The sequence below is a fragment of the Balaenoptera ricei genome, chromosome 11 (genome assembly GCF_028023285.1).
Source record: "Balaenoptera ricei isolate mBalRic1 chromosome 11, mBalRic1.hap2, whole genome shotgun sequence".
Classification (NCBI taxonomy): domain Eukaryota; kingdom Metazoa; phylum Chordata; class Mammalia; order Artiodactyla; family Balaenopteridae; genus Balaenoptera; species Balaenoptera ricei.
Window position 1 is genome coordinate 40,640,653 of NC_082649.1, and position 140,477 is coordinate 40,781,129.

The following is a 140,477-nucleotide window of genomic DNA, read 5'->3' on the forward strand; positions in this document are numbered from 1 at the left end:
CTGCTGGTCTTCATTTGACAAACCCATGGGGAAGGGGGCCTTGGGGTCTCCCCCTAGCCAAGCCCTGGCTCAGCTTTCCGCCTTTCTCCCTGGGGCCTCCTGAGTCGAGGGGAGGGAGGTTGCTGGTGGTAAGGGAAGGCTGGGCCCACACAAGGAAGTCCTGGGGAAATTAGCCCAAATTAGCCATGAGAATGAGGAAGAGCTGGTACTCTCTCCTCCACCCTTGCAGATAAATATTTAATCACAACAACAATAATTAACGACGATCATCATCACAATGTGCACTAGCTCAGGCCAGAACCCAAGCCCCACTCTCAGAGGGAGGAAGTGGGGAAGAGAGAAGGAGCAAAGAGAAACTAAGAGAGAAAGACCCTTAGAGAGGGGGAGGGGAGGGGGGGAGGGGAGGCGGAGGCCCAGCAAGAGAAAATGAGCCTCAGTTGTGTTGACCGCCCCCCACCCCCCGCCCGGGGTGGGGGTGCAGCTGGGGTGGAAATGGGAGGGTCCACCTAGCCCTCCCCAATTCAGCAGAAGAACCCCAAACCCCGGCAGCCCCAGCTTCTCCCTGGCCTTCAGGCTGAGCAGCTCTCAGCCAGACTTCTCCTGGGGCTTTGTTGGCTTTCCTTGTCTCTGAGTCCTCAAGGAGCCCAAGTGTGTCTGGTTCCAGAGCTGGGAGCCAGAAAGCTGGGTTCCAGGCGGCGTTCTGCTGCTCGCCCCCTGTGTGACTTGGGTCAGGTGCTCTCCTGCTCTGGGCCTTGGTTTCCTCATCTCTGAAATGGTCTGTGCCCTGTGGGACCGGTTTCTGCCTGCTCCTTCCTGTGGATGAGTGTTGAGAGGGGCCTCTCTTCTTCCCAAGCCTCCCAGGTTGTTGCCTGGGGAGAGTGCTCTCTGAGGCCTCGGGTCTGATGGTAGTAGGCACAGGCCTTAAGAAATCTTCAAACACCACCCAATTTCTGCCTCAAGTTCTCCCATTTGGACCAAAGTCGAGCAGCAGCTGGGAGGAAACCAAGTTCAGGAGATTTGTGGAGTCTTTGGCTATAACCTCCAGCATCTCCTGCTCTCAGGCTCCTGATGAGAGATCCGAATTGCTAATGTCTTCTTTGGGCTTCTCTTTGATTCTCTCTCTCTCTCTCTTTAAGGTTGGTAAGAGGAGAGCATTGGAGCTGTTTTCTCCTTGATGCCAAGATCTGCCAAGCTAGGAGCACTCTCCTGCTTTCACAGTCATCCACCAAGAACAAGGCCTGCAGGACGTGGGGACCAAGCCCAGAGCTTTGCTGCGCCCCAGGCACTCCCTGCCGTCTGGGAGCATGGCCTGTGCCCGTAACTGAGCGTTGCCTGCGGGGCGAGGACCACCAGTATGGTTCAGCCTGTTGGCTGCCATCAGCCGCCCTGCTGCTGAAGCTGTGCTGGAGAGACTTGTGGGGGCTGCTCTGCCCCTGCTCCCCCAGGCTGTGGGCCAGGGGCCCACCACGGCTAGGAGGGAGGCCTGCCGTTCATGGGTCTCTAGGGATTTCCGAGATGCCTGGGAAGAGGGGCTGGGGCTGGCAGTGGGCCCGGCTGCTCCTTTGCCTGCTCCTCAGCCTGTCTGGGCCCTGGGTGCCTTCCTCCCTGGGGAAGCCCAAAGGCCACCCTCAAATGAATTCCATCCGCATAGATGGTGACATCACTCTGGGAGGCCTGTTCCCGGTGCACGGCCGGGGCTCAGAGGGCAAGGCCTGCGGAGAACTCAAGAAGGAAAAGGGCATCCACCGGCTGGAGGCCATGCTCTTTGCTCTAGATCGCATTAACAATGACCCGGACCTGCTGCCCAACATCACGTTGGGCGCCCGCATACTGGACACCTGCTCCAGGGACACCCATGCCCTGGAGCAGTCGCTGACCTTTGTGCAGGCGCTCATTGAGAAGGATGGCACGGAGGTCCGCTGTGGCAGCGGCGGCCCGCCCATCATCACTAAACCTGAGCGCGTGGTGGGTGTCATCGGTGCTTCAGGGAGTTCGGTCTCCATCATGGTGGCCAACATCCTTCGCCTCTTCAAGGTTAGTGCCTGCCCAGCTCCTTTCTCTTCTTCTCCTCCTGAATCCGAGGGAGAGAGTGTGTTTCCCAGCAGCCCCAGCAATATCTGAGAATTTGGGGCTGACCCGTGGTGAGGAGGGACCCAGCCCCGTGGTGCTGACCGTGGTGCTGAAACAGCACCTGCTGCAGGCAGCTCCTTGATCAACTCCACTCCTCTGCGGGGAATTCTGAACCAGGAGGGGAAAGGAAGTGCTGGCGAACAACAGAAGGGAGGCGGAGATGGGCAGACAGAAATATAAAAAACCCAGACAGATGGACGAATAGAAATTTAGGTAGATAGAAAGGTAGACAGGTTAAAAGATAAACATAGAATGGGAATGTGAATGTTGGAGATTGCCAGGGAGAAAAAGCAAGACTTTTGTTTTGACATTGTTTTTCAATAATTGCAATTGCCAAGAAAGATCTGTTTTTCTCCTGGGTAGTTGAGAAAGCCCCGCGTGGCCCTCCCGCTCCACCTCAAGATTATAGTCAGAAGATGTGTCCTGATTTTTTGGATGAGGTGTTGGCTACTGAGCCCGCAGCGACTGGAGATGAGGACGGGAAAAGGCCTGGAGGAGTGGGCAGTCCCTGTTTCTGGTGCCCTTGGCCCTGAATTTAGCTTCCCTGGCTCATTACCTTCCTTCTGCCCCTCTTCCTTGCACACCTTTCTCCCTTTCCTTCTGGAATCCCTCCCTGCCCCCTCTTTGCCGCCTCCCTTCCTCTCTTCCTGGGGCCGGAGCTGCTGATTTGCAATTCAATTGGAGCCAAGTGCTTCGCTAAGCTGCTAAAACTACTGAAAGCTACTGGGTAGAGAGAAAAACATTACAAGCATTTTACCAGTAATTATGTGCCTGCTCCTCTCTGGGAGCCTCCTCATTTGCTGTGTGTGCGTGTGTGTGTGCATGTGTGTGTGCGTGTGTGTGTGTGTGTGTGTGTGAGAGAGAGAGAGAGAGACAGAGAGACAGAGAGACAGAGAGAGAGGGAGAGAGAATAGGGTGAGGAGGAGGAAGGGAGGCACAAAGGGAGCCTCTGGGTCCCTTCTTCACTCTGGTGTTAGATTCTTGGCCTCTGGAATTGGCCCCTTGTCTCCTCAAAGGCTCCAGAGTTAGGGAGTGGACGGAGAGAGGCTGTTTGGCCTCATGCAGGATGGGAAGCGCTGAGGCTGGAGCCGTCTCTCCTGGACCCTTTCTGGAACACGTTTGCCCAATCCCATGATGCCTCAGTACTTGGGGGGCATTTCTGGGGGGTGGGGTAGAAGTGGGGATGAATGGTGCGAATGCCCCTGTGTTGGCTGCGGGGGTAGGTGGGAAAGAAAGGTGGTTGGAGGTGTCCTGTCACAGCAGGGGCGGGGTTGGAACTTTGCCATAGGCTGGTCTGGGCCACGTGTGCTGTGCAGTCCTTGCCTTGGGGCCTTCTTCCTGTAGTGCTGGTTTTGCTTGATGATCCAGATGAAAACACTATTTTAATTTAAAAACAAATGGCTGCATTCTGAAGGATGCAAAATCACGCTGGAGCCGGAGACTTGAAGGAGACTTTGCCTTTGTAGTGAGCAATCTGAACAACCCCTGGGGAGCAGTGTTGCTCGTGGGCATTCGTTGGTGGGATGGTTGGGGAATGGGAAACCGGTCCAGTCCCTCCACCTGCCCGATTCTGCAGTGAGGAGTAGAGACCCAGAGGGGAGGGGGAGCAAGGCTCTGTGGTCCCAGGGCCTAGTGATGGCTTTCGTGAGCTGTGTCATCAATTCAGCCTGCCTTCCCTGGGCTTGGGAGGTGAGGCGACCTGGGTCAGCAGATGTCATCCTATCTGAGTGGGGCACAGTCCCCCAGCCTTTGAGAAGGCCAGACTACAGGTGGGGCTGCTGCAGTGTCCTTTTCTGAGCTTTGTATTAAACACCTTGGTGAGTCTGGGTGTTTTAAAAAGTGTTTTATAAAGATGATAAATCAACGTGATTGGGGCCTTGGGGCTATGACATTGGTGAGGGTCCTTCTCCACCATGTCCCAGAAGGGAACCAGTACCCACTTTATAGGGAGGTGGAAAAGATCAAAGGAGCTGAGAGGTGTCACCAGACACATGGCAAAGGCTCTAAGAAAGGTTGCTGCCAGCGTTAGGCCTTGAAGCGGGCTCTTGGAAGCCCCACGCAGCAGTGGGCTGTGACTGCTATGCTGACCTCTTCCAGGATGGGGAAGGTCGCTGGTGGGGTGAGGGGGTGTGGGGCCAAAGGGCCTCACCAGCCGAGAGCTCTTCCGCTGCCCATCTGGTCACATATGAATGTGGCCGTGGCCTGGGTTTTGTCTGAGCCTCCTCAGATCACAGGGAGATGAGTGGGTGGGGAGGTGGCGGGTCGGGATTCCCCCAGCCTGCGCAGAGAGCAAGATGGGACTGGGAGGTAGAGGCCTAGGGAGGGGAGAAGGAAGGGGGACGGAAGGGGCCTGTTGGGAAAGGAAAGGGAACGGGCAGTGGGGGAGATGGGGAGAGAGCCAGAAGGAGACAGCTGGCTATGGTTCGAAGTCCCTGGGTCCCTTTTAACAGCGTTGATGTTCCAGGCTGGCGACAAGAGGGCTCCTCAATAATTAAACTGATAGAAATGAGAGGCTGGGCCAGAAACTGAAAAGCCATTTACAGAGACCAAAAGATTGAACTTTGAGGAGGGAGGTCAGGTGCAGAGCCTCAGACAGGGAAGGTTGAGGGAGGGGCATCTTGGGGGCCGGGGGAGCTGCGGTGTCAGGTGTCTGTTTCAAAGGGCATCACTGCGCCCCAGTCCCGCTCTCCGCCAAGGCTATTAGTGGGGTCTGCTGGGAACTTCTCCCAGAGGCTGTGATTACAGCTCTCTGTCCTCCGTGAGGTGGATTTCCTGTGCAAAGCTTAGAGAGGAGCTCTGGGTTTGGGGGCACGAGGGGTAATTTCCTGCCTGGAGAATGCTGATGGGGTTCCGTCAAGGCCAGGGTATGAGCAAAACTCACACCTGCCAGAGCTGGGAGGGGCCAACTTCCTGTCATACAGATGTGGAAACTGAGCCCTGATTAAGGGACGGGTCAGGGCTGTGGTCAGGTCCCAGCTCCCAGAACTGACTCCTTCCAGACCGCCTGCCCAAAGCAACTGGGTTGGAAGTGGGCCTCAAACCCAGGCCTTCATTAGGGATCAGAAGCCCTGACTTTGGGAAGTTGTGGGTCTGACAGCTTATATCCTTTACTCCCCTGTTCCCACCCTCTCCTTCATCTTCAGTTTGGCTCCATTCTCCTAGTTAAGGGAATATTGATGGAGGTAAAGAATACTTTTCAGAGGAGAGCCTAACGCAGAGGATGTGGCCTCTACAATACTATGTCGTGGGGACAGCCCAGGTTCTGAAGCCAGTCAGATCTGGGTTTGAATCGCTGCGCCACCAGAGTTACCTCAGCATATCCACCATATCTACTCACCCTACCAGTCACTTACACCATAGTATGAACGAGCCAGTGAGATCTTTTCCTGAGAGCAGTTATTGTTGGGGGGAAAAAGAACATAGTAAGTGCCCTGGAAGGAAACAGTTTTCAAATCCTTGACCTGTAAGAGCTCAGAAGGATCCAGAAATCATTGCATTGAGTCCCTCATTAATCTTGCAGTGGAGAAAAAAAACAACAACAACAAAAACTGAGGCTTGAAGATGGGAATATGGCCTAGCATGGTGGTTAAGAATCTGGACACTGGAGCCAGACAGCTTTCGCCACCTTGGCAAATCGTTTAGCCTGTTTGTGCGTCAGTTTCCTCCTTTGTAAAATGGGGATGATAGTGGTCTCCTAGGCCTGGTGTGGGAATTAAGGGTTAATGTCCAGAAAAGGCCTAGCCTGGTGCCTGGCACACAGTCAGCCTGCAGGAAATGTCATTGCACAGCTTGTAGCTGGGCCTTAAGTCAGCATGGGAGACTCCGTTGATGTGGAGAGGCTGGACCGGGTGGGCAGGGACAGATGGTGACCTTTGAGGCTGATCCTGGAGAGGACCGGCCATCTGCTGGGCCTCAGGTGTCTCCCTGCAGTGTGGAGACTGAGTGGCCAACTTAACTTGCAGGTAATGAGGGTTTTCTGGCTGTCACCACAGTGGGGTTTGAGCACTAAGAGTGGGGTGGAGTGGAGGGAGGGCAGGAAGGGGCAGGTGGGAGAGGGGATGCCAGCCAGCAGGTGGAGGGCAGGTGCCCAGCTTCCTAGGAGAGGCTGGGCCAGGGACACTGGTGGGCGACATTGGCTCTCTGTGCCACGTCAGCCTGGCCTGTGAGGGCTTGTCCCTCGCGGGGCTGTGAGTGCTGTAAGGGTTTGTGGTGCTTTTTAGAGAAAGCTGCCTGCCAGGTGCTTGGCTTGTCTGCCCCTCAGTGCCAGGCCCAGGGTTCCTGGGGAACCTTTGTGGCTCAGCTGATACCCCATGTTCTGTTGAGGATGTGGCTTTCCTGTCTTGAAAGTGTTTTCACTGCACAGCCAGGAGGAACTTTCAAGAGGGTCCACCCACTCTCCCACAGCCTGCCTGTCTTCCTTGAAGACAGCTCTGTCCTTGCAGCGCCCAGGCCAAGAAACTTGGTGGCATTTTTGACCTCTGCCTTTCTACCATCTGCAAATCCTGCAGGCTCTCCTTTAGGACACGTCCTCGTACTGGAGTCTCCTCGACCCCCACCTTGTGCGCTCTCACCTGGATCCAGAAGAAACCTCTCTCCTCTCCCTGCTTCCAGACAGGCCTTTCCACAGCCCAACCTTTGCTCAGCTAACAGAGCGATCTTGCTAAAAGCCAAATCCAATCTGCTCCCCACCCTGCTTAAACTTTTTCTTGACTTTGCATTGCTCTTAGATTAAAACGCAAACTTCCAAAATGCTTGCCAGTCTGACAGACCCTGTGCTACCTGGTGCCCTGACCACATCGTTTTGCCTCTCCTGGGTGCACTCCATACCAGTCCTACTGTTTTCTTTATGTTCCTTGAAGACACTGTGCTGTTTGCCCACCACAGGGCCTTTGTACCTGCTGTCCCGTCTCTATTGGAATGTTCTCCTCCTACTCTTTGAGGCTGGATCCTTCTCATTCAACCTAAAGTTTAAGTGGAGTCTCTTCAGAGAAATACCCTCCATCCCCCAGTTATTCTATATTATTTTCCCATCTTCCCCTTCATGACCTTCACCACAGTTTGTAGTCATGTCCGTATTTCTTTGTTTGTTTTCTTGTTTCTCTTGGCTTCCCCTCTGGCCTGCTGCCTGTTTTTGTATGGCCCATGGGCTAAGAATGGTCTCCGTGTTTTAAATAGTTGAAAAAAAATTAAAAGAAATATGTCATGACACAGGAAAATTATATGAAATTCAAATTTCAGTGTCTGTAAAGTTTTATGGGAGCGCAGCCATGCCTGTTCATTTACATATTGTCTAGCACTGCTCTTGAGCTATGCCCTTGGAATTAAGTAGATGAGACAGAGACCATCAGCTGACCCCTGCTGGCCTCTAAGTTGCGCCTATAGGACCCCAACAGATGCCAGATCCATGGGGGGCCCTCAGGAAATCATGGCTGAAGGGACTCATGGAGAGTGAGCCATTTGCAGCCCCCATGTCTCCCCAAACTCTGTGGTGACAGCAGGGTGGCCCCCGTCTGCAGAGCCTGCATGAGCTCCTGGCTATGGGGATAAGTGTAGCTAAGCTCACCTTACCATGGGGTCCAGCCACTGGCCACTAGTGCCCACCACTTTGGTGACCCCTGGGCCACCTGTTTCCTCCCCCCAAATACCTCCAGCTCCTCGCTGACTTACGGAATTCTTTTCGCTTAATGCTTTGTTCCCCGTTAAAGGGTATCCCCATGTCCCACTGTTGGCTGTTATTAGAGATTTGTCCCAAGAAGACTTACTCAGTAAATGTTCGGGAGTGAATGAGGGACCCTCCTGAAGAGGTCGTTGGGGTAAAATAATCACAGCATTTACATGGCATGTATCCTGTGTCAGGGTCTGCCCCAATCCTCACAGCAACCCCCAGGAGTAGGTGTGCAGTGGTTATCCCCATTTTATAGACGGAGAACTGAGGCCCAGAGAAGCTAAGCAAATTCCCCAAGGTCACACAGCTAGTAAGTGGTGGAGCTGGGATATGAACCCAGGCTGTTTGGCCCTGAATCTACCGTTTTCACCGCTCTGCTCTCCTTTCTCTTGGTCATCAGATAGTCTTGGGTGAGATCTGGCCCAATACTCACTGTGTGGCCTTTCTGAGCCTCAGTTTCTGTATCTGTAAAAAGGAGTGTAATGATACTCATTTGGCAGCAGCGATAAAGTATGCAAAGCCTTTAGCGGGTGCTTAGGGGATGCTGGTGTTACGAGAACAGGTTGGATAGACATTAAGGTGTCTATCCAAGCAGCTGAGGGGGGCGGGGAGGAACGGAGGAGGTGTAGGAAGTGGTCTTGCTGAGGGTGACTGTCAGGGCCTGTTCTCCTGAGGTGAGGACCACACAGCCCTCCCTCTGCTTTTACAGCATTTCTCTTTCCCCCAAACCCTAGGTGTCCCTTTGTGGTGGGAGTCTGGGGAGGGGGCCTCAAGACCCAGGGTCAGGCCAGCATCTAAACAGAGTGGGGAGGGAGGTGAGGGGAGGGAAAACGTGGCCCTGGGGAACAGCCCTGACCACTGAGTTGCCAATTCTCTCTGTGCTCCCGGCAAGTCCTTCCCTGTGGGTGGGGCACTGGGGTACAGGTTGCATCGCCTAGTGGTTCTCAAGCCTGGCAGCTCATCATAGTCACCTGGGGAGCGTTGGATTCCTGGGCCGCCAGTGGTGAGGAGCCCTGGGGCTGGGTCTGTATTTGCACACCTGCTGGGAGGCTCAGCTGGCCGCTGGCTGAATGCTCTGAGTCCTCCACGGCGTCCCGGTATTCCTATCCCATCTGGCTTCTCTAGCGAGCGCCCCCGCCCACCCCGCAGCCCTCTCAAGCCCACTTCCTCTGATGTGCACCTTCGGGTTGCAGGACCTCTCTGAACACGGGAAGTTTGGGAGTGGAAACAAGAGGGTTTCAGCTCTGATCACTGGACTGGCAAACAGGCTCATTACTGGGAATGAAAAGGAGTGGAGGCCTTTGGGGGGCCTCTGGGTAGATTTCCTGGAGATGCCCTGGAGGGAGGCCTGGTGGGCTCCTGGAGCCTGGGTAGGGCTGACAGGGCCCCTGGGCGAGGTGTGTGACATTGTGGAGGGGCCGAGGTGGGGCTGAGCCTGGGGAAGCTCAAGTTCATGACTGCTGGTTTCTGGCTCGCTGTCCCCCATCTGGACCTTGGTTGGCCCATCTGTAAGAATCCATTCATTCATTCATTGATTCACTCACCAAGTGTGTATTGAACATCTCCTCCGGGCCTTGCTCTGCTAGAGCTGTGCCCTCCATCTGGCTGTACATTGGAATCAGCTGGGGAGTTTAAAATACCCGGGTATCCGAGCCCCACCCCAGGATTTTGGATTTAATTGATGTGAGATGGGGCCTGGGCTCCCCAGGTGATACTCATGTGCAACCCCAGGTGGAGAACCGCCACGCTAAGCAACTTTACAAAGCAGGCAACAAGGCAGATGGAGGCCTGGCCCTCATGGGCTTCCATGTTTGAAGGGAAGGCAGGCAGTGAACAGGTAAAACACCTAAACGTATAATTGTCAGGGGAGAGCAGTTCCTTGCAGGACAAAGCAAGGAAGTGGCTAGAAAGCCATGGGGGGTGGGGGTGCCAACTTAGGATGGTTGGAGGTGGACTTTTTGAAGTGGGACATTTGTGCATAAACTTGAGTCGAGTGAAGGAGGTCGCCCTATGAATATCTGGAGGAAGAGTTTTCCAGGTAGAGGGAACAGCAAGTGCAAAGGCCCTGGGGCAGGACTGTGCTTTGTTGATGACTTGACCCAGGAGCTCAAGAGGGAGGACCCAGACAGCCCTGGGACCAGGGAGAGGAGGACCAAGGGGGCTCCAAAACCCACGTCTGCTCCTTCTAGCTGCAAAGGGTATTGGGGGAGGAGGGTTACCAGGATTCTGGTGACCTTGGGCAAGTCACTGAGCCTCTCAGGGCTTCAGTTTCCTCACCTGTAAAATAGGTAGGTGGTTCTTGACCAGTCCTTGTGAAGCCACAGAGGTGATGGGCAGGAGATGTAAGGGTAGAGCCCATGTGAGAGGCTAGTTCTTTCTCCTGGCTCTCCCCGTGCTGGCCTCTGGCCTCCCCCTCCCAAGCCCCCTGTACCTCTTCTAACTCCTCCCCCTTCATTTCCCTGCTCCCCGCTCCCTGACCTGAGGATGAACAGAGCTGGAGACACGAGGGAGGCAGACGGGGACCCTGAGGGGCAGTAGCTTTCAGTAGTCAAAGCATGGGCCCTGGGCCAGATGGCCTGGTTCATACCCCTGCTCTGCCATTTATTACCTGGGAGGCCCCTCTCTGTGCCTCAGTTTCCTTGTCTGTAAAATGGGGACCCTTGTAGCCCCCACCTCATAAGGCCTTGTGAGGATTACATGAGGAATACACAGAAAGAGCTCAGGGCAGTGCCTGGCATGGGACTCTGGATATTGGCCGAGTGCCTGGCCCTGGGGGGGCAGCCCAGAGCAATGGCCTTGCAGGCAGCCACACAGTAGGTCACTCAGATCCTGGCCCCAGATCACTGGGCCTCTGTGGACCTCACCATGTCATCTATAAAATGGGCAGAATCACATGCACCTTTCAAGGTGCTGATGCAGAATGATAAGAATGGGGAGCGGGTGGCAGGGTGGGCGCACAGTAGGGTCAATAATATTTGTCCTCATCTCTTGCTGACAGAGTATCCAAGGGGCCTTCGAGGAGGGGTGTGGTCTGGGCCATGCTGGGTGGGGGGCTCTGTGGGGCAGAGAGGCAGGTTGCTGGCTTTGGGCAGAGGAATGACTCTGGTGAGTGTACCCGAGTCCCCCTGTGTGACGGTCCTGGGGTCCTCCCGACCCTCCCAGTTAGGTGTGGGGGATGGTAGGGAGATCTCCGGCTCCCCCCTTGGGGAGGGCTGAGGGTCCCCTTACCAGAAGTCTCCCATAGCTTAGGGACCTGCGCTCTGGGCCTGGCTCTGCTGCTGACTTACTGTGTGACCTTGGGTGGGTTGGCTGCCCACTCTGTGAGCCGAGGGCGTTGGATTAAGTGGGCTCTGACCCCGGTCCTTTACCTGGAGCCTTTCCTGCAGAAGGAGCGACGAGCTTACTCCTCAGGGTTCAGGCTGACCACCCGTGGCCTTCCTTGATCGTGGGCCGTGCTTTCCAAAGCCTGCCTCCCCGCCTCTGCCTGGGCCATGCCCTCCTCCTGGAATGTCCTCCTTGATGCCTGACGGGCAGAGTTGGGCTCCTCCTCCAAGCCCTGACTCAACATCCAAGACTTTCCTGACCCTCCAAGGTCTGAAATCCTGGGGTACATGGGGTTTCTCGTGTGGCATTCTTGGGTCTCCCCAAAGTTCATGAGCACGTTGAGGGCAGGACTGGGTTGGACCTCTCTTGGTGCCCGGCCTGGATACAGACAGAAAGACAAATCAGGGAGCCTGCCATCCTTGGGACCAGGAGTTGGACCACACGAGGGAGCTGTGCCTGCCGCGTGGGTGGGGCGCACAGGCTGCAGGGCTAAGCCCACTTTACTTCCCTCTGCCCAGCCCGGTTTGAACTGTGTACTTTTCGGTTTCCCCTGAATTATTAAACTAGCATTTTTATGACCAAGACATGTTGGAAATGAAAAGAAGGAGAATTCTGCTTTATATTCCAATTGACCTTTTCACTTGCCACCCGCTCAGGGGGCCTGGGCTGGGGCGAGGTGATGAGACGCAGGCCCAGGCCTCGCCTCCGGGCGCTGGTGCTGGTGCTGCTGTGGAGAGTCCTGGCCGGAAGCTCTGTCGGGGGAGGGGAGCAGGGACACCCTTAGTCTGAGGCCCTCTTTCTCTGTACATGGGTCCCCAGCCCTCTGACTCATTCTGTCTCGCTCTGCAGCTTTCTCTGTTTCCCTCTCATGGCCTCCCCCATCTCTCTCTTCCTCCTGGTCCCTTTTGGACTCTCTCTGGCTCTGTCTGGGTCTCTCCCCGGGTGACCTGGGGCAGCCTCATCCCGGGGCCCCGTGGTTCAGGTAGGATGTAAAGCGGCTGCCAAGCCCACCTGCTCCCGGCCGGGCACCCCCCAGCCTCGTGCCAACTCTGGACACCCACCTGCCTCACACCTGGATTACGGTCGTCGGTATCTCAGCGCTGAGCACTTCCTAGTGGGTGCCCAACCCACCCAGGCCCCCACTCCTGACTCAGGTTGCCTCCCACAGAGCTCCAGAAATTTCCTTGGAGGTATGGCCTGGCCGCGGGTGCACCTTGATGCTGCTCTGGACTCCGCTTTGCTCGCCCGCGGGGTGACAAGGGCTGGCTCTATGTGCTTCGCAGGGCTGTGGGGAGACCAGGCCAGGCACAGGGGTGTGGACCTGCTTCAAAAAGGGAAAATCCTGGCTCTGCCACGTACTGCTCTGTGACCTTGGGCAGGTCACGTAACCCCTCTGAGCCCAGTTTCTGGTCTGTGAAATAGAGAGGGTGGTTGTGAGGGTTAAATGGGACGATGTAGAGTGGCCAGCACAGGGCCTCGTGCCCAGAGGTGCTCAAGGACAGTAGCTGCGGCGCCCTGTGTTCATGCGCTACTCTCCCCACCCCCTCCTTTCATCCCTCATTCCTGGACCTCCATCCTCCCTGGGCCTCCCTTTCTCCCTGGGGTCTGCTGAGAGGTGCCCCAGGGTGACCAGGAGGCCTGCGCTCTGCTCAGCCCTGGCCCAGCGCAGGGATAGTGAGGGTGCCACCAGGCCGGGGGCCCAGGGAAATTTTAAACTCATCACAGCTGAACTGTCTGGAGGGCGGGAGCCCCCTGGGTCCTACCCCCGCCCTGGGCAGAGTGGAGAGGGGCCCTGATGGTCCTCCATGTCTCCTTTTAGGGCTGCAGAGCAAAGAGAGGCAGCTCTTACCTCATTCTCCATCGCCCTGAGGCTGTGGTTTAGGGGAGAGGACAGGGCTGCGTTAGCCTCTGTCAGGGCTGCAGGCGGCAGGGGGCGTCTGTGTTCAGTGCAGCTTCCTCCCAGGCTGAGCAGCCTCCCCCCTTCCAGGCTCAGGTTCTGGAAGCTGCCAGGGAATCCAATGTGGCCCCCACCCCAGAGGGGCAGGAAGAGGGCAAAGCTTAACCCTTAGGAGTGAATTCCAGGTGGGAGACATTTGAAGTTTAGGCCTGGGGGGTGGGGCTGTGAGGGGCGTGGCTTCCACCGTCAGCTCAGTTCAGAGAGAAGACCTACGGAAAGTGGGGTGCAGGGAAGTGGGGTGCACCCAGCTGTCACAAAGAGCCTTTTATTTTACTAAAGATGAATGGCATCTCCCATGTGGGTCTGACAGGAAGGGGTTTCCCTCGTTCACCGGGCATCATATATTTTAATAATGCACTCTTTCAAGCGTACGGAAAATTATAGAGAATAATATAATGAACTGTCCTTGTAACCACCCCCTGGCTTTGTCAAATATTGATAATTTTACTCTAATTGTGTCAAAACTTGTTTTCTTTTTAAAAAAGAAAACATTGCAAATATAATCAGAGGCCCTTGCTTGCGTCTCCTCATCCCACTCCTTTTCTTCCCCCCAGCAGAGACGGCCCCAGCACTGTCTTGTATGGGTTGTTTTTAATTCCTTTAATTCCTGTGCACTTGAAAAAAAAATATATATATATACATACATATACATCTCTCCATAAATAATACTTAGTTCTGTTTTGCCTGTTGTATGCATGATAGACACAGGATCACACTGTGAGTGTTCTGCAGGTGCTCAATGTCACATTGCTCTGCGGTTTTCTTTGTTCCTTTCCTTTTCCAGGTAGCTTTCCACTGCAACAGTGCCCAGTGTGATTGCTGTCCGTTTTGTGTGGTCACCTAGGCAGGTTCCCCGAAACTGGTTCTGCGTAACCATCCTTGCCAGCGTCTCCTTGTGCTCTTGGAGAGTTTCTCCTGGGTCACACCCAGGAGCGGAATTGCAGACTCATGGGGAATAAACCTCCTGAACTCTCCTAGAGGCTGCCATGTTGCTCCCCACATTCTGTGCCAGGGCACTGGTTTCCAAACCTGCCTCACCACTGGGATCCCCAGGGGCTTGTTAACACAGGTGTTCCCGGGGTGCCTGGACCTAAGCCAGCCCTTCTAAGGAGACAGTCATGGTGTGGAGTCTTATTTCATCAAGTCCCCGGGGGCTTCTTGGACCTGCATTTGGAAGTGCCCCTCCTGGCTCTGCCACAGACTTGCTGTGTGGCTTTGGACCAGTTGCTAGATCTCTCTGAGCTAGGGTACCCTAATCTATAAAATGAGGATGACGATGAGGGTGAAGACTCAGTCAGGGCTGGCCTTTACTCCCTAGGGTATAGCCTGTGGTGTCTCCAGGGTGGCCGCAGCCTGGCTGGGCTCTGGCTTCATCCAGAGGAGGGATGTCCTCTTTGACGCCATCTGTGAAGTCATGCTTGGATTCATTGTTTTGCTTAACAAACATCAGGGCCCCCTGCTTTGTGCAGACTGTGCCATGCTTTAGAAACACGGAGTCTAGGCCAAGGACCCTGACCTTGGGAGTTGAATGGGGCAGTAATTCAATGACAATGATGTGAGTGCTCTAATGGGGGTGGACAAGGTGCCCTGGGGGTGGGTGAGGGGGGCCTCTAACCTGCCTGGGGGGGAGGTATCAGGGAAGGCTTCCTGTAAGAGGACAACTAGCTGAGGCTTACCAGCCAGGACACAATTAGCTAGGTCAAGGGGAGTGCTGGTGGGCAGGGGAGGGCATTCCAGGCAGAGGGATCTGCGTCCAATGGCCTGGTGGTGAGAGAGAGAGAGAGAGAGAGAGAGAGAAAGAGAGAGAGAGAGAGAGAGTGAGCCTGGTGTGCTTGTGGGGGCCTGGCTCTCACACCTGCCTGGGGCTGCAGGAGCTGGGCCTGACCAGGCGGCCGCCTTCCCCATAGGGGTCGCTCTTGACAGCAGGATGGCCTTGGGTCGCAGCTGGAAGGGGTTTATGGGAAGCCTGAAGTGTGAGGAAACGTTAAGTGCCTTCTAAGTACTTTGATTATTTTAAATTGCTTAAGTGGTTTCTAAGATGGTCCTAAGTATCCCGGTGACATAGACACAAAATCAATTAGGAAAGTACAACAAACTCAATAAGAGGAGAGTAGACCCCTCACCTGCCTTCTCTGCCCCCATTCCCACCTGGGCCTGGCCGCTCAGCCTGGACCAGGATCCCCTCCTCTCGCCTCCCAACACCAGACTGGGGATCCCCCACCGCCTGTGCTGGGCTCTCCTGGCCTTGAGTCCTGACCCCTCTCTCAAGCATTTCAGTTGGGGGTCGGGGAGAGAGGGTGTGTGTGTTTGGGGACCTGACAGGGTATCCTTTAAAGATGCTTCTCTCTCCGGAATGAGCCTTTTGTCTGGCCGCTGGGGGACCTGGAGCACCCTAGGCACGGCCTCCTTTTCAGTGACAGCATTATTGCGTGAGTGCATCAGACCTTCCCCTGGGTGTTCAAAGGAGCCAGAGGACGTACCCCAGCCCCAGCCTCGCCTGCGTGCCACCGCTCCCTGCGTGCCTTCCAGAGAGCTCTCAGCCTGGGCGTGGCTGCCGTGTCACCCACTCCAGGCAACATTCACCAGCACGTGGGGGGTGTGTGCACACGTGTGTTCTCCCCCTCCATTTTCACACATCCGCAGCCCCTGCTGGGTGAGCTCCCAGTGCTCTTGGGGTTTGCCTCTGTCAGCGCGAAAGGGCTTTGTGTGGCCCCCAGGACTGCCTGCTTCCTGTTTCCTCAGGACGGACACTTAGTAGTTTCTGATCTTGTGCTTTTACAAAGAACCACGATGGGTAATTTTGTGATTGGCCACTCCGCGGGTCTCTGTAGGGTGAATTGCTACAGACACGTGCTGGGGCAAAGGGCAAGTGTGTTTGTAATTTTTTGTACTCTTGCCAGCAAGAGGTGACGGCTGGACTCGGTGGCGCCCTGTGGCCAGGAGCTTGGCCCCAGAGGAGGTCCTGTGGCTGATTCTGACTTGACCTCCGTGCAGCCTCATGTAGTGGATCGTGGGAGGTAGGGCCAAGCTGGCCCCTGGGCCTCAGCTCAGGAGCTGCCCAGAGGAACGAGTGGGCTTGTGTCATGTCTCACTGGTGGCTGGTGGGGTGTGAGGTTTCTGAGCCGCTTCCTCGGCCGTGTCTGTGCACATCCAGGGGGCTCTCCCTCCACAAGGAGTCGTGGCAGTGAAGGCTGGGGTGCTGGGTGCTGGGAAGCAGGAGGTGGCAGGGTCCTACCTAATTGGAGCGGTTATCCTGGGAGTGACGGGTGTTCAGGTGCTCCCTTTGGGGGTGGGTGGAAAGGTGGATGTGGCAGGTGCAGCATAGGAGGCAGAACCAGGTGTCCTCCGTGATGCCGTGGGCATAGAGCACGGGGGTGGGGAGAGGTGCCCAGCTGGACTGCCGGCCTGAGGCTGGGGGACTGTGGCTTCACTTGATTCCTCCTCAGGAGGAAAGCCCCCAAAGCCCAGGAAATTCAGCTCCAGGACTGCAATCCAGCATGGTGGCTGAGGGAGGGCGTGGGCAGGGGGCCAGTCCAGCAGGGAGGGGAGATGACCTCACTCGCACCATTTGCTGTGGACAGGAGGGATACATGGCAGGAGGGGTCTGGGAGAAGCAGGCAGGAGCCCCAGGGCTCCCAGGGTGGCCTTGCCTTGGTACCCTTCTCGCCCACCTCAACTCCAGCCCTCCCTCCAGCCCCTGCCAGCTCCAGCCCAGTTCCCCTGGGTCATTCCCTGACCACACCCCCTGCAATGTCCAATCTGCTAACCTCTGCTTCTGATGTTCCCTCAGCCCCTGAAGAATGCTCTGTCTACCTTTTCTTTCCATAAAAAATAATTGAAGTATAACTTATACATAGTGAAGTACACAAATTTCAGGGGCATTACTTGATGAGCTTTTATAAATTAAGATACAGAACATTTTCAGTTCCCTAGAACATTCCCTTGAGCCCCTCTCAGCCCACATCCCTCCCTCCCCAAGGCTAATCAGTAGCCTGATTTCTAAAAGCATAGATTAGTTTTGTCTGATTTTGAGCTTCATACAACCAGAGTCACACAGTCAGTCTTTTGTGTGTGGCTTCTTTCACTCACATTAGCTGTGAGATTCCCCCATGTGGTTGGGTATTTTGATGATTTGCTCTTTTTCATTGCTCTGCACTATTCCACTGTGTCATTGTTTGTGTAGGTCAGCATTCATTTACCCATTCTGCTGCTGCTGGACATCTGGGCTGAATTCAGTGTTTAACTATTAGGAATAAAGCTCTTCTGAACATTTGTGTACATGTCTTTTAGTGGACATTAGTGCTCATTTATATTATATATATAAATATGAGTAGATATGATTGCTGGCTCTTTGGCTGCATGAATGATTAGATTTAGGAGAAACTGCCAAACATTTCCCTAAAGGGATTATAGCTTCCTGCCACATTTTTTTTGCTTTGGAAATTCCACCTGTGCTTCAAAGGCCCATCTTGAATGCCACCTCTCCTGACATCCTGATGGATAACAGCATTGGTCACTTGGATGTCAGCTCTACAGGGCACGGTTGTGTCCCTTTTCTTGTCTGCTCTATCTCTAGGGCCTGGAACCTGATAGGTGCTTCATAAAATGAATAGTTGAATTTATGTGCCTGGCCCTGTGTCAGGAGTTTCACATAGGTTATCTAATGTAAGTCACTGGCTAGGAAGTCTGTCGCACTGGCCCTATTCTACAGGTGAGGAAACTGAGGCTTGTCCAGAAAGCAGCGGAGGCCTTCAGCACTGCCTATCCCTGAAGCCTCTGCTCATTCCACAGTTCTCAGCGGCATGTGTTTGGAATTTCTTGCTCTTTTTCAGCTCGCCCACTTTGATTTCACTCGGCCTCATATTCTAGTCCGGGGGTTGTTGAATTAAATCTCGTGGGTGACCTAGTTAGCTTGTGACCCAGCCAGCTCCTGAAGGATCTGTCAGCTTTTTATTCATCCTGAGCCTGTGCCCTAGAATCAGGGTTTTCCAGGTTGGGATAGGGGTGGGAAGGCTGAAGAAACCCACCCGTATGAAATTAAAGCCCTCTTTTGGCATGGCCAACATTTGTACCTTGTCAAAATCCCTTTCCATTGGTTGTGACAATCCCTGAGGTCACAGCCTGGCCACCCTCATTTGCATTTTCCGAGTGAAAACATTGGAGCCCAGGGAGGTGGTGTGACCTGCCTAGAGTTGTCAAGGAGCCTGGGGAAGAGCTGGGGTGAGGGCCTCGAACTCCTGCCTTCCAGCCATGTGCTGTGGTATTGTAGGGGTGGGCTGGGAGTGGATGGAGAATGGGAGTTAGGCTAAGAACCCACCGAGGCTTGTCCCAGGGCCGCTTTGGGAATCTGGAAAGGCTCTTTCAGGTCATCGATTTACTAAATGGTCTTTTAGAGCCCTGAAAGGTGTGCTGGGTGTCTCAGGGGCAGAGCCCCAGAGGAGCCTGGAGGCCACTGTCCATGGTGCTGAAGCAGGACTTGGCTGTTGGGAAACAGAGGAGGGGGCAGTAGAGCTGGCCTTGGGGGCGCTATAGCTTCCCAGGAGGTGCTATCCTGCCAGTTTTGGTGGGAGCTGGGCATGTGGCTGGGCAGACGGTGCAGGCGCCTTGATATTTTAATTGAAGCCTGCAGACACGGTTACTCTGTCTGCTGTGCTAACAATGTACGGAATAAATAATTCATTGGTGGCTGTGTTGTGCCTGCTGTTCTCACCCATGGGGGTGGCCACACGTGTGCTCAACATGCAAGCTGCTGGGTGGGCCAGGAGCTGCTATAATGGGCTGGTGGCTGGACCAGAGGCGGTGCGTTGCCATTTTAACAGGGCCCTGGTCACCTCTCAACCGCCGTGAATCGGTTTCCTCCCAGGCAACCCCCAAGGAGAGGTGAGTGGAATGCGGGGCCAGCTGCTCCTGTGTGTTGCAATTAAGTGACACTTAAAGGTCCATTTGTCCTCAGAGCAGCCTGAAATGGCAGCAACCTGGAGGAAAGGCCCCTCTTAATGGGCACTCTCCCTGGGCTGTGTTTGAACTGGTTCCATTGGATTCAGCAAATATGTATGGAGCTCCAAGTTTGTGCAAGCTACCGGAGCAGGTGGTGGGGATGGGAGAGATTGCCAGTGAATAAATCTGGGTCCTTCCTGGATGCGGAGGTATGACATGCATATGATTTGTCACAGCTCAAGTTGGGGGTGTGGGAGGGCTGTGGTGGAGGTACAGGAGAGGGTGTGTGGGGGCTCAGAGTAGGGAGAGGTCGGTTCTGACAGGGCATACATGGGGTGGCTGCCTGGAGGAGGTGTCCTGCAGGCAGAGAGGGAACCATGACAGTGCTCCAGTGGAAAGGACAGGTATGGCTGGAACTTCAGGTATGTCTGGCATGGATGCAGCAGGGCTCCTGGCATGGGAGAGGGTCAGTGGAGAGGGAGTTGGGGTGGATTAGGGGCTGAGGCCAAGAGTGTGGGCTTGATCCTGCAGGATGGTGCCTTGGTCCGATTTGGGGGTTAAAATATTCCTTTGGGTGTGGAGTGGAGGTTTGGTTGCAGGCCGAGGCCTGAGGCTGAGAGAATGGTTAGGAGACTGATGGAACATTTCAGACTGGAGGGCCATATGGTGGCCCGAATGATGGCCTTAAGCATAGTGTCATTCATTCATTCGTTCATTCACCAATCAAATAATTAGTGACTCATATGTTAGGCTAGGTTAGGAATAGAGCAGGGAACAAAAGCACGCGCAAGCACGCGCAATCCTTGCCCACATGGAGCTGACCTTCTAAAGGGGGAGAAAGACAGTAAACAAGCAGTAATTCAAGAGGTGACAGGTGCTGTTGAGGAAAATTGCAGAGGGCCAGGGGTTTCGAGAGTGATGGAGGAGGTGAAGAGCTCTTTTAAACCAGGTGGTCAGGGAAGGGGCATTTGAATACAGACCCAGGCAAATAAGGAAGGGAACCAGGTACCTGGATGGTATTGTGGGTGAAGGGCACAGCCAGTGCCAAGGCCCCGAAGCAGGAACATTCTTGGTGCATCTGAAGAACAAGGAGGCTGTTCAGAGAGGAGGAGAAGAGGCGGCAGGGCTGGGTCAGCAGGAGCTCTGGGTCCCAGGACAGTGTGGCTGTTCACTCCAGATGCATGAGTGGCCTGTGGAGGGTTTTAAGCAGAAAGTGATGGGATCAGATTTATGGTGTCAAAAGCCCCCTGGCTGCCCTGTGTGGGCTGAAGGTGTAGCCGTGTCAGAGGCAGGCATGGAGGAGTTTATGTGTAATAACCTCCCTCTCTCTCCCCTCCTCCCAGGGGGCAGTCACCTCCCAGCCCTCCTCTGCAGAAAGCCCCTGAGGAGGCTTTCAGGAGGCCTGGCAATTCTGCAGAGCCCTGTTCTTCCTGCCCCCCTGCCCCATGCCCCTGAGGCATGCCCCATGCCCCAATCCCTGACGCGCTGTGGCTGCGACCCTCAGCCACTGCTGGATGTGCCTTGTTCAGGGCCCTCTCTGGGCCTCAGTCACCATAAGGTGAGCCTCGTGGCAAATGTCTTCCTCACTGAGTTGATGTGAGGTTTAAATGGGAGAATGTCTGTGAAAGCTGTAGAGGGAAGGCCATTATTATTACAAATTTCAAAGCTAGAGGGCAGACCGAAGGGAATGGTTGAAGGGGGCCCTGAGAGTAGTGATTTAGGAACCTGTGACTCTAGGTGGTGACCCTGGCTGAAATATGCATGGATTCAAAAGCTGCAGGGAAGAGATATTTAGGGAAGCACATGCCGGGCAGACTGCCCAAGGAAGTGGTGGGTGTGGGGTGCACCCTTGCCCTGAGGGTGATGCCGTGACCCCCTGATGCCTGAGCCCTGGGCTGAGTCCTGTCCTCACAGGAGGTCCTTCTTCAGCTTCCCCTGTACCCTGTGCCCCCTCCGGCCCCTTCCCACCAAGAGGTTGGGGCCAGGAGGGTGTTTCCAACTGGAACCTGCTGTGGGCACCAGACTGTCCTCATCTGGGGGGCTGCTCACGCTCCCCACCTTCCATATCAAGCCTTTCTCTCCCCCACAGAGAACCTGGGGACTCCCCAGCCTCCAATCAGCTCAGGCCCAACCTCAGGAACCTCCCTCTGTCCCTCCTCGGGAGGGTGGTTGAGTTATCTGCCGCTCATATGTTTGGCAGAGAGCTGGCGGTGAGACCCAGACTGGCAGTGCGTTCACTGTGGGGCTCCTTCTGGGGAAGCCCCTCTGATTGCTGTCGGGAGCCGTGGATCTGCTGAGGTCCTCCAGGAGCTGCTTATAGAGCTGTGAGCGGGAGACACTGCCTCCCTGGGGCTGGGGGAGAGGACTCAAAGAAAAAGCCTGTTTAATTTAATTCTGTGTTCTATTGCGTGTTGGATAAATAACCTTCATTGAGATGGAAGGTGGGGGGATGGACAGGGAAGTTTGATTAATTTCGAGCTGGTTTCTCATTTGCTAATTTTCTCCCAGTTCAGCAGGATTATTAAAACAAATTACCGACACTGCTCTCTCCTCCCTGGGCTGGAGCGGGGCTTGGTTCACAGGAGCGATCCTGCCCCTCTTTTCCACTACAGATATTTAGGTACGACTTGCGGTGAGGGATGAGACCTCCCCTGTCTCGGGGTCTCTGGGCAAGGCCCCCATTTCTTGTTGGGGATCTTCACGTCCCTGCAGCCTCATGGAAGTGCTGGACACCCGGGGAACAGTGGGAGGTGCTGGCCAGCCAGGGCGCTCTCCCTCCAGCAGTGCCAGTTACCTGGGTGGGCTGGGGCCTGGAGTGAGGGACAGGCCTGCCAACTCCAGCCCTCTCCCCAACCCATGGTATCCAAGGGAGCGGGACAGGTGGACGAGCATGGCAGGCGGGCTCACGGTCTCTGGGCTGCCCCTCCCCGTGGTGCCCAGTCCTTCGGTCCCCTCAACCCCCACTGACCCTGTCTAGGCTCATCAGCCCTCGCCCACCTTGAGCTCTGCCCCTGCCAGGCTGGATCTCCTATTGGTTGGATCAACCCTGCAGAAAAACCGCCCCTTGCCGGGTGGTAAGTGGGGAGAGTGATCGGCACTTTCCCGCTCACTGTGGGCAGTTGAGAGTTCCAGCTGCTTGATGGGCAGCTGGGCAGGGTGGTGACAGTTCAGGGGGTGTTATGAACATTCTTTTGTGCTCCCCAAAATGCACAGTAAATGCTGTCCCTGCCCATCCTGATTATACAGGAGTGTGTGTGTGTGTGCACGTGCACACACACACACACATTCAGGTATATTTAGCACCATGAGCCACTGTCAGCATGTGTGCTTGTGTGTCCAGGATGTGTGTGTGGGACTCAGGGCGTGCTTGTGTGAGCTTGTGCTCCTGAATATGGGGGCGGGTGTCTCAGGTACACTCAGGTAGACCTAGTGTGCATGCCTGGCTCATAGCATACCATCTGTCTCTAGGTGTATCTGTGTGTGACTCATGTAATTCTGTGTGTGGAGTGTGTGCTCTCGTGTCTGTCTACCTGGGTGTACGTGGAGTGGGCAGGGGCGAGCACTTGTGTGTGTGTGTGTGTGTGTGTGCACACAACGCCCTCGGCACATGCACGTGAGCGGGTCCTTCGGTTTTGGTGGACTGAATCTGCCGGCTCCTGGCAGGGCTGCCAGGTGTGTCCACGTCTGTGTCCGTGTGTGCGTGTTTCCTCCTCCCTGGTCCCTGCCCCCATCGGCTGATACTCTGGAGCCTGAGATTGGATTACCTGGAGTGTCCACCTGGGCAGGCCTTGGCTGCCCTGAGGGTGACCATGGGGGGACCTGTCTCTGCTTGGCTCCGTGTTGCCTGGGGGACATAGGGGTCCCCTGGAGAGAGGCTGTTCCCTGTGGCCTCCTGACCCTCCACTCCCCCAGCCCGCCCTAAAGGACCTTCTTGCGGTCTTCATCTCCAGGCCTGAGCTGGAGGAAGGGGCGGGTGAAGGAGAGCTGCCAGGCAGGAGAGATGGCCCTGAAGCCTGGGCTAGGGGAGGGGCACCAGCTCGACCTCTAACTCCTGAGGCTGGGCGGTGGGTGCGGGACGCCCCAGCCCCTGTGACTCACAGGCTGTTGAGGCTGCCAATCCTGTGAGGCACAGCTCCCTCCAGACACTTCCTCCAGCAGAGATGTGTTATATCAAGTCGAGTGAGAAGGGCCATGGGTCAGGGGCCAGGGAGGGGTGTGGGGCTGCTTGAGATGAGCTGTTCAGTGACAGCCTCTCTGAGAAGGTGATGTTTGATCAGAGATGTGAATGAGTGAAAGGGTGTATGTACTCTGTGGCTCTGCGGGGGGAAGCCAGCCGGGCAGAGGGCACGGCACGTGCAAAGGCTGTGAGGCTGGACCATGCTTGGGGCTCAGGGGCTGTTTAAGGAGGCCAGTGTGGCCAGAGGGAAGTGAGTAGGGGGAGGGTTGGTAAGAGCTGAAGTCGGCCAGGCAGCAGGTGTTGGGGACATGCTTGGGAGGCTTTGGGCCCTTCTGAATTGTCCCTGCAGGTGCCCGCTGTCTGCTGGGCCTGGCTGCGCTGGGAGATGGGACCCCTCTCCGGGCACTGCTCCCAGCGGCTGCCCCCAGTGGGACCTGCTGAGGCCCGGGCTCACGGGCAGACCTTTGTCAACTCTCCGGCTTTATGGAGATTCTGGGGCAGGGGCTTGAGTCGGGGGGACCAGGTGGGAGGGGCCAAGATCCGCTCCGGGCTTCCCTCTCAGAGAGAAGCGTCAGCTCAGATCACCAGTTGCTGGAAACTAGACACGTGGGCTGGGGCAGGGGGAGTCTGTGGGCATGTCCTGCCTGTCCCCTCATTGTCTGGACAGGCCCCAGATGTGCTGGTGGCTCTCGCTGTGGGCTTGGAGGAAGGCCGGGCAGCAGGATGGAAGGATTCCTGCTCTGGCATTGGTGGGCCTGAGTTTCCATCAGTAGTTGAGGGATTGAGGGCCAATGACTTCTTTCCTGTCTCCAGGTCCCTGCCCATAAAGTGCAGAGAGCAATGTCCACCTGGAAGGGGTGTTGTCAGAATTAAATTAGTGAGGTTAGAAGGCCCAGTCACAGGTCAGACCCCAGAGCAGACCTGAGATGAGCATGGCGGGCAGCTTTCCTGGGACGTGCCCTCAGGATGGAGGAGAAGAAAGAAGGGAAGTTCAAGGGCCACTGCCTTCATGAGCTGGTACCTCGGTGGGTGCCCGGGACTCATCCTACCTGGGCTGCTGGGGGAACAGCATAGAGCAGGTCCTCAGTACTGGGCAGGACCGTGCTGTCCCCATCCCATCACAGTACCAGGCACACTGTGGGCAGGTGGGCTGTGGTCGCTGAACGGAATCAGACATCTGCAGGTTTCTGCAGTAGATGGAAGGAAGCAGAAGGGTCTGGGGAGAGATTCCCCCCCAAATCCTACCTGCCATCCTTTGGGAGGAGCTGGGCCCTTCCAGGCTGGAGGCCGAATTTCTGGGCTGAGAGGCACAGAGGCAGCACAACAGAGCTGGGGTGTCTCAGAGGTGATTCAGGTCAATCCTTACTTCCACGGAGAGGTGGCAGAGGCTGGTGGCAGGTGGAGCCCAGCAGCGAGAGTTCAGATGCATGTCTTTGGGCAAGTAATTCAACTTCTCTGGACCTCGGTTTCCTCACCTGTAAAGTAGGCGGAATGCTAGTACCTTGATGACAGGTGTCTGGTGAGGACGAAATAAATGAATGCTGAGAACAGAGCCTGGCACATAGTAAGCATTCAGTAAATGTCAGTTATTACTGTGATTGTTATTTTATGATTATTAGATGAGAAACCTGGGGCACAGGATGGAAGAGGGTCTAGTTTGAGGTCACACGATGAGTTAGTGACAGACTAGAATTCAGGCTCTTTCCACCCTGGCCAGATTTCGGAGCGGTAGAAGGTGCCGGCAATGGGGGTGAGAGGTGGGGTAGCTTCCCCTCCGCTCTGGGCTGAGTCCCTGGCCCCTCCTCAACCTGCTATGTCACTGGGGCAGCTGGAGAATCCCCAGGAGCCCACTTATCTTGAAGGAATGGGCTTGGCCCAGAGGAGAAGCGGGCAGCTGACCCCGGAGAACTTGTTTGCCTGGCTCCTGGCTTCAGGCTCTTCATTTGGTCTTGGGTGCGCTCAGAGTTCAGGGGAGGGCTCACTGAGAGTTTTGTCACAGAGGGAGACACTTGGAGCTAGAGGGCTTTTGGGGGGGGTGGTCATACTTCTCTCTATCTCCACACACACCCCTGGGCCAGGCCACCCTCACCTCTTACCTGGACTAGTGCAGTAGCCTTCCCAATGCACTTGGTGGTTCCCATCTTGCCCCGGATCTGTTTCCAGTACAACCATGTCTCATGCTATATTCTCCCATCCTCTCTGTGTTTTTGCCTTTCCTTGAACCAGCCACAGGGCCTTTGCACCTGACTCACCTTCTATCTGGGTTGTTCTTCCCTCTTTACCTGGGTATTGCCTACCCATCCTTCAGGTGTCAGCTCACTGCCCCTCCTCAGGGAGCCCTCCTTGGGTGCCCTGACCGGATTCAGGCCCTTATTCCAGGCTCTCACAGGTGCCCCCCTGCACTCCCCCGACCTCTTCCCAGCCCATCTCAGAGGTTGTGATTATGTATGTGTTGGTGTGCGTATCTGGTTAGAGACCGTCTCTCCCACGGGACTCAGCTCCACGGGAACAGCGGTTTGTCTGCTTTTGCTCACTGTGGTCTCCCCGGTGCCTACCATGGCGCTGGGCACAGAATGAGTGCTCAGTAAATATATTTTATTTTTGTTTAATAAATTTATTTGTTTATTTTTGGCTGCACTGGGTCTTCGTTGCTGCGCACGGGCTTTCTCTAGTTGCGGCGAGTGGGGACTTCTCTTCGTTGCGGTGTGCGGGCTTCTCATTGTGGTGGCTTCTCTTGTTGTGGAGCACGGGCTCTAGGCGTACGGGCTTAGTTGCTCCGCGGCATGTGGGATCTTCCCAGACAGGGATTGAACCCATGTGCTCTGCATTGGCAGGCAGATTCTTAACCACTGCACCACCAGAGAAATCCTGTAAATATATTTTAAATGAATGCATGATGGGGTGAGAGGCCCATATCACCTCTACCCTTGCCAGGGCCCAGAAACCCTTGTTTTGCAGATGGAGATGGGGCTTCCACAGCAAACGTCCCCCAAGAGGGAACCCTGGGTTAGAACAGCACCCCAGGTACACCTGCATGGGGCCCCCTTCCTGAGGGTGCTGGTGAGAGATGGGTCAGCGCCAGGGGCTGCCAGTGCCTGAGGACAGCGGTGGGAGCAGCTAGGAATCAGAGAAGCCCCTGGAGGTTGGCGGTGCCCCCTGCAGGCTGGGTTCTCAGCAGCTGGCTCCATCCCAGGGCCCCGGGAGGCAGTGCTGGGTCAAAGGGGGGTGGGCAGGGGAGAGATGAGCTCTGCAGGTGGCTAGTTGTCAGCCTGCCCTGTGGTCTTGGCTAAATTGCTGCACTTGGCCCACCCATTCCCCTGTCCAGCCCAGGGCTCAGGCTCCCTCGCTCCAGTGGGGCCTCCTCCCTGCCAGCCTGGCTGTGGCTGAGCTGTGATGTAAATTACCTGGAGTGATGGTGATATGACTTTTATCGGCTTGTGTGTTCGATAATGTTCGTGCATCCCATTATATCATATTATATGAATACAGAGCCATATATTCCACGCAGCACAGCACATTTACCTGACTTGGGAGAACACTGGGCAGACGCCGTGGTTCATCTCTCCCCGCCTGGCCGCGCCCCCATCGCTGGCCCGCAGGACAGTGCCGTTACAGATGCTCCAGGGGCACCCCGTTCACTGAGGTCGTCCCGGCCCTGCCCCCGACACCCGCAGCTTGGGGGTGGGCTCAGCGGGTTCTGTGGAAGAGGCTTCTGGATGTCACCCCCACATCGTGGAGGCCCCGTCCTCTGTCCTTACTTGTGAGTCCAGGGCTCATTAAACCTCCATTGAACAGATGTGGAAACTGAGCCTCGGACACGGGAAGTGTGTGTCCAAGAGATGTGGTGAGGAAAGGCCAGGAGCAAGGACTCTTGGCTCCCCATCCTGGCTGCTTCCCAGGGGCAGGGATGGTGTGGGCAGAGGGCAGGAGGCTGGCAACGAAAACGGAGTATGTGCCAGGCGGGGCGTAGGGGTGAGAGCGCCCAGGTGCCGGAGTCAGTCAGACCTGGGTTCAAATCCTGCCTTGCCACTTGCTGTGTGATTTTGTTTCCATATTTTCTTGGGCTTCAGTTGTCTTATCTGCAAAATGAAGGTAATAATAGCATTCCCTTTGTGGGGTTATTGTCTGCAGATTAAATGAGAGAATCCCTGTGGAGTGCTGGGCGTGGTGAAGGAGCTTCTGAAATGGTAGCTCCTGGACCTGCTTGGATTCTGCTAATACCTGCGCAGCCTCCTGCCTTCTGCCGCCCACCCGGCTCTCAGGATGCCCGGCCCCAGCCCGGCCGGTTCTGAGTGCCCGGTCCCTGCTCAGCCGCACCCTCACCTCGACGCCCTGGGGTACGGCAGCCCCCTGGGCTGGTCCCGAGCCCCTGCCCCTTGGACACTTGGGTGTGGCCTGGTGCCGGGTGCTGCCCGGCTCCCTGGCCCACAGGCAGCCTCATGGCATGGAGAAAGCCCAGCTTGGCCATTAGGTGGGCCTGGGTGTGGCTCCCGGCCCCAACGCTAGGTGACCCCAGGCATGGGCCTCAGCTCTGAGCTGCAGCCTCTCGTGTCAATCGGGGCGAAGGAAACCTTCGCGCTCCCTCAGGGTGTGGTGAGAATCAACAGGAGAGTCTGTATCAGTAGCTGCCGCACCTGGTATGTATCAGACACATAATAATGGCTCCTGGCAGCTTGGATGTTTGTGTCTCTTTCCAAGCTTTCATGTCTGTGGACAGAGGCTGGTTCTCACCACTGTGCCCACTGGACAGATGAGGAGACTGAGGCTCACAGGGGCGGTGACTTGCCTGCAGTCTTGCAGCGAGGCAGTGGGCAGAGGGTGTGGTGGCCTGCTTCTCACCTCCGGAAACCTGGGCTTTGGGCCCTTCTAGGAGAAGGGGGTGCAGGCACTGCAGCCCCATGGGGCTCCCCTGGCCCCCACCCTTCCTCCCCAGACTCTGGGCTCCTCCGTCCCTCGGCCTCCCCCCACATGTTACTCTTGACAAGGTTACGGAGTCAGCATGTAAAACCTGCAAAAGTGAGTGTAATTTATTGATCTAAATTTTGCTTATGAAATAGGACAAGTGCTGATTTGAGGATCTTGTTTCCTCTCGCCCTTACGCCGCCTGCTCCCCCGCCGGCTCTTATCTGCGGTAATTCCCCCGAGCCTGCATCAGAACCTGCTCCTTTGTCAGCCCTGCGAGGCTCTCCACTCTGCGCCCTCTATTCTTTTCCAGGCTCCGTGCCTTATCGGCACCCCCCCTTTTTTCCTGGGCTCCTAAGAAAACATATAATGTTTAAAAGGGTGAGACAAGGTACTGAATAAAGCACTTTCTGGGGAAATATTTGTTCAAAGGCGTGTTGCCTGCATCTGTCTGGTTCTCTCCTGGAAAACATAATTCAGAGCAGGCCTGGAAATTAATCCAAGTGTCCCCTTGCTTTCCTGATAAGAGGCTGGGTGGGTTCCCGGGAGGGAGAGACATAGGTGGGTGGGGGATGGCCCCCCAACGAGTGCCTTCTAGGATATCACTGTGAAATCAGGGGGATAGGGCCCCAGGAGGTGCATGAGCTGAGCCCTGGGGTGGGAGGAGGGAGACCTCAGAGCATCTTCCGTGAGCAGGGCGCTGCTGTGGAGTGGCCCCCTTCCGCAGAGCAATGCCCTCCACTTACCCAGGTGAAGTGTCAGACCATGTGAGAATCAGAACTCGGTCATCTCTGTCACCTTGGCAAGGCCCCAAGGCTCTGAGCCTCGGTTTCCTCACCTGTCTAAGGTGCTCGGGGCCCTGCTGAGCTTGTCCTCAGGCTGGCTGTGTGGAGGGAATGAAGTGGCCCTTGAGTTTATTGAGCCAAGTGCTGTGCCAGGCATCTGAGGACACAGTGAGGAATAAAAAAAGGCCCCTGGATTCATGGAGCTGATGTTTTAGGGGGAGGCGGATAATAAATGAAATAAGCAAGTAAATCTAGAGCATGTTAGAAAGTGATCATTGTTATGGGGAAAATCAAAGCAAGGGAGGTGGAGATGGGGTGCAGGAAAGGGACGCTGGATTGGTATTAAATAGGGTGGTCTGAGAAGGTGGTATTTGAGTAGTCTTGAAGGGAAGGATGTGAGAGAGCGAGCCACATGGGTCTCTGGGGAGACCTGGGGGAAGAGCAGTCAGGCAGAGGGAACAGCCAGTGCAAAGGCCCCGAGGCAGAGTGTGCCTGGCATGTTCAAGGGAACAGCAAGGAGGCCAGTGTGGCTGGAGCCACGTGAGCGAGGCCAGGATGGTAGCTGGAGATGAAGTCAGAGGTAATGTGTTGAAAATGCTTTGTTAAAATGCCAAGTGTTGTTGATCATTTTGACAGATGGCCCTAAGCTGAGCTGTAAAGGGCATTTTATTAGCACCCAGCAGGGGGTCCCAGAAGAAGGCTGGTGTGTGAGTTTCTCAGGAAGAGGGGAGACCTGTTATCTCTCCTGTCTTCTGCCACCTTAAACATTTCAGTCCTTCCAGCTGCAAGATGATACGAACTCTTCCCAAACTATTTCCCCATTACGATGCCAGCAGGAAAAAGATGCCCCTTGTGACTGTGGGGCCATGCTGTGGGTGGGAGGTAGGTGAGGGTCCTGGTGAGGGGCCCTGACCTGGGCAGCGGGGCCCTGGTGGCAGTGGAGGGACCTACACATGCTGGCTGTGCCTGGGGCCTCGGGGGGAGTCAGGGGCCATGAACCCACTCTCTGGCAGCCATGGGTGGGGTTGGTGACCCTAATTAAAAGCTTGGATCCAAAAGGCTTGATGATGGAATTTCTAATTAAATCAATTTCATCTCGTCTGGGAGACAGAGGTTTGCATATGATAAGCATGAAATTAATAATTATGTTCAGAAATTAGCTGTTGCTCAAAGCAGAGCCATTTACACAACCCTCTGGGGCCCCTGGCCCCCACCCCTGCCCGATCCTTTGTGATGGGGATGGATGGACCATTTCAACCCATAGTGTGATAGCCAGGAGTGGAGATGCTGGCTGAACACAGAGGGATAGTAGGGCTGGCTCTCCCCGCTGCGGCCACAGTCGATGTGGGCGGCCCTCCTTGTCACTGGAGGCTACTGCCGTCACTCTCAGATTCTGTGTGTGTGTGTGTGTGTGTGTGTGTGTACGTGTACATGTATGTGTAGGCCCACTTGTGAAGGGGGGAGGCTGAGGTTTTACATGGCAGTAAAATGGGCTCTGGAGCTCGTTCCTCTGGGTTCAAATCATAGCTCAATCACTAGCTGTGTGCCCTTGCACAAGTTACTTAATGTCTCTGTACCTAAGTTTTGGGAAAATGGGGAGAATAAGAGGGCCCACTTCATATACAGTTATTGTAAGTTTAAAGGTGTTAGTCACATAAAACCACTTTGCACAGTTCTTGGCACACAGTAAGCACTCAATAAATGCTCATTCTCAGGATGACGATGATTACATCTGTGTGTGTGTGTGTGTGTGTGTGTGTGTGTGAATTTAATTCAGTTCAGCCCAAGCCAGCCTATGATGGGTGTGAACCAGACACATCCAGGCTCTTGAAGTGGAGGTAAATAAGACCCATTCCTTGCTCTCCTGGAGCTAGAGCTTACGCCCCCTGTGTCTGTCAGCATCAGGAGGAGGTGCTGCAAGAACAAACAGCCCCCGCATCTCTGTGGCTTAAAATACGTAAACTGAATACTTGCTATGTTACATGTCCACATGATTTGGCTGAGTGCTCTGCCCACCTCCTCAGGGACCAGGCTGGCCTGGAACATTGCTGGTCACGGTAGCAGGGGGAATATGTACCCTGTAGGGTCTCACAATGGCAATGAGGTGCTCTGGACTAGAAATGGTAGCATTTTCTGCTCCCAGCTCAGTGGCCAGAACATGGCAGGTGGCCCCGGCCAAGCATGAGGGGCAGGTGGTTGGATTTTGCCAGGTGCCAGGAAGTCAGGGAGCTGGAAGTGTCTCTAAGGACCAGCACCCATGTTAGTCACGTGCGGGCTCATTTAGTGGCATCTCTCCCATTGGAATGTCAGCTCCATGAAAGCGGGGATTGGTCTCTGTGTGCTTACCCCAGTGCTAAAGATTGTGCAAGGTGCTTAGTAGGTGCTCAGGGAAGCACTGAATGAGTGAATTCATGATGGAATCAACAGAGTTTCTGAGGTGTGTGGGTGGGCTGGGAGCCTGTTGAGGGAGGGGAGGCTGGTGGCCACAGAGCGGCCCAGGCGAAGGGACCACATGGCTTTGTGGGCAGATTTTACTGTCTTTTAAGATAGCCCTTGCAGCCTTGGAGACTGATGTCCATTTCTCGGTCAAGGAGGGGAACAACTGCTGGCCTGAGGGGCCTGTGTGACTCGGGCAGAGGAGGACACCCCATCTCCGGGCCTGGGGAGGGGGCAGAGCCGGGGAGGCCGAGTGCCCTGGGCAGCAAGAGGGGCAGAAGGCCTAGTCAGGGCGCCCAGGGTGGGCTGGGCAGGCTGATGGACTGTGCTGGGGCAGAGGTCGGCGGGCCCAGGCCAGGCCAGGGCACATGGCCCGGCCCCCAGTGACCTGGTGCTCGGGGTCCGGAGCTGGCGGCTGGGCTGTGTCCGCAGGGTAATGGGATCTGATTAATGACGGCGTCCTGAAGTGAGTCGCCCTGGACCGGCCTGGCCTGAATTCCCACAGGGTCTGTGGGAAAGTGGCCGGTGGCCCCCAAATGGCCCAGTGGGTTGGGGGGAAGGTGGTTGTTGAGGGGAAAGGCCCTAGCGTGTGGCTGGGATGAGGCCCAGGGCAGCTGGCAGACCATCCTTCCATCGGGGACCCATCCCAGTCCTTCCACAGACCACGCTGACCACAGACCACCCAGACGCCAGCCCAGCCCCCTGCTCAGGGCATCCCCCACTTTCCAGGCTTTGGAAGCCTGCTTCTCTGCTCTTGAACCCTGGGGTTCTTCTCAGAGTCGGGCTGGGTCAGGACTGAGGGCAGGTGCCCCTCTGCGTGCTGGGTCCCCCCACTGTACCCCCCTCTGCCGTACCCCAATTCCTTCACCTGACTGCCCTTCCCAGCTGCCTTGAACTCCCCCTGACCCCCCTCTCTGCACCGCCCCATTTCTCCTCTTCAATCTCTCTACACCCTCGACCCACCCTGCCAGCCTCTGCTCTCTCCTCAGGACCCACAGTCTGACTCTCCCCGCAGTGAATCCCTGTTGCCCCCAACCCGGCACTTCAGCCTGGAGGCATTTCACTCCGAGGACCTCCTCCCCCCACCCCCCCAGCAGGCTGGTTCTCTGAAGGTGGGTTATTTATTTATTTTTTAAAAATAAATTTATTTACTTATTTTTGGCTGCGTTGGGTCTTCGTTGCTGCATGCGGGCTTTCTCTAGTTGTGGCGAGCAGGGGCTACTCTTCTCTGCGGGGCACAGGCTTCTCATTGAGGTGGCTTCTCTTGTTGCGGAGCACGTGCTCTAGGCACTCAGGCTCAGTAGTTGTGGCGCACGGGCTTAGTTGCTCCACGGCATGTGGGATCTTCCCAGACCAGGGCTCAAACCCGTGTCCCCTGCAATGGCAGGCGGATTCTTAACCACTGCGCCACCAGGAAAGTCCGGAAGATGGGTTATTTAAATCCGTGTCTTCAGCGCCTGGCTGAGAGGAGGTGGTCGCTGATCCACAAGTGTATGGGGGGTGCCTACTGTGTGCCTGGCTCTCAGTGAGATGCCCTCCTGTCCCCGAGGCCCTGGGGAGGGAGGGAGGTGGGCTGGCAGCACCTCTGCTCCTCCCGGGCACCGTCTCTGCAGCAGAGGGCGTGTGGCTCAGGCCATGAGAGGGGTCGGGTGGGAAACGACGGCACCCCAGGCCTTTGGAAGCTGGCCTTCTGCCCTCTCGCCAGCTCTCTGAACCGTACATTCCTGCCTGAGCAGCTTTCATGTGCCTAAAACCTGGCTGCCTTTTATCTGCAAAGAAAACAGCCGATGCTGAGAGCTGGGCAGTCGAGGCCTCATGCAGCCAGAATCAGAAGGGCAAGGAGCAGGCAGCCACTCCGGGGTCTGACCGGCCCCATGCAGGGTCCTCTGCTCCCCGAGTGAGAGGGGCTGCGCCAGGTAGGTGGGGGTCCTGGGGTCTGCCTGGGTCCTGGCCTGGGTCGGGCTGGTGGCCAGAGGGGGCTTCAGGATCCCGGCCTCAATGTGTGGCTGCCCGGCCTGGCTTGTGGGTGGAACAGAAAGAGCAGAGTCGGCTGGGAGGGTGTGCAGGGTCTGAGGCCAGGACTGGGGGACGGTGAACAGGGAGGCAGGGGAGCTGGGTCTGTGCCTTGTTTCTGATTTCTCCTGGCTCTGATACTCAGAGGGCACTTTCATCTCTCCGAGCCTCAGTTTCCTCATCTGAAAAATGGGCACAACGGTCCCAGTCTTGCCTCCCTCTCTAATAGTATCTAGTATTTGCTGAGGGTCCCCATGTGCTGGGCACAGTTTTCAGCCCTGTGTGTGTTCTCACTAATGCAGTCCTCTCTGTTGTTACTGTGACTGCTTTATAGGGGTGGAAACTGAGGCCCAGAGAGGCTGCCTGCTTGCCTAAGGTGGCACAGCTGGATGGCAAAGCTGGGTGGCACAGCCCTGGGCAGGTTGGCTCCAGAGAGTGCTGAGGCAAGGGTTAGGGAAGAGGAGGGAGGAGGAGGGGCTTTTAAACACTCACGCTCACAGGAAGAGCGTTGGGGTTCCTGTCAGGTGGCCCTAGGTGTCCGTGGTGATGGCCCCGGACATCCAGCTGCTTGACCCGGGGTCCCCAGGCCTTGCACAGGTCAGGGTGGGAGGTTCACCCCTGACTGCTATGAACAAAACCCTGGCCTTGACAGAGCCCTGGCCTTCAGAGGCTGTGGGGACTGGGCCCTTGGGGCACTCTGAGATGTTGGGCAGCTTGCTTATCCCCCGACACTCCTCTGGATGGGGTGGGATGGGGACCGGCCATTCTCAGGGGGTCCTCAGATTCTGCTGGTTGGGGAGCCAGTGACCCAGAGCCTGAGCTGTTGGCACCTGGGGCACCACGTTCATCCCAGCCAGTGTCTCTGTGCCCCGGGGGGTGTTTGGGGCTGCTGGCCAGGCCTGGGGCAGGTTCAGAACAGATTCAGGTTGGAACACACAGATACACATGCATGTACATGCTTACACACATGTGCATACACGTACATACGCGTGTTCCCTCTACCTAAAAAGCCCTCCTTCAAATACCCAGGGCTGCCTCCTTTACCTCCTTGGGGTCTTGACTCAAATGTCACCCTACCAGAGGGGCTTCCCTAGGCCTTCTCCCTAACAGTCCCCTGAACTCTCCTGATTTCTTTTTCCTCCTGGGCCCCATCCCCATCTACCAGCTCTGCATCGCCTTTCCATCGCCTGCCCCTGTCTACATGGGGTGCCCCACGGGGCAGTGTCCACCGCCTACCCCTGCTCTCAGAGCTGTGCCTGGCAGGTTGTTGGCGCTCGGTGACTATTGGTAAGAGGAATAAATCAATGAGTGTGCTGTGTGCTCAGGGCATATGCTCCAGCATGTGCTCGCACGTGCGCATGTCACACAAACACACATGTGCTTGACATTCATCTTCATTGTTGCTCAAGCCCGGAAGCAGCTTTTGTCTCCCATGTGGCAGGGACCTCCTTGTCACTCCAGAAGCCAGAGAGAGAGAAAGAGAGGGAGGGAGAGAGGGTGTTTATTCATGTATTTCCCCCTTCAGTCACTCACCCCTTTCGTACTTTTGTAGGCGTGAGGCTCTGCTGGGTGCCAGCTGCAGACACACTGTGTGCCACTCATGGGCATCCCACCTGCCTCCTCCCCAGGGTGTCCCCCAGATGCAGTGAGTGTTGGGTTTGGGGGTGGAATGAGCCCAGTTCCCCTCAGTGTCTCCCCAGTGGCCTTGCCCAGCACAACGCGGGGTGCCTCAGAATGCTTGTTGAATTGTTAAGTGGCCAAATACCTAACACCTGGGAGGACGGGGAAGATGTGCTCAGTGCCCCTGGAGCAGCCCGACTTGGTGCTGCGGGAGGTCTGAGCAGGCTCTCTGGAGGATGAAGGCTCCTGGGGGGCTGCTTGGAGGAGGTGGCACTTGAGCTGGGCCTTGATGCACCAGGAAGATTTGGATGTGGGGAGATGAGGTCTTGGGCTTTGTGGGCAGAGGAAGGCAGGCAGAGAGGAAAGAGAAACAGGCGGACAGATGGCCCCAGAGTAGGACAGCCGTCGTTGGTCAGGGCTGCTGGAGTCTGACTTCTTGCTGACTCTTGTCCCATGAGGGCGCAATAGGAAGGTGTGGCATCCCCAGCACCTGGAACAGTGCCCAACACACAGTTTGGTGCTCTAAGTGTTGGGTGACAGCAGGAGGGAGGCGGAGAGGGAGGAGCTGGCGGTGGGACAGGATGGGCATGGCTGTTGTGAAGGAGAGGAACGTTTTCTGAGGAGGATGTTAAGCCAGCGCCTCCCTCCCTCTCGGCTGGGCTGCGGGGACAGTGAGAGCTGCGGAGATGCCAGAGCCCCACTAGGGCCAGGCTGTCACAATCCCCCTGCCCATGGGGTCCCCAAGGCAGTCCTTGCCTCTGCCCCTCCACTCCAGGCTGGGGTGGGGATGGGAGGGAGGGGAGCTTGGGGGGACCTGCCAGCCCCAGGAGGTGTCCCCACTAAGCAATAACTCTGTGACTACAGAGAGAGAGCTGGGGGTGGGAGGGGGAGGCACCAGGGACAGTCCTAGAGAGTAAAAACAGAGAGAGAGCTGCCAGGAAGAAGTGCAGGGGGAGGGATAATAACCCATATCAGAGCTAACCCTTGAGTGCTGACTGCCTGCCAGGTGCTGCCCCTAGCACCTCCCGTGAGTTCCCACACGTGACCCTCACAACCTTATGAGAAAGGGATTGGAATTATTCCCATTTTGCAGAGGAGGAAACTGAGGCCCAGAGAGGTGAAGTAACCTGCCCCAGGTTTCCCAGCCGGTGCATGGCAGACCTGGGATTTGAACCTGAGCAGTTTAACTCCCAAATCACTGCTTCAGGCCATCCTCCTGGGCGCCTCAGGAGGGCCTGGAGCTGAGGAGGGAGCCTGCAGGGGGCGGGGTAGGAGGAGCTGGCAGAGGCGATGTGTAAGAGGATGCTGGCTTATCCCCTGGACCCTGTTCAGGAAGCTGGCTCTACCCCTCCCCAACCCTCATCATCTCAGGGCAGGGTCCCTGTTCCAGGATCTCAGGAATGGTTGGGGGCAGCGCAGGGGCCCCTCCTGGGCTTCAGAAATCAGAGGCCCTGAGCACTCCTGCAGGCTGACACACACACAAACCTGCAGGAATCCCATGCTTGGCCCTCCCACCCTTTATGGGAATGAGGGTGTGCAGGGGGCAGGGGCGGTGCCTGGGTCTGAAGCCGGCCGACGCAGGCTGAGCTCACTGGGGGAGGCTCTGAGTCCCGGCACCTGGACAGCCAACTGTCCATCCGCTGTCCCTGCCCAGGCCGAGTGCCCGGATGGGAGGGGAGGGGGGAGGTGGCTTGGAAGGAGGACCGAGGGATGAGAAGTTGCCTCATGTGAGCTGCTCTGGCCCGTTCGGCCACCAGCCCCAAGACCTCCCTGCACCTGCTGCCCCTCCTCTGAGCGGGCACTTTTGACTCCGGCCCTGTGGCCCTGTGTTGGGAGAACACATCAGAAGTAGGAGACAAGCTGCTTCTAATCAGGAGGCGAGTGGATTTCTGGGTGTGTGATTAGGGCTGGCAGAGGTGAGCTGGCAAACAAACAAACACGGCCATCTTCTCTCAGGGACCTGCTGTGGTGGCCCTGCATCTCCATTGCCAGCTCCAGATTCAGGGCGCTTCTCTTCAGAGGGATGACCCCAAGGGTGACATTTATTTTGTTCTGTTTTACTGTCAAAAATGTTAAATGTAGACATTTCAGACATGCACAAAAGTACAACAAACAGGGCAGTGTACCTTCACGTCCACACCAATCAACAGTTGTCAGCTCTTGGCCAGTGTTACTTCTTCTTCCATGTGTTCCCACAGCGATTCTTTTGAAGCAAATCCCAGACCTCATCATATCACTTCATGCCTAAATATTTTAGTACATATCTCTGAAATGGTGGGTCTCAACTGGGGACAGTTTTGTCTCCCGGGGGACATTTGGCAATGTCTAGAGACATTTTTGGTTGTCACAACTGGGGGAGGGGTGTGCTACTGGTATCTAGTGGGTAGGGGACAAGGGTGCAGCTAAACATCCTACAAGGCACGGGACAGCCCGCCAACAAAGAATCACACCCCACTCCCCTCCACAAGCGTTAACAGTGCTGAGGTGGGGAAACCGCGCTCTAAGAGCTAGGGACTCAAAAACCAGCCAGCCAACCGCACCTATAATACCATCATCAGACCTTAAAAATAGCGATACTTTTTGAATGAATCATCAAATGTCCAACAAGAGTCCGCATTGTAGGGGGTGCTGCTTTCATGCTAAGTGCCCTCCAGGGCCGAGAGGACTGGGCTAGTTTTCAGACACTGCTGACTCAGGCAGGCAGAGGGACGCATGTGCTCTGGAACATTCCAGTGAGGTTTGCTTTCTAAACATGTGCTGTATTTGCGTGGTTCTACATGGAAAACATACAGAGAGTCTAAGGTGGAAGGTCCTGCCCAACCCCGCCTCTAGCCCCTGGCTCTCTCCCGGGAAGCAGCTTTGCCCCTGTTTAGTTTCAGAGCAGGTTGAGTATATACCCCAGTGGAAGGTGGATCCCCCCACTGTCCCTGGGGATAGCCACACCCTAGGCAGAGGCCAGGTGGGCAAACCCATGTGCAGGGGGCTCCTGGAGTCCTCTGGCTCCCGGAATATTTTCCCACCCTCAGTTGCCATGTGGACTAAAATTCTGGCCATTAATTTTTTTCTGCCAGGATTGAATCTTAATTATTCCTTAGGGGGATCAATCTTCGATTTGACATCAGCCCAGATCAGTATGCCCAGCCCTTCACCCTGTCACCGTGGACAACTGAGAGCAGGGTAAAGGGCACACAGGAAGGGTACATGTCGGTGTGGACCAAGGCAGGGGGTGGAGAGCACGGGCCACTGGCTGGTCCTGGGGAGCCGGGAGCAGACGAGAGCCCTGTGAGGAGGGCACCGGGGATGTGGGTGGGGGGAAGGTGGGGGAGGCTGAGGAGGGTCCACACGGCCCCTTTCATGTCCCTTGGGGATGTTGGATGTCAACCACAGGAGGAAGGGCAGCTTGAAAGCTCCGTGTCCCACCTTTGCCTGGGGGGCCAGGTGGGAGGTGTGAGGGCAGGAAGGTGCCCTGTGACTGGGGGAGCCGGGCTGGGGCCAGGAGGCCCGGAGTCTGCCGTTGAGAGGCTGTGGCACCGGGTGGGCCCTGTGTCCCAGGCTGCGGAGAGAGGGTTTCCTGGAGGCCCCACTCTCTCTGGCCTTCTGGGATTCAATCTGTGGGGTGGGGCGAGGGCTGTGGGAATTGGAACCTGGGCTCTGTCCCCTCTGAGCTGGGCAGGAGGAAGGAGCCTGGGCCCAGAGGGAGCTGTGGGGATGGGGTCTGCTGGGGGGGTGACAAGAAAGCCTGCCTGGGGGCAGGGAGTGGACCAGATAAACCCTCAGGCCCCTCTCACCACCCTCATCCCCACCCCATCCCAATTCCCACTCCATCCCTGGGCCAACCGTCTCAGCCACCTGGGGATTCTCTCCAGCTGGGATGTTCCAGCTCTTTATGTAAATTGAGGCACCCAGAGGATCCCGTGGGGGGTGTGTGTGTGTGTGTGTGTTCCCACATGCGTGTATGTGTGTACATGCATGTGCGTTATCCCCTATGACTCTGGGGTGTGTACGTGTGTGTTATTGAGGGACCACCGGCCACAAGACCCAGGTGAGGTGGCTTGGGAGACTTTCTAGAGGGCTTGATGCTGACATGCCTCTCACTTCTCACCCTGATGCCAGCCTCACTCCTGCTGGGAGTCGGGAGAGGCCTGGGGAGAGATGGGAGCAGGGGAGCTGAGTGGGGGTGGGAGGCATTGGGACCCTGGGTAGAGCCAGGGGCGGGGCTGACCAACCATTTGCCCACCCTCTCTGGGCCTCAGTTTCCTCCTCTGTCAAGTGGGGCTGGGACCTATTCAGCCCATGTCAAGGGGTGTCCCCCAGGACGAGAGGAGGCAGTGCCCATGGGAAGGGCTGGGGGTGGGGTCCCAAGGCCATGGGGTGGGAGGCAGGTTGGGGTGTAGGGGCTGGTGCTGGCCAGGCAGGGTGAGGTGCCAGCCGCCCCCATCAGTGGCCCCTCTCGCCCCCAGATCCCCCAGATCAGCTACGCCTCCACAGCCCCTGACCTGAGTGACAACAGCCGCTACGACTTCTTCTCCCGCGTGGTGCCCTCGGACACGTACCAGGCCCAGGCCATGGTGGACATCGTCCGTGCCCTCAAGTGGAACTACGTGTCCACGCTAGCCTCAGAGGGCAGCTACGGTGAGAGCGGCGTGGAGGCCTTCATCCAGAAGTCCCGTGAGGACGGTGAGTCCGGCGCCCGCCTGCAGGGTCGTGCTTGGGGCCGGGGGGATGTCACAGCGTGGTGGCCGAGCACTGCTTGGGAGCCGCTCCCTGGGTTCTGCCTTGGACTCTCCTGCCCCGGGCCACCCCCTCATGGGCCTGAGTCTCTCCTCTGAGCCTGTGGCCTTGTGGGCGGGTGGCTGGGTGACTGCTGGGGCCTGGGGGTGGATGTGAATGAATTTTGCGGACATGGCTGGGCAGACGGAGGGACTGACAATATTCCCAGCATGGGAGCTGATGGAACAGCCCCTGTTCTCAGGCAGAGAGGAGGAGAAGGAGGTGGGGATGGAGGTGGGCTTGTTCAATGACGTCTCAGGGACCCAGGAGCCAGAGGCCAACCAGCAGCTTCTTGGAGCAAGGATTTGTTTGAGGGACTGGGAATTCAGAATCCTTAAACTTGGGCCGTGTGGTGAGGGGCAGGGGCTGCAGTGGGGCTGTGCCGGCCTCAGGGAAGTAGGTGCCCTGTGGGTGGGATTCGGGGAAGGGTGGGAAAGTGACTTGCTCTCCTCCCCACTTACCACAGGCCCCCTTGCCCGCCGAGCTCACTGCATTCCTGAATTGCCATCCTCAAAGTGATAAAGCTTCTAGTTATCAGCAAGCAAGGAGAGGCTAAGCAAGCAAGGGTTACCTCCACGGCAGGCCCAGACCTGGGCCTCTGGCCGGTCCTTTCCGATGGTCACACTGAGGCAGGACAGCCTGCGTGGGACTGTGTGTGTGTGGGCGTCTGGGGCAGCAGACAGGCCCCTGGGTTGGGGGCTCCACCTGGGCTGGTGAGCCCTGCCAAGCTGATTCAGAGCTGTGGGGGCCAAGGGACGGCTCCCGTGCTGCCTGGGGCATGGAAGGAAGCAGGGAGGCCCTTCCGCTCCTGGCGGACCCTCCTCCCCGCAGACGGGGCCCCTCTGCCTCCTCTCCTGGCCTCTCCCAAGGCCCTGTCTCTAAAAAGCTCACTGTGGCGCCCTTGACCTTGGGGGATGGCGGCTCTATATTTATACCCGAAGAGCCCCGGGACTCTAATTGCCTTTCCTAAGGACCACAGAGTGTCCAGAGGCTGGCATTGGTAACACCCTGCGGGCGTAATCCTGCTATAAATCTCAGACAAGCCCCTTTAATTGTACAGCCGAAGCAGCTCGGGTGCTTGTAACCTGGCGGCGAGGGCGGTGGGGTGGCGGAAGTGGGGCAGTGTGACTGATGGCTGCGCCTCCAGCAGCTGGGCCCCCGCGGAAGGAAGCAGGGGGTGGACAGACCCCACTCCCACCTGCAGGCAGGCTGGGCAGTGTCAGACCCCAGCCCCCCCGCCCCTCCCTCTGACTGCCCACAAATCCTTTCTTTCTTTGCTCAGACTTGGGTACCTCTCTGCACTGGCTCCACCCATCCTGCTCTGCAGTTTCCTCTCCTCCTTGATGGCTTGAGTCCTTCCCCAAACAAGCCCACTGCCTTCCTGATTGAGGTGCAACCTCTGTTGGATTTGGGGACAAAAGTGCTGGATGGGGGCAGGGACAGAGGTCCAGAATCTTAGTGTTCAGTTGTGTTTGGTCCCTGCCATAGGGACCTGGAAGCCACCCCCTGTGCTCAACATAGCCTCCCCTATGCCACTGGCACATGCTGAGCCTCTGTTTATACCGGGTGTTCTGGGTAATCTGTCCTACCAGATGAAGCAGGTACCCCCGTTTTACAGGGAAGGAAGCTGAGGCTCAGAGACACCAAATAATAACTGGCATCAGGTCACAGAGCAGGTTAGAGGTGGAGAATGGATTTGAATCCAGGCGAGCTGGCTCCAGGACTAGAGGTCTTAACTGCTTTGTATTTTTGTCACTCTGTCTTCTGCCCATTTCCCACTGCAGTAACTGAGACCCATGTGGACCAGTCCTGTGCAAGGGATGGGGGTATGACAGTCACGTGTGCACACACACACACACACACACACACACACACACACACACTTGGCCTGGAGGGACACATGCTGATGTGTTAAGCGTGGGAGAGGCATGGGTTTGCGGTGAGGTCAGGGCATTGCGTTTTGGCTGAAGCTAAGGCTACTGTTTGAATTTTCTGCAAGCATCTAATCAGGCATTGAGTAGTTAGAAAATAGAAAGTCTACTCAAGATTTTTAAAAGGACCCCTAGAAAAGTAAGAGAACTAGCTGCTCTGCCCGGGCCCAGCGCAGGGGCACAGCTGTGCCCCTGCCCCCTGCACTCCTTCCCATTGCTGAGGGTCTGGCCTCCCACCTGGCCGGACCTCCCTCATCCGCAGACCCCCTGGCAGGGTGTGCAGCCCCGGGGGCCCTGGCTGGGCAGCTAGGTCTTCCCGCCCCGCCTGCTAAATGAAATTTGATTTGGAGAACCATCTTTAGGCAAATGAAAAGAAAAAGAGAGAGAAAGCCACGCTCCAGCTGCCCAAATTGAAATCAGAATCGAGCGGCCAGTAGAAAGGGGCCGCTGTACCTTTTGCCTAATCCCTGTGAAAGATTAAAGATGTCTTCGCTGTATATCGTATTGATTCGTCCTCTGAAGTATAAATCATCTTTGCGTTGCTCAGAGGAGTGCCAGGGAGCGGGGAGGATGGGAGGGTGCGCTCGCCAGGCTGAGGGTGTACAGCAGAGCCCTGGTGAGAGCTCAGCCAGCAAGTCCTGGGTGCCTCCTGTGTGCTGGGCTCTGGGTCCTTCAGGGAGCATAATTATGGCCTTTGTATAGATGAGGAAACTGAGGCCAGAGAGGGTAGGTCACTTTCCCAAGGCTACACAGCCAGAACGTGAAGGAGCTGGGATTGGAACCCAGCTCCATCCTCTGGGTGGGGAGCTCCTGGGTAGCACCCAGCACTATTGGGCCGTTGGCACAGGGCTTAGAGAAAGCTCTGGCGCTGCACTTTCCAGTACCCATCAGCAGTGCCCTCCCACCCCAGTCACTTGGTCATGTGGATTATGCCCTGAGCCAGCCTATGGCCCTTGACTGAACCCTGCACTGTGCCAGGCAGCCTCACTGCACTTTTGTGAATCCGGATGACAATCTTGTGGGCCCAGTGTTTTGTCCCCCTTTTACAGATGAGGAAACTGAGGCTCAGAGGGGTGAAGTGGCTGGACCAGGCTCACACATTGAGGTGCTGAGCAGGACTTGGAGCCAGGCTGTGAGACCTAGGCCCTTTACCCCACGCTATCCATCTCCCCCAGCTTATATCGCAGAGATGGCAGTGCATGGTTAAGGAACAGGCCTCGACAGACAGACCTGGGCTCCGACTCAGCCACTTACCGGCCACGTGATTCTGGGAAAGTCACTCAGCCTCTCTCGGTTTTGGTTTCCTCATCTGCGAAATGGGGATGAAACTTGTTGTTATCAGAATGAAATGTGCTCCCGGCCCATGGAGGTAGGCGCTCAGGAATGCACATTGGAGGGTTGTTATTAGGGGTCTGGCTGCCTGGGCCCCAGCCCTCCCTGGTGCCAGCCGCTCTTGGGGAGGCCCGGGGAGTGATGGAAGGCCCGAGGGGGTGGTGCTGGGCCCTGCGTGGGGCCACAGGCAGTGTCCAAGGACAGGATGAGGGACAAAATCACAGGAGCCCAGGCCAGCCTGCTTGCCCTGGTGTCTGCAGCAGGTTGTGGGCATGTGTGTGCTTTTGTGAGGTGTCGGGCGCATCCCCTATCTGTGTGGTGTGCGCTGCCTTCTGGCTGCAGGGCTCCCCCTCTCCCTGCCAGGCAGAGGCTGCCCACGGGAAAGGCTAGGGACACAACCAGGCCTGGGATTAGGTATGTAGAGCAGGCCCTGCCTGGGCTCCGGAGATAATGTGAGTGAGTCACCCTTGGAGGGAGATGAAGGCTAGAGGGGGTGGCACAGATGGGGCCCCGCCCTCGGTGCCTCCCACCACTGTCCTGAGCGCTCTCGGGGGTTGGGGTCTGGAGTATAAACTTTTAGACCCCACAGCCTTTCCGTATCAGTGGGGCCCTGTGTGAGCCTCAGTTTACTTGTACTAGTGCTCCATTTCACAGATGAGGACAACCAAGGCTCAGGGAAGTCAAGGAGCCTGTCTAAGATCACAAGGAAGTGTTGAGTGTCAGAGCCCAGGGCTCCTGTGTGGGTGACAGGACAATGGATAATATTAGTAGGTAACATTTATGGAGCCCTCCTGTGGACCAGACCCCATTTTATGTGCTTCATACATGTTAACTCATTTGTCTTTCAAGACAACTCCATTATACAGATGGCAATACTGAGGCTCAGAGAGGTTAAGTAACTCCCCTGAGGCCACACAGCTGGAAAGTAGCAGGAGTGGGATTTGAATCCAGCATGGCCTCCTGATCTCTGGGGCACGTCATAGGAAGGACACACAGGTCAGCTCTGGGCAGGGGCATCTCCATGGGGCCACCTTGGGAGTTTGGTTCTCTAATGAGTGATTCCAGCACCCTGGGCACATCTAGGCCTGTACTCCTAGGGTGAGAATGGGAGGGCCTTTCTAGGTGTGGCGGGAAGGGGCGTGGGAGCCTCAGGCCTGCTCCTTGAAGGATGTCCTGTCCCTCACACAGTGGAAAATTTAAAGCCTCATCTCCCTGCTGTGTCCCCGCATCCACCATTGGTATTCCGGAGATGTTGGTGAGTCAAGCTGTTGCTGGTCTGACCTCCAGCTCCAACTCCCAGGGCTGAGCGTCAGACTTGCATTTAGATGGGCCCGTCCGCGCAGCGGAGTGGCAGGGCTGGCAGCTGGAGGCCCAAGGCTGGGGCACCTCATCCCTCTGGCTCTGTGACATCTCTAGACTCAGCTTCTCCAGCTGTAAACGGAGGCTCCAAGGGGAGCGGGGAAGAGCTGGCCATCTGGAAAGAGCCGTGCCACCCGGAGGGGCTGGCACTGGTCATCTTTCCGGGAGACCAGAAAGGAGAGAGGTTTGCCCCAGGGCACCCCCAGGATCCAGAAGCTCCCCTTTTTGCTGCCTCCCCTCCCGGACCTTGTCTCCTTCTACTCCCCTCTCAGCCTCTTCTCCAGTCACACCAGCCTCCTCACGGCTCCTCTAACACTCCAGGCACAAGCCCACCTCAGGGCCTTTGCACTGGCTGCTCCCGCTGCCCAGAAAGCTCTGTCCCTGGCTGTCCATGTGGCTGCATTCTCAGTGCATTCAGCTGCCTTCCCAGGGGTCCCCTCTGCAGAGGGGCCTCTCTGACCACTGTGTCCCCAGTCCACTGCTCTCCATTCCCTGCTCCCTGCTGTGTTTTTCTTTATAGCAATTGACAAGTACATTTTTATTTGTTTATGGTCCATGACAGCAGAGATTTTTTGCCTGTTTTGTTCTCTGGTGCCTCCCCAGCCTCTAGCACAGTCCCTGGCACACAGTAGTTGCTCAGTAAATGCTTGTGGGATGGGTGATCATGAAATCCAGCCACCTACTCACTACTTTAGCCCTTCTTCCCATCCTAGGCCTGAAAGGTTGCTCTCCCAGTCTATAGAAGGGCAGACTGAGGCTGACAGAGCACGGGCTTCTGGGATCAGGCCGCCCTGGGACCCTGCCCTCCCCTCTGAGCTCCTGGCTACCCCCAACCCTATCCTGACTCATTGAGGACAGATATCCTTTCCACCGCAGCGCCTGCCTTGGGATGCTTTGTTCTGAGGTGCTGCCTGCCCCAGAGGGCAGGAACGGGAAGAGGTTCAGCCTTCCAGACCCCGCTCGAGTCTCCCACTGGCCTGGACTTCATGGATTTATTTCACATCCACTGGGTACCCAGCCCCTGCGCGAGGAGAGGAGAGAGGCAGTGGGCTCTGCCAGCTCTCAGCGGGCGTGGGAAGAGCAGTGCCCAGCCAGACCTGGCACCCTGCCCTCCTGCAGGAGGTGCCCAGGAGAGTTTGCCTTAATAATTGAATGAAGGGATGTGATGACGCATGTGTTGAGGTGAAGAGATGAACTCCAGGGTTGCAAGGGGCCCAGCGCATCAAGATGGGCAGTCCAGCAGGGCTTGGAGGAGGGGTACTTGGACAAGTGGAGAGGAAGGAAGGGGTGTGCCAGGCGGGGGAACAGCGTGAGCAGGAGCCTGGAGGAAGGAGTGAGCAGGCAGATGGGACCCCAGTGAGGGGCCTGGCCTGGTCCTAGTAGCCGTGGGATGGGGACCCATGTGAGATGGAGCTGAGCAGTTTCTTTCAGGTCAACCCTGCGTTTAACAGTTTTTTGGCACTTGGGGTTGTTGTGTCCACCTGCCATGTCCAAGTTACTTAGGGCCCTGGGGAGTCTTCTCTGCCCAACACGGCTCAGTGCCAAGGCCCCTCCTCCCTGCAGACTTGCTTACCCAGGGAGGCGTGTGATCTTCCCCTAGGCTGGCCTCCTGGGAACCTCAATCATATCTGCCCCAGTGCCTGTTGAATTTCCCCTCTTCCTCTTCCACTTGACTGGGCCCCTTGAGGCCGTGGAAGGCAGGACCCCCTTGGCTCTGTGTCCTTCGCCGTCCCTCGCACACAGTGGGGCCTCAATAGATGTTTGTAGGATGAACAGATGACCAGCCCTGTGCCCTTGGGCACGTCATTGCCCTTCTGGGGCCTCCGTCTCTCATCTGTGACAGGAGTGGGCACGTCAGCTCATCTGCAGGTCCAGCTCTGACATCTGGCAGGCTGGGTCCTCCTAGGCTGAGGGCCCTGACGCCAAGCATCCTTCTCGTAAGCAAAGGCTCATCATGGGGGCCCTTCAGGCTTGGTCTTTTGGTTCAGGGACGAGTGGGTCCAACTGTATGGGGACAGAGCCTGGAGCATGCGACCTTCTCACCCTCAGTCAGGTGAAATGTGGTTGAGATTAGCCGACGGGGCAGGGCGCTGGAAGCGGGGAGGCGTCCTGCCACTGGCTTTGGGTTGGTGTATAAGAGAACAGGATGGCTTATAGCATCTTCTTGAGGGGAGATCTCTGGGCCTCTCAGCCCAGGGACCCACAGCCCTGCCCACTGACCATGCATTTTCCAAGAATGTGGGTGGGGAGTGGACCCCACCCCGGAGTCAGTCCCCACCATTCTAGCTTATCAACCAGGCTGCCCCCAACTTGAGACAAATTGCATCTTCCTCTCCCTTGGTCTGCTGCCCGTCACTGCTCTGTGGGTGGAAATTCAGTGGACTTGGTATGGGCATCCCCTGCCAAGCTGTGAGGCCCACCACGTACCAGCTGGGTCTCCAGGCTGCTCTGGGAGATTGGCAAGGTGCTGGCATCAGTGTGACTGTTCAGTGATTACCCAGTCAGTCTCTGTCCCGCTTTGAAGGTGAACCCTGAGCTGTCTGGCCTGCCGTGGGGACTTCGCCTGTCCGTTCTAATTTCTCTGCCCTTCTGGCCTTCGGTGCGGTGCTGGCACTTCTTGATTTTGTGAGTCCCGTGGGTTGGGTGTCATCAGGCCACTTTTCCTCTCTCTCTCTGACTCATCTCTGATGTGTTCGCCCTGGCCTATCACAATGGGGACATGCTCCCATCCGAGTTTGCCTCTAAGCTTGACGGGATTGACAGGAGGAAGGAGACAGAACGGACACTGAACCCTTTTTGCTCTGAGTTTGCACCCCTTCCCTCTTGGACAGGAAGCAACATTTTCTTTCACCGGGCTTCTTTGTGGAACATGTTTGAAGATTTCTTCCAGGTCTAAAAAAGTTTTCCTTTGCTGGTTGCAGCCCCTTTGTGAATCCTGTCCTCCCTGGATGATACAGTAGAGTGGAGGGCTTAAGAGCCCAGATGCTGGCTTGGCCACCATGAACTGTGCAATCTTGAGCAGTCACTTAGGGGCTCTGGGCCTCAGTTTCCACCTCATGAAATGGGAATATTTATAGCACTTCCCTGGACTTCCCTGGCAGTCCAGGGGTTAAGACTCCATGCTTCCATTGCAGGGGGCCCAGGTTCGATCCCTGGTCAGGGAACTAAGCACATCCCGCAAGCCGTGCTGTGCTGCAGAAAAAAAAAAAAAAAGAAGCACTTGCCTTCCAGGTTGCCATGAGCATTAAATGAGTTAATACATGTAACGCACTAACTAGCACAGTCTGGGCCCTGCACTAAGCACTGAGCTTCTGGAGGTGTAATTTTCACCATTATTCATCAGAGTGGGAAGTGGGGATCAGGACCCAGTTGTAGTCCTGGCTCTGTCTCTGGGTGGCTGTGTAACACTGGGCTGGTCACTTTCCCTCTCTGAGCCTCAGCTTCATCACCAATGTGAAGGCGATGGGTCAGGGGACCTCTGAGGTCCCCCGTGATGTGGGTCTTTGCCTCTCTCACCCATCTCTCTTGGCTTTTCTGTCCTCACCACATGGAGGTCCGGGTACCATGGGGTTGGCCTCTGGCTTCTGCTGTGTCTGTTCTTGAGCCCAGACCTGAGCCCACAGAGTAGCCACATCCACAGCATCTGTTTCCTCAGCTCCTTTGGCCTCTTTGGTTTATTTTTTTTTTTTTTTACCTCTGAGCCTTTTGACAAACACATCTCTAAACCTGGTCTGAACCCCATTGTCTTCAAGTTCCTTTTCCTGCCCTTGTTTCTTTTTCCTCCCCTTCCTTGAGCCTCTGCACTGGAGCACGTTGGGATCTGTCCTCCGAGGCTCCCACATTTAGGGATCCCTTCCGATTTCTTCCCCTTTGTTAAAGAACAGGTGGCAAAGGCTGTTGACCTTTCCCTGCCCCCCACCACCCCCAGCTCCGGGCTGGGCCTGGACCTCCAGGAAGCCGTCTTCACCTGTTTGCTGACTACTGGGTTTGAGCCTGTTTTCCTATCTGAGGCAGGGTTCCAGCACCCACAGCCCCCCACTCTGAGCTTCTTGGAGGTGTCACCAAAGCAAGCCCTATCCCCCCTTTCCCTGCACTGTGGCTTCCTTCCCACCCTACCCTGAGGTTCCTACTTGAGGCCAGTATGGGGCTGCTGAGTGTCCTGGGCGGGTTCTGGTTTCAGCCTCATCCCCTACTCCTCTGTGACCTTAGGCAAGTCACTGCCCCTCCCTGAGCCTCCAGTTCTTCATCGTAAGACCGGGAAGGGGCTGTGCGCCTTTTTCAATGGGCGCATGCATGTCGTGGACACACGGAGGGATGCCCGCAGCCATCTTTGCCTTATTATCCTGTGTCACCCACCCAGCCCTCTTCCCAGAGCCTTTTAGCCCCAGGCTCTGCCTCCCGCGCCAGCCCCTCAGCCAGCCCGGCCTGGTCTGTGTGAAGACCCCTGGACCTCCTTTTGTTTTAATATACAATTTTCTAGGGAACATTTCGTTACCCATCCTCATCGAAGCTACCAGACCCTGGCCCCAGCTCCTACACAGCCGTCCTGAGAATTGTCCCCGTTTTACAGAGGAGGTGACCGTGGCTCAGGCTGCCCAAGGACTGGTGCAGTCCCTCACAGCTTGTCGGATGCAGAGCTGGGATGTGCATTCTGGTCTGTGTGACTCCCGGAGCTCAGCTGGAGGGAAGGAAGGTGGGTGGAGCCCTCCTTTCAATGAGGTGTCTGATGCCTTTCACCTGGCTTCTCCAGGGAAGCGTTGGTGGGTCAGTCAGATGGATGGACCTCGGAGGACCCCCCCTTCCCCCTCCCCCCCGACACCGCCGCACACAGAGGCCAGAGGTTCTCTCAGAGCCAGGGAAGGAGGAGGGGGAGCGGCTCCTGTGATGGACAATGTGTGTGTGGCAGGAGTCACCAAGTCACGTGTGGCCTTGCATGAGCCTGTGAGGGGCTCTGTCTAAAAGTGGGTGTAACGGGGCCTGGAGATCAGGAGGAATGCATCCCCTGATGCTCACCTTTTCAGTGATGGCTTCCCTCGTGCTCCTGGGGTTTTTAGGGACTCAGAAGGAGAGAGTCCAGGCCTCCAGATCACAGAGCCTTCTCTGGGGGGATGTGGCTGGTAAGGAGGGCAGTGGGGGCATTTCTTCAGCCCTTTCACCCCTCACGTCTATACAGTAATTAATTCATTTGCTGGGTACATATTTACTGAGCACCTATTATGTGCCAGGCATTGAACCAGGACATGGGGGATGCAGCAGTGAACTAAACAGATGAAGATCCCTGACCTTGTGAGCTCATGTTTGGGGAGAGAGATAGAGGCAGCTTATAGTAAACAAGTAAATACATCACCGTATAATAGAATTTCAGATAGGAACTGATGGGCATTTCTATGAACAAGAACAAAACAGCATAAGTAGACAGAAGGCGCAGGTAGGGGAGACTATAACACAGGTGGTCAAGGAAGGCTTTTCTGCAGAGGTGACATTCGGGCAGAGCCCTAAATACAGTGAGGGAGTGAGCCATGCAGAGATCTGTGGGAAGAGTGCCCCAGGCAGGAGAATCAGCAAGTGCAAAGGCCCTGAGGTAGCAGCCTGCCTGGCATTTGGGGACTATAGCCAAGAAGAAAGAAGGAGCAGAGTGAATGAGGGGGAGAGAAGTAGAAGGGGAGGAGCATATCACAGGGGGCCTTCTGGGCCACTGTGAGGACTTTGGCTTTTGCTTTGAGTGAGATGGGAACCATGGGAGCGTTGTGAGCAGAAGAGGGACGTGAATGGACGTGGGTTTACTAGGATCCCTCTGGCCATTGTGTGGGGGAGAGACTGTGGGCCTGAGGCAGGAAGGCCAGTGAGGAGGCTGCTGCCGTCCTCCAGGCTAGAAGGGATGATGACTGGGACCAAGGGACTGGGAGTGGTGAGAAGAGACAGATCCGGGGTATGTTTTGAAGCTCGAGCCCACAGGACTTGCTCCCGGGTTGCGTGTGGGCAGAGGGCAGGGGCGTCGCCCAGGCGTTCCTGGCTTCAGCACCACGGACAGCGCCAGCACCAGACACCGGGGAAGCCCTGGTTGGCTCAGGTCCCCAACAAATAAATGGCCAGTCCCTGGATGCTGATCGGAGCCTCATCTGTAAAGTGCTGGTCCCTTCCCCTCGATTTTGTTATCCATTTCTCTTTTAGCCAAATATGTTTATTTCTGGGCACTGCTGCGAATCCATTTTGGGATGAGGCAGGTCTGAATGCAATTATATAGCTGGGATGAGGGGTTTGGAAGCAGTTGTCTCCAAAAATCTCTGCATCTGGCTAAATTGTTGTTGTATGGAGGGGGGTGCTAGGATGGGAACTGGGGGAAGGGGAGCTTCCTTGAGGAGGGGGTGATGGGAAGAGAGCCTCGAAGAACGGTGGGCCTGTCTCAGAGGAGCAGCAGGGTGCTCTGCGTAGGGGAGCTGAGTGACTGAATGTGGTTATTCACGATGCCCTCCTTCTGAGAGTGAGGAGGGGGCAGCATTCCTGACAGTGAGCGTGGTAGGTCGGCCCATGGCAGACAGTGCTGACCCTCAGGGCTTCCACGGACTTGCTGTGTGTCTGTTCTTTGGCTCTCAGTTTCTCCAACTGTAAAATGGGGTAATTGTAGTCCCTACTGTGCTGGTTATTGTAAGAATGACAAAAATGGGTGAATTAACCATCAGAAAGGCCAAGAAAGGGCTGGAGGGGTGAGGGGCTGCCTCTGAGGCCTCAGACCCCAAGGGTGAGCACTTGGCCTCTTCCTGGTTGGGTGCTCCCGGTCCCTTTGTGACCGTCCTCCTTGTTCTCCCTGACTCATGTGGCGGGTTATATCTGTGCCCCATTTTGCTATAGACAGAATGATCATATGGATATTCTATGCAAATTCTCATTTTTAATGAGCCAGAAGGAAAGCTAACGACCATCTTGCAGATGTATTGGGACCCGAGGGAGGCCTTAAGATGGGGGAGGAAGCAGGGGACAAAGGGACAAGCAAGAGGCGAGAGGAGGGAGGAAGGGGAAAGGAAATGAAGCGGGGTTGGGGTGGACACAGTAGGGGCTGCAGAGTGGTGGAGGGGAAGCACGGGCTCTGTTTACCATCTCTCAGAACCTCTCTGCCTGCCCCATTTTAAGAAGGGGAAACAGGCTCGGAGAGAGGTGGAAACGTGCCAGATATCCCAGAAGCTGGAAGAGAGAGAGAGAAAGGCAGAGGAGAGGGAGCAGATGGGCTGGAGAAAGGGAAGGTGGAGGCAGCTGGGACTAGGCTCTGGGACTCGGTTTCCTTATCTGTATGATGGTCGTAGCACCTAAGACGTGGGCTGATTGGGAGGAGCTAATGAGAGAACATGTGCAAACATTATTCGACTGAAGAGTGCTGCCTGAATGTGAGGGCCGTGGAGTAATGTGTGTGTGGGAGAGGGAGAGGATGGGGCAGGGGACCGAGTGGGGGAGACAGGAAGATGAGGGTGGAGGGACACGAGCTGGAGATGGGGGTAAGAGGCCTTCTGGACAATAGGCCAGCTCTTAATTAATTAGTCCATTCAGTCATTTGTTCACTTATTCATTCATTCATTCATTCCTCAGCATCTATAGTCTACTTCATAGAGGGAAGTCAGCTCCCAGAGGGCAGGATTCTTGTCTGTCCTATCCGTGGCTGTCCCCGTAGTGTTGAGGGCAGCACCTGGCACCGGGAAGAGCTTAAATTGTTGCTGAATCAGTGGCTGTTCTGTGCCCGGCAGTGGGCCCAGCAGTGGCCATCTCCCTGGAGCTCAGAGGCATCTAGTCCAGTAATTTCCCTTCCCTGTGCTAAGTGCAGTGCTTGAGACATTGCGATTCTTACCGGCACCCAGGGGAGAAGGAGCCTGGAGACAACTACGAAGGCTTCCTGGAGGAGGGGGCCTGAGTTGAATCCTCAAGAACTGACAGGAGCTGACTTGAAGGAGTCTCGGTAGGGGAACTGGGCATAAAGGCAGAGCGAACAGTCTAGTGTTGGGAACTGCAGGTGCCCTTGGAAGTGGGGGGTGATGGGAGCTGAGGCCACAGGGCCTCAGGACTGGGCTGAGGGGTTTGGATTTTGCCCTGAGCCCTGAGGGAGGTGAGAGCCAGCGAAGGTGGGAGGGACGGGTGTGCTGGGGTGGGATCAGTTTTGGTGGAGAGGTGGGGTGGCCAGGCTGGGCAGGCTGAGGTTTGCATGCAGGTGTGGGGCTCTGGTCTGGACAGGCAGTGTCGACAGGAGTTGGGGGGCACAGGGGGTTCGGGCCTGAGGGGTCAGCTGGCTGCTGCCAGGTGAGGCTGGACCCGCCCCTGGGGCATGGAGCCAGCCTGGAGAGGGACCAGGGCTCTGGTTTAGATTAATTAAAAGACCTCTTAGCTCTGGGCAGTCCCACCGGGGCCGGAGTGCCTGGAGAGCATTTAAATGTCAACATAAATATCACAATGACCCGAGTCCCTCCTGATACTCAGTGCCCAGATTCCCAGGATGTCCCTTGTATTACAACATGGGACAGTCTCTCACTATGAAAACTGTCCGACCCCAAATGCCTATTGAGAAAAACTAGCAGATGGTAGCATCCCCTGCCCCAGCTCTGGCCTTCCAGAGGAAGGGCAAGATCAGCTGAGCACGCTTCTCCCGCCCCGCCTCCCCGGATGCCCTCCTGAGGCCCACTCAGGGCTGCTCCCAGGATCCAGGCCTGGAGTCCCCTTTCCAGCCCTCCCTGGTCCCTGTCTCTGCACTCCCAGATCTGGCCAAGCAGGCCCCCAGGCTGTGGGGCCCCAAGCTTTTCCCCAGCAGCGTCGGGAAAGCCTGGGGCAGGTTTTGGGGGGGTGGGGTGAGCGCTTCTCCAGCTCAGGGCCACATCTGGGCCTCTGTCCCTGACCTTTGTCTACCAACTCTTAACTAACCCGAGTCCCAGGCAGCCCAGCACCTCAGGAAAGCCTCCGGCGGTCCACAGGGTCGGGCTGGTGTCTGCGCTGTCCTCACTGCCCTCCTCCACCACAGCCAGTTTATGGAGAACACTCACGCCCACCGTCTCATCCTCCTTCCCAGCCGGGGGTGTCAGCAGCCCCATTTTCTGGCTGAGGAAGCTGAGGCCTCACCCCAGGTACATCCAGAGCCAAGGCTGGGCCCAGACCCCCCCATTCCTTGCATTTCCTGCTGTTCTTCCCTCAAAAGTGTCGGCTTGGAGGAGCCAGAGCCGGGCTTCTCACCGTCCCTCCCCCTGCCCTGGCCTGAAGAGGAGGGCTGGTGTGGGAGAGGGTCCGGGAGGACTTCATTACCCAGTGCCTGCTTGTGGCACGCTGGGGGGGCCTGAGCCCGCCGCCGGTGGGGAGACATGCTTGGCCTATCTGGGTAATTACATCTCAACATTTCATTTTGCTTGTCAGTTTCCACTTCCTGGGGATGTGGGCTCCTAAATATTTCATCCCAGCCTGCAGCTGCCTGTTCCTCTCTGGCCAAACCGCAGGCCCGGCTGCCGACCCCGAACCCTGGCTCCTCCCTGCCCAACTGAGCCTTGCTTCCTGTTCTGGGCTGGAGCTGGCCAGAGGTCATCATCTCCATGCCCCTACCCCACACAGAGGTCTCTACCACCAGCCCAGCGCTGTCTTCTCTTCCCAAGGGGTCTGGGGTGAAGAGGCCAGACAGACAACATTGCCAGAAATTAGGCTCAGTTCAACCAACATTGCTTGAGCACCTCCTGTATGCCTGACACTCTGCTGGAAACCAGGGAGTTAGGAAAGAGAAAGACACAGTCAAGAAAGAAAGCCCCTTGAAGGGGCTTATGGGCTAATGGAGGAAACGGACAACTGTGTTATAACAGCAAACACTTATTGAGTACTTATGTGCCAGGCACTGTTACACGTATTAACTCACTTATTCTTCATGCTTTGTTATGAGGAGACAAGGCCCAGAGAGGTGAGTAACTTGTCCAGAGTCACACAGCTAAGAAGTGGCAGAGCCAGGATCTGAACTCAGGCAACCTGGCTCCAGCCTTCATGCCCTGAAGCACGAGAGTCACAAACCGACAGCCTAGGCAGAGGATGGCGGGTGCCAGCGGAGAGGGGTGAGGTGAGAGCTGGGGTGGGCAGTGATGAGTCCCCACTCTGGGATGTTTTGTGGGGGAGGAGGTGGAGAAACTGAGCCCCGAGGTGGGGTTGGGCAGGTGGGGAAGCAGGAGGGGTATTTCTGGCAGAGGGACCAGCAAAAGCTCCAGGGTGGGAAAATTTGAGTTGCGCTGGAGAAAGTGGTCTTGCTGTAGAGTGTGGAGTCGTGAGGCTGAGGAAGGGGCTGAAAAGCTGCTACGTGATCTCAGCCCCTAGGTGTGTCGCTGGAGCTGGGCCGTCTTGTTCTGAAAGGGGTTTTTCAGCAGAGGACTCTGAGCTAACACTCAGCAGTCCTGTTTCTGGCTGCTGGCTGGCCTGACTTGCTGTGTGAGCCTTGGGCAGACTCCTTTCCCTCTCTGAACAAGATCTGAGGAATGGGGGGGGGATTCCCTCAGTTGAAGAATGCCTGGTATGGCCACTGAGAGTGGGGGGAGGTGGGCCGGGGGGGCAGGGGTCTCCTGGGAGGCCTTGGGGTGGGGGCGGGCCAGAAGTCAGTCTTAGGGCCCCTCCCCCCTCAGTCCCCTCCTGCCACCACCTGCCTCCAAACACCTTTGCTTCCTTCTCTCTCTCTCTCTCCTTTTTTCTGCTTTTCTTGCTTCAAAGGTGTTTTACCTAAATGGGTTTGTGTTAAGATATTAGGTCGATCACTCAGCAAATTTCCCTCTGCTCAGAGCTGAGTGCCATGAATAATGGAGCTCTGAACAGCTTGCGCTGCTTAGCGGCCTCCCAGCGAGGGGACAGCAGCACTCAGCTCAGGGGCCCTGAGCCCCACAGCTGCCCTGGCTGGTCCCCCACAGCCTGCCTCCTCCCCCTCCCCAAAATATCCCCCCAGGGGCCAGGCCTGTCCACAGGTGATCCCTTTAATCCTCACAACACCCCTGCCACGTCTGGGGAGTGGCGAGAATGCCGTCCCATTTTACAGATGCAGATGTGGAGGTTCAGAGAGGTTGGGTGACTTGGCTCTTATCATGTAAGGGATTGAGGTGGGATGAGGGCCCCATCTGTGCCCAGCCTCGGCCTCCTGTGTCACAGCAAGCCAGCTCTCTGATGCCTGTGCCCCCGTATCTGCAGGTCCAGCCCCATTCTCTATGGGGGCAGGTGGGTGTGAGTGGACGGCCTGGTTTCAGAGGAAAATTGAGGACTTTGCCCGGATGGGGGCACTGAGGCTCCTCGGTAAATAGCTGTGGATGACAGAGGTGCCGTACCCCTCCACCCTGTCACTACCCCATCCCCGTTAGCACCCCCCAGCCAGGCTCACCTGCACCAGTAGCAAAGGCGAGGTGTTGATGGTGCTAAGGTGTGGCCGGGCTGGCTGGTGGAGATGTGGACAGCTGACTTGTGCGCCTGGGTCTGCGGCTGTGTGGTTGTGTGGAGGGTGTGACTTTGGGAGGTTGGGCGTGGAGAGTGTGGCTGTGTGGGGCGGTGTGGTTAGTGTGTGAGCCTGTGTGGCTGTGAGATTGTGTGAGGTTGTAGTGATGTGTGGTATGTGACTGTGTGAGGGGGTGTGTCACCACGTGTGTGTGGCGGGGCGGGGCTGGGAGTGATGCAGGGGTGGGGAGATGAGCTGAGCGTGTTCAGGAAAGAAAGGATGTGTGTCCTGCCTTGCATAGTCCCTGGGCCTCTAGGCTAAGGCCCCAGGTTCTGCCCAGCACTCTGTCCCTGGGGACAGCTCTCAGTTTCAGCTGGTGTCTCTGGTCCCCAGAGCATCTCTCACCAGCCCTGGGTCCTGACCCGAGCTGGGTGATGAGGTCCATGCCCCCTTGCCTCAGCAGCCCCCACCCCCACTAGGACTTGCTCCCCAGCGGCTTTGGCTCCAGGAGGCCAACCCAAGCCTTCACAAACACCATCGCATTTGACCCTCACTCCAGCCCCACCCGGCTTTTTTCCCATTTTACTGATGGGAAGCCTGATGCTCAGAGAGGCTAAGTAACTTGTCCAAAGTCACACAGCCAGGAAGCAGTGGAGCAGGCATCTTCCCCTCTGTCTCAGACTGGAGGGGAGGGGAAAGCTGAGGGCAGGTGCAGTATCCACGCTTTGCACCAACCTTTGATGGGGTATATCAGGGAGACATCTGCAGCTGGGAAACCGGAGTGACTGTTTCCCCCTCATTGTCCCTTGGTACCTGGGTCTTCCTGGCTCCAGCCAAATCTCTCACAGTGGGCCCACCGTGTCCACAGGGCTGGAGTCGCCCTGCCCTCATGCCCTTCTCTACTGGCCCAGCTATCTTTGGCTCTGGGCCCTTGGGGCCCGGCCAGTTTGCATGGCTATCTTATACTTCTCCACTTGTTCTTTTGCATGTGCATTTCTTGAGCGCTCGTAGCAAGGAATTTGCATCAAGGTGGAGAAGTAAATTCCCAGCAGAAGGCAGGACTGAGAGAGAGGTCCCGGTGTGCATGACGCCCAGCACCATGTGTACTTGGAGCTCACCAGTGTGTCCTGCAGGCGCTGTGCATGGATAACCTTTGCAGCCCAGAGCCTGGCACAAAGTGGGTGCCCAGAGCCTGCGCATGCAGACATTCGGGCACTCCGTGTGACCAGGTGGTGGCTCAGAGGGGAGGTCATAGTGGGCTTTGGGGGTCAGGGAGGTTCCCAAAGGAAGTGGGAAGGTTTGAGCAGGTGGCTACCTCAGATTCCTACAGAGCCTCTGCCCCTCTGCCCGTGCCTGCGGCTCCTGCCCCGCCAGCCCTCCCATCCCTGTCAGTCGGGCACTCAGTGACTCATTCAACCGGCAAGCGTGGGTCACTGCCTGACCCGAGCAGGCACAGCATGTGTGCTGGGCCCCATGAGGGATGGGGTGGAGAGACAGACACCGAGGAGAAACTGGGACCCAGCAAGGGAAGGGCTGGCCGAGGGAACAGCCTCTGCTAAGGCCTGTTGGTGCAGCAGATGTGGTCGGATGGTGGATTTTTGTAGGGACCAGACCTGAGGAGGAGATGTGGCCTTGAATGTCACACACACACACACACACACACACACACACACACACACACACAATGGTGGGGAACCACCAAGGGTTGCAGGCAGGGAGCCACGTGTCAGAGGGATTTGTGCTTTAGAAAGAGGCTGGAGTGGACACCGGAGGGTGGGGAGTCGGGCCAGGAGTGGAGCAGACAGGGGGATGGTGGGCGTGAACCAGGCTTGAGCTGCCTCCCGGAGAGCCCTCAAGCCCTCTGTGGAGCCAGAGCCAGCCAGAGTGCGGGTCCACCCCTCGCTGTGCCCCCCAGCCCCGCTCACCCCGGACAGCCACAGGTTAGGGGGCATTCGCTCAGGGCCTGGGTGCCTTCCTGACCTCAGACGCCCTTTTAGCCACAGCTCTGCTGCCTGGAATCTGCCATATGGCTCCATTTACTTAGACAAGGACTTCCTTCCTGGTTGAAAACAAAAGTAACACCATGTTAGTCACTGAGTCCTCTGAGTAACTCCCTTTCCTGAGAGCAGGTTTGTGGGGAGGGCCTGGCTTTGGAGTGGGAGGGAAAGAAGGGAGGACCAGGGAGAAAGACCTCTGTGTGTGAGTGTGTGTGTGTGTGTGTGTGTGTGTGTGTGTGTGAGGCCATACAGTCCAGGGTAACTCCCAGCCTCCTTCATGCCTTCCCCCCAACTCCCTCTCTGGCAGGAACCTAGCAGAGCCTGGGGGACCGCCTTGGGTTGTTAACAATCCCCACTTTCTCTCCATGTTGCAATTTGCTGCCTTCACGTTGTTTTGCCATAATGTAGATTTTTTTCCACTTGATTTCCTCGGATTTGTCTTTCTATGTTTTTCTCCCTTTTTAAATTTAAAAAGACAAAAAAAAAAAAAAGAGAAAGAAAGAAAAAGAAAAGGGAAAGAGAGAGAGAGGAGAAGAGCCCAGTCTTGCTGGCCTCCTGCACTGTTTGTCTGCAGGGAAATTGCTCGATGCTCTGGAGGAGGATTTTCTCCCCCTCCTGGTCTGGAGCCCAGAGCCCAGGCTGCTGCTTGGGATGAGGGAACAGCCTGGGTTGCAGGATGTGATCCCAGGGTCCTGGGTGTTAGAGCAAGAGGGCTTTGGAGCTGTGGACACAGTGCCCTGTCTGGGTCACCTCGCTGCCCACTGCCTGCGGGCTGGCTGCTTAGCTGCTTCCTGGCGAGGGTGGGTCTCTTGGTGAGTGAGAGGATGAAGGATGGGGGAGCAAGAGGATTCCCAAGCCTGGAGGATGTGGCTGAGGGCTCTGGGAAGGCACAGCGGAGCCCAGGTCCCCGATTGCCCCCTACCTGGGGTGAGCTTGGGCAGAAGCGGGCTGCTCCAGGAGGAGGCTTTTTCTTTTTGCCTGCTCTGGGCCACCGGGCTAGGCTCAGCCCACAAGTTGGCGTGTCGTGAAGGCAGGGGGTCTGGGGGCTGCTTGGAGCGAGTAGGGAGGACTTATTTAGATAGGTGGAGTGGAGAGAGCCGCCCCGTGGGGGACAGGGAGGTGCCAAGAGAAGAAGAAAGCTGAGCACAGGTGCAGTGATCATACTTGGTGTAACCTGAGTCCACCAGGACATTAGGGAGACACCTCAGGCGGGAAACTAGGCTGATGACTAACCCCCCGCCACCCCGCTGAGTCCTTAGTGCCTGCAGGTCTCCGTGGCCCTGCCCTCAAATAAGCTCCCTGGGTCATCTCTGCTGATGGAGGGAGCCAAGTGTGGACAATCCCACGCAGCGAAGGGTAGAAAAATGAGGGCATTTCAGCAGCGATCTCTCACTTGCGGGTGGAATTTACACGTCCAAAGTGTCTTCAATTCCTGGCTCTCAGGCCAGGCAGTAGCTCCTGGAAAAAAGTCTGAGTAGAGTCCACATCTGCTGCTGCCACTGCGTGGCCCGGCCTGAGCCTCCCTGCCCCTAGGATGCAGCCCCCAGCCTCCCTCCATCACTTCACTCCACTTGTTTCCTCCTCTGCCCTGCAATGAGAGCTGTATGGGAGGAGGGGCTCTGTCCTCCTCACGGCTGCATCCCAGCATCTAAACAGCGCTCAGTAAACACTTGACTCAGCGAAGGAAAAGCAGCGGTAGCACGCAGGACAGGGTGCGTTGTTGGATGGCTGGTGTCTGGGGAAGCGTGCGGTGGGCCTGGCACCCAGGGGGCCTTCCCCACCACCAGTGTGGCCAGCAGTGCTGTCTCCTGTGCCCCTCCTAGGGCTGGTCGCTCTCTCTTCCTGTCTTGCCTCCCAACTAGACTGAGCTCCCAAGGAAGGGGTTTGACTTGCTATTGTTTCTTTCTTTTCTTTTTTTTTTTAAATTTTATTTATTTATCTATTTATTTATTTTTGGCTGAGTTGGGTCTTTTGTTGCTGCGTGCGGACTTTCTCTAGTTGCGGTGAGCAGGGGCTACTCTTCGTTGCGGTGCGCGGGCTTCTCATTGCGGTGGCTTCTCTTGTTGCAGAGCACGAGCTCTAGGTGCGCGGGCTTCAGTAGCTGTGGCATGCAGGCTCAGTAGTTGTGGCTCGTGGGCTCTAGAGTGCAGGCTCCGTAGTTGTGGCGCACGGGCTTAGTTGCTCCGCGGCATGTGGGATCTTCCCGGAGCAGGGCTCGAACCCATGTCCCCTGCACTGGCAGGCGGATTCTTAACCACTGCGCCACTAGGGCAGTCCCTACTTGCTATTGTTTCTTAAGGACCAAATGTGCCAGGAACTGAGCAGGACACTTCTTGAATGAATGAATGAATGAGTGAACGAATGAACAAACAAACATGCAGAGCCGGCCCTGCCCTTGGGGAGTGCAGCTGGAGGCAGACACTGACACAGATATATTGGCTGGACCCAGAGAACACTGGGAAAGGTCACCAGACTGCAAATGGAAAGGGCGCAGAGACCACAAAATACAAGAGGAAACCCATATCAAGTTTCACTAGTGGAGTCTCCATGTCACGTTCAAGTCAGGGCAGGTGCCTGGAGCCTGGGGGAGGCGCAGGGTTCCAGCGCCGGGGAGGGCTGGCCAGGAAAGAGCCTGTCCCCACCAGGGGGAGGTAGGATTTTGGGAGCCAGATGGCTGGCAGGAGGAGGGCAGCCCCAGGTGGGCTCCCCACGTGCTTCCCCTCCAGTGTCCTGTGGATTCCACCGGGCTGGGAGTGGCCGAGTGACCCCGTGTCACGGATGAACAAAGAGGCTCAGGGCAGCGCACAGAGGGACTGAATGCCTTCACTGTCACTCGTGTCTGAAAGTTTGGTCTGGCCTGGGTTCTGGGGTCCACATTTACCAAGCATTTACATCTTTACATCTTGTATTTGCTTCTGATTTTTTTTTTTCCAAGAAATAAAATGGGGATTGCCTGGAAGCCCTTTCACGGAGCCCTCAATCTTGTTCCATCCCTGCCTCCCTTGAGGTACCCTCTACCCACGACTCTGAAGGGGATGAGTTCCCTTCTTGTCCCTGTTTAGTCATTCAACAAGCATTTATGGAGCACCTAATGGCACTGGGAGATCGCAGTGCATACAATAGACCAAATCTGCCTTCATGCAGCTTTTGCTCGTATATACGTGTGTGTCCATATAGAATAAATCTTATTATATGTGGCTTTGAATTTCTACATAAATGGGACAGATTGTGCTGCACTTTGCTTTATCAGCCAACTTTATGTTTTCAGGGTTTTGTCGTGCTGATGATACATGAGAGCTACATAATATTCCATTGTGCAAACACACCACAGATTAGCCATTGTTCTGTTGTAAAATGTTTAAGTGGTTTCCATTTTTTTGCTGTTTCAAACAGCGCCACAGTGACCATCTTTGGGCACGTTCCCTTGCACCCGTGTGTGACTTTCTCTTGGAAGGATGTGGAGGGGGACACGCTGGCTTGTAGGATTCTAGACCCCCTGGCCCTGCACGGAGGCACTGGCTGGGCGGACGGTGGAGCTTGCAGCTGGCATGTGGCAACTGGTGCTGGACAGGGGGCTGGGGCTCGGGCTGTGTGTGGGGTGAGAGGCTTGCCAAGGGCGACCCAGGAAGGCCTAGGGGAGCCACGGGGAACCCCAGACTCCTTCATGCCCCCCTTCTTATAATCCTGTTCCTGGAGCCTGGGACAGGTGGAGGGTTCCAGCTTCTGTGCAGAGATAGTGCATGGGCTCGTTCCTTGCTGCTTGGGTTTAATTTGATTATATTTGCTCTCAGTATGGACTCATGGATTTTTTTTTTTTAAATCCAAAGAGAAGGTCCTTGTGGTAAAGGAGGAGGGGTGCAGAGAAATGCCCCCGCCCTGGTGGAGAGGTTTGAAGAGGGCGTCCCAGGGGAGTGCTAGTCATGGTCCCCACAGTGATGGGGCTGCAGAGGCAGGGGCTGGACATGAGAGGGCTGGCGGGCTTGGCATGAGACTTGGGATCTTCCCAGGGGTGGGGAGAGGCTGCAGGAGATGGGGGTTAACAGAGACCCAGCGACTGGGGCCTTCCCTTTCTCTGCCGGAGGGAGGCTCTGGACACAGACCTGGATTACAGGCCCACTGACCGGCCATGTGACCTCCGTCAGGCTACTTAGCACCTCCAAGCCTCAGTTTCCACATCTGTAAGATGGGGCCATTAGCCCCTGCCCCAGGTTGTGTGAGGATTCACTGAGTGCCAGACATGCCGTGGGTGCTTAGTAAATGCGGTCCCTCTTGGGCCACTCCAGTCCTCTCTGGCTGTGGCATGGGGTCAGGAGGGCCGTGGAGACACTTGGTTTCTCACTGTGGGGCCAGTGACACCAGTGGTACTTAGCCCAGGGTAAGCCTTGTGCCCAGCCATATTTATGGGTCCCAGGTGGTCCCTGACTCCACGTGACCGGTCGTGACACATTGGACTGGGCGAAGGGGTGGTCTCGGGAGCCAGACAGCCTGCATTCAAACCCCACCCTGTGCCTGACTGTGTGACCTTGGGGAAGCCACTTAACCTCTGCATTTCTGCGTCCTCATCTCTAAATTGGAGCTGTGCTGATGATACTGACCTCAGATGAGTGAATCCATGCAAAATATGCAGAATAATATTCAAAGGCATTAGGCACTTTATAAACGTTCACTGGTATTGAGCTCTGCATAAACCCCCAAACTCCCCTCCAGCCCCCCCACCCTTGTGGTTGTAAGAATATCGCATCCCGCTAAGATCAGCTCTTATCTCGAGTACCTTGTGACTCGCTCACATTTGAGCTGACTGAGCTGTGGTCACCTAATTCTTCTTTCACCAGCAAAACGAAGCCTGCAAGGTATACCCTGGCGTGTCAGGTGGGGCCATCCTATGGAACTTCTTAGGGGAGCATTGCCCAGAAATATGACTTAATCTAAAAGTTTCTCCCTCCTTGAGAACAATTAACTCCTATTCTATGCCTGCCTCCCCTCTGCCCCTTGGCCCCCTCCTCCCTCCTGGAGCCAGGTGGCACGTCCTAACCCCTCAGCCAGCCTCCTCCTCTTGTCCATCTGTCTCCCCAGATAGGGGGAGAAATGTAGCAATTGGGCCAATTTCTAACTGGAAAGGAACCATATGGAGGGTTTAGCTGGGAGCCGAGTGTCTGCCCGGCCTCTGTTAGGGCAGAGCCAGCGCTGTGGGCAGCTCCCTGGGCTCTCTCTGTGAGCCGGGACCGGAGGGGCCCCGTCCTGCCCCCAGACCCTCCCTCCTTCTCTCCTTCTCTCCCTCCCCCATGAGCCCCTGGTCGACCTGCTTTTCTCCTGTGCTTGGGGCTTCTTTGCGTGTCTTAGGAGGTCTTGAGGAGCTTGGTCTGCACGAAGTGGCAGAAAGTAAGGGAGGTGGGTGCTGGTCAGGGCAGGGGGCAGAGGGCCATGGCTGCCTTGCCTGGTGCAGAGAACCAGGGGGACTGCTTCCTGGCGATGTGAGAATGTGTCTGTGTCGTGTGGCTCCAGGCCTTGCAGGTGCCTGGCACAGAGCAGCCCCCATTCTAGTGTGAGTACCTTGTTCTCCCAGAATGCCCCACCCCCGGCTGCTTGCGCCTCCTCCTGCTAAGACTCGGCTCAGGGTCACCGCCCTTGGGCAGCCTTCCCTGGTTGCCACCTACGCCCAGGAGTAAAGGGCCCTCCTTGGGTGGAGCTGGGTGCTGGCACCTTTCCCCGGGGGGCAGGTGGGTGTGTTACATCTCCCTGCGCTGGGAGCCCCTTGCAGCCAGTCCTCCATGCAGAGGTGCGTGGAGTCTGTGCGGAAGGCTCGGGGGTGCCCAGGGGTGACAGCCAGGTGCCCAGCCAAGGTGGATAGTTTGGCTGGGCCCTAAAGGGCTCCTGTGTGAGGTGGAGTTGGGCTGAGACCCTTGAGTGGGACCCAGAGGAAGGTAGTGGTCTCAGATAAAGGATCTGCTTTCATCAAGAGTAATCCCTCATGTTTTTCCATCAGCTGAGCCCTGACTCTGCCACCTGGGGTCCTGGGGGGTCTTACTCCCTGGAGGCCCCCCCCATTCTGTACCTCAGTAGGGCAGGGAATTGTGTGGCTTTGGGTAAACCACTTCTCTTTTCTGAGCCTCGGTTTCCTCATCTGTCAAATGCAGTTGATAGAAACAGTGGTCCACAGTGCTTTTGTAGCAGGAGATGAGGGGAGATTGAAATACACGCATGATACCTGTCCCCCGCCAGCACTGGAGAGACACATCTGAGGCTGGGGACTGGCTGGGTGAAGTGGAAAGTGCTCCCAGAGTTTCTGTAAGCCACATGGCCTGGCTGTGAATTCCGGGGTGTGTTGACTGCATCCTGGCTCCTGCAGACTTGGCGGCTGGGCTTCTTGCAGAGGCATGAGCTTGAGAGGCAGGTAGGCCCTGGGTCCCCTCCCCCAGGACCCAGCCAGTTAGGCGGCGGCCCAGAGAAGAAGGAGTGACAGGAGGGCCCCTAAAGACCTTCTGACCCCAATCAGAGCTCTTCCAGTCCCTCCACCCAAAGCACTCCGGTTAGAATGACCTTCCGGGGCTCTCCTGAGCTCCCTGCTAGGAATCTGATCACAAATATGATGGGCGGGGCCTCGAGTATCAAGGCACCCTGCCAGGCCAGGGTGGGAGCTGGAGAGACTTACACACTGAGTGGCCTGTGGGTTCCTGGAAGGGAACCTGGGAAGACCTGGATGAGGACTGTAGCTGGGCTTGCAGCATCGCTGCCCAGGATGTGTGGGCATGAGTCAGCAGCCGTGCGCGCACTGCTCTTACCAAGGGGCCTGCTGATGAGCATGGGGCCCGGGGACAAGAGCCCTGGTAGGTGTGTGTGGATGTGCGTGCCAGAGGCACTAATGGCCCAGGGTGGGCAGTTTGCTCTCGTTCTCAGATTTACTCCTCCAAAAATCCTTATGAGGTGGTTACATTGAAAAGAACCAATGTTTACTGAGCACTTACCATGTGCCAGATATTATTGTATTTATATGCATGAACTCACGTAGCTTTATAACAACACTATGAAATAGGTAGTATCATTATCTTCACTTTATAGATGATGTATCTGAGGCACAGAGAGGTTCAGTAACCAGCCTGAGATCACACAGCGGTAAGTAGCAGAGCTGAGATTTGAACCCAGGCAGTCTAGCTTTAAGCACAATGCTGCATTGCCTCTTGCTAACAACCTATTTTATTTATGAAAACTGAGGCACAGAGGAGCTAAGTGACATGTCCAGGGTCACCAACCTTGTGAGTTGTGGAGCCGAAATTCCCGCTGTGGCTATGCTGACTGCACAGCCCGTGCCCAGAGATGGGGACCTGGGACCTAAGAGTCAGGCTACAGGGCCGTGAGCAGCCCCCAGGAGTGTGGGTTGGGGGAGAAACTCTGTCCGCCCCAGGCTGACTGGTACCCTTCTTGCAGGGGGTGTGTGCATTGCCCAGTCGGTCAAGATACCACGGGAACCCAAGCCTGGGGAGTTCGACAAGATCATCCGGCGCCTCCTGGAGACCTCGAACGCCAGGGCGGTCATCATCTTTGCCAATGAGGATGATATCAGGTGAGGGCAGGTGGGGCTTGGGGCGGGGCTTGGGATGGGGCTTGGGAGCTGGGGATCCCTGCTGGAGACCTTCCTAGGCAAGCCTGACCCACTCTGGGGTCCAGAGAGATGGGGTGGGCCAGTGAGTGGGCAGTGGGGAGACCCTTCTTGCTGGGCCACAGGCTACTGCTAATGGGCTCCCCTTCCCCTCGCTGTTTCCTGCATCCATTCTACCAACTGGGGATGGTAAGCAGGTACTTTTACAGAGGGGCTAAGGCCATGGGCTTGGGGTCAGAGCACCTAGGTTCCTCGCCTGCTCTCCATCCTACTAGCTGTGTGACCTCAGGCAAGTTTCTCAACCTCTCAGGGCTTCTATTCTGCTTTAAAAAAAAAGAGAAGCTAATTATGCTTGCTTGATGGTGTTGCTTGAGTATTGAATGCAGGAATGTTCATAAGGGGCTTAGAGCAGAGGCTGGCAAGGTTGGCCACCTCTCAGCCCCTCCCTCCTTTCTTCGGTGAGCTCAGAGTAGTGGGAGGAGGCCTGGGCTGAGGTTTTAGTCCTGATTTGGGCACACACTCACTGTGGGCAGTATTGTCCCCTCCCTGGTCCTCAGTCTCCACATCTGCAGACTGGGGGCAGGTGGACTCCGGGTGCCAGAACCATGCAGCGCAGAAACCCTGGACCACCCCACCTCTCTGCACATCTACCCCTGGGTCCTGAGTCTCAGGTCAGAAACTCAGGTGCCCTTAAAAGATGACCCCTGAGCACCCCTCCTAACCCACTTCCCTTCTTCCTGCCTTTTCTCTCACTACTACCCCTCTGAGACTGTATGTTAGGGCCAAGAGGGGCCGGCCTCCTTGATTCCCTAGTCTGAGTGGGAGACACAGCCCCTGCTCAGAGTCTGATTGGCAGAGGAGATGTGGTTCTCCCCAGGCCTCCTCCCTCAGATAGTTGGCCTGAGCTGTCAGAGCCCGCTGTGTCCTCCGGTTGACCTGCCCACCTGCCTAGCCCAGCCTGCCTGGTCCACCCCACCGTGCACCCGCCTCCCCATTGCTAACCAGCATCTTCTCTGGGTCGCATTCTTTCCAGCACTCTTTCCCACTTGTGAAGACCCCATCCTGGACTCCTGAGTTTCAGCAAAACAGATATCCCCCCAGGAGACATTGTCGGGTCCCTGGAGGGGTGGAGGGGGAAGTTCGGGAAGGTCATTAAGGCCTCAAAAGCCGCAAGGACCAACTCTAATAGGTGTTTCTCAGGCCTCGAAGGACCAGGGTGTGGGAGTCCTCAGGATCCATCTGGCACCTCCAAGCTGAAAACAGAGGCTGCTCCTGACCCCCTCAAAGCTTTCAGGTCCCCTAAATTCCTATTGCCACAGGTCTGCTGGCAACTGGGGCAGGAGGGGCTCCTTCTGAGCTCTTCCCCTCCCTGCAGTCACCAGTCGCTGCCCCCCTGCCCCTACTCCCACCCCGAAGCCCAGCACTACTTGGGTCCCACTGCACCCCGGGATGCACCCCACTCCAGGCCTCCTGTGCGGCTCTGATGGACCCACACGCGGGGAGGGGAGGATGAAGGTGCCACGTGTCCCAGAGAAGAGGCCCCTGGGGGAGAGGGGGAAGGGCCTGAGACTGACTCCCTGAGCAGCTGCGGGGGGTGGGGGTGTGTGAGGGAGGGGGGCACATTTCTGGAAATCCACAGGCGGTTCAGAAGCAAACAGAAGTAAAAATAAACCCAGGTGACTTTACAGAGATGGAGCCTTGGGAGCCCTGGTCATCTCTGGCTGGCCGGATGCAGGCGGGTATCGATAGGCTGTGGTGTGGGTTCTGAGAGCAGCCTCACCTACAATTACTGGGTCCTGCCTGGGCTGCGGCAGCTTTGGGGGTCTGGGAACGTCCATCAGGAGACGATGGAGGAGGGCAGGTGTGGGCCCCGGGGCTGGGAAACATGTTTCTCCCTGGCAGCCCCAGGCGGTCCTGCCCCAGCTGGCCACCTCCTGCTCAGGCCCGGCAGCCACCCCAAGCCCTGGAGTCTGTCCTGGCCTTGTCCATGGGAAGGGCCTGGACAGTTTCTAGTATCCTGGCCTCTCGCTGTGTGATCTTGAGCAAGTTGCTTGCTCCAGTCTCTCCCCGTGGAAGGAGGTGCTTTGGGAGAATTCTTCCCAGTCCTTCCTATTTTTCTCCTCCTAGATGTCTCTGAGGGGCCACTTAGTTCAAGCATCCGTTAAGCACCGACTGAAAGCCTCCTGTGGGCTGGGCCCTGTGCTGGGCTCCAGGGCCCCTGACTTGACTAGGACCACTGTCACTGGGGGCCTGGGGAGGGGTGAGGCCCTGGCTGCCCGCACCCTTTCATCCATCCAGGAGGGTGTGGGGAGCAGCTCTCTGAAGCACCTGGACTTTTGGCACAGAAGGAGGTGGCATGCAGAGGGGGAAGGGTGTAGTGGGGTGTGTGTGTGTATGTGTGTGTGAGAGAGAGAGACAGTGGATATAAATGTGAGAAAGGGCCAAGGGATGTGGGTCTGGGCTTAGGGCCAGGGTGGCATGTACCTGAGAGGACAGAGCCTGGGCAGATGTGGTTCTGGGGACCTGAGTCAGACGTGGAGCAGGTCCAAACTGAGGGAAACAGCTGTGGTCTTTGCAGGGACTGAGGTAGCCCTAGGGTACAGGAGTGGGTCTGGGAGACAGAGAGGGGCTAGGGGTGCCGTATGGGTGAGAGGGGAAGCCGTGGGCCTATGGGCAGGTGTGGGCCAGGGCAGCAGGGAACTGTGGGCCTGGGGGTACGACATGGGTGCTGGGGCGGCTATGGGCCCTGGGCTCATGTGGGTCAGGATGGGGGATCCAGGCACAGGCTGGGAGGGGGACAGGTGTGGGCCTCGGGGAAGGGGGTCAGCCAAGGGCAGGCGTGGCCAGGGTGGCGGCAGCCGCGTGGGCAGACACGGCTGGGTTGGGCTGGGCTGGTGCGTGTTCCCACAGGCGTGTGCTGGAGGCGGCCCGGAAGGCCAACCAGACCGGCCACTTCTTCTGGATGGGCTCGGACAGCTGGGGCTCCAAGATCGCCCCTGTGCTGCACCTGGAGGAGGTGGCCGAGGGTGCCGTCACTATCCTCCCCAAGAGGATGTCCGTGCGAGGTAGGCCCGGCAGCCCGGACGGCACGCCCGCCGCCCTCAGCCGGCACCATCCACCACCGCTGTCACTGTCACCCCGGTGGTTCCTTCTTATCGTCGCCCCGTGCCCTTCCGCTCCCGCTCCTCGTCTCCCTGCATCCTGTCTTTCCTCTTCCTTGGCTCACAGCTTCTTTGTGCTCGGGTTCTGGGATAGGAAGCCTTTCTGGCCACACTTAACCCGGCGGGATTCAAATCCAGATTCAGGACCTTTCTTCCTTCCGTCTCAGATACTTGTGGGTGTGGGAGATGGTGGCAAGTATAGGAGGCTCATTTATCAAGGACTCTCCTTCATCCCTGTATACTCTCATCCCTTCTCCCATCTGGGATAGAAGAGGTGAGATCCCTGCCCTGCCTGGAGCGCATCCTCTGCCAGAACGGGGCCGGGCACTGCCAGCAAGCTACAAGAAGAGGGTGCCATGCCAGGGGGCAGGGGCCTCTCTGCAGAGCCCGCCTGGGTCTGGCAGGCCCTGGGTGTGGGGGCAGGGGTTGCGCCTGCCCTGCCCGGCCTCCCATCCTCTTGGGGCAGAACCCAGTCACCCTGGGCAGGAACAGATTGCTCTGGCCAGAACCTGAGTGATGCGGGTCACACCGCCGTGTCCTCTACTCACCCTGAGGCAGAGGGAGCATAGGCTGCAGAAGTTTCCACACCTCCCCTCTCAGCCTCAAGCCATAATAAACACAAAATAACAATAACTATGGCTCTTGGTACCCGCAAACGCCAGGCTCCTTACAGACATCTCATCTCAATCTTCCCTGCAACCCCAAAAGAAACTTTTATCCACATTTAGTGGGTGAATACGTTTAAGGATCAGAGAGATTTAGTGACATGTAGTGGCAGTAAGTGACACATACTTGCTATTAAGTGGCAGAACTGGGATCTGAACCCTGGACTTGCCAGACAAATCCCTTTTTTCTCTGGGACATTAGAGGAGCCTTTAGAGCAGTGGTTCTCATCTGGGGGTGATTTTGATCCCCAAGGGACGTTTGGCAATGTTTGGAGACATTTTCGGTTGTCACGATTAGGGAGTGATGCTTCTGGCATCTAGTGGGTAGAGGCCGGGGATGTTGCTCAATATCCTGAAATGTACAGGACAGCCCCCTGCCGCTCCCGCCCCCCACCCCAGCAAAGAATGATCGGGCCTAGTGTCAATGGGTCAAGGTTGAGAAACTCTGCTCTAAGGCCAGTCCCCCACCAGTGCCAGCACCTCCCTGACAGCTCCGACAGTCAGACAACTGTGCCCATGACACGGAATGATCATGATATATATAGAAGGGGCACTGGTAGGAGAGAGAAGGCGATATTCACTCACCAGCCTGCCTACCCTGGGATGGGGTTTTCTAGGCTTAGAGCAGAGTGGGTAAGCCCTTAGGAGCATTTGGAGAAGGAGGCTGCCTCTGTCAGTGATGGGGAAGTTCTGGACTTGAAGGAGGAAGATCCAGCTCCCCATCTTATCTGTGTGACCTGGGTCATTCCCTACACTCTCTGGTCCGGTCTCCTCTTCAGAACTAGAATGCCCAGGTGCTCCCAGGATTGGGTGCCTGCCCCCCACCAGCCTCTCTGCTCTTATCTCAGGGCCCCCAAGTGACTCCTTCTCAAAGAGGCCCCATATTACCATTTTGGTGGTTAAGAAGCAGCGGAAGCACCCTCATCCTGTACTTCTTCCATAAAGGAAGCAGTTGTAAGATTACACAAGCTCTCCCTGGAATTTAATACAGCTCTTTTCATTGTGCAGAAAATGAAATGGTCCACATTTTGTTTTTTCCGGCTGGGCCCTGGATCAGAGGATGTGCTCTTCCCTTCCGCCTCCCTCTGCCTGGGCCACATGAAAGCTGCGGGAAGCGGGAAGGGGAGGGGGCGGGTGGGGAAGGGAGGCACGAGGTCCTGACGTCCTGGTTCCCGCCAGGCTTCGACCGCTACTTCTCCAGCCGCACGCTGGACAACAACCGGCGCAACATCTGGTTTGCTGAGTTCTGGGAGGACAACTTCCATTGCAAGTTGAGCCGCCACGCGCTCAAGAAAGGCAGCCATGTCAAGAAGTGCACCAGTGAGCACGCGCGTGGGGCGAGGCGTGGGACTGAGCCTCAGGGGGCGGGGCCAGGGTGGGCCCTGAGTGGGTGGGGCTATGGGGGAGAAGGCTGAGAGTGTCAAGTGGGGTGGGCTACGGGACACTACCGCAGGGCTAGCAGTTTCAAGGGGCCCAGGCGGTGCTGCCTGGGGGCAGAGTTGGGGGCCAGAAGGGGCGGAGCCCTCAGGTGGTGGGGCCAGAAGGGGGGGGGCCAGGACTGACTGAAGGTCTGACGCCAGGGCCTTGCCGGTGGGTGGGCTTAGGGTAGCTGAAACCTCGGTGATCTCTCAGACCATCAGCCGTAGGACGCTGCTGAGTAGGGGAAGGGGCTCCTGGGTCTGGGCAGAGGTGCCGTCTGGCTGCTCACCTTGGGCTTCATCTGGACGCCCCTCTGGCAAGCCCACAGAACTGACTGACCCCAGCTGCCCTGTGAATCCTAACGCTCACCGGTCTGAGCACTTTACAGAAACCATCTCTAACCCCTCCAGGTTCCCACAGTCACTCAACAGACACCAGTTTGACTCCCACTCCCTGGCCCTTTTCTTTTTTTTTTTTTTTAAACACAGTCCCTACCATTTATTTATTTATTTATTTCTATAAATTTACTTATTTTATTTTATTTATTTTTGGCTGCTTTGCGTCTTTGTTGCTGCGTGCGGGCTTTCTCTAGTTGCAGTGAGCAGGGGCTACTCTTCGTTGTGGTCCATGGGCTTCTTATTGCAGTGGCTTCCCTTGTTGTGGAGCACGGGCTCTAGGCGCACGGGCCTCAGTAGTTGCGGCATGTGGGCTCAGTAGTTGTGGCTCGCGGGCTCTAGAGCACAGGCTCAGTAGTTGTGGTGCACAGGCTTAGTTGCTCCATGGCATGTGGGATCCTCCCAGACCAGGGCTCGAACCCGTGTCCCCTGCATTGACAGGCAGATTCTTAACCACTGTGCCACCAGGAAAGCCCTCCCTGGCCCTTTTCTAAGCACCATGGATATAGCAGTGAATAAAAGAGCCAAAAAGCTCTTGGAGTTTTTATTTTAACAGGGAGACAGACAATAAACAAGATAAGTAAGTAAACTATAGACTATGTCAGAAGGAAAAAGTGCAGTAGAAACAAAATAGATAAGAAAGAGGATGGCCTCCCTGCAAGGTAACGTTTCAGCAGAGTCCTGAAAAGGACAGGGAATGAGCCACGGGAGGCTGGGATGATGGGTCTATTTTACAGATTGGAAAACAGAGGCTCAGAGAAGGTAAGTAAAGGGACCTGAGTTCCCGCAGATGAAAGGTGGTGGAGCAGGATGTGGACCCAGGTCTGAGCTCTAGGCCCTCAGACCCCTACGGTAGCCATCTTGGCGCGTTCACCTTTGATACAGTTGGATGTGGGTCCTTGTGCGCTCTTTGTCTGGGTAGCTCTGCAGCAGGACCTGGCGTCAGGGACATTGGGAGGGCTCTGTGTACCCCTCAACCATGAGTGGTGCCCATGCAAGGATGATGAATTCCCTCTTATAGTCTCCTGGACTGATGGGTGCAGCTTGGGCAGAGGGCCAGATGAGCAAGGGCCACTGGATCAGCCGCAGGGACATGCTGCATGCAGTCACTGGCAGCTGGGGGCGGGGGGGTTGGTCCACTAGGGCCAGGGAGGAGGGAGCATGGTGAGGTGGGTGGGCCGGTGGGGAGCATGCTGACTTCTGGTGGACAGGGCAATCGTGGCTACTTAGGACTGTGGGTATCCCCTGGGGACGCAGGCAAACTCCTGTGGGTGTAGGCAGCAGTGTGTGTACACCCTTGTGTGTGTGACTGTATGTGACTGTGTATGTACATGAGTGTCTAAAAGAGAAGGTATATATGTGCATGTCTGTCTTACGTAGGGGCGACGTTCTTGGGTGAGCTAATAACCATAAACACCTCTCTTTACTATGCATTTACTATGTTCCAGACATTTTAACATCATCTCATTTCACCCTCACAACAACTCTAGGGGCTCTTATGACCCCCATATTATGGAGGCTATGGAGAGTCAGAGAGGTCAAGCAACCTGCCCAAGGCTGCACAGCAAAGGTCTTTATGAGGCAGTAATCACAACAAAGGTGTAAGAAGTACAAACATGCCTGGGCGTGGGAGGCTGGGCCCTCATGGGTAGGAGCATCCTGTGTACTTCTCTTTTCCTGGCATAATTATTGAGAGCATCCCCTTTTATTCTCGAAAGTGCCCAAGTGGGGATGGAAGATTGTATGTTCACCCTGATTATAGGTCACGAGACCTGGCTTGGAGATGGGGATGGGTGAGACTGAAAGTGGGGGCAACATGGATAAGGGGGCATCTCGGCCCCTGTGTCTGGCTCGCCAAGGGAGCGGGGCTTTCTGGAGTCTCCTCTTGGTCTGGGAGGGGCAGGCAGGGAGAAGGCCTTGGTCAGTCCCTGTAAGCTCTTTCCAGACTCCCAGTCCTCATCAGGACTCCCCAGCTGCTGGTGAACTGGGGCGGGGGGCGGGCACCTCTCTAGGTGCCCTCAGGGAGGTGTGTGAGCTGTCAGAGCAGGTGGGGAAGGAGGGCTTGATCAGGATTCAGGAGAGTGTAGAGCCTTACTGGGAACCTGAGGCCAGCTGTACCCTGTCAGGACCTTAGCTTTCTCATCTGAGAAATGGGATTGGTGGTGAGCCAGCCCAGAGGGTGTCTGGGGGTGCAGGTGAGAAAGCTGATTGGAGGCACTTGGTGAACTGTAAGAGGGTGGTGCTCAAGCCTGGCTGTGCATCAGAATCACCTAGAACTTTTAGAGCTCTACTAGGGCCCCACCCCCAGACCCACTAAGCAGAACCTCAGGGGTGGATTGTTTTTCAAGCTCTCCCGGTGGATTTTATGTGTATTTAGGGCTGGGAACCTCAGGCAAGAGCAGCTTTGTTCACAACGAATCACCTGGGGATCTTTTCAAATGCCGATGCCTGGCTCCCAGCCCCAGACATTCTGACGTAATTGGCCCTGGGTACCACCTGAGCACCAGGATTTTTAAAAGGTGCCCCTGTGGTTTACTGTGCAGCCAAGTATGGGAACCACTGCCTCAGAAGGAGAGGTGGGTGATAGAAGGGGTGACGGCGTGCACCCCAGGCAGTGGGGAAGGCGTGAGCAAAGCATCAGAGCCCGGGATGAGCTTGGGGTGTGTGTCACAGGGAGGGGTGGAAGGACAGCATATTCCAGCTGACCTGGATCCTTCTCGCTGCATCTGAAGCCCCAGCAGAGGCTGGTAAGTGTCCTTGGGTGGCCCCACGTCAGGCACAGTGAGCCCGTCCATCTCTGGGTGAGGTGAGGGGCGGGGGAGCTGCTGGGAATGTTTGTGGGATCTCAGACCCACCCTGGGTGAGGGGGAGGCAGCTCTGGCTTCTCATGGCCCTGCCCAGGTTTGAGCTGAGCCAGTCCCGTAGGCCAGGAGGGCTGGGGTGACACCCATGGAGTACGGGCTCTGGACCGGGCACCTGTCAACGTGTCAGGGTCTGGGTCCGACTCTGCCTCCTCCCTGCTGTATGACCTTGGACATGTTATTTAGCCTCTCTGAGTCTCAGAGTAGGCAGGGAAGTCACCACCCATCTCAATGGGTTGTTGGGAGGATTGGTGATGTGTTTGAAGAGTATGAAGAAGCTGGCTGAAAAAGGATGTGTATGATCAGCGCTGATAAAATGGTGGTGGTTGTTGATAGAGAGGGAGGGGGAGAGGTGGGATTTACCTGCAACTGGGTAATTTAACAGCTCAAGTCTGCTGTAAGGATTCTGTCGGTTGTGGGATCCCCGATGGGGAGGACACCATCCTGAGGGTGGGTGGTATAGGCTGTCACAAGTGTTGCATCCATTTTACAGAAGAGGACGCTGAGGTGATTGGTGAACATTGCAGTGCTAGAGAATTGGCAGAGCTGGATTCATACCCAGGCAACCTGGCTCTCCAGCTGGTGCCCCACCTGCCTCTCCCACTTCCTTTCCTCCCACGCCCCCAGCCACCCTGGCTCTCCAGCTGGTGCCCCACCTGCCTCTCCCACTTCCTTTCCTCCCACGCCCCCAGCCACCCTCTCGCTTGCCCTCAGCTTGCCCTCAGCTAGCCCTGTATTCTCCACCTGCCTCACTCTGTCTCCCGAGCCTAGCTTCACGCTCACTTCTTCCAGGCTGCCTGCCCATCCACACTGGGTGGGCCCACTCTGGTCCCCTCAATGCTAACGGTTTCAATAGTCAGCCTCTGCCTGTCTCAGTCTCTCAGGCCCGGCCCATGATCTCAGCATGAGCGAGTGCCACTCCTGTGTTCCACTGCCCTTTGCTTTGCCAAGTCTGTGCCTTCCCTCCCCAGGGCAACAGATGGGCCTGATGACCTTCTCAGAGGGTGGGAAGGACCTTCTCATGCTGGGGTCTTACACTTGGGAAGATCCGATCCATCCTTCAAGGCTGTGTTAAGTTGAATTCCCCTCAGGAATTCCCTGGTGGTCTGGTGGTTAGGACTCCACACTTTCACTGCCAAGAGCTCGGGTTCGATCCCTGGTTGGGGAGCTAGGATCCCACAAGTCGTGCAGCGCGGTCAAGAAAAAAAAAGTTGAATTCCCCTCAAGACAAGGAATTGAGAGCCAGTCGTCTCTTTGGGAGAGAATCCCAGGAAACATTGGTAGGGGAGGGAAGGCAGACATAAAGGGTGTGATACCAAGCAGGTTACCACTGTGAACAGCTGGAGCTTCACTCCCCCCGGGGGCTCTGGAGACAGAAAGGAGCACGCCTGGCAATCATCCCACTGGAGGTGTGAGGGAGCTGGGGTGTGTGTACACCAACTCCTGTCAATCATTGCTGGCTGTTCCCAGAGGGTGTTAATTCCTCAGTGCCTCCAGATGCCAAATGGCTGGCAAAGAGGGCTTCTGTGGCCAGAGAGTCTCAGAAGAGTGGCAGTTACTGGCAGTTGGAGACTGGGCTGGTGTGGGCTGGTGTGTCTCAAAGTGGCAAGGGGTCGTGGGCACCCATTCTTTCTCAAATACACAACTGTGAGAGTCCCCCTGAACTGGGTGTGAATCCTAGTGCTGCCACTTCCTAGCCGTGCGACCTGGGGCAGGTCACTTCTTGAGGCCTCAGTTTCCTCATCTGTAAAATGGGGATCATACTACCCACTTCCATCCCCCAGAGCCCTGTCCCTAGCAGAGCTGCCTCGCTCATGGTTTCCCAGAGAAGGAGTGGAGGTGATCTGCTGGAAGCACTAGAAGATGGCCTGCGGGCTGCTGCACACCTGAGCGAGATAGGGGTCACTGAGCAGGGCGTCTCTGCAGCTGTCAAGGCCTGTGGGAGGGCAGTGCCCACCTCCCACCTCCTCTCCTGGCCCCCTCCCCAGGAGCCTGCAGAGCAGGGCTTGGGAATTAAAGCTGTAAACAAGGCAGATGTGGCATCCGTCTTTTTGACAGGACTGCCAGCCAGGTGATGGCTGAGCGGAGGAAGGCCTGGTTTATGAGGAGATAGGAGAAATTTACTGCCTGCTGCTCCCAGGGGCCGGGAGTTCTGAGAGGGAGGGTGGCCGCATGGCAGCTGGGGATGTGTGGGGAGATGCTGATCACCCAGCCTGGGCTAGCAGCAATAACAATAATAACAGCTGATATTTATATAGCATTTATTACATGTCAAGCTCTGTTTTAGTGTTTTGCATTTGCTTTTCACAGCAACCCATTTTACAGATGAAAAAGCCGAGGCACAGAGAAGTTAAAGACTTTCCCAAGGTCATACAGGTAGTAAATGGCAGAGCTGGGATTTGAACTCTGGCCATCTGGCTCCAGGGATGTCCTGCCTCAGGCCAGCTGATATCCCAGCCCCATGGCCCTCTGGCTATTCCAGCCTGGCTTTGTGGCTCTTTTCACCTCCACATTCCTAAAGGAACCTGGGGAAAGGAAGGAAGACCCACATTTGGGATTACCTACTATGCGCCAGGTTGTGCCACTCATTATAGGAACTCACATTTGCCCAAGCCGACAGCCACCTGGTGGCCACAGGGGTCCTGAGCCCTTCCCCTCGGTGCTGTTTCTTACTTGTTCAGCTGGCATTTACTCAGAGGCTGACTGTGTCCCCAGCCCTATGCTGGGCTCTGTGAAGGGGACAGACCTGCCCTGGGGAGCTCCCCCTGCAGGTGGGAGATGATATGGCCTTGAAGACAAGGTAGTACATGATGGTGTGGTCCCAGTAGTCAGAGCTGAGGTCCTCCAGAGAGCTTAATCATGAGACCAGAGAGGACAGATCCAGGAGGCCTCCTGGAGTGTTCTGGGAGACTAGGGATGTTGCACCTTTAAATCAGGAGGTCAGAAGTCCTCACTGGGAAGGTGACTGGGAAAGAGCGTGCCAGGCAGAGGGCACAGCATGTGCAAAGGCTCTGAGGTAGGCTCAGGCCTGGCAGGTCTGGGGAGCAGTGAGGAGACCCATGTGGTTGGAGCAGAGAGATCAACAGGTAGGAGATGAAGTCTGAGAGTGGGGCGGGGTGGCACAGGTCTGTGGGCCTTGTTGGCAATTTGTAAGGATTTAGTCTTTTAATGCCAAATGAGACAAAGCCATGGCAGGGTTTGAAAAAGGATTGACGTGATCAGATTTATGTTATAATGGGCTCACTCTGGCTGCCTCCTGGAGCAGAGATGGGGGTGAGGGCAGAGCTGGAGATCAGTTAGGGGCCGGGGCTGTAGTCCAGGTTGGAGGTGATGGGAACTTGGAGCAGGTGGTGGCCATGGAGATGGTGAGAAGGAGTCTGATTCTTTATCAGTTTTGCAGTGTGGCCTCAGAGTTTGCTAAAGGATTTGAGGTGAGAGAAAGATGACAGAAAATCAAGGATGACTCTGAGGTTCTTGGTGGTGTGCTGAGATGGGGAGGGGTGGGTGGAGGGTCAGGCATAGCCACGTGGAGATTCCTGGGAGAGGTGGGTGCAAAACCCAGACTGGAGTTGGTCAGGAGAAAAATTGAGGAGAGAAAAATTGATGACAGTGAGTAAGGACAACCCTTCTGAGAAGTTTTGTTGTAAACAGGGAGAGAGGGATGCTAGCTGGGGGAAAAGTGGGGTCGAGAAACGGTTTCTGTTTAAATGGAAGAAATTAAAACATATTTCTATGTTGACAGCAAAGATCCAGTAGAGGAAAAACTAGATGCTCCTGGAAGGAAAAGGAGCATGGCTGGGTGATGGGGGAGAAGGGGCATCCACATGGGGAGTTGGCTGTGACTTCGGCCCCGCGAGCTGCCTCCCCTTCACCCCTGGCCCTAGTCTGACCCTGTATGGGAGAGCTAAGCCCAGGCCCCTGGGCTGGGCAGAACCAGTGAGGGGTAGAAAACAACCTTCCCTGGGAGCTGGCCTGTGCAGGTGCCGAGTGTGGCTTCTGCTGCAGGTATCACTCTTCTCTAATGGTCCCGGGAGCCGACCTCATTACAGACAAGGGGATCGAAGCTCAGAGATGCTAAGCAACTCGGCAGGCCAGTGAGAGGCTGAATGGGGGGGCGGGGGAGTGGGGTGTCAAGCTGCTCCCATCTGGCCGGACGTCCACATCCTGTTTCTTGAACTAGGGTCTGTGGACATCTGGGGATACGTTCTTGAGGTCAGACTCTCAGGGACTTAGGAGTTCCATGACGATTCTTGAACTTGGCATTTTCATTCGACGGCCTTCCAAAAGCGGTCTTTACAGATTGCAAAGACAACTTCTCTGCTCCTGTGATCATTTGCAGTTGGCAGTAGCTGTCACTGCCAGGGCTTCAGCCTCTGACGTCAGTATTTTCATCCTGGGGCCATATTCATCCTAGGATCATCCTGGGACAGAATTGTTTTCCTTCAAAAGGGGCCTGAGGCTGGCTCAAGTTCGGGGAGCCCTGGGCTGTACCACCACTGGGAGCCAGAAAGAGAGCACCTGGGAGACAGTCAGGAGCCGCCACCCCCCGCCCCCGCTGCTGGGCAAGACCCTTCACCTCCCCGCCCCCGAGGGGGTGACCGTTACGGGCCCCCACCCCTAACCCCCCAAGACACTGGGGCTGGCTCAGGGGTCCCCAGGACAGGAGTTGGCGGAGAGCTGTGGCAGAATTTGGCGGAACAGATCTAGGGGTGGGAGGACCGGGCTGAGTTGTTTAGAGGTGCCCTACTCGGAAAACAGGTGGCTTGATGGAGGTTGAAAGTTCAAGGGGAGGGGCTGGCAGACACTGTGGTCTGAGTGGGGTTGAAGAACAAGGGTGCAACTCCAGACAAGGAGGGGGAGCCTGCTCTGTGACTTCTGGAGATGCCGGAGTGGTGGAGCCTGGCCTCCGGAGAGGACTCAGGGACCCTCAGAAAGACCTGCGTGTTCCAGGGAGGTGACGAGGAGAATGGCTCAACCACAGGCAGAGTCAGGAAAGAGGGGGACTGGCCAGGAAGCACAGGTGGCAGCTTCCTCCCCCATCTGAGTGTCAGTGGGTGAGCTGACCTGGGTCCCCCACCCTCATCTTTTGGGGGTCTGGGAAGACCCAGCACATGCCGGGCTGCAGACAGGATGGAGGGGCGGCCCAGGGCTGGGGGGGAGGCCTCCGGGGGTGGGGAGTTATCCACGGGGAAGTGTTAGGGAGGAGAGGGAAACGGAGGCTTAGAGAGCACTATGTATAAGGCATGATGCTGTGTGTTTTACGTCTGCGCCTCCTTGAATCCTCTCAGTGGCTCCTCAAGGTAAGTATTATTACCCTGGATTTACATCTGGGGGATGTAAATTTTACTTGACCAGGGTCTTATGGCTGGTCCAGGGCAGAACCACACACTAGACAGCTCTCCCTGCGGGGGGGCATCCTAGGACCCTCTTATCCTGCTCCCTGGAAGTTTGCACAAGGGATGAAAACTGGTGTGTATGTTTGCGCATTTGTATGTAGGTGCAAGTTTATATGTGTGTAGATGTGTGTGGTATGTCCACACACCTACGCCGATTACACGTGTGGACTTGAACCTGTGGGTGTGGTGCCCCAGGTCCCCTCGGCGCTCCCCAGCCCTGCTTTGCCAATGGAGTTAATGCCCCCGGGAGCAGTCTGCAGCCTGAGACTGGTGGGAGCGGGGCTATTTATCCCCTCAGATGGGACAGCCCTGAGGCATAGGCTACACAGTTTTCTAGAGCCCCCCACGGGGTTGAGCCTCACACCTGGCGTTAGTGTCTTCCCATCCCTTCCCGTCTCCGCCTCACTTCCTCACCCCCGATTTGTGCTTCCAGCCATCACCACCCAGATGAAACACTTGTACTCACATCCTTGTCAGGACCTGCTTGTGGGGCTTCTCAGCCGATAGTGAATCTGAATGACCACATGCTTGTAGGAGTGTCATGCTAATTGTGTAGCTGTGTATTGGGTTGGCCAAAAAGTTTGTTCGGGTTTTCGTAAGATGTTACAAGAACCCAAACGAGTGACTTCCTTTATGGGCCAGTGGTTAAGACTTCGCCTTCCAGTGCAGGGGGTGTAGGTTCGATCCCTGGTCGGGGAGCTAAGATCCCACATGCCTCGTGCCAAAAAACCAAAACATAAAAACAGAAGCAATATTGTAACAAATTCAATAAAGACTTTAAAAATGGTCCACATAAAAAAAAAAAGAATCTTAAAAAAAGCCCGAACAAACTTTTGGTCAACCCAATATATAGAGTATGTGTTTATATGGACACTTATGTTTCTACATGTTTGAACATAGATGTGTGTATAGGGATGTATATAAATGCATGCAGGTTTGTGTGTTGCTACTTAATATGTGTAGATGTGAAAATATGTGAGTGTATATGTGGCTGATTTTGTATACCTTTATGTGAGGGAGTGTGTGTGTGTGTGTGTGTGTGTGTGTGTGTGTGTGTGTACACATGAGCCTAGAACTCAGGAGGATTGTGGCTGGGTGGGGTGAGTAGTTGTGGAGAGGTGAGCAGGGAGACAGGGAGGAACTCTGATTATTTCAACCTTGAAAACTCATTTCAATTACAATTTACAACCTGCAGACAAAGGCTGCAGTCGCTGTAGTAACCACAGCTGCGGGGTTGGACGGAGAAAATCCTCTCCCGGATGGTTCCGGGGCTGGCTGTCATCCGTGGCCGAGCCAAACACATCTCCGGCTCACTGTGCCTCGGGACACAATTAGGACATCTTCAAACTGTTGCTGCTGTCATTGCTGCCATGTGTCTGGAATTTATCTCCTCTAGGAGCTCTCAGAAATGTGTGTCTTGTTTCCTGCCAGAACTGTGGTTCCCCTGTCTGGGCCTGGGGGTCCCAACCACCCATGAAAGGGGATTCTCTGACCCACCCCCCTGCTTCCCTCCATGGCCATCTGCGTCCTCCAGCCCTGGCGACAGGGATCCTTAGCTCCTGGTTAGGCCTGGCCAGACAACTGGGGCAAGGCCTGAGCCCCAGAGAAGGGGGAAGGCAGGTCGGGGCTGGATGGAGGGAGAAGAAGGAGGCAGACAGTTCAGGGTGATGGAAATTCTTTGGGAGCCGGAGAGATCCAGGTTCAAATCCCAGCTACTCACCAGCCAGGCCAATCCCCAGGTGGGTAGGAACACCTGCTGGGGGCCAGGATTCCCTCAAGTCTCTGGGTACCGTACTCGACCACCTGCAAATCTCAGTTACCTCCTCTGTGATGGGGGCCAGTCTGGCCTACATCCCAGAGGCTCGGGGGAGAGGAAGCACCAGCCATGCTGCAGGGTTATTTGCTGAAGAGTCGAGGGTGTGCGGAGAGCTGCACTGGTTATGGGCACAGCTTCCGACGTTCAGGACAGCATGTCTTGACCTTGTTTGACTTGTGTTTGTGATCCCTTCCCCCTCCCCCAAAGGGAGCACACTTAGGCTCTGTCATTGTTGCTTCCTGTGGGGCTCAGGGGAAGTGCCCTTGGAGTTTGAGGGGGGTGTGTGTGTGTGTAGGGAGTCACACTCAAGGCCCGCCGCTCCCTTTCAAATTAAGGCCCTTTGCAGGGCACCTCACTGCCCTGTTATCTCATTTGTAATTGGGGGCAGACTTGAGACAAAAGTCAAGGACGTGAAAGTGTGTTGGGAAATCTCCAGAAGTCCATGGCTGGCACCATGACAACTCTGGGGTGGAGATCCCAAAGGGGCAGTGCTCAAGGGCTGCTGACAGCCCACAGCCCACAGGACCCCAAAGCCCTTCCCACGGGAACCTCCCCAGGCAGAGGTGGGCTCCCCTGGTGAGGACCTCCTGTGGGGTCATCTGTATTCCAGTGCCAGTGCAGGTGGCTTCGTGACCCCAGTGAGAGCACGTGGTCCTGGACCTGAGTGGCCCAGGGATGGATGCTTCAGCTGGACCACTGAGGAGGGACCCCTGGGAAGATAGGGAGAGGAGGGGGCTGAGGGCAGCTCAGCCAGGGTCCCTTGGCCTGGTGTGTCCTTGGCCTTGGGATAGAGCTGCTTCTTCTCTGCAGTGGCTGCAGCCTCCCCCTCCGTCCTGGTTAGTAATTCAGTCTCTCATCCATATGAAATGAGGGCGTGATGGGAGCTTTGGGAGCATGGAGCAGCGGGATACAGAGGGCAGGACCTGGGGGCTGGGGGTGATGGTGGGGTCTGGGGCTGGACCCTTCCATGCAACCCTGCCCCAGGCCCCTCTGTCACCCTTTGGGGACAGGATTGTCCCTTGCGCTTCTCTCCTGGCTCTCAGAAGCTGTGATCAGAAGCCTTGAACAAGAGGGCAGGCTGCTGAGGCTGGAGAACTCGCCTCTCCTGTCCATCCATCTCCGTTTGTGCCGTGGCCTAGAGAGAGCTTTGCCTGTTAGCAAAGCTCTGCTGTCCCAGGAGCTCCGAGGCAGGCAGGGCTTAGAACTCTTTGTACCCTTGTGTTTAACAAACTTCTGCAGCACCTGGCAAGCATCAGGCCCCTCCTTATGACCCGTTGTGAATATAAACCCATTTATCCTCATAGGGACCCTATCCCGACCTATGAGGTAAGTACCATCATTATCCTCATTGTGCAGATGAGGAAACTGAAGCCCGATAGATGAGGTGGCAGGTCCAAGATCACAGCTAGAGTACGTGGTAGAGCTGGGGTTTCAGCCCAGACAGTCTTGTGTGAATGAAGTGTAGTGGGTAGCCAGGGACTTAGCTGACCCCTGAGAGAGCCAGGTGAGCCCCCTTGAAGACTACCCTGTCTCCAGCCCCAAGGCCATGCCGTAAAAGCTGTGGGCTCTCTCTGGACCCAGCAGTGCCCCCAGAGCCAACTGGGCATCTGCCCCTAAACTGTCCAGTCTGTGTACTGGGGACCTTTGATCTCTGACCCTGAGGTTGGGGTACTGGAGTCAGGTTCTGACCTTGGTCACAGAGTCTTGGTGGCCAAGACAGGGATATGAGATGTGCCATCAGCTCCATGCGAGCCCTGGGCAGCAGGGCACAGTGACCATGCATTGGCTAAAAATAGAGGAATCTAGGGGGTGATCTGTGGATCCCTGGGATCCCATGGGACACCCAGGCCTGTGGCCCATGGGGTGGGACACAGGTGCAGCCACTCACCCTGCTGGCCGCTGGGGAATTACTTATGTAAGGTGCAGCACTGGCCCTCTAACAGGGAGGCATGGGTGTGTGTGTGTGTGTGTGTGTGTGTGTGTGTGTGTGTGTGTGTGTGTATGAGGGTAAATTTCATTGTCCTGGCCTTGAGGGAGGAGGCTGCAGGCCATGCTGTATGCAGGGGCTGTGGGGGGGGGAAGCTGGGGTTCCCTAGCACTCTCCCTTCCTCTCCTCTGTCATCCTCTGGCCCCTCTGTCCTCACCTCAGAGCCCCTGCCCCATCCCCCCCCCCCACTTTCCTGCCCTCCCCCTGCAGTCAGGCTCTTACAATCTCTCAGGTGTAGTGTGGTGCACAGGCTGGGATCTGGAGCACCTGGTCAAATCCAGCTCTTTGTGGTCCTGGAATGCCAGTGAGCTTTTCTGTGCCTCAGTTTTTCCATCTCTATAATGGGGATAATTACTCACGTCATAGCATTGTTCTGAGTATTCAATGACTTAATATACATAAAGAGCTTAGAAGAGTGCCTGACACAGAGTGGATGCTCCATAGAAGTTAGCAGCCCCTGGGACTTCCCTGGTGGCGCAGTGGTTAAGAATCCACCTGCCAATGCAGGGGACACGGGTTCGATTCCTGGTCTGTGGAAGATCCCACATGCTGCGGAGCAACTAAGCCCGTGTGCCACAACTACTGAGCCTATGAGCCACAACTACTGAGCCCGCATGCCACAACTACTGCAGCCCAAGTGCCCTAGAGCCCACGCGCCACAACTGCTGAGCCCATGCACCGCAACTATTGAAGTCCGCGTGCTCTAGGGCCCGCATGCTGCAACTACTGAGCCCACATGCTGCAACTACCAAAGCCCATGTGCCTAGAGCCCGTGCTCTGCAGCAAGAGAAGCCACCACAGTGAGAAGCCTGTGCACCGCAATGAAGAGAAGCCCCTGCTCGCCACAACTAGAGAAAGCCCATGTGTAGCAACGAAGACCCAATGCAGCCAAAAATAAATTAAAAATTAAAAAAAACAATAAACAGGAGCAAGTTAAAAAAAAAAAAAAAGAAGTTAGCAGTCCTTATTCTTCATCATCATTATTACCCAGGGCCCAGGCCAGGAGCTCCTCCTCCTCCAGAAAGACTTCCTGGCTTGCTCTGGCCCCGGGACCTCTGTAGCCCACCTTAGAAACCCTCTATTCTGACCACTTAAGCATAATAACAATGTGGCTTAGTCAGCCACTATGTGCCACATGTTTTCTGTATCTCATCTCATTTAAGCCTCACAGCACTTCTGTGAGGCAGGATGATGATCTTTTTACCAAGAGGACATCGAGACCTCCAGCAGCCAAAGAGTTTGCACAGGGCCCAGAGCAGAGGGGTTGGGTGTGCCCAGAGCCCAGGGGGTGAGGATGGGAGGCCACGGTGCCCTGGGGAGCCACTGCTGTTTGCAGTGAGAAGGGGGTGAGTGGGGTGGGTTCCCCATTTTGCAAAGCTCACTCACTGTGGCTAATGGGGGGATGTCACTGACATGGGGGAGGAGTGGATGGGGATGATGGTGCCTTCTGGTGTCTGGGGCATCTGGAAGTCATTGAGGGCATCTGGTGTCCTGAATCTTGAGGGACCTGTGGCAGGTCCCTCACCGTCTCTGGGCCTCAGTTTCCCCACCCGTACCCTGTGCTGGGGCTACCCATGGGTGAGCTGCTGTAGGGCACCACTGCCCTCATCGACAGTCACAGCTCCTGCCTGTGTGAGGGCCAGCTGCTCCCGTGTTTGGTCCAGGCCAGGCTGGGGGAGGGCAGGCAAGCACCACGGCCACAGGGAGACCCGCAGGCTCACTGCCCTCCGAGGGTGATGGGGACAAGGGAGCCTGCCCTGGCTGTTCTGGGGCCTCAGGGCACAGGGTCCAGCGGTACAGTAGGGAGGGCAGCAGACCTTCAGGACCATCCCCCAGGCCCTCCACAAGACCATCTCCTGGGGTGATGGAGCGAGCACTGGGCCGGGGGCCCAGAGACCTAGGTGTGCCCAGGTGGGCTCTCCGGGCCCCACGGGGCTGCTGTGGTTCCCACCATACATCTGTGAGGATGGTGGGCCTCATGGGCGCCCCCACTCTGAATATTTCGTTGCAGACCGCGAGCGCATTGGGCAGGACTCGGCGTACGAGCAGGAGGGGAAGGTGCAGTTTGTGATTGACGCCGTGTACGCCATGGGCCACGCGCTGCACGCCATGCACCGTGACCTGTGTCCGGGCCGCGTGGGGCTCTGCCCGCGCATGGACCCTGTGGACGGCACCCAGCTGCTCAAGTACATCCGCAGCGTCAATTTCTCAGGTGGGGGCACCACCCAACCCTGGGGAAGGGGTCCTGGGGCTCCATGGGGTGGGAGTGCGTGGAGGTCTCTTCAGATGCTTCCAAGGGGTTCCTTACAGAGGTGTCTCTGCCCTGGGCTCACGATCCTTCCTGACTCTGGGTGAAGGCTCAGCAAAGAAACTGAGTGTGTGACCCCCACGGGCCCCCGCAGGCATCGCGGGGAACCCTGTGACCTTCAATGAGAACGGAGACGCACCTGGGCGCTATGACATCTACCAGTACCAGCTGCACAACGGCTCTGCCGAGTACAAGGTCATCGGCTCCTGGACTGACCACCTGCACCTCAGAGTAAGCACCTGGCGGGAGGGCAGGGAGGGGTCCCAGGGGGCTAGGGGGCGGAGAGAGGCCACCCCAACCCTGGGAGGGGAGGCCAAGGGGAGGCAGTCGCCGACTAGCCCTGCCCCCGGCTTTGCTGCTGCCAAGTTGGGGCTTCCTTCCATGTCCCACCGTAGACCTCAGAGGGCCCTGAGCCCCCCAACCCTGGAACAGAAGAACAGGGCGGCTGGGCTTCTGCTGCCCTTCCTGCCCCTGCCCTTTCCCTTGGCCTGGGGTCTTCTTGCCTGCTGCCCCTTCGCAGGGCAAGAACTCTGGATAGATGAAGTCATGCTGGAGTTCAGGGGCTCAAAGTTTTGGGGGGGTTGGGGGGGAGAGAGGTGAGGAAGGGGAGGACTGCGTCTGGACAGAGGAGGACGACATCTTAAGGCAAAGAGCACAGCCTGCTGTTCTCTAAGCATGAACTCTCCTAAGAGCCACTTATTTAGAACTGATGCTTTGAATACGGCTCCCAGGTGTAGTCAGGCACCCTTTGCCCAGTGCCTGGAGCTCTATGGGGCTCTCGCTTACTTTCCAGAACTTTGTGACACATTCAGTAGGGCGTGCCAGCTTCTATCGCTCCTTAGCTTGCAGCAGTTGTGTCTTCAGAGACATATAACAGTGACTAGCACTCATTTAGAGCAAGATGCAAAGAAACGCTAACCCGTGGGCACACATTACTGGTCCTCTGATTGAATGTTTATTCGTTGTTCTCTTCTGAACCCAAGTCCCTGTGCCGCCTGGGGGAGGCCCAGTGGGCTGAGCCATAGCACATTTCTACTTGAGGGTGCACAGGAGTCACCCGCGGGGTCTTGTTAAAACTCAGATTCTGTGTCAGTGGGTCTGGGTTGGACCAGAAATTTCCATTTCCAACAAGATCCTGGGTGATGCTGATGTGGCCGGTCTGGGGACCACTTTGAGTAGCAAGGCCTCATGGGGCTGGGAGTCGGGACTGCTGGGTTCTCTCCACTCTGCCATGTGACCCTAGGTTGTCACTGCCAGTCTCTGGGCGTTTCTCCATATGACCCTTGGGAGTTTTGTATTCCAGCAGGATTCCCCCATGGTCAGCTGGGTCTGAATCCTGCCCCGGGGAGCTTATTTAAATGCAACTGTTGGATTCAGCTGATCCTGGCAGGGCCCGGGCAGCTGGATTTTAGCCATCTAACTAAAATCACTAACTAAGTGATTCAGATTGGTGCCACCAGTGGGGCAGTCCAGGGCACTTGGCGGCACGTCCTGAGGCCCGCTCCTCTGCGCTGTTGTTGCCAGATAGAGCGGATGCAATGGCCGGGGAGCGGGCAGCAGCTGCCCCGCTCCATCTGCAGCCTGCCCTGCCAGCCGGGTGAGCGGAAGAAGACGGTGAAGGGCATGCCCTGCTGCTGGCACTGCGAGCCCTGCACGGGGTACCAGTACCAGGTGGACCGCTACACCTGCAAGACGTGTCCCTACGACATGCGGCCCACAGAGAACCGCACGGGCTGCCAGCCCATCCCCATCATCAAGCTTGAGTGGGACTCACCCTGGGCCGTGCTGCCCCTCTTCCTGGCTGTGGTGGGCATCGCTGCCACGCTCTTCGTGGTGGTCACCTTCGTGCGCTACAACGACACGCCCATCGTCAAGGCCTCGGGCCGCGAGCTGAGTTACGTGCTGCTGGCGGGGATCTTCCTGTGCTACGCCACCACCTTCCTCATGATCGCCGAGCCCGACCTGGGTACCTGCTCTCTGCGCCGGATCTTCCTGGGGCTCGGCATGAGCATCAGCTATGCGGCCCTCCTCACCAAGACCAACCGCATCTATCGCATCTTCGAGCAGGGCAAGCGGTCGGTCAGCGCCCCGCGCTTCATCAGCCCCGCCTCGCAGCTGGCCATAACCTTCAGCCTCATCTCCCTGCAGCTGCTGGGCATCTGCGTGTGGTTTGTAGTGGACCCCTCCCATTCGGTGGTGGACTTCCAGGACCAGCGGACGCTCGACCCCCGCTTCGCCAGGGGCGTGCTCAAGTGTGACATCTCGGACCTGTCGCTCATCTGCCTGCTGGGCTACAGCATGCTGCTCATGGTCACGTGCACCGTGTACGCCATCAAGACGCGCGGAGTGCCTGAGACCTTCAACGAGGCCAAGCCCATCGGCTTCACCATGTACACCACCTGCATCGTCTGGCTCGCCTTTATCCCCATCTTCTTTGGTACCTCGCAGTCGGCTGACAAGGTGAGCGGCAGGGGCTGGGGGTGGGTGAGGGCGGTAAGCAGGGGGCAGCCTCCTGGGGCTAGTTGGCCTCCCACCTTGCTCTGGAAGTGCCTTCATTCCTGCCTCATTCTGTCTTCTCTCTGTCTCAGTTTTCTCTCGAGGTTCTGGGTTTCTCTCCTCTCTCTCTCCCTTTCTCTTCTCCTGCCTCCTCTCCCTTTTCTCTCTGCCCCCCCCCCACCTTCCGCTTCCTCATCTCTCTCCTTCCTGCTCCTTCCCACCCTCTCTGTACCCTCTGCCTCTCCTCTCTCCCTCTCCTCTCTCTTTCCCTATCTCTCCATCCCTGCCTCTCCCACCCCACCTTTTTCTCCTCCCCATCTCTTTCCCACCTTCCTCTCTCCTCTCTGCCAGCCTGGGATGCTGCCCCCGCTTTCATTCTTTTTTTTGGCTGTGACACGTGGCTTGCGGGATCTTAGTTCCCCGACCAGGGATCAAACCCCGGGCCCTCAGCAGTGAGAGCGTGGAGTCCTAACCACTGGACTGCCAGGGAATTCCCCATTCTTTTCTATACTCTCCCTTACCTCTCTCCCTACCCAGCCCATCTTCCTTTCTGTCCACTCCTCTTTTCTTCCTCCTCTCTCCACCCTCTTCTCTGCCCTTGCAGGATCCCCATGGGTCCCTGAGGTGGGTGATGTATTGGGCACTCGCTCCCTCTCTCCCTGGCCCCAAGCCACCCCGAAGGCCAGGCGGGGGTACCTGGCAGCATCAGCTGAGGGTCCACCCTCCACTGGCCGGAGCTGCCGATGAGCCGCCTCTTGCTGGCTCTGTCAGGCCATCCTGCCAGCCTGGCCTGAGGGTCTAGATACACCCCAAGGGCCCCGTGGACTCTGCCCACATCACTGCCCCAGCGCTGCCTGGGTGCTTGGGGGGGTTTATCTTGAAGGATTGGGAGTCACTGAAGTCAGAGGCCAGAGATAGGGAGAATCAGAGGGACCGAGGACCCCAGCTCTGTGTCTAACTGTGGGATCCTGGGCAAGCCAGCTGGCCTCTCTGCTTCAGTTTCTTCATCAATAGATTGGGGCCATGACCCTTCCTCTGCAGTCCTTACAGGTGTTGTAACAATCACACAACATGAGGGGTGTAAAAGCCGTTTACCCACCGTAAGGAGGCTGGGGCTGGGAAGGAGGGTGGAGGGGACGAGGTCAAGGGGCAGACAGGGCAGATGGTGTAGGACCCAGAGGCTGTGGGAAGGATGTTGGCTTTTACCGGGAGTGAGAAGGGAGCCACTGTGGGGTTCTGGGCAGGGAGGGATGCGTTGGGACATAGGTTTAAAAGGATCCCTCTGGCTGCTGGGTGGAGCCCTGCTGGAGGTGGTTGTAATGATCCCGACAGGAGCTGCTGGCAGCAGGAGTGGTGAGGAGCGGGGGATTCCTGCTGTGTCAGGGCGGTGGGGCTGGCTGGGTTTCCGATGGAGTGCATGTGGGATGAGAGGCGCAGAGGGGAGTCAGGATGACTCCACAGTCGTTGGTGTGAGCGATGGGAAGGAAGGAGTGTCTGCACTGGGGTGGGGGGGTGCGGGGCGGGGTAGAGACGGCAGCGGAGCCTATGGGGGGCGGAGATCCGGAAGTCCTCTGGAGGTGCTGAGTTTGGGATGCCCATGAGACGTCCAAGTGCAGCTGTTGAGTCGGTGGTTGACTATGTGAGTCTGGGGTTCAGGGACGAGGGCTGGGTTAGATCTGTACCTGGGGGAGTCGCCATCCTGTGGACAGCATTTGAAGAGTGAGCCTGGGTGTGAGCTCCTAGGGATGCTTGGCCTCAGTGAGGCGGCAGTCAAAGCAACCACGGATGGCTGCTTGTCATGTGTTAGGCACTTCACCTGGTGGTCAGCAGACACCACAACAGTGGGCTAGGGTAGATTCACCATCCCTGTTTACAGATGAGGACGTGGAGGCACAGAGAGGTGAAGTGACTTGTCTAAGGTCACACAGCCAGTAGGAGGCACGGCTGGACTACTTGAACCTACTCTGTCTAACTCAGGAGCCCCTCCCAAGCCCACACCACTCCCTGCAGCTCTGGGGCACCTCTCCCGCTGGGCCTTCCTTGGTAGGCGCCCACCCCTTCTCCAGCAGCTCCTCAAGGGCAGGAGCTGCGCCCTCCACCCCAGATCCCTTGGGTCTGGTGCAGAGAGGCCTGTGGCCTGTCTTCCAATGGTGACCCAGCAGGCTGGGGGTTCTGAGAAGCAGACCTTGAGGCTGGCAGTGAGCGCCCTGAGGTCTGAGACCAGACCTTGCTCCAGGCCACCCTGCACACTTGAGCCAAAGCCACCGCCGCTGAGGAACAGCTCACACGGTGGGCTGGGTCTCCACCCCCAGCAGGCCAGCGAGAGGCCTTCCCCGCTGCAGGCAGAGGCCCGCACGCCCCGCAGCACCCAGGGGGCCCACGGAGCCATCAGGGGAGGCCGCCCACGCCCCAGGAAGCTGGCAGCTTGAGACATTACCCTCAACAATCCCAGGAGGCCCCTTCCCTCGCCTCCTCAGGGTGTAAAGGTACACAGCCAGGTGGCCGACAGCATGGCGGTTCAGGCCCTTGCTCTGCCTTCCCGTTACTTCCCCTGGCTGCCTGCCAGCACGCTGCTCCCAGTGTGGTCCCTGCCATCCTGCTACCAGACCCTCCCACCTCCAGGCACTGGGGCCCAGCCCCCCTCTCGGCACCCTCCCCCCGTCTCTCCAGGCCACCCCACCTGCCTCTGATTTCTCCCTTTTTAGGAGGCTCCTCTCAGTACAGATTATGAAAAGGAGCCTCTGAGATGATCTCCTCTGAGGCCCAGAGAGGGCGAGGGACCTGCCCAGGGTCACAAAGCAGGCTGGCCCACACCAGCGTATGGTCCTGAGACCCAGCTCTGCCCCTGATGGTGTCAACATGGGATACACCCCCTCCTTCTCTGGGCTTCTGAATGAGGCGAGGGTGGGGAGGGGAGCTCTGAAGTCCCTCCAGTTCAGACCACCAGGCTTCTTAGAGGCTCAGGCAACCCTGGGGCTCTATCTGTGCTGTGTCATGTCTGAGCTACAAACAGCCCCAATGACTGCTGGGTCCTGGGTGCTAGTGTGTGTGTGTGTGTGTGTGTGTGTGTGTGTGTGTGTTTGTGTGTGTGTTTGTGTAGATGGAGTGGAGTGGGGCTACTATGGGGAATTGTGTTATGGGTACAGAAGTGTGTGTGTACAGAATGTGTGTGTGCCTTTTTGTGCACATTGAGCAGTGGATGGGCAGTGTGTGTGTGTGTGTGTGTGTGTGTGCGCAGATTGAGTGGGGATGGACAGGTGTGTGCACTGAGGGTTCATGGCTGCTAGGGTGTATTTGGGTGTGCAGATTAAGTGTGCTTGCTCAGCAGTGTATGTGCAGATGTTTTGAGTGTAGGTGTGTGTGTGCACAGGTGTATGTGTGTGTTCAAATATGTGTGCAGGTGTGTTGAGTGCATCTGTGTGTGTGCACACGTGTGTGTACCCAGGTACATGAAGGGGTGTGTGTGTGTGAGAACCCAGGTGTATCTGAGTCAGGTAGGAGTGTGCGGCTGTGAGTTCAGGTGTGTGTGTGTGAATGCAGGGTTGCATGGGTACATGAGTGTGGATTTGTGAGCATCTGTGCGTGCCCTGGTGTGTGCGCACGCATACTTGCAACCCCGCCTGTCCCCCAGGCTGCAGGTGGCGCCGAGTGAAGCTGTCCCTGTTGCTCTGGTGAGCAGGCGACCGGATCTCCCATGTTGGCCTGGATTTCCAGGGCTCACCTGCGTAGCCGCGTGCCATTACCCTGAGCTGACTGGGGCATCGTCTCTCCACCGGTTGGGGTTACTGCTCAGCCAGGCTGGGGCGGGCCGTGGCCTCAGAGGCTGGCCAGGTTGTGGGGAAGGTCATTTGTCTGGTTTGTTAGACTGAGGATCTCAGGACCCACCAGAGTCAGCCTGGGCAGAAACACGAAGCAGGCGGACTCCTCTGTGCCCCCCACCGGACCGAGCACAAGACAGGAACTGCATTGTCCACCTCCACAGCAGCTCCTTTCTTTGCCTTTGGCCCCACCCCAGGTGACCTCTGTCCTCCCCCATCAAACCCAGCTCTGACAACCTCCTTCACTCTGGGGAGCAGTGACTCGTGAGGCTAAGGCAGGATTCCTTGCAGAGGACGGAGTGTAGCAAGGGCCTGACCAAAGTCAAAGAGGGGAGCAGGAGGGGTGGCAGTTCAGGCTGGAGGATGGGTGGTTAGGAGAGAAGGTGAAATCACATCCTGGAAGAAGAGAGAAGGTAAAATCACATCCTGGAAGCCGCCTCTTACTCTGCATCCGTTTGAGACCTGCATCCGTGCCTGGGCCCCATCCCTGCAGGCTAGAGGTTCCAGAGGACCGCTGCTTCTCTGACAAGGTTAACACGCTACCACCTCCTGGTGATGACATGCACCTTCACCCCGGGGGGCCCCAGAACAATGCTGAAGCCAGTGGTGGGGTGAGAACTCCAGACCCTGGGGCAAGGAGAGGGGCTGGGGGTGCACAGCCCCACTTCTGTGCACAGGGCCAGCCGCCCCCAGCCTGGGCATGGCTAGAGGAGCCCCCAGGGCCCATGCTGGCGGGGAGGGGCCCCAGCAGACGGGGGCAGCTTTGTCCAAGTTTGATCTCTTTACACCCCTCCTTGTATTTTGTGTGCAGAAATGCTCCTAGGCCGAAAAGCAGATTAGAACAGAACACCGAGGCCTGTGCTCGGGGCTGGCTCCATAGTTTTCAGGGACAGGAGCAAAATGAAAACGAGGGCCCCTTGTTCAAAAATTATTCAGGATTCAAGGTGGCGGCCGCAAGGTGTTAAACCGAGTGTGCATGCCCATGGAGCGAACTCTGCCTGTATTAGTGGAGGGGGCTCAGCATCCCTCAGTGGGTCAGGGCAGAGTGGAATCTGGAACCCAGCCCCCTGACCCCCATACAGGGCTGTGTCCACTGCAGGCCTCACTGTGCCCAGAGAGGGTACTTGACCCCTGTCCCACCATCCCCATATTGGCCCAACTATACCTCCTTCCCATCAACAAGTTGGGGGCAAAAGACCTAAGATGGATATCTGCCCTGGAAATACACCCTTATACCCAAGAACTCCCAGTGCAAAAGGAGAGACACCCCTGCCCTCAGGAAACCCCCAGTCTAATGAGGGAGACACACCTTGTCCCCACGGGACCCCCAGTCAATAGTGAAGACCCAGGTAACAAGCCCGTTCTTGCTTAGCCCAGATTTCCACTGTCTTCTCCAAGGGTCTGTTATGATATTCTGGAGACTGTCCCCCTTCACTCCTTCCGCCCTGGCCCCGAGTGCCATCCAGGGGGTGGGAGAGGTGGCCAGCACCCTCCTACTGGCTTGTCATGACCTCTCCCGGTCCACATGCTGGGCGGCAGCACTGTGCCTGTCGGTGAGAGTGTGGGTTGCGTGTGAGGACAGAGGGTTGTGTGCTCACTACGGAACAAGCTCTCATTTCCCCAGGCCTGTGACATTTTCTGAATGGTGGCAAATGAAACAGCCTCTCTACACTCCCAGCCTCCTTCCCCCCCACCCACCTCTGGTGCCCTGTAAGTTTCATGTGGCCTCACAGTCTGCACTTGGGTAGCCTCATGGTTTGGGTGAGGTAGGTGCTATTATCCCATTGCACTGTTGAGAAAACTGAGGGCCGGAGAGGGGATGAGACTTCCTCAGGGTCACACACCTCTCTCCTCTCGGGCCCTAGAGCTTCTCCAGCCCCTCTCCCAAAGGAGACCCGGGGAAGGGTGGCTGGGATGAAGGCCTTCAGATCCAGGTCATGAGGTATTTACGAGAGGGGCGAGAGATGGGGAGGAATGTGAGAATGGGAGGACCTGGCCCCTCCTTTCGGGAGACTTCCAGATGAGCTCAGGGCTCCTGTGACCTCAGGAGGCAAGTCCAGACCTCGGTCCCCCACTGCTGGGCTGGGTACAAGGAGTGAAGGCTATCATGGGGGATTGGCTAGAGCTGAGATTCAGGGAGAGCTTCCTGGAGGAGGTGGTACATTAGCCAGGCCCCAGGGGAGGGGCCCAGGCCCGGAAACGGCAGATCTGGGCGCAGAGCATTTCCTGCTTTCCCATACCCAGACCTGGGGGCCACAGCCTGGGCTTCCCCTGGCCCCACCCTGGCTGAGGGGGCCAGAGGGGCAGCTGAGGCCTGGAGGACCCGGAGGGAGGGAGGAGGTGGGGAGGGGATCCCAGGCGGGGGTGGTGGGAATTGTCGGGCCCTGCCTGGAAGGCCCCACTATTGAAGAATGGATTACCCGACACCCAGATTAATGGACTTTCATTTTGCTAAACATCTGTCACCGTTAGTGCTGGTGAGTGAGCGTGAAATGAGCTTTGACTGGGCTGCCATCAGTGGATCATGATCAGGCCACGGCTCCTGTGCCAGCGGCCTGCTCTGCACAGGGTGGCATGTGGGGGGACAGTCACTGAATGGGGGGCGCGGTTGAGGGGCTGTGCCATGGCCACTGGGAGTTACTACAAGGCACCGACAGATGTTCATCTCACTCCCAGCCCTGTGCAGGGGGCGCTGCCCCCAAGGAGGGTCAGCTGTCCCCTGAGGGCCCCTCCCTAGGGGCCTCTACCAAATAGCACATAACAGTGGTGAACACTTTTGTGCACTGACCATGTGCCAAATATTATTTTACATGTTTTTGCCATTTATTAAGTCATTTCAAACTCACAACAGCCCTACGAGGAAAGGGCTATAATTATCATGCCCATATTATACCCGAGGAAACTGAGGCCCAAGGATGTGACTTGCCCCAGATCACACAGTGACAGTGGTGAGCCCTGCTGAATCCAGGGATTCTGGTCTAAAGTCCCAGCTCTATACCACAACTCCCTTCTGCCCGAAGCCAGCGGGACACAGGGCAGTCCCTGGGTTTGTCCCCCACTGTGTCTGTCTAGGGCGTGGGCTTCAGACACGGCCCCCGAGAGGCCGGGGCGGAGCCCGCCCTGACACCGCCCCCGGCCTGCCCCCAGCTGTACATTCAGACGACGACGCTGACGGTCTCGGTGAGTCTGAGCGCCTCGGTATCCCTGGGGATGCTCTACATGCCCAAGGTCTACGTCATCCTCTTCCACCCGGAGCAGAACGTGCCCAAGCGCAAGCGCAGCCTCAAAGCCGTCGTCACCGCCGCCACCATGTCCAACAAGTTCACGCAGAAGGGCAGCCTCCGGCCCAACGGCGAGGCCAAGTCCGAGCTCTGCGAGAACCTGGAAGCTCCAGGTGAGTGCCTGGCCCCGCCCCTCTCCCTCTGGGCCCGCCCAGGCCCCGCCCCCTTCCTGGAGAAGGTCAGGCCCCCCCCCCCCAAGTCTGGTCCAATGAGGGCACTGGGAGAGCCCTGAGGCCGCAGGTGAGCCGACCCCACCCAGAAGAGAGGCTTGAGGCTCTAGCTTAGCCCCCTCTACCCGACTCTGACCAGGTAATGTGGTCTGTCCAGGTCCCGCTCCACACGCCCCCTGCTCCGCTCTAGCCTCTCCTTTCCAGGGATCCCTGCCTACCTAGGGAGAGGCGGGGTGAGGCGGGGTGGGGCGGGGTGGGGTGGGGGGGTGTTGGGGGGGCCTCGGTTCAGGCAGAGTGACCTGAGACTTCGGGATTCCTCTGCCCTGGAGTCCACATCTGGGCCTGTGCCCTTTCAGCCTCCCTGGGGAAGGGATTGTCTGGAGGGCCACTGCTCTGGGGCCCTTTGGTAACCTGGGAGCTGTGGCCCTGGTGCCAGAACAGTTGAAATCCCTCGGCTTGGCTTTGCCCAGCCGCCCCCTGGCAGGGCCCTGAGAGATGGGGACTCAGGATACGGGCCCTGGGATGGGTAAGTGAGGGCTGGGGCGGGGAGGAGGGCCCGCAGAGCCGTAGTTCTCAGGGAGGTGTCCAAGGAGACCTCAACTGTAGAGGGTTGTGCTTTGAGAGGGTTGGGGGAGGATGTGGGACCCTTAGCATCTGAGGGGCAGACCCAAAGCCTGGGCAGGACTTGGTCCCTCAGTGGTTGAGGGATGTGTACAGGAGGGAGCAGGGCCACCATCTTTGCCTACTTCCCTGTGCCCCCTGGAGCTGGCCCTCGGTGTGACGAGAAGGGACAGAGAGGAGAGAGGGGCAGGGCATGTGAGGGACAGGTTAGGCCTTGGGGGACCAGTAACAGTGGTGACCATTTCTTGAACCCCAACTGTGGGCCACACCTGCCAGGAACCAGTTTTCATTTTCACAGCCACCTTGAAAGCAGTGATTTTTAGTTACTTGCTGCTACAGGTGAGGAAAGGGAGGCTCAGAAAGGCAAGGGACTCACCCAGGCCACACAGCAGCACGTGGTATCCCCGCTGCCTCTGAGCAGAGACCGAGGCCTCCGGCCTGTGGGCTGGGCCTCCAGGGGCCTCGCTTCTGGTTGCTCCCGGGCGGACAGGGTTGAGGGGTTGCTGTGGTCACCCCTGCCCCACTGCACACCTGACTCCCTCCCTGGACACCCTATAAGTGTCCAAATGGTTAACATGGCAGCTCCTCCTGCCTCCCTGCTCTCTGAGAGTCTTGGGGGGCTTCCGTTGGTGGGGGAGGAGGAGGAGAGCCCCTCTCCCCAGGAGAGTTTCAGATCCTGGTGGCACCTGGGGTTAGCACTCTGCTTTCTCCCTCTAGTACTGGGAGAAAGGCCAGAAGTGGACATTGTTGGTGGCAGCAGGAGGGACATTGGTGAGCGTAGGCTCCAGAGAGGAGCCCCTTTGTCACCCACCAAGAGATCAGGAGAAACAGGAGACCTCCCCTCGCAGGTGTGTTGGGACTGGGACAGCCCCTCTTACAGGCTCCCCACGCTGGGGCTCTGGGTGAAGCATCTTCCATTCTCAACATCATTCCCACGTGTAGAAGGAATATCAGCCATGGAAAGGAGGAAAGTAGCTTCCCACATCCAAACAGGATTTTTCACTTCCCAGAGCTCTCTCCCCTGTGAGTGATCTTCACAGCAGTCCTGTGAGGCCCGGATTGGGCTGGATCCCCAGCTGAGGCCCAGAGAGGGTGAGTGACTCTCCTGAAGTCACATAGCAAGGTGGTGACTGGCTGGCCCCACCCAGTGTCTTTCCCTTGACCCTGACTTCATATGGCCTCCCTCTCTCTCTCTGCTGAGCAGTGTACCTGGCTTCCAGCACCACCCCCCCTTTTGATGGACACCCCTGATGACTCTGTTGGCCACACCCTCCACCAGATGACATCTGGTTCTCTCCAGTCCTGCTCTTTCTCCCAGAGCACCAGCTTCCCTGTACCTACAGCCTGGGATATTCCCTTCAGATGCCAGGTGGGCCCTCTACTTGCGATGGGAAGGGGCAGTGTCTTTGTGGGCCTCCCCACCTTTGGCCTTTCTTGTCGACGCAGATGTGCAGAAACCCCCACTGCCGCCCCTAACCAGGCCCTCCTATCCTAAGCACGGACCCCTCGCCACTCCCTGCCCCAGGCTCCTGACTTAGTTTTCCTCCTTCCCACGGACACTCGCCCTTGCTGGGTCCCATCCCTCCAGGCCCTACTCTGCTCCAGGGCTCTTGAGACTGAGTGGGGCATCAGCCCTCTGGAGACCATGGGTATCTAACAGGAGATAGCACCCTGATCCCAGAGGGCGGCCCTCATGGTGCTGTGACAGGCCAGAGGGGACCACAGGAACAGGGCTGTCACAGAGCGCTGATGTCACCTCATTGACACTGTTGCCTCTGCCTCTGCTCCGGCTGGTCACCTGGGGACAGGGGACAAGGAGGGGTGTGCAGGCATGGCGAGGGGAGACCCAGCCTTCCCAGCCCCTGCTTCCTGTGAGGGAAGGGTGAGAGCTGCCCCTCCCCATGGCCCCCTGCACTGAGGACCAGAGGCCAGTGCCCCTTGCCCCCACCGTCTCAGCTTGGTGACAACAGGGGCCGTGGAGGCACTGGGCAGGAACTGGGTGATTAATTCTGGGAACAGCCAGATGGAGGGGGTGTGAGCGGGAGGAGTGGGGAGGTGTCACTCCCGTGGAGCAGAGACATTTTTCACTCTGTCACTGGCAGGCCACGTATCTTTAAACAAACAACAGAATAAATAATTCAGGGACGCGATTGCAGGCAGATTAGGCAAGGAAACATGGGGCCGACAAATGGGGGATGACAGCTCTGCCTGCCGCTGCCCAGCTAATTGTTATCTGAGGTGGTGGGGACTGAAAGCCAGCAGCCAGGGCCTGTCGTCGGCGAGGGATGGGTCGGGGCCCTCTGCCCACACCCTCCCCCCTCCCCCCCATGCTGAGGCTGCCCCTGGAGTGTCGCTGTCCCCATCCTGTCCTCATCACTGTGGTTATTCAGCCCTGCCCCTTCGCCTACCATTTTGCAGGGTTTGGAGAGTATTTCTATCCATGCCGTGGCTGAAAGCAGCTAAGGGTTTATGATCATCCCATCTAACATGAGGGAGTTGAGGCTCCGAGAGGTTCAGTTTGTTAGAAAGGACGCGTGGCAGGTGCTGAGATCCCCTACACCAGTGAGGGCAGGGCTGGACCTCAAATGTCCTGACTCTTGGCCAGAACTCTTCCTTTTGAGCCTCACAGCTCCTGGGGGCCCCGGGCACAATCATTGCTCCCATTTTCCAGACGGTCAGACTGAGGCTCTGCTGAAGGACTCTGGGGCTCCTAGCTTATAGCTGAGGGCCGAATGTGCTTCTAGGTTCTGAAACCTACAGATTGGGTTTTCTAGAGGAGGCAGCTCTGGTGTTTCAGGGAGAAGAGGGGCCCAGCTGTCCCTCACCTCCCCGCCACTTTCTCTCGTCCCTACTGCTCTCGGTGCTGCTACGGCCACCCTCAGGCTCCTGTTTCCCTGCAGTCAGTGGAGATTTTGCTGCTGCTGCTGCTGCTGAGGTTTTCCTTCACCTCTGAGCCAGGAGCTGCTGACAGGTTTACAGGTTTAGAAACTCAATAATTATCAGTTCACCCAAGGGGTGATGGAGCCCTGGGGAATTGATTCTCACCAGCTTTGGCCTGCGGGCTCGTGATTCACAGAGCCAGCTGCCGGCTCTTTTTCTGGTGGTGGGGGAGAGAGTGGGGTGGAGAGGTGGGGGTGGCCAAAGCCCCACAGGAAAAGAAGTCTAGGCAAAAAGGGCTACTCCTCTCCTGCTACTGGCAGGGAGACCACAGCCTCGCAGGGCAGGGGAGGAGCTGCTTGAAGTCACAGAGGGAGGCTGAGGCCCTGGTCTCCAGAGGCTGATCTGCGCTGGCCTCCCACCTTCCACCTCCTTTTCAGCACCTTGTGCCACCCCCAGGTCCCAGCCTCCTGTCGCTCAGCTCTCTTCCCCTGGTGCCTCCCAGCCCAGGCCCCTCCTTAATGATGCCCGGTCTGTGCTTCTTCTCCCCTCTTGGTCCTCCAGCATCCTGGAGGGACCTGGGCCATTTTAGAAATGAAGGTGGGCATTCTTCACAAACTGTAAGGCGCTGTGCTGTGTTCTTAATGTTGTCTTGTGTGTCGTGGGCACCATTTCCTTCCAGTAGCACCTAAAACATGAAACTTCCCTGCCCAGTGATTGTTCATCTTCCGCTTGAATATTTCTGCTGACAGGGAACATTTCAGCTCACCTACCGCACAAAGTGACCCACTTCGCTCTCAGCTCAGGCCAGGAGAGAGTTCTTCCTTTAGCTCAGCTGCACTCTGACCCTCATGCCTCCGCACTGGTCCCATGGTGTCCCCTCTGCTCACCCCACCCCGGCAATTTTGCTTCTTCCCACACTCGGGGGAACCCCTGAGAGGGTGACACAGTAGTCCTGCCTGTATGAGTGGGCTTCTAGTTACGCTGCTGTGACAAAGAGGCCCCAGGACAGAGTGGCTCAAATCAGACAGATGTTTGTTTTTCTCTGATATCGTAGTGCATGGGGGATGGGCAGGTGCAGGGACCCGGGTTCCTTCCATTTTGTCGTTTCATCAGCTCCGAGAGGGTTGTCCTCATCCTCATGGCCGAGGCTGGTTGACCTCAAATGTCTGTTCTGGCCCTGGAAGGGAAAAGAGAGGAAGTACAGGGGAAGCAGTCTATTTTAATCAGATGACATGGAAGCTGCACACTTGTCACATGGAAGCCCTTGACACTTGTCATTAGCAGGAATGTAGTCACACAGGGCCACTTGGGGCTGCAAGGGAGTCTGGGAAATGTGGTCCTTAACTTGGCAGTGAAAAATGGGGAGAGAGGGTTGGGGGTGGTCAGCGTGCAGCCCACCACACTGCTCCCCTCCATGTCACCTTCTCCAGGCAGACACCCCTGGCTGCGCCTGGCAGATGTACCCTCTTTTCTGAGCTGTCAGGATCCTCACGGAGTCAAGGCAGTTTTATGACCAAGGGCACCAGGGCTTTCCCCCATCTAGTCTTCTCTCTCAGCGCCAGCAGACCAGCCTCAATTACTCTCACTGAGCTGTTCCCAGGCCACAGAGGGAGACCCTGAACCCTGGCAGGACAGGACAAAAACCAGGACCTGGCTGGGCTCCTCACCCCTCTGGCCTCAGCTCCTCATTTGTCAAATGGGGGTGCTGCTTATCTGGCCTCCTTGCGAGGCTGCCGTGAGGCGTGAACCCCGGCGGGGTGGAGGTGGGGGCACTCGTGCTGTCCAGGGGAGCTGACGTTGTCACCTGGCTGTGGCGGGGAGAGGAGACACCCAGAGAGGCAACGCTGGTCCCAGTGGGGGTGAGCAGGGGCCAGAGTGTTGGGTGCAGATAAGAGGGGCTCAAGGCTGAGGCGAGTCAGGACACCCGGAAATGGAAAGCGTGGCTGCACCGAGGCCTGAGGGGCCCTGGAGGACTTCCGTTTCCCGTGGGCATGCGGAGAGGGCCGAATCAGTCATATGCCTCAGTTTCTAGCCTCGCAAGACCCCTCTCTCCTGGTTCCATTATTTATCTCCTCTGTCCCCATTTTCCACTCACTTCCGCTAGGCTGCCATCTACGTATATTCTTCACACGTGCTCTTCCAGAGTGTGTGTTGAACTTCTGAAAAACTCCCCCTTGATTATACTTGAAGACAGTATATCACAAATAAAAACGATTCTCTTAAAGTGTGGTGGAGCCAGGAGGTGGCAGGGACTCCGTGTGGGGTGTGACACTCACAGAGGGTTGGGGTCGGGAGGCAGTGCTCCTAGAGGGACAAAGTGAAGAGGGAAGGGCCCTCCCGGCCAGCAGCCCAGGTGTGGGTGTGGGTGGGATGAGTCTGGGGGAAGCGGTGCGAGGGGCGGGGTGGGACCCTGCCCCAGGCTGGGGGATGCTCACTTCAGGGGTCCGGACTTGATGCCGTGGGCAGGGCCACACCCCTGCGGAAGGGGCGTTGGAAGAAGACAGCCCCTGACTCCTCCTCCCCCTATCTCTCTCGTTCCAGCGCTGGCCACCAAACAGACCTACGTCGCCTACACCAACCATGCAATCTAGCTAGGCCACCGGAGCTGCACAGGAGGAGGAGAACTGACCCTTGTGGATGGTGCGTCGGGCCAGGCCCCCCACCCCAGGGGGGCCCAGCTGATGTCCTACCTGCCCGTGGGCACCCACGGACGTGGCTTGGTGCTGAAGATAGCACAGCCCCCAGCGGTCACTGCTGGGTTGCCTGGGCAAGCCGGGCTGGTGACAGGAGGAGGATGAGGGGCCGGGGAAGCTTCAGGCCACCCCAAGACCCTGTGTCCTGGACCAAAGCCCCTCCCAGCCCCAAACCACAGGAGGGCCCCCACGCTGGTTTTCTCTCTCCCTCGTCTCTCTCTGTCCTATTGGTGACCTTCTCAGTCTGTCTCCATCCCTGTCCTTATTTTCTCTTCTCTCTTTGTATCGCCTGTTCTCTCTGTGTCTGTCTGCTTTTTCTGTATCTTCTATCTTTCTGTCTCTGCCTTTTCTCTGCCGTCTCCAGCTTTCTCCTGTCTTTTCTCTTGTGCTCCACCCAGGTCTCTCCTCTTGCGCATTTTTGTTTCCTGTCCTCAGCCACCTCCTCACCTTCGTTTACATCCAACCTTTGCTCTCTCTCCCTGCCATCTTTTCCTAATTCACCAAATCTTACATGTCGCAAAAGAGAAAAAAGGAAAAAAAAAAAAATCAAAACACAAAAAAGCCAAAACTAAAACAAATCTCGAGTGTCTTGCAAAGTGCTGCGTCCTCCTGGTGGCCTCTGTGTGTGTCCCCATGGCCCGCAGCTTGCCCGCCTGCCCCCTCCCGTCTGCCATGTGTCCTGCCCGCCTGCCCCTCCTGCTGATGACACGGAGTTCAGTGCCTGGGTGTTTGGTGATGGTTATTGATGACAATGTGTAGCGCATGATTGTTTTTATACCAAGAACATTTCTAATAAAAGTAAACACATGGTTTTGCACCCTGGCTTCACATCCACTGAGGGTCCTGCGGTGGGACCCCTGGCCCAGCCTGAAGCTGGAGAGCCTGGAGTTAGAGGGAAGGAGGAAATGGCTGATAGGGACATAGGGCTTGGGGGCAGTGGAGGCTGCTCCCTGGGCTGGCATCGGGTGGGGTCTTGGAGAGTCCTTGGGCAGGGAGGGGCCAGGACACTGTGGGAGGTTCCAGAAATCAGCCCCTGGTACTCCCCTAAGTAAGGGGGCTGTTCTGTCCCTGTCCTCCGTCCTGCAGCCCCTAAGGAGGGTACCATTTCTGCCCTGCCTCTCCTCTGGCCCACATCCCTCATGCCTGAGCCCCACCCCCCCATCCCATAACTTGAGCTGCTCCTCCCCTTCCAGCCAGGAAACTCTGCTCTTGAGAAATCGCCTTCCCGGGCTCCCAGCATCCACAGCCCTCCCCTCCTGCCTGTCCTGTCTTCAGGTCACAGGTGCTGGGCTGACATGTGACTGTCTTGGTGATGAGTGTGTGGTGCGTGGCCAGGTGGGCCAGGTGCACGGCACAGGTGTGTGTGTGTGTGTGTGTGTGTGTGTGTGTGTGTTTTCCCCCATTCCTGTGCGTGTCTGTTTTATCTGTGTGTGGGGGTGCTCCTGCACTTCCATATTCAAGCTTGTTTGTCTTGTGGGAGTGTCTGTCTGTCTGTTTAGGCGCACGTGGGTGTGAGTCCACATCACACCCATGTCGTGAGGATGCCTGTCCTGGGCAAGTGTGAGAGTGCGTTCACAGCAGCTGGCTTCCGTGGCAGATGGGGAGATAGGGAGCGCGAGCCGCTCAGGGGCTGGGCCCTGCCAGGGGTAAATTATAGAGCCAGTAACACAATGAGCCCACAGGCAGCAGCTAGAGCCCGGGCTGCCTGTGCCGCCCCTTCCTGCCGCACCCCCAGGCCTGTACCCCCTTCCACCTCCTCCGCTACCTGACGGGGGGCGGGGCTTGGAGGGACCCGGTGGGGCAGGAGGGGACTAGGTGTGGGCGTGTGTGAGAGGTGAGGCTGGGGCATTCAATCATGCCACGTGTTAGTGCCCCTCTGTCAGCCCATCTACTCCTGGGGGGCGGGCTGCACTTGGGAGTCCGTTCTCCCCGAGGGTCTGTGTGAGACTGCGTGTGTGTGCAGTGCCTACTGTATGCTCAGTAAATATGTGTGTAAGGGAAGGGGCGGGGAAGGAGGTCTCACACTGATCATCTTGCTTTCGAAGAATGGTCCCTGAGACTGCCACCCGGCATAGATTCTACCCAGTGCCCCAGGATAATCAGGCAAAACTAGGGTGTCAGTCCAAGAGCGTCCTCCAGAAGCTTCCAGGGCAGTATATGTGGGGGTGGGGTGGGGAGGAGCTGCATGTAGAAGGGGAGTGGGGCCAGCTCTCTGATAGCACCCCCAGCCTGGGCACCTTGTTCCCTCTCTGGTCCATGTCCCTCTACAGTGATCGCCATGCTGGGGCCCAAGTCTAGACTGAGGGTCTGGCCTAGACTGAGGGTCTGGCCTGGAACTCAAGGGTTTGATGCTCAGCCCAGGACTTTCCCAGGTCCCCCACATCTGTGGAGCCCCCTTTTAGGTTCTAGGGAGAATCACCTTCCTTCCAAGGCGGGTGCTGCCCCATCTGCTCCCCTCCCTTCAAGGCCTCCTAGGGGGAGGAGGAGGCCGAGGGCCAGGCCAGGGTGGGCTCTCGGTGGGGCTTAGGCCCATCGGGCATCCCCGAGGCTTGGCCGAGACCAGCCTGCCTGGGGCTCTGAGAAGGGGCAGGTGGGAGGCGGGGCATCCAGGCGCTGCCCTCAGGAGGCCACCAGTTGGATGGGGGAGAGAGCCCTCAGGGAGCCAAACAGCCTAGAAATGCTGATGGTCCCAAAGAAACATAATTATGGGAACGAGTGAGTTAAGTGGGGAAGACTCGGGTGGGGTGTGAATGCTGAGCCACTGGGTCTGGCACAGAGGAGAGGTGTGCAGGCTCTGTGGTCCAGAGCTGGAGAGGAGGCACCAGTCCCCAGCAGGACTTGTGGAAGTCAGGCCTGCAGCAGCAGTGTGGGACGGAAGACATCCAGGCCCATGAGGCCAGGGCTGGGATTCCACAGGTGGGCCCAGGTGGGGCCTGCCCTGATGCACATGGTGGGGAAGACCTTCCTGGGCTAGTTGGCTGCTCATCTTTGCTCTCCATCCCATATTATTAATTCACCAGGCTCATGGGACACCCAAGAAAGGTGGACAGATATTTGTATCTTCAGGATTTTCTATTTCAATGAGATGGGGGGTTTGCAGTGTCTCTGGCTCCCTGGACCAAGCCGGTGGCCCCCAGAAACCTTTGCTCTGCAAGAGGGGTGATGGGGTCTCCACAGGCTCTGCGCTCACCCCTCCCCTGGGGCCTCAGCCTCCGAGTGAGAGGCCCAGGGGTGAGGTCAGGGGCACACCCCATGGCTGCTCTCCTCAGGGCAGGATGAAAGGATTAGGCTAGTGGAGATTCTAACCTCACCAGAACTTTTAGACTATGCAGATGCTGGGCCCTCCCCAGAAGGACGATCTGAGGCCCTGTGGGTGGGTTGGCACAAGTGTGCTTTACAAGCTCCTCAGGAGATCGGGGGCAGCCCAGTGGGCCAGGTGAATCAACGTTCCAACAACAGAACCTTAAATCAGCATCAGCATCCCTGGGAACTTGTTAGAAAATCAAATTATGGGCTTCCTCCCCACCCCCACCCCAGGTGGGCTGAACTGGGAGCTCTGGGGGTGGGTCCTTAAGCCCATTTTATACGCCCTGCAGGTCACTTCTGTGCAAAACCAAGTTTGAGAACCACTGCCTAAGACTGTGTGTTAAAAGGCCAATGTGTGAGATTGAAATATGTTTGTGGGAGGGCAGGGGGAGGGTGGAGTTCAGGCCTAGGGTTCCTGGGGCCTGGGGGAGTTCCTGGGATGTAGGACTTTCAGTGCTAAAACCAAGAGAGTCCTGGAAAAATCTAGACAAATCTGATAAGACCCCTTTCCTTATTCATTCAACAGATATTAAGTACCTACTATGAGCCAGGCCCCGGGTATGCAGCGGTGAACGAGCCAGGTGTGGTATCAGACCTTGGGGTTTCTGCAGCCAGTAGAGAAGAATGCCATTCAAGAGCTTTTTGAGGCTCAAAACCAGGACCAGGCTACTACCTGCCCTGAGCAGGAGCCCACTGAGCTCCCAGGCTGGCTGGCACACGGGACACCTCTGTGGAACTCCCAGGATCCTGGGCACTCAGCTTCGGAAGCAGTATCTAAGCTTGGATACCTTCCAGCTCAGATGGGCTGGTTCTGAGTTCCAGTGTCCTATGGTCAGTTTCTCCCATCCTGTCTCCTTGGGCCCTAGAGGCGGAGGCAAGGGGGCCAGGGAGCCTGTTAGCACCACGCCAGGTCCCCTGCACCACTTCAGCCTCCAGGCCCAGGGAGGGGTCCTTGGGAGCCCGCAGGAGGAGGCTGAGCTTTTAGGAGGCTGTGGGACCCCTCCCCGGCCAGAGGTCAGACCATGGACCCTTGTTTTTGATGCTCTCACTTTTTTTGACGCTGCTCCCTCCCCCCAGCCTGGGGTTTCCATCCAGCCACTGAACACTGAGGGGAGACTGAGGGGCTCTCCCTGGCACGAGAGCCCCTCTCTACCCCTGTGCCTGCCCTGCCCTGCCCCACTGCCCCACAGGCCTTGGCCCTGGCACTCTGAGCTTCCCAGGGCTTCGGCTTCCCTGCAGACACCCCGGCACTGAGTGGTACACGGTGCCAAAATCTCACTTCAGTTGGCTAAAGCAGCAATTAGCATCTAATGAGGCTTCTTGCTTTATTTTTAGGTAACGGCCAAGGCCCTGCCTGTGTAATTCAGCCCGCCATTGCTCGGCAGATAATTAAAGCATGTCACCGTAATTTGCCTTTTTTTTTTTTTTTTTTATAAAGCCCATAATTAGAGGGAAAAAAGCCAAAAAGAGGAGGGAAAGAAAACAAAGAGAGATGGAGTTGAAGCAGGAAACGGGGCTTGGCTGCCCCAGCCAGGATCCTCTGCTCCATCGGCAGGACCAGGAGCCCCATTCTGGGAGCACGTACCCCTGGAGCCTCCCTAACTTCAGAGTCTGCCCCAGGTACTTCCTGCCCAAGACTCCCCCCTTGTTGGCTGCCCTTGCTTGCACTTCTGGAGTCTTCCTCTTCCAGGTTAGGTTTGGGGGAGACGAGCTTCCTGTTCTTCCAGTTCTTTCCTTATAAAACCAGCCCCAGTATTCCAGTATTCCAGAAAGCCAGAGGATTCCAGTGGGCAGAAAGGGTGTGGAGCTGAAACCAGAGTAGCCCTGAGTTGATGGTTCTTGAGCTGCGCTTGGGCATCTGCGAATTCTTGATACTACTCTCCTGCTACAGATGTTTGAAAATTTCCTTAATAAATAAATAAAATTCCTTCACCAGGAAGGGGTCTGCTAACCGAGGCTGGCACCTGGTATCTGCTCTCAGGAGCACTTGTGACTTGATGTTCTCTCTAACTCTGAGCTCCTTATGCACCAGGAACTGCATTTCAGTCATTATTTTGGTGCCGGTGACTGGTGGTGGGTGATCCTCTTGGAGCCCGTAGGCCATGCTGGGAACAGACAGGGCAGCTGCCCATGTCGTTTCAGGGAGGCCACTGCCCCCAAATGTCTTCCCACCTGCCATCTATGCTACCTCAAATTCTACCGCTAAAGCCTCAGGCTTCTGGGTCGAGGCATGTTCTCCTAAAACACGGCAATGGTTGGCAACCATATAGGAGTCAGGTTTCAAGACACCAGCTGCCCTGAAGGCGTGGAACGGAGGGGACAGGTAAGTTTTGAAAGACTTGATTTTGAAAGAACTTCCCAGATCCCCTTAACTCAAGTAGCAAGCATTCCCTCCACCACTTTCTGGAGACCACCTCACCCCAGACATCATCTTACGTTCATGTGGTTTGTTCATTATCTTCATCCTCCCACCAGAAGGTCAGCCCCACCAGGACAGGGATTTTTTGTCAGTTTGATCATAAATCACAAATGTCAGTTTGATCACAGCTGAATCTAGAACAGTCCCTGGCACACAGCAGGCATATAATGAATATTAGTTGAATGAATGGATTGGGGGGAGGGGGTGGGACTGGAGACCCAGAGGAACCTATTTAGCTGTATCCCCACCTCCACCGCCCCACCCCCAGCCCCCAGCCCTCAGCTCTATCACCGAGTCCCTGCCCAAAGTCCAATGGTTCATTTCTTCATTGTAGCTTCCCAAGGTCTTCCCCAGAGGCCTGAGGGGAGCATGGTTGTACCACTCTGGTCACTGGATAGGGAACTGGCCCCCATCTGCCCCCTCACCCCCACCCCAGGATGACAGGCAGCCTGGAATTGGAATCAGGAGACCTGGATTCTAAGTAAGGCTCGGCGGCTAACTCGATGTGTGCCATTGGGCAAGTTGCTTTCCCTTTCTAGACCCCAGTTTCTTCATCCATTAAATGAGATATTGAGCTCTGAGCCTTCAGAGGCTGGGTAAGCAGCCAACATTCCAGTGTACAGAAAGGTGAGGCAAATGCAAAGAAGAGTCTTTTAGGGTCAGTTGCTATGGCAACTGTGCACACACTAAGGCCTGCAAATCAGGCCCTTCGTTTGGCTTCCCCAGCCCTGGTGGTCTGTCTGTGATTGGAGGAAGAGGCTTTATTAACGTTGTGGGCAGTGGAAGAGGATGGAGAAATGATGGGGGTTGTTGGGGAGCTGGGGACCAGTCTTGGGTGGGCCTGCCAGCCCCGCCCTCCACCACAGTGTGGGAGATGGACTCGCTGGTGAAGTAGGTATAGAACTAGACGTCTGAGCTGGGCAGGACCCCAATGACCATGCACTCTACCCCCTCACATGTACAGTAGCCGAGGAGGAAATTGAGCCCAGAGAGTCGAGAGGTTTGTCAAGATCTGAGAGGCCCCAGAATGACCCTCCCCACCACCATCCTGGTCAACCTAGGAAGTTAGGGGAGGAATGCTTTTCAGGGAGCCCGCAAACCATCTTCCTGGTAAATGCTGCCCTTTCTGAGCTTGTACTTGGGAAAGCAGGGGGCTGAGCTTGGAAGGCAGGAGCCACCTGTGCACGCTGTCAGGGGAGGTAGACAGCTGTGCCAGGTCCTGGCTGTGCATAGGCGGGGGAGGGGACACAGAGCCACTGAGGGGTCTGGGGCTAGAACCCTGGCTTTGGTCTCTGTTACTTGGGCGCCAAAGTCACTCAGCTCTCCCAACTTTAGTTTCTGCATCTGCGAAATGGAGATAAATATCTACCGAAGATGATTACAGAAGCATCGTGAAAACACAGGAGGTCAGGAGGGGACACGAGCCCACCCTGGAGCCCTGGTTGCCTTACCCTGTAGGACAATGTGCCCTCCTCTCCTCCTCTGCCCTCCCACCCACGCTCATCTGTGGTTTGGGGCTTCTTTTCTTCCAACCACTCCTCAAATGCTAGGGCTCCCTCTGGGGCTCCAGGCCAGTGTCCAGTTGCTCTTTTCTTCTTCCACCTCAGTACTTTCCCAATATCCCATGTCCTCCCCCTACATGTCCCAGCCTCCCTTGCAGTTGGGTTGAGGCCATGTGACCAGTTCTGGCCAATGAGCTGTGGGCAGCGACAATGTCCATCACTTCCGGAAGCGCACAGGTGTACTTCCTCCAGACTTTTCTTCTCTTGCTGCGGCAACCTTGGAAGTCACGTGTTGAGACGGTGGCACATAAGATGGAGGTCACCTGGCTCCCTGAATCACGGATTGGAGGAGAGCTTCTGCCAACTTTGTATGCACAGGAAATAAATCTCGTTTTTGCTAGGATGCTGAGATTTCAGGATTGGTTGCTAATTTATAGCTTTTCCTATCCTGTCTAATAGATCATCAAATAAATGCCAAATTTATCTCTCTTCCAGCTTCCAAACCTCCTTCTGAGCACCGCACTAGCTACAGTTCTCCAGGGTTCTCTCTCTGTGAATGGTCCACGGTGGAACTCAGTCTTCTCCTAAATGTGGTCCGCTTCCTTGCTTCCCATTTTGGTGATCAACAGCCATGAAAACCAGAAACCTGAACCTTCCCCTAGACCTCCCCTCCCCACCTCTCATGTGTGGCTAAGTCCCCACCATCTTCTCTGTCCTCTCCTCCATGCCCACTGCCACCTCTGGACCTCACGCTCCCACCACCTCTCGCCCCTGAGTGGCGGGCACAGTCTCCCAGTGCCTCTCCCAGCTTCTAGCCTTTATCTCGGTTCTTTAGAGATGTTGCTCCCTGTCTTCCAGCTTGTGTTGTTTCCAAGGAGAAATGTGCCATCTTCCTTATCTTTGTCCCTTTGTATATAATGTCACTTTCCTCTGGCTGCTTTTACGTTTTTCTCTTTATCACTGGTTTTAAGCAGTTTGACTATGACGTGCCTTGGTGTGGTTTTCTTCACGTTTCTTGTACTTGCATTTTGTTGAGCTTCTTGGATCTGTAGGTTAATAGTCTTTGTTATATTTGGAAAATTTTTGGTCATTATTACTTCAGGACTGTTTCTGTCCTCCCTCTATCTTCTCTCCTTGGGGGACTTCTATTACATGTATATTAGACCTTGTTCCAATAACTCAGGGATGCTCTGTTCTTTTTTTTTCTTCAATCTTTTTTCTCATTGTGTTTCATTTTGTATAGTTTCTATTTTTTAACTTAAAAATTATTTATTTAAGTAAAATTGACTTACAATATTATATTAGTTTCAGGCATACAACATAGTGATTCGATATTTTTATACATTACAAAATGACCACCACGATATGTCTAGTTACCATCTGTTACCATACAAAGTTATTACAATATTATTGACCATACTCCATATGCTGTACATTATATCCCTGTGGCTTAGTTATTTTATAACTGGAAGTTTGTACCTCTTAATCTTCCACACCTATTTCACTCATCCCCCAACTCCTCTCCCCTCTGGCAACCACCAGTTTGTTCTCTGTATCTATGAGTGTGTTTCTATTTTGTTCCGTGCATTCGTTTGTTTTGTTTTTTAGATTCCACGTACAAGTGAAATCATACAGTATTTGTCTTTCTCTGTCTGACTTGTCTATTTTAGTTTAATATGCTCTAGGTCCATCCACATTGTCTCAAATGGCAAGATTTCATTCCTTTTTATGGCTAAGTAATATTCCATTGTATATGTATACCACATCTTCTTTATCCATTCATCTATTTATAGGCACTTAGGTTGCTTCCATGTCTTGACTTTAGTACATAATGCTGCAGTGATATAGAGGTGCATATATATTTTTGGGTATTTAAAAATTTATTTATTTTATTATTTTTGGCTGCATTGGGTCTTTGTTGCTGTGCATGGCCTTTCTCTAGTTGCAGCGAGCGGGGGCTACTCTTCGTTCTGGTGTGCGGGTTTCTCATTGCGGTGGCTTCTCCTGTTGCGGAGCACTGGCTCTAGGTGCGCGGGCTCAGTAGTTGTGGCTTGCGGGCTCCAGAGCACAGGCTCAGCAGCTGTGGTGTACAGGGTTAGTTGCTCGGCCGCATGTGGAATCTTCCTGGACCAGGGCTCGAACCGGTGTCCCCTGCATTGGCAGGCAGATTCTTAACCACTGTACCACCAGGGAAGCCCCTCTATTTTTGAATTAAAGTTTTTGTTTTCTTTGGAAAAATGCCCAGAAGTGGAATTACTAGATTGTATGGTAGTTCTATTTTTAATTTTTTGAGGAACCTCCGTACTGTTTTCCACAGCGCTGCACCAATTTACATACTCGCCAATAGTGCACGAAGATTCCCTTTTCTCTCACTGCTTTTCTCTCTTATTCTTTAATTTTTGCCATTTTAATGACCATGTGTCTTGGTGTGGACTTCTGAAGGCTAATCTTGTTTGTGACTCTTTGTGATTCCTGGACCTGGATGGATGTCTGTTTCCTTCTCCAGGCTAGGGAATTTTTCAGCTCTCATTTCTTCAAATAAATTCTCTGCCCCTTTCTCTCTCTCTTCTCCTTCTGGAACCCCTGTAATTCAAATGTTAGTATGCTTGATATTGTCCCAGAGGTCTCTTAAACTATCCTCATTAAAAAAAAATTTTTTTTTGTTCAGCTTGGGTGATTTCCACCTGTCTTTCAGTTCACTGATCCATTCCTCTGTATCATCTAATCTACTGTTGATTCCTTCTAATACATTTTTTATTTCAGTTATTGTATTCTTCACCTCTGGTTCTTCTTTATATTTTTCAACTCTTTGTTAAGTTTCTCCCTGGGTTCATCCATTCTTCTCCTGAGTTCTTTAAACATCTTCATGATCATTACCTTGAGCTCTTTTTTTTTTGGTAGGTAAGAAGTGGATTTATTTAGAGATACACATTCCATAGACAGAATGTGGTTCATCTCAAAATGTGTGAATGGCCCTGGGAGAAACACTCTACAGATGTGGCCATCTCAGAAGGTGAGAGCACCTTGAACTCTTTATTGGGTAGATTGCTTATCTCCACTTAGCTTAATTCGTCTAGGATTTTGTCTTGTTTCTTCATTTGTGACATATTCCTCTGTCTCCTCATTTTGCCTAGCTCTCTGTGTTTATTTTATGTATTAGGTATTAGGTAGGTTGGTTACATCTCCTAATCTTGGAAAAGTGGCCTCAGGCAGGAGATGTCCAATGGGGCCCTGCAGCATGCTCCCCTCCTGTCACCAGAGCTATATAGTCTAGGGTGCCCCCCATGTGGACTGCATGGGCCCCTCTGTTGTGGCAGGGCTGGCTACTGTGGGCGCACTGGTGGCAGGGCCGACCCCTGGCCTGGTTGGCTGCCCCCTGCTGGTGGGTGGGGCTAGGTCCTAGGGCTGGGGCCAGCCCATTGGTGTGCGGGGCTGGGTCTGTTGCGGCTGGCTACTTGGTCCAGGGGGTCCCTGGCCTGCTGGTTGGCGGGCAAGCCCCAGGCACTAACAGGCGAGATGGAGGACTCCAAAATGGTACTTGCCAGCACTAGTGTCCTTGTGGTAGAACAAGCCTCCCAAATGGCTGCCATCAGCATCCGTGTCCCCAGGGAGAGTCCCAGTTGCCTCCTGCCTCTCCAGGAGGCTCTCCAAGATCAGCAAGTGGGTCTGACAGTCCCTCTGTGCTGGGACTCGGAGCAGGTGAGATTTTGCGTGTGCCCTTTAAGAGCAGAATCTCTATTTCTTACAGCCCTTCACCTCTCCTGTAGGCAAGCCCCACTGGCCTTCAAAGCCAGACATTCTGGAGGTTCGTCTTTCGGATGCAGAACCCCCAGGCTGAGGATCCCAGTGTGGGGCTCCGCCCCCTCACTCCTTGGGGACAACCTCTGCAGTTGTAACTACACTCCTGTTTATGTGTCACCTACCTGAGTGTGGGCGTCTTGACTATACCATGTCTCCAATCCTCCTACCATCTCACTGTGGTTCTCTCTTTACATCGTTAATTGTGGAAAATCCTTTCTGCTAGGCTTCAGGTTGTTCTCATAGACAGTTGCTCTGTAAATAGTTGTAATTTTGATGTGCCTGTGGGAGGAGGTGAGGTCAGGGTCTTCCTACTCTGCTGTCTTGACCACAGTCTCCATTGTATAGTTTCTATTGCTGTGTCTTCAAGTCCACTGACGTTTTCCTCTGCAATATCCAATCTGCTGTTGTTTGTGTCCAGTGCATTTTTAATCTCAGCGTTGTAGCTTTCTTTTACTCTAGAAGCTTGATTGGGTCTTTTTAAAATTAATTAATTAATTAATTAATGTGACTGCCTCGGGTCTTAGTTGCAGCATGCGGGATCTTCGTTGTAGCATGCGGGATCTTTCGTTGCAGTGCGCGGACTCTTTGTTGCAGTGCGCTGGCTTCTCTCTAGTTGTGGTGCGTGGGCTCACTAGTTGCGGCATGCAGGCTTAGTTGCCCCACAGCATGTGGGATCTTAGTTCCCCGACCAGGGATCGAACCTGTGTTCCCCTGCATTGGAAGGTGGATTCTTAACCACTGGACCACCAGGGAAGTCCCCTTGATTGGGTCTTTTTTTTAATATCTTTCATATCTCTAGTTAAATGTTCAATTTTTCCTCTACTTCCAGAACACATGGAATACAGTTATAATAACTTTTTGAATATCCTTGTCTACTAATTCTGTCATCATGTCATTTCTGGGTTGGTTTCAATTGATTGATTTCTTTTCTCATTATGGCCTGCATTTTCCTCTGTCTTTGTATACCTGGTAACTTCTTACTGGATTCCAGATACTGTAAATTTTACCTCCTAGGGGGCTGGTTATTTTTGTGTACATACAAATATTCTTGAGGTTTGTCCAGAATGTGGTTAAGTTACTTGGAAATGTTTCAATCCTTTCAAGTCTTGCTTTAAAGTTTTGTTAGATGGGACCAGAGCAGCATTTAGTCAAAGACCCCAAGGGGAGATCACCCAGGACCCGGCACCATGCAGCCAGAAAGCCACTGGAAAGCTTTAAGCAGGATGGGGCATGACATGCACTTTTAATGACCTCTGGATGCTTGTGTGTCCAGGGCTCAGGCCACAGACTCCTTTCCTTCTCCAGCTGTACCCTCTCCCTAGGGGCTAGTCCTGTGGCTTTGACTCCCAGACATGCATCTCCAGCTCTCTGTTCTTGCACCTGAACTTGACTTGTGTGGCTCCTTCCCCATTCCCCAGTTCTGCCAGCATAGGGGAGGGAAAGTTTTCCTTGAGCCTCTTAGGACCCCTGGCTGGGTCTGAAAATTAAACGGACAAAGACAGATTCCCATGAGAAAAGCATACACATTTACTTAATGTAAGCTTTACATGACATGGGAGCCTTCATAAGGAAAGAAGAGCCGAAGAAACAGAACCGAGTGTTTTTATGCTATATTTGATGAAGAGAAGCCAGCTGCATAGAAATATGACAGGTTAGAGGGACTTCCCCCATGGCGCAGTGGTTAAGAATCCGCCTGCCAGTGCAGGGGACACCGGTTCGAGCCCTGGTCCGGGAAGATCCCACATGCCGTGGAGCAACCAGGCGCATGCGCCACAACTACTGAGCCTGCGCTCTAGAGCCCGCGAGCCACAACTACTGAAGCTGGCGCGCCTAGAGACCGTGCTCCGCAACAAGAGAAGCCCGCGCACCGAAACAGAGAGTAGCCCCCGCTCACCGCAACTAGAGAAAGCCCACGCCCAGCGATGAAGACCCAATGCAGCCAAAAATAGAAATTAATTAATTAATTTTTAAAAATCACTTTAGCCTCAGCTTTAAAAAAAACAAAAATATGACAGGTTAGAGAGTAAGAGGTAAGTGTAATAAACTTAGGGGAACTTAGCAGGACCTCTTTGTTAGGTTCCTTCTTGTCACCACTTTGTCTTCGGAGATGAGGAAGCTCCTTTCATGGGGCGTAGGGGAGAGCACCTGTCTCATGAAGGTTTTATGACCTGTTTCAGGGAAGGAAGGTGGGAGGTAGGTCAGGGTGACCTTCCTGCTTCTGCCGTTTTTAAACACACTCAGCTTAAAATATTCCATATGCCAAGGTGTCATATTTTGGGATGGCCTGTTCTGAACCCCATCACCAGGCACCTGCACCTTAGCATGTGCAGATCCAGACCTTCGACCACCCCTCAACCTGCTCCTCCCTCTTCTCTCCTCTCAATAAAAGGCCCCACCAGCCTCATGGTCAGAAACTATAGGATCAACCTTGACCCCTAACCCCCACCCCTCATCCAGTGTGTCAGCGAGTCCTGGTGGCTTGCCTTTAGGAGGTGTCTCAAAATCCAACCGCTCCTTCCCATCTGGTGCAAACCACCACTATCCTTATGAAATTGCACAATTCAGATGGGACTCAGCCAATACTCAGATTGGGACTTGAACTCACGGGCTGGGACTCGAACCCACTGTCTTTTAATTAAGATTGCACACCTGTTCTCAGGACTTAATGAAGCTCAGGTTCTTTATGTCTCAGTGCAGAAGAAATTCAGCAAGAGGCAAACAGAAAGGTAAGTGGATTTTTTTTAGAGACATACACATTCCATAGACAGCATGTGGTCCGTCTCAAAAGGCCAAGAGCAGCTCTGGGAGAAACACACCCCATAGACAGAGTGTGGACCATCTCAGGAGGTGAGGGGCCCCAAAATATGGGGTGGTTAGTTTTTATGGGCTGGGTAATTTCATAGGCTATTGAGTGGGAGGATTATTCCAACTATTTTGGTGAAGGGGCGGGGATTTCCAGGAATTGGGCCACTGCCCACTTTTTGGCCTTTTATGGTTGGCCTTGGAACTGTCCTGGCACCTGTGGGTGTGTCATTTAGTTAATGTATTACAATGAGCGTATAATGAGGCTCAAGGTCCACTGAAAGTCGAATCTTCCACCATCTTGGACTTAGTCCTAACCAGTTTATGTCATATCCACAACAGCTGTGTGGCTATGTAATTCTTAAAGAGTTGTGCCCTGCCCCCTTCCCTTGTCTTTGACTTAGCCTGGGTTATTTAGGCCCCCTGCTTCAGCTCTTGCTTCCTCACACAGGTCCTATGCAGCAGCAAGAGGGACCTTGTGAAAATGTAAATCGGATTCTTTCATGCCCCTGCTTTAAACCCTCCAGGTTTCCCATCACGGTGAAAATAAACCTCAGATCTCTAGCCAAGGCCCATGAGGCTCAATGGGGTGGGGCCCTAGTGTTTTTCCAGCTTCCTTTCCTTCCTTTGTTCCCCTTTCTCTTCCCGAACTTCCCTCCCCTCCACCAATTCTGGCGCACTTACTTTCACTGAACGAAGTTGTCTTCACAGAGAGGCATTTTCTGATGCCCCTCAAACGGCATTCCCACCCCCCCATTACTCCAGCCATAGATCTTATCACCCACCTGGCATAGTATATTGATTGTGTCTCTCCCAGGAGAATAAAAGCGCTGAGTGGGCAGGGACTTTATTTTCTACTAAACTTCAGATGCTTGAAACAGTGCACACGGAGATATTCTACAAATATTTATTGAATGAATGGAGTGAATGACCTTGGAATTCCAGGGACTGCTCTGACCACAAAGACCTTGTTTTGCTCTTTCCAGGGAGAGTGTTGGGGGTTGCGGCAGTTTGAGTTTTTGGAGGTGGAGAATTAAGGCTTTGGAATGGGCTCCCTTTGCTTTGTCTGTCTTCATCCCAGGCTGGGCCCTGTAGTTACAAACAAGCAAGAGTCCGCCCTATTTGTTCTTGGAGGAAACTGTAAAGTCACCACAAATTGGAGCACAGGTGCGGCAGTTTGCAAGGTTAAGTGCGCTGTTTAGTTATGGAAATCAGGAGCTCCTCTAGCCCGGCTGGCTGTGCCCTTGAAGCATTAGAGAAAAGTTTTCCCTAAATGTGCACTGTGGCTGTCCCAACATGGTGTCACTTTGAAGTTAAATAACCCAGAAGCCAGGAAATGTACGTTCGCTTATTATAATGGCCTTGCTGGGTCCAGAAGCAGGGCCTCATTCATTCATTCAGCAAGTCAATACTGAGCATCTCTTGTGGGCCAGGCTCTGGATTCCAGAGTGGACAAGCCTGACACAGACTCTGAGGGATGGGATGCATATTCTTGCTACTGGAATTACTGGGGTCTTGGGCTGGGGGGAGGTAAGGACATTCTCTTTGAGGTTGTGAGCGAGGGGGGTGAAGAGACCTGGAGGTCAGGGGAGGAGGGAGGTTGTGGAAGAGTAACAGCTGTTGCCAAAGCAACTCTCTCCTCCAGTTGTGACAACCAGAAATGTCTTCTGGGGGACATGGTTGTCCAGGCCCAGAAACAAAGGCCTAGAGTCTTGTTAAAGGCTCCACAAGGAAGAAAGAGACAGGTTGTGGGCACTCATGGTGGGGAGCTAAAACTGAGACCTCTACACACACACACAAAAAAAACGAAAAAACAAAAACCAGGACTCTCAAGGCTACACGTTTTGTGAAAGGATAGAGAAAAAAAGTCTCCAGTGGCAAAGAGCAATGATAAGAATATTTGTTTATTTCAGCTTGTGTTCTAGATAGAAAAAAAAAAAGCCTTTTTGTTTGTAACCACAGGCCTGCTCACACAAGGGTTTAGGATAAACATTTGCATTACCTGTGTTCAAGGAAACTTCAAGTAGTGAAATTAACTCCAAGTGTATTGGTAGCCCCTGGGGCACAGGGCTGAAGCAAAAGCAAATTCTCTTGGGAGGGACACACCCTCAACTCCTGCTGTGCAGGAGTCCCAGGTGTAGAACCCAGCTAAGCTTGAGTTTGCAATACAAAATTACAAAGCACATGAGGAAACAACTGCTCATGAGTGAGTGAGTAAAAACAACAAATGGCCAAATTAGACCTTCAAGACTTAAGATACTGGAATGATCAGATCCAGAATATTAAAAAAACAAAAACAAACAAACAAAAACTTGTTAAAAGTGTTTAGAGAAATAAAGATGCTACCAGGAAAACCAGGCAAATATGAAAGTGAACACATAGACTCAGAAATGAAAATGATAACATTGAAATGTAAAACCCAATGCACAGGTTAAACACCAAATTAAATACAGTTGAAGAGATAGTTACTGAACTGGAAAACAGATTTGAAGAAATCATTAGCCATAACACAGCACAGAGAGAAAAATATGAACAAGAGGAAAAAAAGACATGGGATATAGAATAAGGAATTTAACAAATGTCATCTAGGAATTCCATAGGAGATAATTGAGGGAATTGGGGGAGGCAACACTTAATGATATTGATTAGGAATTTTCCAGAAATGATAAGAAAGACAAATCCTGGGAAGGAAGCATGAAGAATTGAAGCAGAGTAAATAAAGAGAAACCCAGACCTAGAAACACTGTAGTGAAACAGCAGAAATCCAAAGAGATCTTAAGAGCAGCTGGATAGAAAAAAGTCAGATTACAAATGACTCCAGGATAAAACTGGAGACATGAACACTTGTCCTTGGGAGGCCCAGAAATTGTCTAGGGAAGTGTACCTCAGGAGAAATCCTGACTACTGCCAGCATGAGCAGGTTGGGCCTCAGACTGTTACTGGTAAATTATTAAAAGAAATATGATCTTAGTGTTCTCTCAAGCTGAGTCTGCTGGTTTCACAGCCCAGTCAGTGTGTGTGAGTGTGCAGGGTGGACAGACTCGGTAACTTCTGGACAGAGATCTGGTCCACAAGCTGTGGGAGGTTACTTTTGCCTGTAGGGGGCAGAGGACCACTTTTGGAACACTGCCTGGACACAGCGGGGGGGTGGGCAGTGAACATGAGGCAGTGTGAGAATTAGGGTGCCTGGAGTGGGACCTGAGGGCAACAGAGATGGCCAGGGAACTAACTCTCGACCTCCAGCCCTGTTTGTGGCCACTGCCTTCAAGGGACTCTGGAAGACACTAGGGGCCACTTTTCCAATCCCCAATGGCTTCCTGGAGGAGGTGATGAGCTGCAAGAGGGAGCTGGGAATGGTGCATTGGGGGAAAGGAAAGGTGGGTCTGGGTGTGTGCTGGAAACTGTGGAGGACAGGAAAGAGGTTGAGAAGGCTGAAGGGAAGCCCAGGGACTGCCTCAATTTCTGGATAAGTGCACCATCTCCCACCCCCTTCACACACACACCCCTTATACACACACATCCCCTTCTCCATTTTTGGTATGAATTTCTCACCAAATAAGCTTCATTAATCATCTAATAACCAGATTAATTAAGGATGCTGAAAGTAAACAGCAAGAAGGTAATTTGCTCCTGATTACTGCGTAATTGTGGGAGGATGAATTTATTTGCATATGCAAAGAAGGCTCCACACACAGCCAATGACAATGAAGAGAAGTAATTGTGTATCTGACCCGCACCCCTCCATCCCTCCCTTCTACTTCCTGCCTCCTCCAGCCCCCCTCAGCCTCTCTTGAAAGCTGGTGGAGAGGCCAGCCCTGCTCCCTGCCCGCAGCCACGTCAATCTGACTCCCTGCTTACCAAGCCCTCTGGCCCAGGCCGGCTCCTGCAGCTCCTTTCCCTCCCAGAGACGTGGGTCTCACAAAACAGAGACTGGGAATTCTAGCCTGGGCCCTGCCTGAGTGATCTTGGCAACACACCTCCTCCGCATCGAGTTCCTTAACTGTAAAACGGACTCACACACCCGCTCTCTGTAGCCCTTAGGAGGACTCAACTAAGAGCTATCGAGGGAGCCTTTTATAAATTGTAAAGCGCTGGGCCAAAGCTTGCTGAGCATTATTTTTGCCTGAACCCAGTATTTGCTGAATGTGAGTTTTCAAAGGCCCCTCAGAATTCGGCCTCGTCCAGGAAGACTTCCGGTATTGTGCCCTTCAGGAGAACTGGCTTCCCTCTGGGGCAGTAATGTGCTCTTTTCTGTGGCAGAGCTGCCCCACGGCTAGATCCCCTTACCCTGGGGACTGGGGAGGGGTAAAGGCCCCAGGGTACCTCCTCCCTCCCCCCTCACCAAGGCTAAGCTCAGGCTTGGGGGATGGGCACCTCGTTCTAGGGCGCCCCCTGCCCCCCAGGGTCTTAGACGCCAAATTGTTTTCTGATGGCGGCCTCCGTCTCTCCTGAACTCAATTTGCGTTTTCAAAGCAGCTAATAGACGCATTAAAAAATCCATTTTCACTCGGGATTGAATCTGTCTGGCGCGAGATCAATGCGCAGAGGCCTCTCTCCTCCCCCTGCGTCTCCCCTCTTCCCCCAACCCTTCGCGTTGCCATGGAGACCGCGGAAGCCCGCCGCGCCCTACTCGACTCCCGCGGATCTGCCGGGGCCCCTCTGCTCCCCAACATCCTTTCAGCGCCTTCCTCCACTCCCCATCCCCGCAGTCGTGGTCAGCTTGGCTACTTGGGTCAGAAACCTGTCTCTGCCACTTAACTACTGTGTGGTCTTGGGCATGTTAGTTAACATCTCTGTGCCTCAGTTATCTCATCTGCAAAGTGGAGATAGTAATTGTACTGACCTCATAGCCCTGTCATGGGGATTAAATGAATCAAGTGTACAGTACTTAGAACAGGGGTGGTACACAGTGAGTCTTCAAGAAGTGTAAGCTCTTATTACTCAAACCTCATGCCGCAGTTTTTATGGAGGGGGAAGTCCCTGTGTGCAGGTCTGTCTCTCCTTTTCCTTCTGTTCTCTCAGAGCAGCCCCAGCCCAGGAGCTCGTGGGCCTCCTGCAACTTCTCTCTCCAGATGTCCTTGGCCAGAAGCACACAGAGGGCAAAAATCTCTAGTGCTTTCCATCTGTGTTCCAATCTTTGTGAAATAGGACACCTGTGTGGGCAGAGAGATCACCTCTCGTCACTATTCCACCGCCCCTCTCTGGTCTCTGGCCTCTCTGACTGTCATCCTCTCGCCCCTGTGCTCCCTTAGTTTTGCCCTCAAGCCCTCTGGCTGCCTCTGAAGCCTCTTGCCTTTGCTCTGGTCTCCAGAGAGATCCTTAGTGGAAAGGTGGGGCTGGGAGGGGGGAATGATTGGCCTGGCCTGGATTTTGGATGAAGCAGATTCTGGAGCTGGAGGGACCTGGGCTGCCCAGGTCACACCCCCGCTGGCAGCGGCTCCTCATTACCAAGCACCTTTGATTCTGTGTGGCTCAGCCCAACAATGCAACAACCTGGTGTCCCTCTGGGGGAAAAAAAACTGCCTTTGATGCCTCAGGAAGCTGTTCACACACACACACACACACAGAGGACCAGTCCCTCTCACCAAAAGCTGGGTGAGTCCCCTTCCCCCATCATCTCCTTTCTCAGCCCCCTCCCTCCCTCTGGTGCCCATGATGGGACCAGGCTGGTTGGAGGGACAAAGAAAATCCTTTCTCCACTGAATTGCAGAGGTGTCTTTGTCGTAAATCAATTGACCATACATGGGTGGGTCTATTTTGGGGTTCTCTCTATTCTCTTATACTGGTCTATTTATTTACCCTTACACCAATATCACAGTGTCTTAATGGCTGTAGTTTTATAGAAAGTTTTAAAATCAGGTAGTTTAAGTCATTCATCTTTGTTCTTCATGATCCTCTTGCCTATTTTAGGTATTTTGCACTTTCATGTATGTTTTAGAATAGGCTTGTCAATTTCCACAAAAAACTTGCTGGAACTTTGACTGGAATTTTGCTGAATCTACAGATCATTTTGGGGAGAATTGACACTATCGATATTGAGTCATCTAGTCTAGGAACATGGTGTAGCTCTCTATTTATGAATGTCTTCCTTAATTTCTCTAGGCATCCTGCTTTCTCTTTTTTTTTAAACTTTTTTTATTGCAGTATAACAGAAATACATGCAGTTTGGGAAAAGAAAAATTGCTCATTTGTAATTTTTGTTAAATTAATGATGTAAATACTCTCTTAATGGTTAATTTTAAGCTACCAACAGTTTGACACTTGACTCACAAATTCCTGTTTAACAATTGGCCCTCATGAACTAGGGTGAACCAGCTTTAGCACACCGCTACAACATGTATACAGAAAAATGTACAAATCATTAGTTTATAGCTCATTGTATATCAGCAAAGTGAACACATCTACCACCCTGGTCAGTAAATATAATTATACCTTTCTTTCTTCCTTAAAGGTGACCACTGTCCTAACTTCTAACACCATAGCTAACTTACTTTTGAGATTTATTTTATTTTATTTAAGGGTGATTTATTTTACTTAAGGATGGCAGTGGGAATAGTCATAGATTTCTAATACAAATCAAATACAAAAATCAAACCTGCTTTCTCTTTTAAACCCCACTGCATTCTGGCACTTGGTAGAAATTAACTTCCATCCCTGTGACTGCCGTTGCTTGAAGGGAGTTTGTTGTCCGGTTGCAGCTCTTCAGGGAGACACCAGGGACGAGGTCCTGGGAGAGGGAGAGGGGCAGGTGGAGAGATCTAAGAGGGAAGGGGACACCCGGGACCCCAGCCTCAGTCCTGACCACTGAACACCCCTCTTGTGGAAAGTCTGCTCTGTGGGAGGTCTCTGAGCTCAGCAATTTCGCAGAACTCTTAACCTCAGTTTTCCTATCTGTGCTTGATAAATCATATTGGCGTTTGTTTCTGCCCTCAAGGGAAGACCGATGCCACCAACGTGGATATAGAACTGGAAAGCACCAGGCTCATGACTAGCACCCTCCAGTCGTGCTTTTTTCCCCCTTTTAAGGACAAACTGAGAGTGTGCCTTAGTAATCAAAGAGATGGAAAAAGAAAGATGATATCTGTGCAGAAAGTTTGAATAGACAGTGGAGGCCTGGTCCACGTAGCTTGCTGACTTTCTATTCCTCTTGTTACTACTGGACTTTTCATTCTCTCAATACACTTGCATTGTGTTCCATCCATCCATCCAGGCCCTGGCACCCACAGTCCCCCTCGCCTTGGGCCTCCTTGGCTGTTGAGGGTCAGATGCCTACAGGCTGAGCCCCCGGCTCTGCCCATTCAACTCAGCGTGTTCACCGAGGCTGGGGTGGGGGGTCCCTGCCAGCTGATGCCCCTAAACCAGGGTGTGCTGGCCCCTCCCAGGCTGGTCACTGCTCCCACCTGTACAGGCCTCTGGGTTTGGCCTTAAGCGCTAAAAGGAACTAATTAAACTGTTGGCAACTCTTGCTTTGTTTCCTAATCACTGACTTTTGTGCTGACAGAAGCAGTTTCTTCCAGATTATTCTTAAAGGGGGTGAACCCTTTTCCTACTGAACATTTTCAATACCATTACATGGAAGAGAGTGATTTTAAAATACACTTCACTAAGCACTTTCCTTTTTACTTAAAAAACACTTTTATAGCACTTGTCATGGGCTAAGAACCTTACAGATATGATCTCATTTAGACCTCGCACTCACCCTGTTATTATCACCCCCATTTTTTAGGTGAGAGGCACCCACAGGGTAATCAACCTGCCCATAGTGGGCAGCTAGCGGGGTACAGAGCTGGGATTCAAGCCCAGGCCACCTGGCTCCACAGCCTTGTGGTTTAACCCTAGCCCTGGTGGCCTCCTTGGAAACATCGCCCTTGGCCAGCTGGCCTCAGAGTGGAACACTTGGGGGCTTCCCCTCCTGTAACCCTGTACTGGGCCTTTAGCCCCAAGCTCCAGGCCCTCTTCAGGAACAGGACTTGCCACAGTCTGGTTCCTGGCCCACAAGATCCAGGCTGGGGAGTCCCATAACAGGCAGTTAGGCATAATGGCATTTGGCTTTGAGTAAAAAATCAGGGGACTTGGCAGGCAAAGAAGGCAATGCTCTGGATTCCTGGCACAAAGCAGCTTATGTGGATACCTATTAACTAGGGCTGGCAGGCAGGGCTGGCAGAGGGGGTCCAGGGCTGTGGGTTGGGGGGACTCAAAGGGAGGAAGTCCCAGGGAAGCCTGCCTGATTCACTCCCTTTGAACCTCGTCCAACATTGTCCTTCTCCCTAGCTGCTGGAGAGAGCGAGGGAGACCGAGGATACACTCAGGATTCAGGATGCACACCAGGTGCTTAGTAGACTCCTACCTCAGGACCTTTGCACTTGCTGTCACTTCTGCCTGGACCACTCTTTCCCCAGATACCCACATGGTTCACCTTTCACCTCCTTCTAGTCTCTGCTTAAATGTCATCTCCTCAGAGAGGAGCCCCCAACCACCCCATTTAAAATAGCACACACTCCCCAGGCCTCTATCCTCTGGCTTTGCTTTTTCTTCATAAGTGCTGTGAAAACATTATATGCATCTGTTGCTTATTTATTTATTGCCTGTCTCTTTCCCACTAGACTATAAGCTCCATGAGGGTAAGCACTTTCAACCCTTCTTCATTACTGTATCCTCAGTGCCTGGAACATGTCTGACATAGTATGTGCTTAATGAATATTTGTTGAATGATTGATTGGTGAGTGCTGAGAGGCTGGATGTGCTGCCCTGTGTCTCTGTGCCCACATCTCCTCGACTACACAAAGGTGAGACGGTGGCTGTTCTCCTATCTGACCGGGCAGTGTCTGTAGTTGTCAAGATAGGTTGAGTTATGCTGCGGTAACAAACAAGCCCAGAACCTCGGTGCTGAGCTCTGATCTCCCTGGGTCTTTCCTCTATCTCATCTTGCATGGTGTTTCATGTCTTTCATCTCTCCTCATGATAAGAAAATGCTGCGAGAGGGTAATAGGGCAGTGACATGCCATTGTTCTTTCTAGATCAGTCATATCTGTAGATTGTGAGTTCTTGGAATTGCCCCTGATTGCCCTACCCTCCCAAATCTGACAGCTAGAAACTGAATCAACCACTTTTCCCACTTGAGTCTTTACACCTGGGCTTCTGACAGCTGTGTCCTCTTTTAAAGGAAGCACAGAGACAGACCCTTTCACGAGCAGGGGCAAATCCATGTTGATGGCTGAATAGTTATCAGTGAACTTAGGGCCTAATAGGAAAGACAGACAACAAGCCGCAGGAAGGCCACTTTCCCAACCCCTGCCACACACACACACACACACACACACACACACACACACAGGACACAGCTAATGGGGGCCCCACCTTAAGCCAGGAGTTGCGACACACAGAGGCTAGGGTGGGGCAAAGCCCGCGCAGAGTGGGCACACAGAGAAGGGGCTCCTCACCCCTGGGTGGCGGTTCAGGTAGGGCTTCCTGGAGGAGGCGATGCCTGGGCTGAAGCTCAGAGGTTGCAGCTTTGAGCCTGGTGATGGGCAGGGAAGCTGCAGGAGGAGGATGGAAGGGAGGGAGAGGTAGAGGGACTGGGGCTCTGGAGCAGTGCCCCTGGCGACCCGAGGATTGAGCGAGGCTTCTCTGCAAATCCGCTGGGGGAAAATCAATACCTGGTCGGTCCCCAGGTACTGCGCCTGAGCACCATGTTCAGAAACTCTGGAACAAAGCAGGCTTCTCAAACCTCGCTGGAGGGAGCAGGAGGCTGCCACAGTCCCCACGGAGGGGAATTTAGCAATGCCTTTCCAAATTAAGAATGGCTTTCCCTCCCAGCCTCACACCCCACACCTCCCTGAGGGCCTGGGGAGGCTCTGTCCTCTTCAAGCTCAGATGGGGTGGACGCCCTCCCCCCAAAGCCTCCCTCGCGTGCCTGCCCGCACGGCGTCAAGGCCCTGTCCTCTCTCCCTCTGGGGCCTCCTGTCCTTCTGCTTCCTCCTCCTGACCCTGCGGCCGCCCCAGGCACACCACCGTTTCCTGACTGAGCCTGCCCGCTCCCACCCCCGGCCTTGTGGGAACATGTTCCGTTCTCCACCTGCCAGAACCCTGCTCCCATTTCAATACCTCACCAAGACGCTACCTCCTGCAGCCCCAGTCAGAGCCTCACCTCTGGAAAGGGCCATCAGGAGGACATTGGAGTCACCAGGAGGGCCGACTAGAAAGGCTGGCAAGGAAGCCCATGGGTTAAGAACCTAAAGAAAGATCTGGACCAAGAGGACCAAGGGACCAAGGAGAGCCCAGGAGGATACCTCCTGGCCCCATCTATCCTCAAGTATGCAGGAGCTGTGGGGTGGTGCAGGAGAGGGGCTTAGCAGTTACTGGGAAGGAACCAGCCAGGCTCCACAAGGCCCTGAGGTGGCAGGAAGGTTCTAAGAAGATGGTGGCAGTTTGCGGAGGGAGGGCATTAGATCTGATGGGACTCACTGAGCAGGCGGGGTGTGAGTCAGGGGCTGATGGGCAGCAGGGAAGCTCTGGGGATCTTGAGGTGATGAGGGGAGGTCCTTAGAGGGGACCTCCTTTGATTGCCTGGGCCAGCTCCAGGGGGCAGTGGCTCCCAGGGGGGTTTTGATCAAGGGGTTTCTCTCAATCAAGGAGCAAGCAGTACAGGGAGCAGGCTGGTCTTGGGATAAGACAAAGACTGTTGTGTATGTGTTATGTTTGCACTTGCCTGGACCACTGTCAGTGGGATACACAGAAGCTGCTAGGAGGATTTGGGTGGCTAGAGGATGGGATGGAAGCCAAGGTGACCTTTTAACAAACATTTTATTATAAAATTTTTCAAGCATACAGAAAGGTTGAAAGAGTTGGACAGAGAACACCCATCTATCCACCACCTGAATTCTGCAATTGACATCTCACTAGGTTGACTTTATCCCACATCTCTCAGTTCACCCACCCATCTTATTTTTTGATGCATTTCAGAGTAAGTTGCAGACATCAGTATACCACACCCCCTACACTTCTGCTTGCGCATCATTAACTAGAGCTCAGTATTTGTTTACAGTTCTTCTTTTGTGTTTGTTAGCCATGTTTAGAGATAATACATAAAATGAAATGCACAAATCTTAAGTAGATCATTCCTTGAGCTTTGAAAAATGTATGCACCTGTGTAATCCAACCTCTATCGAGATAGAGAACATTACATTACCCCAGAAAGTTCCCTCATGCCTGTCCCAGAGAATCTCCACCAGAGAGTCTTCACTGTACATCTTTTGTATGACTGATGTTCACCAATCTCTGCTCTCCCCTGGAGCACATGGTTGCGGAGGGGAAGACCACGTTTCCCAGTCTTCCTTGTAGCTTCATGGTTATGTGATTAAGTTCTGGTCTGTGGAGTGTAAATAGAAGCATCGTGAGGCAGCTTCTAAAAACCTTCCTTAAAGACAGCTGGTGTCAATTTACATTCCCACCAACAGTGCAAGAGGGTTCCCTTTTCACCACACCCTCTCCAGCATTTGTTGTTTGTAGATTTTCTGATGATGCCCATTCTAACAGGAGTGAGGTGATACCTCATTGTAGTTTTGATTTGCATTTCTCTAATAATTAGTGATGTTGAGCATCTTTTCATGTGCTTCGTGGCCATCTGTATGTCTTCTTTGGAGAAATGTCTATTTAGGTCTTCTGCCCATTTTTGGATTGGGGTGTTTGTTTCTTTGATATTGAGCTGAATGAGCTGTTTATATTTGTACTTGTATGGAAATATGTATGGAAATATGTTAATATAAATGTTTCAGACATTACAAAAAAAAAAAATAGTGCTTTAAGTACTTTAGTAAGGCATTCTTACACTGCATTTCTAATCAGAGAAACATAAAACAAGATCTGTCCTTAAAAAAAAAAAAAAAAAAAAAAAAAAAAAGACAGCTGGTGTGTCCTTGGCCCCTTTCCTTGTCTTCTCTGCCTCCTTGCTGTTGCCTGGGACACAGCTATCATGGCCACCATAGTGGACCATGGAGGAGGGGACACACGCACAGTGGTGGAGCAGCGAGCCAGAAGGAGCCTGGGTCCCTGAACTCTCCGGGGTGTAGGACCGTCCTGGATTACTTGCTTACGCCAGACTTTCATGTGAGAGAGAAATAAACATCTACCTTGTCTCAGCCACTGTCAGATGATGGTCTCTGCTACAGTCAAACCTAGTCTTTTTTTTTGGCCGTGCCTTGCAGTGTACGAGATCTCTGTTCCCTGACCAGGGATCGAACCCGTGCCCCCTGCATTGGGAGCGCAGAGTCTTAACCACTGGACTGCCATGGAAGTCCCCAAACCTAGTCTTAATGGCAAATTTTGTGCCTTTTAAATGTTGTACTATGTGCATTTATTACCTATTTTAAAAAGTAAATTATAATACAAGATTAAACAGAAAATAATAAAAAGAGATTCTGCTGTAGAGACTGTGACTGGCCCCTCCTACCCAGGCAGAGGAGTGATAAAGGGGCAGTTGGTTCTGTTATTTACTACTGAGAATGGGTGTCGTGTGGCAGAAGCCCAAATTAAGAGGGGCTTAAACAAGATAGAAATGTATTTCTCTGCATGTGAAAACCCGAGCCAGCCAATACCACGGATTTGTGACCAGCTCCCACTGGCCCATATTTCACATCATGCAGTGGCCACAGTTTCTGAACACTGGGCCTCACACCTGAGGTGGCCACAGGGCATTGTTACCTTCCAGGACATGTAGGTCCCCCTCTGGTCCACATCATGGGAAACCCTCTGACACCTGCCTGGACCCTGGGCAGGGGGCTTTCCCGCCTGAGGCAGAATCTTCCGAATGTGGGTGGCTCCTAGCACGGACATCTCAGTCTGGACCAGCTCCTAGCCTGTGCCTGTGGGCTGGCTCCAGGCTGCCATCTCTGTCCCCAGACAACCCTCTTGGGCTTCCAGGGCCCTCTTTCTGGGGCCTTGGGGATTTGGAGGTGAGATTTCCTTATCCAGTCCCTCAGCAGGTTATCGACTGGACTCTTGCACTCTTGCTAATGTTCGGTGATGTTCAGTCGCCAAATTTTAATATTCTTAGGCCAACCTCACTTGCAGCTGTCGGATCCCGTGTCCTCTGCCCTCTCAGGCTTACCCTCTGTTCCCAGCTGTGATGGTTCCACTCCCTCCTCACTCCCCCAGCCAAGTTGGGGGAGTCTGAGCCTTGGCTAATGGCTCTCGTTCTGGGGCCATCAGAGAGGCTGTTTGTCTGGCAAAACTACCCCTTAAAAATCACTCTTGGAGGGACTTCCCTGGTGGCGCAGTGGTTAAGAATCCGCCTGCCAATGCAGGAGACATGGGTTCAAGCCCTGATCTGGGAAGATCCCACATGCCAAGGAGCAACTAGGCCCGTGTGCCACAACTACTGATCCTGTGCTCTAGAGCCCACGAGCCACAACTGCTGAGCCCGTATGCCACAACTACTGAAGCCCGTGCGCCTAGAGCCCGTGCTCCACAACAAGAGAAGCCACCACAATGAGAAGCCCATGCACCACGACGAAGAGTAGCCCCTGCTCACCGCAACTAGAGAAAGCCTGTGCGCAGAAACAAAGACCCAACACGGCCAAAAAAAAAAAAAAATCACTCTTGGAATTGGGGACTGTCGTCAGACTGGCAACAATAATTTTAGTAATAGTAATAATAATAACATTATTATTACCAGTGTCAGTGGGATATTATCATTATTGTTATTAGAGCGACTGCTTTGTAAAATACCTGCTAGATGACAGATGCCTCTCTGAGGCAGGGGTTGTTTGCTCCCATTTTTCAGATGAAGCAACTGAGGCTCAAAGCTGTTAACAGACACTCCCAAGGGTTGAAATCCAGGTCCAAAGTGTTTGGCTGCTCTGCAGCTGTGTCCTTCCCAAGGTCAGGAAACAGGCCTGGAGTCCAGGCCAGCTCAGCTCTTGCCAGCTGTGTCACCATGGGCAAGCCCTTTGCCTTGCCAGCCTCGGTTTCCTCACCTGAAAAAGTGGGAGGGAGGATGCCTGGGACACAGCGACGTGATAGAGCCCTTCCTCCGTCATGGTGTGATCCTCCCGTCTGTCTGCTGGGCTCTTCAGTGCAGGGCTTCCTCAGGGCCTGGGTCCCCATAACCTCAGTCGGTGCTGCGTCTTGATAGATAGACACACCTTGGGGGGACCCAAGGGCGGGGAAAGTGGGTGTCATAGGGGCTCCTTAGAGTGGGATGGGGAGGAGGACCCGGAGGTGAGAACAGGGAGGGTGTGGTCATGAGGGGTAGGATGGGACAGAGATCTGAAGAAGCTGGGGTGGCAAGAAATTGGGGCAGAGAGAGGAGAGTTTCAGCTCAGGCCAGAGGGCCCTGGGCAGCCTTGGGGAGGTGACTCTGGGTAGCACACCGCCGCAGAACAGGCCAAGATGCAGGGGACCACGACACTGGGGTTTGGCTCCTTGTGAGCCTCTTTTAGCATGGGGTTCCCTGGTCCTGGCTGGCAACCCACCCCCTCAGGAAAGCCTTCGCCACCACCCTAGATTCCTCCCGCCCCTGCACCCTGACAGCACACGCGTTGGGGGAGTGGGGGAGCAGTGGTGACAGGGAATCCAGGGCCATGAATTACAGATAAACCTGTCAGTCTTTGGTGCAGCCTTCAGGGTGGGGCGGGTGGCAATTTGGAGAGCAAACTCTAGGTTGTTTACCCAATGGAGAATCTCAGGGTGGTTATTTACTTTTCTGCGATTCTGGGAGGGGGAGAAAATGAGCACGGGGCCTCGAGGGGCCTCAGCAAACAGAGGAGAGGCGTCTGTGTGTTAACTGATTCTGTCAGCGGGCTCCTGGAGGCGATTGGCATGCACGGTGGGTATGGGGAGCCAGAGGGAAATGTGGAATCAGTGAGGCCAGGCCACCATCCACCAGCCCACTGTCTAGATGAGGAGACTGTGGTCCGGAGAGGGGAGGTCACTCCTCTGAGGTCACACAGCCCAACCAGAGCCGGACCTGTCCACGGGGCCTGGGTCCCAGGATGGGGAGGAGGAGAGTGGAGGGGATGCATTTTGGGGTGAGGGGCTGGGGCTGCTTAGCCACTGGGCACCCGGGGCCAGGCTGGGCACTGCTGCCGGAGCCCTGCTTTGCTAGCTCTGTTGTCCGGGACCCTGGCAGACGTGGGCTCTAGTCTCTTGGCTTCTCTGTTTCTCTGACTGCAGTGTAGGGATGAGAAGAAGCGAGGAGATTTCCTAGCTGTCGAGGAGTGCCTGGGAGGTTCCCAGGTACTGATGGAGCTCTGTAGAATTTGAAGAGCTGACTAGAAACGTAGAGTGTAATCATTTCCCAGCCTCGTTTTGGAGGTCGGCACGATTCTCTTTTGAACAGAGAGGTCGCTCTGTGCCTCAGTCCCCTCACCTGTGAAATGGGCATGATACTAAAAGTACCCGCCTCAAAAGCTGTTGTGAGGGTGATGAATCGGGTTCCCAGTGAGTGCTCAGCACTGCTGACTGTTACTCTGCACCATCTCTGTGCCAAGGACCCAGGGACAAAGTGTTATAGCTTCTACTTTCAGGGGCTCAATCCTCAAGGTGTGGTCCCAAGACCCTTTCAGGGGGCTGAGAGGTCAAAACTATTTCCGTAGTGATACGAAGACATGTTATTCGCCGTTTTCACCGTGTTGATATTTGGAACTGATGGTGCAAATCTGTAGTGCTTAAAAATGTTGTTGCCTTAGCACAGATCTAGGTGGTGGCATCAGACCGCACCCGGAGTCATGGCATCCTTCATCAGCAAGCATGGCAGGAAAGGAAAAAGCCAGTTTCACTAAGAATGTCCTTGATGAGCCAATAAAAATCATTAACTTTATTAAATCTTTGTCCCTGAGTACACATCTTCTTAATATTCTGTGTGATAGAATGGGAAGCACATAGAAAGTATTTCTGCTGCATCCTAAAGTACAGTAGCCCCCCCTTGTATGCGGAAGATACGTCCCAAGACCCCCAGTGGGTGCCTGAAACCACGGATAGTGATGAACCCTGTATATAGCATGTTTTTTCCTGTGCATACATACCTATGATAAAGTTTAATTTATAAATTAGGCACAGTAACAGATTAACAATAATAAAATAGAGCAATTAGAACAATATACTGTAATAAAAGTTACGTGAATGTGGTCTCTCTGTCTCTCTCAAAATATCTTATGATATAAAAGTAATGTCTTTTCCATCTCAGCACACACTGTGGCCATAACTTTTGCAGTTTGAGGTGTGACAGCAAAACTAGCACGAGGTTCTTTTTCCTTCATCGCAATTTCACCAATAAAAGATTCGTTCTGGGACTTCCCTGGTGGCACAGTGGTTAAGAATCCGCCTGCCAATGCAGGGGACACGGGTTCAATTCCTGGTCCGGGAAGATCCCACATGCCGCAGAGCAACAAAACCCCTGCGCCACAACTACTGAAGCCCACACGCCTAGAGCCCGTGCTCTGCAACAAGAGAAGCCACCGCAATGAGAAGCCCATGCACCGCAACGAGGAGTAGCCCCTGCTCGCGGCAACTAGAGAAAGCCCGCGCGCAGCAACGAAGACCCAACGCAGCCTAAATAAATAAATAAATAACTTAAAACAAAAAGAAGATTTGCTCTTACCGTAGATCTTAGCAACCTTAGCATACGATTTTTCTTCTTTTCTGATCCAGTTGAGAACTTTCACCTTTTCACTTTAAGGAAGCACTTTACAGCTTCTCTTTGGTGTATCTGAAGTGCCAGCATCACTGCTCTTGTATTATTAAGTAAAATAAAGGTCACTTGAACACAAGGACTGCGATACCGATACCTTGACAGTCGATCTGATAACTGAGACGGTTACTAAGTGACTAACAGGTGGGAAAGGCTGGACAAAGGGATGATTTAGGACCCGGCTGGAGGGAGTGGGATGACGAGAGGTTTCATCACACTACTCAAAATGGTGAGCAAGTTAAAACTTACGAATTGTTTATTTCTGGAATTTTCCATTTAATATTTTTGGACTGCAGTTGACTGTGGGTAACAAACTGAGAAAAGTGAAACCATAGATAAGGGGGGCACTATTGTTCAGTAATTGTCTCAAAGGATAGCACTTATGTGATTGTTTGAATTGTAAGCTGAAACAGCCATTTTTTTTCATGGGGCACCAATTTTACGTGAAAAAAAAAAAAAAAACAACTGTAGACAAACTATAGATTTTCAGTCTTAGGCATTTGACATAAGTGTTCTTGAAAATGAATGAAGGGAACTTGTCACTTCAAGGAAAACAACTGACAGTATTTGTTGCCGGTGGTAAAGTTTGAGATTTCAAACAAAAATTTGGATTTTGGACAACTTTTATCTACTACTATGAACCTCCCAATACTTCAAGACTTTTGTCTCTAAATGACCAATGCAGATGTCACAAAATCATCCATGGGTAAAAGATTCATTCAAAGTGCAAGATAGACCAGTGGATTTGAATGTAACAGAATTAAGCAACTGAAAATTTTCAGATTCCAGAATCTACCACATGTCAAGGTTTGGTGTAGTATCAGAGAAGAATGCCCACAACAACGGAAAAGGCTACCAGAATTCCCCTCTTTTTCCACTCCATTATCTGGGGGAGGCCAGATTTTCTTTATCTACTTCAACCAAAACAACATATTGCAGGAGACTGAATGTAGAAGCAGATACGAGGACCCAGCTGCCATCTATTAAGCCAGACATTTAAAGAGATCTGCAAAAATATAAAACATGGCTACTCTTCTCTCTTCTGTTTTGTCTTATCTTTTGCAAAAATATATTACTTTTATTAGCATGTACTGAGTTTATGGAGAAAAATCCCACATACTGGGATGGGTGTCAGAATTGTAACTGGACACAGAATGGACCGTGGGTGGGCAACTAGCTCTGATGGGTACAGACATCTTCTCTTGGAGAACCTGTCTTCTCCTGTGGGCCCCTCCATGCCAATGCCTCCTAAGTTGGTTTGAACCACCAGCTTCTCTCCTGATCAGTAATTCCAACTGCCTGGTCCAGTTTCACCTTTAAACCACAGGTCCCAAACCCAACCAACCAAGACAAGCTTCTCTTCGTAGTTCAATAACCCTTCAGTTCCTTGGCCATCCAGATTGGAAATAGCAGCCCACTTTCTCTCTGTCCCCCGCATCCAATGCCATGCTTCTGCCCTGGCAATGTCCTCCCAGGGCAGTCAGCTCTGGTCCCGACTCTCCCACTGCCCCATCCCAGATCCCCATGCCACCTCTCTGCCTCTAGCCTCTCTCCACTCCACACCGGGCCAGATCAGTCTAGGACACACTAGACATCTGTTCATGGTGCTTCCTGATGTTCCTGTTCCCCATGATCTGGCACAGTCCACCTTTCCGGCCTCTTATCCCATTCCAGATTCTGATCCTCCACATCTTCAAACTCCCTAGGGACACAGGCTCACATGTGTGCACACGCCTGTGCACACATGTATGCACATGCGCCCCACATACCTGCTCTGCTCTCGCCTGGGTGGACCACTCATCATTCCCATTCTGGGGACACTTCCTATAACTTCCTTGCCTTTGTATCTTTACCCATGTTGTGCCCACTGCCAGGATGCCTTTCCTGCTCAAGTCCTAGTTCAGATATTTTGGTTGCGAATGTTAAAAAGAAACAACAGGCCCCAAGTGGAGTCACTTATGCTAAGCTCCATCAAGACTTAATAACTAACCTGATTGCAGTTTCAGCCTCTCCCAGGAGTAAAATTTTAAGCCAACTAGTCTGGGAATTCCTGATCAACACTAGTGAGGTAATCTGAGGGAAGGTGGTCTTGCCTTTGCACAGGGCACCGGCCCCATGCCACCCCTTCATTCATCCTCAGGACCTGCTGCCCTGCGGGAGCTGAGTTTTCAAGCCCTGCTGGCTCCACCTGATTCTCTTACAGAGGATGCTGAGGCCCAGAGACCTCTGCCGGTGTCACCTGCCATGCCCGTGGGGGCCGGGCCCAGGACCCCTGACCCCTGGCAGAGCGCTGCCAGCCCCAGGGTTTTCCCTCCCACCCCAGGGCTTGCTAGTGGCTGGGCCTCTCTGCCTCAGGAACATGGCCCCTTTCCCCTCTTCCCAGCTGGCTCAGGACAAAGTCCAGTACATAACATGCTGCCTATCGATTGGAGGTCGCTCGGGCCAGGGCTGATCGATGGCCACAGACAGATGGGTAGGCGGGTAATGAAGTGCCAGCTCTTTGGCAGGGGCGTGGCTGGCCCTGGGCTTTAATCCCCTCGGCTCCTTGGCAAGGCTCCAGCTCTGGTGACAGGAGGGAAGACCGATGAGGCTCTGAGGCCAGTGTGGGGGGTGGAGCTGTGGGTGGGAGGGGGTGGGGCGCATGGACTTGGTGAAGCTTCCTGGGAGCTCTAGCCCCCTTCACTCCCGTGGGCCCCCTCCCCAGGCACGCTTCCCTTAGCGACGTCCCAGAGGAACTCTCACTCCCCATCCCCACCCCTGCCCACCCTACATGGCATATTCCATACCATGTACCTGTCCTGTGGGCCTGAGGCTGTCTGCATCTCTAAAACGACGCTGCTTTGAAGGCAGGAAAGGACACAGGAAACAGTACGTGCCAGCTCAGTATCATCTTATTTGGTTTTCATAGCAGTCAGGCTTGATAAATATTATGCCCATTCTACAGATAAGGAAACAGGCTCACAGAGATGTTTAACAATTAGAGCTGCTCCATCATGGACTGGACTGAACCAGGCAGCCTCATAATGTGAGTTCTCCGTCACTTCGGGCATTCAAGCAGAGGTCGGAGGACTAGCTGTTGAGGGGCTCTGGAGGAATTCCTGCACAAGGTGGGTTTTGGTCTACATAGCCCTAGGATCCTTCCCAACTTTGAGGGAAGCAAGGAATGAACTAGATTTGGGGGGCAGGGCCCTGGCCCCAAGAGGAGGGATCGCTAAGTGAGACGTGGCTGCAAAGTCCGTGGCTTACAAACCACGTCTGCAGACCCCTGGGGCACTCTGGAGGCCCTGCAGATTCCACAAATGTTTGACTCAAGTTCATTTACAATACCATTTTTTATGATAGGACATTATTTCAAAACAAATATAGGCTGGCAATTATGTTACACAACTTTTAACCCATGCGAAATCACCAGAAAGGTTGCTTTGAGTGGATCTGTATTTAACTGAAGAGCATTGCAAGGAGAGATAATAAAGAAACAGAACCCTCTTTTAACTTGCAATTACTTATCTGTATGAATAAGTAATAATGTACAACAGAAGCAAGATGTGGAAACAGGTTGGAGGCTGAGGACAGAAACCATCACTGAATATCCCTTATTTTTATCTTATGTTCAACCAAACAGCCTTGTTCTCATCTAATCTTACTGTAACTGTTCTCTGTTATTACAATCAGAATATGGCATCCGTGTGAGCGTATCAAGTGCATTTGTACTAACAAAATCTGACTTTTATCTGTTTTGCAACATGGTGATTCTACCTAGATTTCATTTGAGAAAAGAGCTCGGCTTTGAAAATCCTGGAATGTCACCATAGCCAAGTGACCAGGCTGCACCCTTTCCAAGCAAGGTGGGGTGAGGTGGGTGGGATTTGAGTTTATAGCCCCTGCCTCTCCTTCCACACAGGCTGCAGCCTCGGCGAGCCTGGCCCTTGGCACCCATGGTGGACCCCTGACTCTGAGCCCCAAGCCCATGGCCAGCGGCCGGGGAGGAGCTTGACGGGTACACTGTGTGGGCAGGGATGAACAGGGGGCCGCTGAATGAACAACCTTTCCTAGGAGGGAGGGCTAGGACAGAGGCGGTGGTGGTGGAGGAAGCTCGGTCACCCACAGAGAAGGCTGTGTGCTGCTTCCTGACATAGGGAGCACGTGTAAGCAAAAGAGATGCGGGAGCAGAAGCCACCGGAGGGCTTGTGAAGGATGACGAGAGTTTGAGTTGGTGAAGGAAGAACAGCACCCTAAGTTAAGAGACTGCATGGGCAAAGGCGAAGACCTCAGACTGAGCAGAGAACATCAGGAAAGGGTGTCTAGGCTGGTGTGGCTGGCCTGGAGGAGCCCGTGGGGTCGGGAAGGAGAAGCAGAGGGACAGCAGGCCACGAGGGAGCCAGTGCTTTGCCAGGTGATGGGGAGGTTGAGGGGGCTGAGACCAGCGTGCCCACCCAGGTGGCGCAGGAGGTGGGGGATGCCAGGGTCCAGAGGGATTGACAGAAATGTGTTTCCTCTGCCCCCCTTGCCTCCTCTAACATGCCATACTTTCATCTGGGCTCACCCTGCCCACCTCCCCACTTCTAATCTCACTTAGTATGGCAATTAAATTTTAAAGGCCCATCAGCCTGGTCCCTCGCAGGCCAGGTTCTTCCCAGATAGAATTATTTGATAGACTGGATGGCAACTCTGCGGGCTCCAGCTGGGGCTGCAGACCCACTGAGGCAGAAAATTAATAAACACGGCGGCTGCCCCCACCACCCTCTGGTGGCTGTGCCTGGACTGTCTGCTCTCTCTCCCCTGCCATGGAGGGGCTGGCAGGGACACTTTTCCAGGCAGAGGGCACGGGGGTTTGTGGGAGGAGGGACAGGAAAGCCTCAGGAACTTGGCAGATCATCTTGGGGTATTGGGGCCGCTCTGGAAGCCCCATCTGCCACTTTTTAGCTGAGCGGCATGGGACAGGTTACTTAACCTCTCTGGCCTCAATCCACTCATCCGTGTAATGGGGTCATGGCAAGGCTCATGGAGGTGATGTATGTAAAACATTCGGCACGATAACCAGCCCATGGCAGGAACTCAATAGACAAAAGTTTTTCCCGTTTCCTCAAATAATCACCACTGCTGTGCTGAGCTCTGGCCACCTGGCTGGGGGAAGGGGTGAGTGGGGAGTGATAACCACACTTGTAACCAGGTGGTTCCTGACTTACCCGGCCTAAGGGCTCACAGGTCTGTGGGCGGACTGGAATTTGAGGCTGCGGCATCAGGAAAAAAGGCCCCCGCATCCAGCAGTATGGGTGGGAATCTCACTCTCATAGTATATCTTTGGGTAGGTCACTTAAGCCTCTTGGGCCTCAGTTTCCTCACCTGTGAAGTGGGCACAGGCACCAACTTCACGTAGTATTATTGTGAGACTTGGTGAGTTGACAAGGCTGAGCACCTGGCATAGCAGTAGGTGCCCTGGTGATTCTGTCAGCACTCATGTGGGGAACCCCCCAGGGAGAGCAGCAGCTTGGAAAGGGTGGTGGGGGACCAGGAGAGGGGGAGGCACACTGCCGAGGAAATGTGGAGTGTGATTCTGGTGGACAAGGGCCTGGCCTGAGTCCCAGGCTTGTGTCTGGGGGCAGTGGCTCACCCCCTGCCTCCCTCCCCACCTTATTCTACATCCAACCTCCCTCCTTGGTGGGTGGTGGGTGAGGTGTGAAGATGAGGGGGTGGGAATCTGTGGGAGCGGGAGTCCTGACCTGGGATCCTCGTATTCATCTAACAAATATGGATTGAGCACCTCCTGTGTGTCAGGCACTGCTCTGGGTGCTGGGAACACAGCAGTGACCACAGCTCCTCATGGGGCTGATGTTAAACAAAGGCTTAAGTGATGGTCAGCACCATGGACAGCGAAGGGGGGGGACACTTTGTGCAGTGGCAGGAGGAGGGCAACTTTTCACGTTGGGGCCATTAGGGACAGCCTCTCTGGGAAGGTGACATTTGAGCAGAGCCCTGAAGCAGGCGAGGGAGCCTTGTGGATATCTGGGGGAAGAGCATCCAGCAGAGGGAACAGACAGCGCCAAAGCCTGAGGTTGGTCTGTTTGAGCAGGAAAGAGACTGAGGAAGTGGGAGTGCAATGCTTGAGGGGAGATGGCGGGGGTGGGGGGGGAGCCGAGGTCAAGGGGGTACTAGGGTGCAGGTCTTGTGTGCACTGTTTCACTCAGAAGAAATGGGGAACAGGGGAGGGTTCTGAGCAGGAGAGGGACAGGATCTGACAAGGTTTCAACAGGTTTCTGTGGCTTCTGAGGGGAAATTGAGTGGAGAGGGCAGACCAAGAAGCCAGGGACCATTGAGGAAGCTACCTGGGCTGTCCAGGTGGGAGGTGATGGGGCCTGGATGAGGGTGGGGACAGTGGAGGTAAGAGAAGGGCTGGGATTCTGGATTTTTTTTTTTTAATTGAGATATAGTTGATGTACAACTTGATATGTTTTGAGAGTAGAACCGACTGGAAGCACAGACCCAGGGTTGAGTCAGGGGTGGGCTGTGTTCCTCAGGCCTCCCACCCCACTGTCCACCTCCCTCAGCACCTCGACTCTTAGTTGGATGACTGGCCTCTCTGCCCCTTCCAGGAACTTTCAGGGGCCTTCTGGAGGCAGCCTGTGGTCTGGGAGAACCTTCCACCGGGGCCTTTCCCTTCTGTTCATCACCCACGATCCTGCAGTGAGGGGTAGTGAAGGCTCTTTAAGGCTGAGGCAGGGTAAGGGAGGAGGGGCGGCCTTGGGGGACAGTGTCCCTACTGGGGCCCCACAGTCTCCTCACCCCCAGCCTTCGGTGGGGCACCCCGATCCTGACTGTCCACAGCCTGGACGCCACCCTAGGCCCCGCATCCCAGCCTGGCTCCCGGACCCCTCCCCCCCTCCCCCTCCCGCTACAGGTTGGGAGGGAGGCGGAGGCCGCGGGGCGCAGGCCCAGGAGGGACTATCGCACCGCCAGCCCTGAAAGCCAGCAAATTGCCTGGTGCGCTCAAACCTGCCATTTCCCGTCCTCTCCGGTGCCCCGACAATTATGTGGAGAGAAATCAGCCTTGTTTTCCTTTTTCCTCACAAAGGAAGAAATGAAAAGGTTTCCAAATTGCTTTCAAAGAGGGGGCTCGGCCCTGTGCTTCCCCCCCGGCGCCTATCCGAAGCTGCCCCCACGTGGGCTCCGCGCCAAGAGGAGAGTGCGGAGACGGGGCAGTGCCTCCCAGACAGAGGTCCCAAGACCACCCGAGGCCTCTGGGGTCTGGCAGAAATACAGATTCCCCACGTCTAACCTCCTGGGTTAGATGCTCTATATCCGCATTCCTCGGTATCTCTCCACCTATCACCCCCAACCCCCAACCCGCCGGTTTTTGAAGATCCCTGGTGAGGGGTACGTTCTGAGGTTTACTTTGCAATCTACATTTTAAACTCATAGTCCTTGGGGACCTTGACAAGTTCAGAGGTGATTGGGGCAGAGGAGGGGAGAGGTGAACCGGGTAGGCTGGGGGAGAAGCCGCCCACCAGTTTGGGGGTGCTGGAGAAGAGGTTAGAGTGTGCCTCTTCACACACTCCCTTCCTGCAACTCACAAATGCTGGCTGCAGAGAAGCGGAAGGAAGCGTCCAGGCAAGGGGACCCAGCATGGGCAAAGGCCCTGAGGTAAGAGAGAGCCTGCGTCTTCAAAGAACTGAGGAAAGGCTAATGTGCCTGGGATGCAGAGTGAAGGGTTGCAGGTGGGAGAGGAGGCTGGCTGATGGGCTGGAGACCCTGCCTTTGAGGAGTTTGGCTTTTGTCCAAGACCACTGGGAAGCCATGAAAGATTTTCAGCAGGAGAATGACAGGGTCAAATTAAAACATTAAAAAGAAAGTTAATGTATGGTTAAAAAATGGTCTTTGGGGTGGGTTGTACTGTTCTATGAGTTTTCATACATATTAAATTTCTGTACGATCACAATCAGGATTCTGAACAATTCCATCAGCTCCAAACTCCCTTGTGTTGACCCTTTGTAGTCACCCCATCTTCTGCAACCACTGATCTGTCCCCCCTACAACCCCTGATCTGTTCTCCATTGCTGTAGTTTTGCCTTCTCCAGAATGTCATATGAATGGAATCTTACATATATAACCTTTTGAGACTGGCTTCTGTCACTCAGCATAATGCCTTTGAAATTTACCCAAGTTGTTGAATCAATAGTCTCTTTTTATTGCTGAGTAGTATTCTATTGAATAAATATGTTGTTTTAGTTCTAGTGTTTGGAGACTTACCAGTTACCTTGTTCATTGTTAACTTTTAATTTAATTCCATTATGGTCAGGGAACATACTTTGTATAACTTCAATTTTTAAAATTTGTTAAGATCTATTTTATGACTCAGGATATGGTCTATATTGGTGGATGTTCTATGTGCACTTGAAAAGAATGTGTATTCTGTTGTTTATGGGTAGAGTGTTCTATAGATGCTAATTAGACCCAGTTTGTTAAGGTTGTTGTTCAGTTCTATATCCTTACTGATCTACTTTTTCCATCAACTGCTGAAAGAAGAGTGTTGAAATCAACTATGATTGTAGAACTTATCTATTTCTCTGTTCACTTCTATCAGTTTTTGCTTCATGCATTTTGAAGCTCTGTTGCTAAGTACATACACTTTTAGGGGTGTTACCTTCTTGGTGAATTGACCCTTT

At 54.9% G+C, this 140,477-nt stretch overlaps 1 protein-coding gene across 3 annotated transcripts; it reads left to right on the forward strand.

Moving 5' to 3' along the window:
• Positions 1–1,515: 1,515 nt before the first annotated feature.
• Positions 1,516–102,068, forward strand: GRM4 (glutamate metabotropic receptor 4). Of its 3 annotated transcripts, none has more exons than XM_059937505.1 (10): positions 1,516–2,034; positions 39,407–39,623; positions 65,162–65,297; positions 68,244–68,398; positions 70,339–70,479; positions 85,045–85,245; positions 85,436–85,572; positions 86,866–87,801; positions 94,803–95,049; positions 101,149–102,068. In XM_059937505.1, the coding sequence occupies exons 1-10, from the start codon at positions 1,516–1,518 to the stop codon at positions 101,196–101,198; spliced, it is 2,739 nt and encodes a 912-aa protein (XP_059793488.1). In that variant the 3' UTR covers positions 101,199–102,068. The 3 variants fall into 3 exon arrangements, with proteins under 3 accessions (XP_059793488.1, XP_059793489.1, XP_059793490.1); XM_059937507.1 differs by lacking the exon at positions 1,516–2,034 and adding an exon at positions 29,667–29,752 and having other exon boundaries at positions 39,388–39,623; XM_059937506.1 differs by lacking the exon at positions 70,339–70,479.
• Positions 102,069–140,477: the final 38,409 nt, after the last annotated feature.

Bases quoted from the DNA above. Each gene is read 5' to 3' on its own strand.
- GRM4 (XM_059937505.1), top strand. From the start codon at position 1,516: ATGCCTGGGAAGAGGGGCTGGGGCTGGCAGTGGGCCCGGCTGCTCCTT. The intron at 70,480-85,044 runs GTGAGCACGCGC...ATTTCGTTGCAG, and splicing joins CCATGTCAAGAAGTGCACCA to ACCGCGAGCGCATTGGGCAG. The intron at 85,246-85,435 runs GTGGGGGCACCA...GGGCCCCCGCAG, and splicing joins CCGCAGCGTCAATTTCTCAG to GCATCGCGGGGAACCCTGTG.